The following is a 144,179-nucleotide window of genomic DNA, read 5'->3' on the forward strand; positions in this document are numbered from 1 at the left end:
GGAGGGAGGGAGGGAGGGAAGGAAAGAAGGAAGGAAGGAAGGAAGGAAGGAAGGAAAGAAGGAAGGGAGGGAAGGAAAAGGGAAGCCAGAGAGAGAGAGAGAGAGAGAGAGAGAGAGAGAGAGAGAGAGAGAGAGAGAGAGAGAGAGAGAGAGAGAGAGAGAGAAGGAAAGAGGGAGGAAGGGCTGAAGGGGGGATTTCAAATGGTAATGTAGTCTTAGGGAAGTTAAGAATCCAATGAGCAACTGCTGTGATGAGGTATCTTAGGAGCTGTGTCCAGGCAGGGTCTTCACTTTCTCTCTGCTGTGTTATTGGCTGGGATAAGGATCTGGTGACTGCTGCTTTGGTGCTAAAGCAGATATGGATCTGATGGCAGCACAGAGTCTAACTGTCATTTACTCTCTCTTCAATAGATTTGATGTTTGTTGTCCATGACTTCTGAGTGCACAGGGGCTTTTCCACTTCCTCTGAAAGTTCTTTTTTTATATTTATTTATTTATTTATTTATTTATTTATTGTTAGATATTTTCTTTATATACATTTCAAATGCTATCCTTAAAGTTCCCTATACCCTCCCTTTGCCCTGCTCCCCTACTCACCCACTCTTGCTTCTTGGCCCTGGCATTCCCCTGTACTGGGGCATATAAAGTTTGCAATACCAAGGTGCCTCTCTTCCATGTGATGGCCAACTGGGCTATCTTCTGCTACAAATGCAGCTAGGGATATGAGCTCTAGGGGTACTGGTTAGTTCATATTGTTGTTCCACCTATAGGGTTGCAGAACACACAATATGCACACATGCATACACATGCATGCACACATGTGCATGTGCACACACAAATGTGTATGCATTTTCAAACATTTGTGGTTTTGTTGAAAAGGTATACTCCACATTTTGTTTTGAACTTGCATTCTGTGTAACACTTTTTGAAAGACTGTATGTATGTAAAGATCTTTTTAAAAAGATTTATTTATTTATTATTATATGTAAGTACACTGTAGCTGCCTTCAGACACACCAGAAGAGGGTGTCAGATCTCATTACAGATGGTTGTGAGCCACCATGTGGTTGCTGGGATTTGAACTCAGGACCTTTGGAATAGGAGTCAGTGCTCTTAACTGCTAAGCCATCTCTCCAGCCCCTGTAAAGATCTTTTAAAGTTCTTTTGAATAGTGAGTAATGAAAAGGAATTTACATGTTTGTACTGAAGCTATTTAAACAATCAACATTTGATTAGCATTTGAATTTCTTCCAGTTTTTTGGCTATTCCAAGTGAGGTCATCTGTGTCAATCTTGTAAGAAAATTCCTGATAATATCCACTTGAAAGTCAGAAGAGCTTTTGATTCTTGGTGTCAGGTGTCTGGGTCCATGATCAGTTGGCCCTGTTGCTTTAGGTCTTTGGAAGAATGGCACCCTGGAGTACTTACCTCATGGTGGTTGAGCAGCCACAGGAAAGATAGGAAAGGCTTGGGTCCCATCATTTCCTTTTAGGGCTGCCCCAATGGGATAAATTATTTCTGCAGAGCTCCTCTTCCGTTTTCCCTACTCTTTCAGTAGGACTATGGAATGGGGACCAAGCTTTTAGTGAGTAGGCCCTTAGGAACATTCAGGATACAAACTACAGTATTCTTACATCCATGTCACAAGCATATCCTTAATCACATGCACAGCTTCTTCTATAGGGTGAATTCCTACCACTGGAGCTGCTGGGTTTAAGGATATAATAGACTAACTTCTGATAGGTGCTGCCAAATATGACCGTATGACAGTACCCCTTCCCTGACTGCAGAATTATTAGGAATTTTCTGTCATTGTCATTTTGCCAATTTTAGTGAATAAAAATGCACATATACTTTGCACAAATCGGTTTGAAGGGAGGAGTCACAGTGTCCATAATTCCATAAAATTCTCTCCCGTTGGGTTGATGATGGAGTCTATTCTGTGTTAGGAGTCTGAGGTGTGACTTGTCTGGGCTTGAAGATCAACTCAGAAGAAAGAAAGTAAAAATGAAATATTCCTCACCAAGTATAAATCACAAACTCTGAAAAGATGCCAGCGATGGCACTGTTAGAGATTTCTTTTGAAATCTGAGAAAGCTTCAAAATCCAGAGCCTTCTATTAAAGTGAAAATACTCTCTTTGACCTTCAGCTATAATCTGGCATCTCTACTGCACAGATGGGAAGGCTAAATTCTTACCTTCTGCATCCTTCAAGCAGGGTCACAGAACGAGGTGGTGGCAGGGTTCAGACTAAAATCAGGTTTCTGACTCCAGTGCTGGTTCTCCACACTATCAGAATATAAATAGGAGTTATTTTAATATAATTACACTGAGAGATGGTAGAGGTAGAAAACCCCACATAATTATCAAGGCACTTTAGTAGAATAGAGAAAATGGAAGCTAAAAGCACTAATGTTTAATATTTGAGAGCAACAATGTATATAATCATATCACCATGAACATGTATCAAGTCAGATGCTGTAGCTACAGGTGAAAAATTACTTATTATTATTGTTACTATTATTATTAGTTTTAGGAAGAAGCCTGGAGACTTTGTCTTTCTTAAAAGTGATAGTTTCTATAGTTACTACATATAGAACATTTTTGTCTATATCTAGACATATAGGCATGTATACACACATACAAAAGCATATTAATGGTGATCTTCATGGGATAAAACTTAAGTAAGTGGTCTAATCATCTTCCAAGTTTCCCACTTAAGCCAACAGCATGGCCTTCAGAGAGTTCCCAGAGTCTGTGGCTTCTCAGAACTAGAAGACAGTGGGGCTTTCATTGTATCACTCTTATATTCTAGATATGACTGATTAAAACATGCAGCTCCAAACAGTCAGGGAATACTAGTATTTCTAGTATCTCTAAATATTGATTTTTTTTCTCATCTTGAACTTGATCCAAAAAGAGAAGTCCTGACTAAGAGGCCCAAAGGGCCCTCTTCTTAAAAGAAGGCGAGCAGCTCTGTACTCTCTTTCTTCTCTGGAACATATTTTGAACCTTTAACCCTGAATAGTGAGTTTTTTTTTTCTTGTTTGGATTTTCTTTGAATTTTTCTGCAATTTCTTTCGGGAGTTGCTAGGACTTGCTTCATACCAACTCCCCAGGCATTTTCTCATTTATGTATATGCCAGTGTCTAGCCCAGCACCTAAGTAGACTGGGTGATGTCCTCTGTTGCTGGGGCAAATATTACAATTTCTGAGGGTTACAGTTGCTTACTATTGGCATTTTTTCCCTTTAACTCTTTGTTATTCTAAGGCCCAAAGTCTTGGCTTCAAGTAATTAGCTCTGGCTGTTAGCAGCAGGGGATTCGGAAAAAACCCCATATTTTCATGGGTCATGGGCTAATTGTACTCACACACACAGAAAAAACACTCACCTCAGATGAAGCAGAAAAAAAGAAGCTCCAACAGTCTTTATTGCCTTTCTCAATATTTATACTGTCTCTAAAAATTACATCATGCAACTACTAGGTAGAACCTTTGCAGCAGGATAATTGATTACATGATTTTCTAAATACTTTTATATTCCAATAAGTTCATAGCAAGTTTAAGGCAATAATTCATCTTATAAATCGATAAGACTTAAGTAATAACAGCAGAATTGTTTACATGTCTTTCCATAAAGACTAGTATCTGACTAAATAGTCATTATCTGTTACTAGTCTCCCCCCCCATAAGTTCATTATAAGCTTAAAGCCATAATTTTTATGTTATAAGTTAGCATGGTTTTGTCAAGAGACAAATCATCTGTGCCTTGTGTCTTATTAGTTTTGAAGTTTTGTATAGATAAACTAGTGAATTTTTTACTTTTTGTCCTTACACCTACAAGAAATTGTCCATTCCCAATTTATTACCTTTAGTTACAAGATAATGGTCTTACATCTAAAACAGAAGGAATGTTTTCACTGATCATAATTTTTTTCCAAGCCTGCTTTCTTTTTCTCTTACAATTAGCCCATGGCCCATGAAAGTTTACAGAACTCTGTTTGTAGCTATTATTCTATAGCGGGCTTGAAATTATTTGACTAATTTAGGAATTCTATAAAATCATTATTAGGAATTATGAAATCATCAATTTCTCTACATAGCATCACTACATGAAAGTAAAACTTTTTATTGATTCTGCAGAAAACCTTCCCAATGGATGGGCTAATGCTTAGAAATCATTAGGCTATGTGATAGTGACAGGAAAAGGCATGTCAACAGCAAGAAGCAATCCTGGGATGAAGTCTCTAAGGATCCTGCATCTCAGAGCTTACCCCTCACAAGCCATGCAAATCAGTGGACCTTCTCCAGAAAAGCCTCTTGCTTGCCTTAGCTTTTGCTAGATGGCTTCTGACATGTATAAATTCAGTCTTTTCAGTCTGACCTTGGAGATTTGAGATCACATTGAGTTTTTCTTAATTTTTAAGTTGTAAGTCAAAGCACAGACAATAATATAAAGCACACAAGGCAAACACATGGCAGAACATGTTACTTCGAGGCAAGGTTTTGTAATTATAGCACAGGTTAGGAAACAATTTTGATATCTATCCTGGAAACTATTCCACATGTGGCAATGCTCACCAGCCTCTGTCTCCCTGATGCTTGGAAGATTTTACACTGATTCCCCCTTACATCCTCCCACATGGTTATTTTAGCTTTGCCCATTTCAATTTGGTTTTGATTTTTTAAATTTATAGTTCTCTTATCGTCTTTTTATTTTCCTTATACTTTGTTGAAGAACTGGGGTATGCATAGCCTTGCCTGTGACTACATGCCTGCAGTGAAAATTGCTAGGACCTCTACAGGCCACATTTTCTGCAAGTTGGCAACAGATGTAAGATGTTTATCAGATTTATGAATTTCAATTTGACTGTAGGTAGGTGGTATGATCTTTAATCATTAGGTATCTAATATCTGGTTACTTATCATTTTTGTGAAATTCATATATTTATTGAGAGCACTTAGACTGTTATATTTTATTCCTTACTGGTTAAAATAATATAGATATACTTCAGTTTATGTTCTGTTTGGTTAGTAGGTATAAGTTATTCATATGAGAAAGCCTAGATAAATGCAAAATATATCATGAGGTTTATGATATCTATGGAAGAAAATGGATTTCAACATCATAAAGATGGGGAGAGAGGAGGTTTCTGAATGGACTCTTATATCATGGGTCATGTTCTGTTCATCTCGACACTTGTTCTGAAGTCTCCTTTTGCTGATGTTAACATAGTCACTCTAGCTTTCTTATGGCATGTCTCCCACCCCATATATATTTCAGGTCAGTGTAAGCAAAAAATAACTATACAATATACATTCTACATATACAATCATCTTTGATATCCATATATTGGTTACATGACTCATGGCAGGTAACAAAATGTGTGAATGCACAAATCTCTCAATGTATGCATATAACCTACATATGTGTTCCCATATTTTTGAAACATCTTTAGATCATCTGTAATATGCAAAAGAATAGAAATTTTATATATAGGACTATTATAATTTCAGAGGAGATGGTAACAAGAAAATACCTGTATATGTTTAGTACAGATGCATTTTTTTTCTGAAAATTTTGATTCATAGCTCGTTGAATCCATGAAACAAAAAGCCTACTCTTTATGCCACACTCTGAACATATGCATTCATGTATGTATCAATAAATGCATAGTTATGTTTCTGTTATATTTTTTGTTTTTATTCCAGGGTTTGAAATGTCTTAATAGTCTGCCTTCAGCCCTGATTATGTAATGACCTTATATAAACAGCATGTTCTGTCTCATTCTGCTTTTGCTATTATTTCTCATTTCACTTTACTGTATACATTTCACATATTTTTTGTCTATCTTATTTCACTTTAGATTGTCAAATACATCTTAGATAAAAATAGGAAGTTTTGCTTACCTATAAGTATAAGCATATCCTTTGTTCTTCCTTTATTTGCATAAGCTCGAACTTCCATCTGGGAATACTCAGTCCTCCTAACACATGTCTTCCAGCATATCATATATACAGACTGGGAGTCCTAAATTCTCCTGTCTGGGAAAGTGTTTATTGTCTCTTGTTTTTGAAAGATGATTTTACTAGTTATAGAGTTCCGAAATGACTAATTAAACATGTGTTTATTTAATTTATATGTATGTGTATTTGCCCATGTGATTTTATGTGCACTGAAAGCACATAGGAGCCTGTGGGGGCCAGAACTGGCCAAGCTATTAGGTCCCTTGAAATGAGTTACAGATGGTTGTAACCATCTGTGGCTGCTGGGAACTGGACCCAGGTTCTCTGCAAGAACAGTAAGCATTCTAAATCATAGAACCATCTCACTAGCTCCAAGAAGTAACTAAAATTTGAATATGGAAAACTTATAGCTGTCATCTCAAATATTCTTCCTGCCTTTTTTCTCTTGCTGTTCCTAACTAATTAACTAATTAATTAATTAATTAATTAATTTTTTGTTTTTTTGAGACAGGGTTTCTCTGTATAGCTCTGGCTGTCCTGGAACTTACTCTGTAGACCAGGCTGGCCTCGAACTCAGAAATCCACCTCCTTTTGCCTCCAAAGTGCTAGGATTAAAGGCATGTGCTACCACTGGCAATCCACCCTCCACCTGTTTCATATCTCATACCTCCTCCCCACCCCGTGTCTCCACATGAATGTCCCTCCCCCCAACCCCACACCCTGCCACCCTACCTGACCTCTAAACTCCCTGGGGCCTCCAGTCTCTTGAGGGTTGGGTGCATCATTTCTGAATGAACACAGACCCAGCAGTCCTCTACAGTATGTGTGTTTGGGGACTTCATATCAGCTGGTGTATGCTGCCTGTAGGGTGGTCCAGTGTTTGAGAGATCTCAGGGGTCCAAGACTCCAAGGGAGGACCTTAGATGAAATGCCTGACAGTACAGAGAGGGAACTTATAGAGCCCACCTCCAGAAAGAAGACAGGGTATCAAATGAGGGAGAGGGGGCCATCCAACTTCACAACTCTGACCTGGAATTCTTCCTGTCTGAAAGAACTGTAGGGATGGAAAAGGAGAGAAGCCTGAGGAAAAGAAGGTCCAGTGACAGGCCCAAAGTAGGATCAAGCTCAAGGGGATGTCCTGAGGTCTGACACTATTACTGAGGTTATGAAACGCTCACATAAAGGGACCTAGCATGACCAGACTCTGGAAGACCGAATAAGCAGCCGAAAGAGTCAGATGCAGATATTTGCACCAAGCTGGTGGACAGAAGCAGCTGACCCCTGTTGTTGAATTAGGGAGGGCTGAAAGAAGCTGAGGAGAAAGGTGATCCTGTAGGAAGACCAGCAGTCTCAATTAATTTGCTTGTTTTTCAAGACAGGGTTTCTCTTTATAGCTCCGGCTGTCCTGGAACTTGCTCAGTATACCAGGCTAACCTGGAATTAAAAAAAAAAAATCTACCTGTCTCTGTCTCCTGAGTGCTGGGATTAAAGGCATGTGCCACCAATGCCCAGCACTTTGTATCTTAATAATATGACTTGTAATGTTTCTTTAATGGATTCTGAACATTGTGTGTAGATCATGGAGACCCAGGGAAATAGAATTTCTGTTTAAAAATGAGCAGTTATCTTGGTCTGTCCAAAGTTTTATTCTGTTGCCTCATATGATAGAACATGCATATTGCCCCAGCATTTGGGATATGGAGGCAGGAGGACCTCTTGAACCCAACAGTTTGTGGTCAAGCTTAGCTAAATGCCAAGAGTTTCTCAACAAACAAACAAACAAACAAACAAATAAAATGAAATTCCTTCTTTCAGCATCCAGCTGTGGGGTCACTGCTCAGTGTGGCCTCTGAGACTGTAGCAGGGCTTTTGTCCAAACCAGTTAGTCTGCCTCTTTAAAACTTTGCTTGCCTGTGCCTCTGAGGGGAGTCTCTCCATACCTCAGCCCCACTCAGAGGCAATCCATTACTCACTAATTATTGCTTGGCTTGCAATTACTTGTAATTAGGGCACAGTTCAATGTTTTAAAAAATATATATTACCTTACCCTTCAAATATTCTATAGGGAAATTTATATTGTTTGAAGTTTTTCTTTTGAGAATCCACAATCCTGAAAAATCATCTTCTCTTTTACATAACCTCATCCTGGGATTCCACTTATACTCAGGAAATATATGGGCTAAATGTCCGCTGATACCAAGCTTCTCATCATTTTTATGCATGCTTATGAATGTTTTCTTGAGGTTTTGTCATGGGAGATAAAGAGATCTCTCAGCCATTAGAGCCCATACTGCTCCTGCAGAGGTCCAGAGGCTTGGTTTCCAGCACCCACATCAGATGGCTCATAACCACCTCAGCTCCATGTGATCGGATGACCTCTTCTGACCCTCACTGCACTCATATCTGCAAGGACACCCCAAAATGTAACTAAAAATAAAAGTGAAATATTGGAAAAAGAGATTTGTACTGTAAAGTTTCATGAATGAATACTTTCTCATCGGTCAAAATAGAGAGCATTTCCTCCACTTTTGAAAGATCCAAGAAAGGTCCAGGTAAGGTTTTCATAATTTTCTTTGTGTAAACATCAGAAATATTTTACAAGTTCTTATTTGAGCAGAAAATTATTTTTCAAGGGGGTATGATTTGATGCCTGGCTGAACGTCATATAATCTTGGCAACCTGTGCCACTTGCAATTTAAATATACTGTATGAGTCTTCAGTTTAGAGTAGAAATGAAGGTAATGTACTTATCCATTTTTGAATACAATTTCTTGAGTGCCTCCTAAACTGTAGGCATTGTTCTAGATGCTGGGGGTATAAAAGAGTCACTGAATGGGCAGATCCAGCCTCAGAAGAGCTTGCATTCTGTCCTCACACAGAGGCTCCTGGAGATTAGATGGGATCTAATATGAAGCAGTTTAGAGCTGGGGCATGGGAGCTGTTCGATAAGTGTTGATTCTTTCCTGCCTCTTTTAATAAATGTGTTCCCTCACTTTTAAAATTGATACTTTTAATTTGTCTAGCTCTTTGGCATTGTTATTTCAATAGTCAATAGTTTCCTAAGCAACAGACCAAGCAATAGAATTGAAGCTTAAGTCAATGCTAACAAATTTTGTTCTGACTCACAACAGTTTACAGCCAGGTCTTTGTTCCCAAATATGTGCAGTTTCATCCAAAGACTTCCCCTGGGAGTCCATAACATCCTCACAGAACCAGCTCAGGGTGCTTCTGGTGTTCACGTTGTAAAGCTGTATGCTGTTCTTCCTGTCTCCAGTCACAGCTCAGACTCACTCGACTTTAATCACAATGAGATAGGAGTAACTTTTTCTGTCTGTAGTCAAATTCTGTGGGTGGAATATATAATCTCCCTATACCTTTCTTAGCTTTTTTTTTTTTTTTGCAGCTGGAATGTGGGATAAGCCAAGAATTTATTTTCTCTTTTTCTTAAACATGTCTTTTTCTTTCCTTTTTTTTTTTTTTTTGTCTGGAAAAGCACATTTCTCCATCTCCATGACTTGAATTCCTGTGTAGAGGCTTCTTGGATTCTTATATCTCATGGGTTCTTGGGCTTTAACCACAGCTGTGTTCACGGTTAAGTCCAGCTGTGTCAGTAAGATTCAAGATTCTGATTTCTTGAATTTTCCAGGCTAAAAAAAGAAAAAAGAAAAACCCTCTTCTATCAAGATTTTTTGAGGAAAACTGGCAAAGGATATCAAATATCTTAATGGCAGGGAACCTTGGGTTGTCTGAAGTTGTATCCTCTCTGTGGGGCTGGGAGTTTTCTTCTGATTGTTTGGGAGGTCATGACACCTGATGTAAGTAAGACTTTCGGAGCACACTCTGGAAGGCAGTTTTTGTTTGCTTGTTTTTTGTTTGTTTTATCTCTCACCTTTTACACAAGAGCAGTTTGGGTTCTGCTCCATATTACCTGCCACATTTCACTTGTTACTTAGAACACTCTATGAGGACATTAGGGTACACACTTATTCCCCTTAAAAGTAAAAAACTAAACCAAAACAAAACTATTTTGTCGATTTTCACATAAAAAAACTGGTAAGGCTCAACTCATAACCCACTTTCAACTGTTCCATAGTGTTCCTTTGTGGCTTTTGTAATATCTGCTAGAAAACTACTGTCCCATGCTAACTTGGTGGTAAGGACTTCCCCCTGGGCTTTTTTTTTTTTTCCTGCTTCTAGATTTCTCCCCAGGTTCTCTTGCTCATTGCCTCTCTTATAGCCACAGCAATGCTTAGTGAGTGGCACTATAGAGGCCTGCTTCCCATTTGTGCTTATGTCACAGTTCTTCTGGACTGAAGAATGGAATGAATAGATGCCCGAAGTCTTCGGTGTATTCTTTGAGGCTATATCTCCATGCAGAAGGGCATTGTGGGCATGGGAAATAATCTATGTAATTTTTCACATAGAAGAAAGGAACTTCAGAGAGGGACTAGAGAAAGTGACAAAAAAATGGTTTCAGAATCATAGACACTTTTCACAAATATAACCACTCAGCCTACTCTAAGCAAAGAAAGGTGTCAGAAATAGGGGCTGAGTTCTGAACTCCAAGACTCCTCCATAGCTCAGCGGACTCCTGAAGCCTCTTGTCAACAGCTAAGAAGCTGGTTTTCAATAGCTAGGAGTGAGTTGTGTTGGAGGGACTGTCCAGCTGCAGTCTGCCTTCAGATGGCTGACACCTTCCTGATATCTTGAGGCAGACACTCACCTGAGCTGTTACTTGAGCTCCTCCATACAAACTGGGAATGTCACAGGTCACTGAATTTCTGTACAACTTTTTATGTAGTAACTTATCTATTAAATGGATTCTGGTCATGTGTATTCGACTTGTCTTCTATGCTTTGATTCTGAATTTCAGGTTGGCGATATAAAGGATCATCCATTTTGCATGTGGGAGGAATATACATACTTTATAAGCGGAGGGCAGCTGTGGAGGTCTTAAAGGATGCCCATAAGTACATTTATGCTCTTTTATTGAAAAGGGGAATCCATTTTCTCCCAGCAGTAAATAATATAACCAGCTTTTTAAGAGATGAGTTCATGGGATGGGTTCATGGGCATGCTTCCTGAGAATTGCTGGGCCACATACTCTTTTTTTTTTCTTTCCATTTTTTATTAGGTATTTAGCTCATTTACATTTCCAATGCTATACCAAAAGTCCCCCATACCCACCCACCCCCACTCCCCTACCCGCCCACTCCCCCTTTTTGGCCCTGGCGTTCCCCTGTTCTGGGGCATATAAAGTTTGTGTGTCCAATGGGCCTCTCTTTCCAGTGATGGCCGACTAGGCCATCTTTTGATACATATGCAGCTAGAGTCAAGAGCTCTGGGGTACTGGTTAGTTCATAATGTTGATCCACCTATAGGGTTGCAGATCCCTTTAGCTCCTTGGGTACTTTCTCTAGCTCCTCCATTGGGAGCCCTGTGATCCATCCATTAGCTGACTGTGGGCATCCACTTCTGTGTTTGCTAGGCCCCGGCATAGTCTCACAAGAGACAGCTACATCTGGGTCCTTTCGATAAAATCTTGCTAGTGTATGCAATGGTGTCAGCGTTTGGATGCTGATTATGGGGTGGATCCCTGGATAAGGCAGTCTCTACATGGTCCACCCTTTAATCTCAGCTCCAAACTTTGTCTCTGTAACTCCTTCCAAGGGTGTTTTGTTCCCACTTCTAAGGAGGGGCATAGTGTCCACACTTCAGTCTTCATTTTTCTTGAGTTTCATGTGTTTAGGAAATTGTATCTTATATCTTGGGTATCCTAGGTTTTGGGCTAATATCCACTTATCAGTGAGTACATATTGTGTGAGTTCCTTTGTGAATGTGTTACCTCACTCAGGATGATGCCCTCCAGGTCCATCCATTTGGCTAGGAATTTCATAAATTCATTCTTTTTAATAGCTGAGTAGTACTCCATTGTGTAGATGTACCATATTTTCTGTATCCATTCCTCTGTTGAGGGGCATCTGGGTTCTTTCCAGCTTCTGGCTATTATAAATAATGCTGCTATGAACATAGTGGAGCATGTGTCCTTCTTACCAGTTGGGGCATCTTCTGGATATATGCCCAGGAGAGGTATTGCTGGATCCTCCGGTAGTACTATGTCCAATTTTCTGAGGAACCGCCAGACGGATTTCCAGAGTGGTTGTACAAGCCTGCAATCCCACCAACAATGGAGGAGTGTTCCTCTTTCTCCACATCCTCGCCAGCATCTGCTGTCACCTGAATTTTTGATCTTAGACATTCTGACTGGTGTGAGGTGGAATCTTAGGGTTGTTTTGATTTGCATTTCCCTGATGATTAAGGATGTTGAACATTTTTTCAGGTGCTTCTCTGCCATTCGGTATTCCTCAGGTGAGAATTCTTTGTTCAGTTCTGAGCCCCATTTTTTAATGGGGTTGTTTGATTTTCTGAAGTCCACCTTCTTGAGTTCTTTATATATGTTGGATATTAGTCCCCTATCTGATTTAGGATAGGTAAAGATCCTTTCCCAATCTGTTGGTGGTCTCTTTGTCTTATTGACGGTGTCTTTTGCCTTGCAGAAACTTTGGAGTTTCATTAGGTCCCATTTGTCAATTCTCGATCTTACAGCACAAGCCATTGCTGTTCTGCTCAGGAATTTTTCCCCTGTGCCCATATCTTCAAGGCTTTTCCCCACTTTCTCCTCTATAAGTTTCAGTGTCTCTGGTTTTATGTGAAGTTCTTTGATCCATTTAGATTTGACCTTAGTACAAGGAGATAAGTATGGATCGATTCGCATTCTTCTACATGATAACAACCAGTTGTGCCAGCACCATTTGTTGAAAATGCTGTTCTTCCACTGGATGGTTTTAGCTCCCTTGTCGAAGATCAAGTGACCATAGGTGTGTGGGTTCATTTCTGGGTCTTCAATTCTATTCCATTGGTCTACTTGTCTGTCTCTATACCAGTACCATGCAGTTTTTACCACAATTGCTCTGTAGTAAAGCTTTAGGTCCGGCATGGTGATTCCACCAGAGGTTCTTTTATCCTTGAGAAGAGTTTTTGCTATCCTAGGTTTTTGTTATTCCAGATGAATTTGCAAATTGCTCCTTCTAATTCATTGAAGAATTGAGTTGGAATTTTAATGGGGATTGCATTGAATCTGTAGATTGCTTTTGGCAAGATAGCCATTTTTACAATATTGATCCTGCCAATCCATGAGCATGGGAGATCTTTCCATCTTCTGAGATCTTCTTTAATTTCTTTCTTCAGAGACTTGAAGTTTTTATCATACAGATCTTTCACTTCCTTAGTTAGAGTCACGCCGAGATATTTTATATTATTTGTGACTATTGAGAAGGGTGTTGTTTCCCTAATTTCTTTCTCAGCCTGTTTATTCTTTGTGTAGAGAAAGGCCATTGACTTGTTTGAGTTAATTTTATATCCAGCTACTTCACCGAAGCTGTTTATCAGGTTTAGGAGTTCTCTGGTGGAATTTTTAGGGTCACTTATATATACTATCATATCATCTGCAAAAAGTGATATTTTGACTTCCTCCTTTCCAATTTGTATCCCCTTGATCTCCTTTTGTTGTCGAATTGCTCTGGCTAATACTTCAAGTACTATGTTGAAAAGGTAGGGAGAAAGTGGGCAGCCTTGTCTAGTCCCTGATTTTAGTGGGATTGCTTCCAGCTTCTCTCCATTTACTTTGATGTTGGCTACTGGTTTGCTGTAGATTGCTTTTATCATGTTTAGGTATGGGCCTTGAATTCCTGATCTTTCCAGAACTTTTATCATGAATGGGTGTTGGATCTTGTCAAATGCTTTTTCTGCATCCAACGAGATGATCATGTGGTTTTTGTCTTTGAGTTTGTTTATATAGTGGATTACATTGATGGATTTTCGTATATTAAACCATCCCTGCATTCCTGGAATAAAACCTACTTGGTCAGGATGGATGATTGCTTTAATGTGATCTTGGATTCGGTTAGCGAGAATTTTATTGAGGATTTTTGCATCGATATTCATAAGAGAAATTGGTCTGAAGTTCTCTATCTTTGTTGGATCTTTCTGTGGTTTAGGTATCAGAGTAATAGTGGCTTCATAAAATGAGTTGGGTAGAGTACTTTCTACTTCTATCTTGTGAAAAAGTTTGTGCAGAACTGGAATTAGATCTTCTTTGAAGGTCTGATAGAACTCTGCACTAAACCCGTCTGGTCCTGGGCTTTTTTTGGCTGGGAGACTATTTATAACTGCTTCTATTTCTTTAGGGGATATGGGACTGTTTAGAAGGTCAACTTGATCCTGATTCAACTTTGGTACCTGGTATCTGTCCAGAAATTTGTCCATTTCGTCCAGGTTTTCCAGTTTTGTTGAGTATAGCCTTTTGTAGAAGGATCTGATGGTGTTTTGGATTTCTTCAGGCTCTGTTGTTATGTCTCCCTTTTCAGTTCTGATTTTGTTAATTAGGATTTTGTCTCTGTGCCCTCTAGTGAGTCTAGCTAAGGGTTTATCTATCTTGTTGATTTTCTCAAAGAACCAACTCCTCGTTTGGTTAATTCTTTGAATAGTTCTTCTTGTTTCCACTTGGTTGATTTCACCCCTGAGTTTGATTATTTCCTGCCATCTACTCCTCTTGGGTGAATTTGCTTCCTTTTTTTCTAGAGCTTTTAGATGTGTTGTCAAGCTGCTAGTATGTGCTCTCTCCCGTTTCTTCATGGAGGCACTCAGAGCTATGAGTTTCCCTCTTAGAAATGCTTTCATTGTGTCCCAAAGGTTTGGGTACGTTGTGGCTTCATTTTCATTAAACTCTAAAAAATCTTTAATTTCTTTCTTTATTCCTTCCTTGACCAAGGTATCATTGAGAAGAGTGTTGTTCAGTTTCCACGTGAGTGTTGGCTTTCTGTTATTTTTTTTGTTATTGAAGATCAGCCTTAGTGCATGGTGATCTGATAGGATACATGGGACAATTTCAATATTTTTGAATCTGTTGAGGCCTGTTTTGTGACCTATTATGTGGTCAATTTTGGAGAAGGTACCATGAGGTGCTGAGAAGAAGGTATATCCTTTTGTTTTAGGATAAAATGTTCTGTAGATATCTGTCAGATCCATTTGTTTCATCACTTCTGTTAGTTTCAGTGTGTCCCTGTTTAGTTTCTGTTTCCATGATCTGTCCATTGGTGAAAGTGGTGTGTTGAAGTCTCCCACTATTATTGTGTGAGGTGCAATGTGTGCTTTGAGCTTTACTAAAGTTTCTTTAATGAATGTGGCTGCCCTTGTATTTGGCGCATAGATATTCAGAATTGAGAGTTCCTCTTGGAGGATTTTACCTTTGATGAGAACAAAGTGCCCCTCCTTGTCTTTTTTGATGACTTTGGGTTGGAAGTCAATCTTATCAGATATTAGGATGGCTACTCCAGCTTGTTTCTTCATACCATTTGCTTGGAAAATTGTTTTCCAGCCTTTTATTCTGAGGTAGTGTCTATCTTTTTCTCTGAGATGTGTCTCCTGTAAACAGCAAAATGTTGGGTCTTGTTTGTGTAGCCAGTTTGTTAGTCTATGTCTTTTTATTGGGGAGTTGAGACCATTGATGTTAAGAGATATTAAGGAAAAGTAATTGTTGCTTCCTGTTATTTTTGTTGTTAAAGTTGGCATTCTGTTCTTGTGGCTGTCTTCTTTTAGGTTTGTTGGGGGATTACCTTCTTGTTTTTTCTAGGGCATTGTTCCCGTTCTTGTATTGGTTTTTTTCTGTTATTACCCTTTGAAGGGCTGGATTCGTGGAGAGATAATGTGAGAATTTGGTTTTGTCGTGGAATACTTTGGTTTCTCCATCTATGGTAATTGAGAGTTTGGCTGGGTATAGTAGCCTGGGCTGGAATTTGTGTTCTTTTAGTGTCTGTATAACATCTGTCCAGGCTCTTCTGGCTTTCATAGTCTCTGGTGAAAAATCTGGTGTAATTCTGATAGGCTTGCCTTTGTATGTTACTTGACCTTTTTCCCTTACCGCTTTTAGTATTCTATCTTTATTTAGTGCATTTGTTGTTCTGATTATTATGTGTCGGGAGGAATTTCTTTTCTGGTCCAGTCTATTTGGAGTTCTGTAGGCTTCTTGTATGTTCATAGGTATCTCTTTCTTTATATTTGGGAAGTTTTCTTCAATAATTTTGTTGAAGATGTTTGCTGGTCCTTTGAGTTGAAAATCTTCATTCTCATCCACTCCTATTATCCGTAGGTTTGGTCTTCTCATTGTGTCCTGGATTTCCTGGATATTTTGAGTTAGGATCTTTTTGCATTTTCCATTTTCTTTGATTGTTGTGCCGATGTTCTCTATGGAATCTTCTGCACCTGAGATTCTCTCTTCCATCTCTTGTATTCTGTTGCTGATGCTCAAATCTATGGTTCCAGATTTCTTTCCTAGGGTTTCTATCTCCAGTGTTGCCTCACTTTGAGTTTTCTTTATTGTTTCTACTTCCCTTTTTAGGTCTAGTATGGTTTTGTTCATTTCCATCACCTGTTTGTATGTTTTTTCCTCTTTTTCTGTAAGGACTTCTACCTGTTTGATTGTGTTTTCCTGTTTTTCTTTAAGGACTTGTAACTCTTTAGCAGTGTTCTCCTGTATTTCTTTAAGTGATTTATTAAAGTCCTTCTTGATGTCCTCTACCATCATCATGAGATATGCTTTTAAATCTAGGTCTAGGTTTTCGGGTGTGTTGGGGTGCCCTGGACTGGGCGAAGTGGGAGTACTGGGTTCTGATGATGGTGAGTGGTCTTGGTTCCTGTTAGTAGGATTCCTACGTTTACCTTTCGCCATCTGGTAATCTCTGGAGTTAGTAGTTATAGTTGACTCTGTTTAGAGATTGTTCTTCTGGTGATTCTGTTACAGTCTCTCAGCAGACCTGGGAGACAGATTCTCTCCTCTGAGTTTCAGTGCTCAGAGCACTCTCTGCTGGCAAGCTCTCTTACAGGGAAGGTGCGCAGATATCTTGTTTTTGGACCTCCTCCTGGTCGAAGAAGAAGGCCCAAAACAGGGCCTCTCTCAGAACCTGTGTTGCTTTGGCAGTTCCCAGAAGCTGTCAGCTTCTGTGGTGCAGACTCTCACCTGTGCAGACTAAAATCCTAAGTTCCAGGGAGTCCTGGAACCAAGATGGTGACCGCTGCTCCTGAGGCCGAGGCCGTCTCCCGAGCCAGGCGGACACCTGTCCTCTGGTCCGGATGGTGGCCGGTTGTCTGCGGCCCGCCCAGGCTGCTGCCTCAGCGGCTCTGTGCTTCTGCCCGTCCCAGAAGCTGTCCGGTTCTCTGGCGCACCCTCTAACCTGTTCAGACTAATTTCCTAAGTTCTCCCACATACTCTTAAGGACCCTACATTTTGTTTAGCATTTTTTATATAGCTTGAGGTTCTCAGTCATTTTTAACAGGAGACCACACTAACTTATTTGATACATGTTATATAAAGTCAGTCTTGAGCTGTTTTTGCTAGAACCTTGGGGTCATTGGCTACCTTGGTATTGTCTTCTTTCTCCCCTCTTTGTTATTGGTACATATTAATTATACAAAGTAAGAATTTCATTGTGACAATCTGTAAATGTGTGCAATGTGCTTTGATCTGCCCCTCTCCTCTCCTGAGAGCAGCTTCATCCTCCTATACAAGGAACCATCACTATTAGTTTATCAATTTGTCAGATACTTTAAGGCTTTATCCATACCCCATTCCTCTGCTTCCCATTTCTCCATATTCTCTCCCAGCTGTTTCTCCTCATTTAAACCTTTCCATTCTTATGGTTTCTCTTCCACTTTTGTATCAAACACATGTTAAGATTTTTCTTTATGTAATCTTTGTGGGTTTTTTTTTTTTTGCCCCTTCTACTTTTCTGGTCTCTCTAACACACTTGTTCACACATAGATACACACACATAAAGAGGGAAAAAAGTTAGCTTGCTTTTCAGGCTTTCTTTTATTAGTCTAACCAGCCTCTGAGCAGAGATCTCTTGGCTGAGCTAACCTGATGCATGCAGCCTGCCATGTTGAAGCAGCCTTATGCATACATGTCCCTCCCCACCCCATCTTATCCTCCTTTTCTTTCCACAGGTGAGTCTCTTTTTTTTTCCTTTAAAGCAATCATTTTAGTTTCTAAGAATGCAAGCTCTATTATTCACGTACTGTCTAGAGACATAAAACCCAACAGACCCCTGACCCAACAAGGAAGTTGAAAAGCATTAACAAAAAGAACCTAGGGAGTCAGAAATCTTGACATGCCATCTCTACTTTGGTACCAAGAAGAGAGTGTGAGATTCTTCAAGGCTTCCAGAACTTTGGGGAGTCCAGGGTCATTTTGAGAGGACTTCTTGGAGTTCTGTCTGGTGGTCCCTCATGGTGGCAACTACATATTTTCCAATAATTGTGGAATTAGCCAACTGCTTCAGCATCATCTCACATCTTTTATGGAAGAACCAAGACCTAATGTGTCCTTTTGTCAGTTTGAGTTTACCAGGCAAGGTCTCCAGACTCTCCTTAGGACTCTCCTCTTTCTTGAAGTGCTTTTTTTTTTTAAGCAGCAGTAACTGCTCACAGGTGAACCCAGAGTATTCATGGAAGTAGGACAGACTCGAAGTTGTCTCCAGCTCAGTTACTTCTATCAAGGTTGCAGCTCACTTGAGTTCTGTTCTTCAGTTTCCACAGGTGATAATCTTTTCGTTTGTTAATTAGTGCTAGTGCTATTTGCATTCTTACTCCCCTCTAACCCCCCCCCCCCAATCATCCTCTGTTTCCCAGAGGACACAACTGACAGTGTTTCCAGGAATGTTTGGAGGAGACAGGTGATGGTAACATGAGGACTTGGGCTTGGCTCACTCACAGCCTTCCCACAATAGAAGTTCTATCCCAGGTCAATAGGAATGGGCACAGAGAGGCTCTTGCCTGAGGCTTTGGCCAAAATGGAAAAGAGAGAGAGAGAGAGAGAGAGAGAGAGAGAGAGAGAGAGAGAGAGAGAGAGAGAGAGAGAGAGAGAGAGAGAGAAACAATGAAAGAAAGAAATAGAAAAAGATGAATTGAGAATGTTGCAAAGCAAAGCTCTGGGTATTTGAAAACATAAAAGAAACAGTTCATGCAAAGAAAATGGTATTGGCTGCTTGTCATGAGTTTTATTATTGCCTGGTAGGAAATAATGACAAGCTGGAACCATTTAAAAAATGGAAAACCTGGGTCAGAAGTCCTCTTGGGTAGTTTAGAAAGAGGTAATTATTATCAGTGTTTGGAGAAAGGACAAAGACCCAATTTAGGATTAAACAGAGTCTTGTGCTTCAAAAATAGGAGTCCAGGTGAAGCAGAAAAAGCATGCAGGGATCAGTGCCCCGTGTAAGGAGACTAGAATTCTGAAACATGGAGTGGGGACAACTTGTTGGATGTCTCTCACACAATGGCCCTCAGTACTTAATTCTCAGGGGCTGAAGAAATTGCCTCTTCCCCTATCAATACCTAATGCACAAAGCCACCCAATATATATGTGGGTCTTCTTCAAAGGAATAGGACTACCATGTGCATTGAGATACTGTCCCTCTCATTTTCTTGGTTTCTAAGACCACATTAAATTAAGTTTTGAAACATTCTGGCCCTTATGTCCAGAGATGAGCACACCAGAAGAAAACCCATCACTGTTCCGGCAGGGGTACTTGAATCTTTATAGTAGGAAGAAGCAGAGCTCATTTAGTATAATAGAGACAGGTGAGCTGCTGACACACCTCACGGGAGATCCTGTCCTAATTCTTCTTTATTTTCTTCTTTTTTCTTTATTTATCTTTATCCATTCATAAAAGTTCATATTGTTGGTTCCACATAGCCTTCAAATTCCTCCAAAGTTTCAAGAAAATGACCCAAGATTAAGGCAGGATGTGTCTGGGCTGGGATGGCTATTTTTAAACAGCTTGACCATGGTACCCCATAAAAACTGTGGTACTCCTGATGGCTCACCTATATTTATAAAATAGAATTTTATATGTCTAGAAAAACTTCTTAATTATAGAAAAGCCTGCCATGGTAATATGGAAAATAAACACTTAAAACAAAGTAGCTTATGCTTAGCTGTGCCTTATAATAGGCAAAGACAATGAAGAATTTCTAGTGGGAACAAGAAGAAATTGAATTCAGCCTGCTAAGCAATCAGGCAACAACTTTGTATCAGACACCAGCATATAGCCAGCTTCCTGAAGTAGGACACCAGCATATAGCCAGCTTCCTGAAGGAGGACTGTCTGCAAGTCCTTCAGTCTATATAGGAAGACAGAACATATTTTCATGTATATACATGTGTGCACACACATGTCTATGTCTGAAAATGAAATATCACAGTGTGTCATAAAATTCTTAAAATTTTGAATTTTATGACACAGTTGTTTTAGGTAATGAGTGCTTCATGAATTCGAGAGGTAGGTAGGTATATTGGCACGAGTAGAGACAGCCTGAAGCTTTCGCAGTACCATCTGGGTTCCCAGTTACCTTATCTTTCTATTTCCAGCATTCTCCTCTCTGTCTGTGTTTCAGGGCTGGGGCATTTTCTCCCATTTATGAACAGATGTAGCCTTTATGAAATGTAAAGTTTGAGCCAGATAGAAACTGTGGCTATGGAGGTAACAAGAAAGAGATTAGCCACACTGATACTAGCCAGTGTTTAGATGTCATTTCTAAACTCTTCAAATTAACCACAATAGTAATTATAGTGTTTTTAACAAATCGATGAGGTGGTAATAACAGCAACATTAATAAAATCAACAATGCCTATTTATCCCTTCTTAGTTTCCAAGGAAACAGAACCTTAGACAAACAGCATCTACACTGTTATTTTATTAGGAAGTTCAATCTCAGCTGGAGTAGCTAAACTGAGCAAATCCGTTAAGCAAGGAGAACTCACAAGAAGCTCTCAACCCATGGTACCACACCTCTTGGGAGTTGTTCAAGTTGTGTCTCAGAACTGTCCCTAGATGGGAAATTAGAGATAGAGAGAAAATTTCTCTACTGAGTATAGGGGACTTGCTTCATGGGATGTTAACTTCACCATGTCCCCTAACTGTTCACGTGGGCACCGATTAAGGTTTCTGTAGTAGATCTGGAAGAGCAAAATTCATGGTAGAAGACAAGTTAAAGGCAAGGAATAATAGACAATGCATTGTCAAACTGCAAATGCCCAAACTAGGTAAGAAGCGTGGAGAGCTGGAAGAGACAGATGGCCTTAACTTGCTCTTTTCTACCACAATAACTCTGATTCCTCAAATCGGAGGGTACCCCAGCTAAGATATAGTAATTATGCATGTCTACCCCTCATACAGGTAAGAACATCTAAGCAAGACTGCACATATCACTTGGCTTCCACAAGTGTTTACTTTAATCAGAGAATCATGATGATATTTTGTGTTTCCTATTTTAGTGGGAAACCAGGTCCTCTTTCTAATAATCCACAAACCATGTTTCTATTACAGAAATTAGTTTTTTTTTCTGATTTATAGTTGCCCTTCAGATGTGAGGCTCAGGGATATTGATTAAAAACATTTGTAGTGGGTTATATGTTTTTTTTTCCGTTAAAAATTGACATTTTTAATAAGGAAGAGGGTAAAAAAGAAAATAAAAATGTTTCAGACACTAAGAACATGGTGAGTTTTTCTTCAACACATTTGCATGGCCATTAGTTGAGTTCTTCTGTGTTTTGAAAGGCAGACAGTCGGCAGTGCCATGCATGCTATACAATTTAAGCCCTGGTTCCCATCTTCTTAATTGCTGATCACAGGGAACAGAACAGAAACCCAGAGGGTGGGTAGGGGAGGTACCAAAGATACATTTACCTGATTCCCCTTCTTCCTTCTTTGAAGTCACATCTGGTCAGTCATAATCTTTACAGATTACGGAGCCTGGAATAAGCAGGTAGGGTCTGTTCCATGGTTCCGAACCTTGTAAGTAGTTTACCCCAGGTAGACCAGGCCAGTATGGTCTTAGAGCTCACTTACTTCATCTGCAAAATGATAGAGATCTGGTATATGTCCCTCTAGATACTGAAGGTCATCTATAATATGAAATGAACTCATATTAAGAGGCCAATGTCTGATTTCAGAGGATTCTCTAGAGTTCTGTTTCATACCAAGTATGAAAGCCACTTCGTGATTTGCCTCAGTTTCCTAGGATGTTAGAATAGTCTTAGTTCTGACTGTAACAGACTCCATTCCATTCCTTAATTTTTGTTGCAGATTGATGTTGGTCCTATAGATTAGTTCTAGTGCTTGATACCCCAGAAGAACTGCATCAAGTCAACACACTGGGATGTTCTTCTGAACTGGAGTGCACAGCAGGTGGAGTGTACTTACGGCCTCTTGACCCTCTGTTGAACACTCAACTAAAGCTTCCATGAATGGAACTTCAGTGTAAAACATCTATCAAAATAACATTTTCTTTTCTGATCTTAAAAGAAATCCTCTGAAACGCAAGTAAAATATTCGCACCCAGGAAGAACATTTTATAATTATAATTGTGTTACTCTAAAAGGCTGTAATAAACTTTAAGCAAGTGCTTCCTATTTTATTTTTACTGAAAACAGCTTATAAGCAGACCTGTCCTCTTGACGTGCTAATGAAGGAGCAGTCACACATGTCAGCCAGGGCAATTATGTTCTTCAGATGTCTGCCATAAGTATCATATGATTCCTTCCTGCTGACACCTTATCAACGGTGACATGCATATTAAAAAGAACACCTAAGAGAGCTAACTTTAAATACCCGAGTACTTTAAAGATGTTCCATCTGCATCAAAGAGTCTTGTTTTACATCTACCGAGGCACTTTCCTTTTTGATGTCTGTTTTTCTTGGGTCTTAAGTAGAAACATAATTTGGTAGTAAACACAAGCTAATGGGTCATGGCCTTCAGCATACACATGACTTATCATCTCAGTGAATATACAGACTCTGGAGCCAAGCAGGTATGGGTTCAAATTTTAGCATTATAATTTCTTTGTTTTTCGACTTTGTCACAGGTAAGTCTATGGGCCCCATTTCTAGGATGTATGGATAGTTGCTGGAGAGAGCAAATACCAGAATACTAAGCTTGAGGAATCTCATAGAAACAATCCAATGGAAGCTACTCTCCTCCTCATATGTTTTAGCAGGGCTCAGGGGCTACCCTGCATACATCTTCTAGTAATCTGGACAACCCCTAGTCCCTAAACTCATTTTGTCCAAAAGTTCTCTGAGCCTCATTCTCCTGCCTGGTAGGCCACTCTCCAGGAGATCCTTTCCCTTGATGAACAACATTCATCAGATGTTACCATGTGCTGCCTGTGTTGACTTGTCATATGAGGAGCATGTGGGTTGTCACATTTGTATACATTAAAAAGTGTCCAGACTCATAGAAGGATGTGCAGTTGGAAACTCAATCAAGCTATGGATCTAACATATAGAATAAATGGGTCTGAGAGTGTTAGGGAGAATTTTGTTCAGTTCAGTTTAACTCCCAAACTCCTTGACTGCAGGGTCTGCATCTTTATAAACTTTATGGAGTCCCCATCACTCTTTGAAGTCCCACACAAGCTGGCCTAGAACTGCAAACTTTTCATTAGCCATTATCAGCATTCACTGCCCTTTGAGGTGGGTGTAAACGTCCTCATCAGTCACCCTACTCCTGAGACCAGCCAGTGTGACTGCTCTGTAGCATCTGACTCCTAGGTGTCCTAGCAAAAAGTATCAAGGCATCCTCTTATCCTGTTCTCACCCAGCACAGCCTTTATGGGACACTTGTAAGTTGAAGAAGGTTCAGGAAAGATTTGTAGACATCCCAAGAGCAGTGATACATCCAAGAGCAGTGGTACATGAAGGGTTATAACATGGTTGTGAATAAGTGAAGGTAAGGCCCAGGGCAGGGACTGATGCTTGCTTAGTATGAACTGTGGTTTTGCTAAACCATATTGCTCCAGATTCTAAAAACATAGACTTAGGTGTGACCCTTAGAAGCACCATTTAACAATTATGGAATAAGGTGGATGATATATTCATCCCTTTTAAATGCATTGTCCATTTGACAGGTAATAAAACTAGCCACTTAGCAGTAGGGAGATTATAGACAGTGTAATTCTTAGCTCATAGTGTCTGCTTGGGCACTCTCATCCTCATGTTTATCTATACCTGTGAAGGATAAAAATTGGCCCTCTGCTTCTCTCTCTGGGAGCTAGTAACTCACATTAAGTTAATCTCAAGAAAGCTCGCTTTGAGGTCTGTGATTTACACCAAATTTTCACTCTTTGTTGGTGAAAATCTCTCACTTTTCAAAGCCAAAGCTGTCTAGATCTTAAGAAGCATCCTGCGTCCCTGCTGCCCTACTGAGATGGCCATGCTTCTTTTCAGTGAGCTCAGTGTGATTTGTAGCCCTTGAAGCTTTGTGAGCACACTTGTTAGCTCTTCATTCTCCAAGGATTATAAATTCATCATTTGATGATCTGTTTTAGAATCAGCCATGATTAGTAATGAGAAGCTGACTTAGCTTTCATGTTCAGGGTCCATTTTTCTCTTCTCCCTTCTGAGTTCCTCTGGATTTTTGCACATTTCCAAAATGTGGAGAGCCTTGGTCTCTACGAGCAGCGTCTCTTCAATTTGGAGGTTTTCAGCAAAGTGACAAGGGTCTTTTGTTTGTTCTTGAAATAATTTCAATCTGTAGGTCAGACTATCCTGGGACTCACTACTTAGCTCTGGCTAGTCTCAAACTGGTGATATTTTTACTTGAGCTCTCTGAACAGTAGATCCACTATACTCAGCTAATCATCTCTTGTGGATACATTAATGGCTAATATTTTTTGAGCCCTTCCCCTGGTTCAAGTTCCTCATGTGGATGATTTCAGTATGTACTCAAAGCACCAATTTGAGTTAGACCCTATGTTATTTATATTTTACTTATAAGTTTTGGTTAAGAACCAGGCTTGATGGCTTAACATGGTGAACTTGACAAAGTATCACATAGAACCAATCAGAATCTATTGGATAAGATAGTCTTTCTGTAAAGCTGTCAGAATTTTGTCAATACTTCAAGACATTGAGGACTCATTGATGTACTCAGCAATTTTGAGTCTTAGAAATTGAAGTTACTTCTGAGATTAGTTGACCTAAACCTTTGTGTAAGGCAAGTTTTGACTTCACTGACCTGTTCCAAGGCTTTAGGCCTGGAGGGAATCTCAAGACTTACAAGAGAGCAAGAGGGAAAAGCTGGGAGGGTAGGTACAAATCTTGCATAGATTTTACTTTGGTAATAAACTGGAAGATCTCTGTCTCTCTCTCTCTCTCTCTCTCTCTCTCTCTCTCTCTCACACACACACACACACACACACACACACACAGACAAGCACACTCACTTCGTTATCCTCCAAAGGGAGCCCAGGACAGACTAATGTAACAATTGTTCCAATGTTCATTTGGTCAACCAATGAGTTTTCATTGTGGTTACTGACAGAAGTGTGGGTGAGAAGTTACAGGAGCAGAGATGACTCAAAGGCAGCTACATCAGTACTAGTTCCATCTCAATACCGGTGACATCTCACAAAACCTACACCCTGATGAACAGCATCCTTCAGATGTTACTGTATGCTGCCTGGACTGACACACTACATGAGGAGCATGTGGATTGCCATTACATTCCTCAATGTGTCTAGACTCAGACAAGGTGGGTTGATATGGAAACTCAGTTAATCTGTGAATCTTACATACAGATTTAGACATAGGACACAGAGGAAAGCATGGACTCATTTAGGAAGAACAATTCAAAGCATTTTCAAGCTAAAACAGCAGCTTTGTATGTTTAGATTTTTTTTAAAGCTAATTCCAGTTACCAGTATAGTGGAAAATCTGCAATATGCTGATAACACATAATATTCAAACAGAACAAATGTGCATAAATAAACATTTTAATCCCCCTCATATCAAGAGACCTGGTATTATTAGATTCCAATACTAATTCAAGAAACTACTTCTCTTTCCACCTGGAGCTACTATGAGGTCATTTTTTTTTTCCTAAGGGACATTTCTAAACTATAAGATCAATGGCTTTTTTCTCTCCTGAATTTTTTTTTTAAAACTATATATGACCTCATAAAGTCCCAGTGTTGTTTTGGTTCTTGGACCTCGAGAGCTGAACTTTAATTTCTGCATGAATGCACATGCACACATGCGTGCGTACGCACACACACACACACACACACACACACACACACACACACACACACCTACACTCACATACACATACATACATACACATACAAACAAAATATACACACATACACATACAAACAAAAATACACATACACACACCCATACCTATACACCTGCACACAAGGAAGGGTTTCTCCTAGTTCATTGTTTAAAGGGTAGCACAATCATCAAGTTGGTAAGGCATGATATCAGAAGCACTGGCCAGCTGGTCATATTCCATCTGAAATCAAGGAGCAAAGCGAAATCAATACTACTGCACAGCTTTCTTTCTTCTTTTTCTTAATCTTGAGCCATATAGGGTCCATATGATATGTCCAATATATGATCCATATTCAAGGTGGGTTTTCCTTCCTCAGTATAACCTCTTTGGAAACACATTCATAGACATCTAGAGTTGTGCTTTACAGGTCATTAAAAACCTTTTCACACTGACAATGAAGAAGCTCAACCATCCAATTTTAACATTAGTAATTCTTTGTGTTCCTCAAGATGAAAATACTTTCTTTTTTTATTAGATATTTTCTTATTTATATTTCAAATGTTATCCCCTTTCCTAGTTTCCCCTCTGAAAAATCCCTATCCCCTCCCCACTCCCCCTGCTCCCCAACCCACCCACTCCCATTCCTGGTCCTGGCATTCCCTTATACTGGGGCATAGAGCCTTCACAGGACCTAGGGCCTCTCCTGTCATTGTTGGCCGACTAGGCCATTCTCTGCTACATATACAAGTTCTACCATGTGTTTTCTTTGATTGGTGGTTTAGTTCCAAGGATCTCTGGGGGTACTGGTTAGTTCATATTGCTCTTCCTCCTATGGGGCTTCAAACCCCTTCAGCTCCTTGGGTACTTTCTCTAGCTCCTTCATTGGAGACCCTGTGCTCTGTCCAATGGATGATTGTGAGAGCACCCACTTCTGTATTTGCCAGGCACTGGCAGAGCCCCTCAAGAAACAGATATATCAGGCTCCTGTCAGTAAGCTCTTGTTAGCATCTGCCTAGTGACTGAGTTTGGTGGTTGTTCATGGGATGGATTCCCAAGTGGGGCAGTCTCTGGATGGTCATTCCTTCAGTCTCTGCTCTGAACTTTGTCTCTGTAACTCCTTCCATGGGTATTTTGTTCTCCCTTCTAAGAAGAATTCTGAGCTTCTGGGCTAATATCCATTTATCAGTGAGAGCAAATCATGTATGCTCTTTTGTGATTGGGTTACCTCACTTAGGGTGATATCCTCCAGATCCATCCATTTGTCTAAGAATTCATAAATTCATTGTTTTCAATAACTGCATAGTACACCATTGTGTAAATGTACCACATTTTCTGTATCCATTCCTCTGTTGAGGGACATCTGGGTTCATTTCAGCTTCTGGCTATTATAAATAAGGCTGCTATGAACATAGTGGAGCATGTGTCCTTCTTACCAGTTGGAATATCTTCTGGATATATGCCCAGGAGAGGTATTGCTGGATCTTCAGGTAGAACTATGTCCAATTCTCTGAGGAACTGCTAAACTGATTTCCAGAGTGGTTGTACCAGGTTGCAATCCCACCAGCAATGGAGGAGTGTTCCTCTTTCTCCACATTCTCACCAGCATCTGTTGTCACCTGAGTTTTTGATCTTAGCCATTCTGACTAGTGTGAGGTGGAATCTCAGGGTTGTTTTGACTTGCATTTCCCTGATGATTAAGGATGTTAAACATTTTTTTTAGGTGCTTCTCAGCCATTCAGTATTCCTCAGTTGAAAATTTTTTATTTAGCTCTGTACCCCATTTTTCAATAGGGTTGTTTGGTTTTCTGGAGTCCAACTTCTTGAGTTCCTTATATATATAGGATATTAGCCCCCTATTGAATTTAGTATTGGTAAAGATCTTTTCCCAATCTGTTGGTTGACTTTTGGTCTTATTGACAGTGTCTTTTGCCTTACAGAAGCTTTGCAATTTTATGAGGTCCCATTTACATTACAGCACAAGCCCTTAGTGTTCTGTTCAGGAAAATTTCCCCTGTGCCCATGTACTTGAAGCTCTTCCCTAATTTCTTTTCTATTAGTTTCAGTGTATCTGGTTTTATGTGGAGGTCCTTGATTCACTTGGACTTAAGCTTTATACAAGGAGATAAGAATGGAGCGATTCGAATTTTCCTATATGCTGACTGCCAGTTGAACCAATTTAAAAATGCTGTCTTTTTTCCCACTGGATGGTTTTAGCTCCTTTGTCAAAGATCAAGTGGCCATAGGTGTGTGGGATCATTTCTGTGTCTTCAATTCTATTCCATCAATCTACCTGTCTGTCATTGTACCAGTACTATGCAGGTTTTATCACAATTGCTCTGTAGTACAGCTTGAGGTTGGGGATGGTGATTCCACCAGAGATTCTTTCATTGTTGAATAATTTTTGCTATCCTAGGATTTTTGTTATTCCAGATGAATTTGCAAACTGCCCTTTCTATCTCTGTGAAGAATTAAGTTAGAATTTTGATGGGGATTGCATTGAATCTGTAGATTGCTTTCAGTAAGATAGCCATTTTGCCTATATTAATTCTGCCAATCCATGAGCATGGGGGATCTTTCCACCTTCTGAAGTCTTCTTCAATTTCTTTCTTCAGAGACTTGAAGTTCTTATCAAACAGATCTTTCACTTCCTTAGTTAGAGTCACACCAAGGTATTTTATATTATTTGTGACTATTTTGAAAATTGTTGTTTCCCTAATTTCTTTCTCAGCCTGTTTATCCTTTTTTTTTTTTTATAGAAAAGCCACTGATTTGTTTGAGTTAATTTTATATCCAGCTACTTTACTGAAGTTGTTTATCAGGTTTAGGAGTTCTCTGGTGGAATTTTTAGGGTTACTTGTATATACTATCATATCATCTGCAAATAGTGATATTTTGATTTTTTTCTTTCCAATTTCTATTCTTTTGATCTTCTTTTGTTATCTAACTGCTCTGGTTAGGACTTCAAGTACTATTTTGAATAGGTATGGAGAGAGTGGGCAGCCTTGTCTAGTCTCTAATTTTAGTGAGATTGCTTCCAGTTTCTCACCATTTACTTTGATGTTGGCTACTGTTTTGCTGTATATTGCTTTTATTATGTTTAGGTATGGGCATTGAATTCCTGATCTTTCCAAGACTTTTATCATGAAGGGGTGTTGGACTTTGTTGAATGCTTTCTCCACATCTAAGGAGATGATCATGTGATTTTTGTGTTTGAGTTTGTTTATATAGTGGATTACATTGATGGATCTCCATATATTCAACTATCCTTGCATCCCTGGGATGAGGCCTACCTGATCATGATGGTTGACCATTTTGATGCATTCTTGGATTCGGTTAGTGAGAATTTTATTGAGTACTTTTGCATCAATATTCATAAGGGAAATTCCTCTGAAGTTCTTTTTCTTTGTTGAGTCTTTGTGTGGTTTAGGTATCAGAGTAATTGTGGCTTCATAGAATGAATTGGGTAGAGTACCTTCTGTTTCTATTTTGTGGGATATTTTGAGAAGAATTGAAATTAGGTCTTCTTTGAAGTTCTGATAGAACTCTGCACTAAACCAATAAACCCATCTGGTCCTGGGCTCTTTTTGGTTGGGAGACTATTAATGACTGTTTCTATTTCTTTAGGGGATATGGAACTGGTTAGATTGTTAATCTGTTTCTGATTTAACTATGGTACCTGGTATCTGTCTAGAAAATTGTCCATTTCATCCAGGTTTTCCAGTTTTGTTGAGTATAGGCTTTTGTAGTAGGATCTGATGAGTTTTTTTGATTTCCTCAGATTCTGTTGTTATATCTCCCTTTTCATTTCTGATTTTGTTAATTAGGTTACTGTCCCTGTGCCCTCTAGTTAGTCTGGCTAAGGGTTTATCTATCTTGTTCATTTTCTCAAAGAACCAGCTCCTCGTTTGGTTGATTCTTTTTATAGTTCTTTTTGTTTCCACTTGGTTGATTTCAGCCCTGAATTTGATTATTTCCTGCTGTCTACTCCTCTTTGGTGAATTTGTTTCCTTTTGTTTTAGAGCTTTTAGGTGTGCTTTCAAACTGCTAGTATATGCTCGCTCCATTTTCTATGTGGAGGCACTCAGAGCTATGAGTTTTCCTCTTAGGACTGCTTTCATTGTGTCCCATAAGTTTGGGTATGTTGTGGCTTAATTTTCATTAAACTCTAAAAAGTCTTTAATTCCTTTCTTTATTTCATCCTTGACCAAGGAATCATTGAGTAGAGTGTTGTTCAGTTTCCACGTGAATGCTGGCTTTCTATTATTTATGTTATTATTGAAGATCAGCCTTACTCTGTGGTGATCAGAGAGGATGCATGGGATAATTTCAATATTTTTGTATCTGTTGAGGCCTGTTGTGTTACCAATTATATGGTCAATTTTGGAGGAGGTACCATTTGGCGCTGAGAACAAGGTATATCCTTTTGTTTTAGAATAAAATGTTCTGTAGTTATCAATTAAATCCATTTGTTTCATAACTTCTGTTAGTGTCCATGTGTCTGTGTTTAGTTTCTTTTTCCAGGATCTGTCCATTGATAGAGTGGGGTGTTGAAGTCTCGCTCTATTATTGTGTGAGGTGTAATATTTGCTTTGAGTTTTAGCCAAGTTTCTTTAATGAATGTGGATGTCCTTGCATTTGGAGCATAGATGTTCAGAATTGAGAGTTTTTCTTGGTAAATTTTACCTTTGATGAGTAAGAAGTGTTCCTCTTTATCTTTTTTGAGAACTTTAGGTTGAAAGTCGATTTTATTCGATATTAGAATGGCTACTCCAGCTTGTTTCTTGGGACCATTGGCTTGGAAAATTCTTTTCCAGCCTTTTACTCTAAGGTAGTGTCTGTCTTTGTCTCTGAGGTGGGTTTCCTGTATGCAGCAAAATGTTGGGTCGTGTTTATGTAACCAGTCTGTTAGTCTATTTCTTTTTATTGGAGAATTGTGTCCATTGATATTAAGAGATATTAAGGAAAAGTCATTGTTGCTTCCTGTTATTTTTGTTGTTAGAGTTGGAATTCTGTTCATGTGGCTAACTTCTTTAGGATTGTTGAAAGATTACTTTCTTGCTTTTTCTCGAGCTTAGTTTCCCTCACTGTGTTGGAGTTTTCCCTTTATTATCCTTTGAAGGGCTGGATTTGTGGAAAGATATTGTATGAATTTGGTTTCATCATGGAATACCTTGGTTTCTCCATCTATGGTAATTGAGAGTTTTGCTGGGCATAGTAGCCTGGGCTGGCATTTGCATTCTCTTAGAGTCTATATGACATCTGCCCAGGATCTTCTGGGTCTCATAATCTCTGGGGAGAAGTCAGGTGTAATTCTGTTTGGTCTGCCTTTATATGTTACTTGACCGTTTTCCCTTACTGCTTTTAATATTCTTTCTTTTTTTTTTTGTGCATTTGGTGTTTTGATTATTATGTGATGGGAGGAGTTTCTTTCCTGGTCCAAACTATTTGGATTTCTGTAGGCTTCTTGTATGTTTATGGACACCTCTTCCATTAGGTTGGGGAAGTTTTCTTCTATAATTTTGTTGAAAATATTTACTGGCCCTTTAAGTTGGAAATCTTCCTTTTTGTCTACCCATTCTCCTTAGGTTTGGTCTTCTCATTGTATCCTGGATTTCCTGGAAGTTTTGTGTTAGTATCTTTTTGCATTTCAAATTTTCTTTGATTGTTGTGTCAGTGTTTTCTATGGTATCTTCTACACCTGAGATTCTCTCTTCTATCTCTTATGTTGTGTTTGTTATGCTTGCATCAATGGCTCCTGACTTCTTTCCTAGGTTTTATATTTTTAGAATGGTCTCCCTTTGTGATTTCTTTATTGTTTCTACTTGCATTTTTAGATCTTGGATGGTTTCATTAAATTCTTTCCCCTGTTTGGATGCGTTCTTCTGTATTTCTTTAAGGGAGTTATTTATTTCCTTCTTAATAGTCCTCCATCATCATCATGAGAAGTGACTTTAGATCCATATCTTGCTTTTCTGGTGTGATGGTGTATCCAGGACTTGCTATGGTGGGAGAGTTTGGTTCTGATGATGCCAAGTAACCTTGGTTTCTGTTCCTTCTGTTCTTAAGCTTGTCCTGCCATCTGATTATCTCAAGTGCTCCCTGGCCTCAATATATTTGATTGGAGCCTGTCCTTGTAATCCCAGTTAAGTCAGAACTCCTCAGAGTCCAGCTTTCTCTGTGATCCTGTTATTCCAGGATCCTGTGATCCTCAGATTCTGGGTGTGTCAGTGTTCTTGGTAGTCAACTCCCCCTGAGACCAAGCTCCTGTGCTTCTGGGCTCCTGGGCTCCTGGAATCCTAAGATCCTGGGCTTGTTAGAGCACCTGGAAGTGGTACCTCCTCCGGGGACCATGGGGCTGTCCACTGTGTTTGAAACCAAGATAGACCAGTACAGACCAGAAGGAACCTGAGCTGCTGGTTAGGCAGGGCTCCTGTGTCCTTGCTCTTACTGTCCCTAGGCACTCTGAGTTGTGTTGGAACAGATGCTGGGTTTGACTCACGAGTGATCATAAGATCCTGGGTGTGCTAGGGTGCCTAGTGGTGTGTGTGTGGAGAGTCTTCTGTGGACCATGGGTCTCTCCACTGTGTTCACGTGCAAGGTAGCCCGGAGCTGGTGCAAACCAGTGAAAATACTTTCTTTTTCTTTTTTAAAAGTAGGTACTTTCTTCATTCACATCTCCAGTGCTATCCCAAAAGTCTCCCCCCCACTCCCCCCACTTACCCTCTCCCACTTCCCGGCCCTGGCGTTCACCTGCACTGAGGCATATAAAGTCTGCACAACCAATGGGCCTCTCTTTCCACTGATGGCCGACCAGGCCATCCTCTGATACATATGCAGCTAGAGACACAAGCTCTGGGGGGCACTGGTTAGTTCTGTTTAGGTGTCCCATCTCTAGCTTCTTTCACTGTGTATTATTTCAGTTCTTAAAATCTTAGATAACTTTTATATTTATACATTTATATTATATATTCATTATATATAAATATATATTTTATACTTAACATACTAATATATTTTTATATTTCACACACATCTTAATTTTATTAATTAATTTAATTCATTTTAATTAATTTACCAAAGTTATATATTAATACTTTAATAAAGTTATTTAATTAGTTTATTAAACATGAACATATCACATATGAAGTATAAATATTTGTAAGTAAATAATATTCATATAACTATATAAATATTCATATATAAAATATACTGTATTTAATATATATTTATAAAAATACATATTTGTAGTTTTTATAGATGATTTGCATAGTGTTATTCTTATGTTTTTTTTCAGAAAGTTTTTTCTTTGTTTACAGAGATACTGTTATATTTTGTGTGTTAATTTCACCATTTTTATTTCTTCTTAATCCTAATAATATTTTTTAATCTTTAGCATTTTATATAGAAAATTATATTGCTAGCAAACACTGACACATGTTACCTTCGTTTCCACTTTGCATGGCTTTATATTTTTTTCCTGTCTAGTTGCTTTGTCAAAGACTCCTTATATTATTACTATTTTTTATAGAAGGGAGGATGGTGGCTATGCTAGTATTAGTCCAGATCTTAGATGAAAGGGCCATGCTAGTGTCTGAGACTAGCTGTGGGAAGCCAGACAAAGGGAGGGTGTGAGAAATCTTGTTTTCAATAGTTATCAAATAGACTCAGTCTCATTTGCCCCTTTCACTATCATGCAGCAGAGGCTCATGTGTTATACCCAGTGATGGTATCAATGATAATGAAGATTACAACATTAGGGCTGGTGAGATGGCTCAGTGGGTAAGAGCACCCGACTGCTCTTCCGAAGGTCCGAAGTTCAAATCCCAGCAACCACATGGTGGCTCACAACCATCCGTAATGAGATCTGATTCCCTCTTCTGGAGGGTCTGAAGACAGCTACAGTGTACTTACATGTAATAAATAAATAAATCTTTAAAAAAAAAGATTACAACATTAAAGTCAAGCTTTTAAGTCCATATGGTATGTCACATACCAAATGCTTTTGGATATTAACTCACGTAGTCCCCACATTAATCTATGGAGTTGATATTTTTTTCTTGCATCTGTGCCTAAAAAGCTTGAGGTGGTTGAGTAAGTTGCCCATGTTCAGCCAGGGCAGTCTGGCTACAGACTCGTCCATAATCAATAAGGCTCTGTAGTCATATAACTGAAAGTCTTGCCTCTTGGCTAGACTTAGATTGCTGCCAAAGGTAATGTTCTTAAAATACTATGTTGGACATTTTACTTCTGTGCTCAAAAGCCTTTTTGGCTTCTTCCCAAACATGTAGTGAAGTGCAAACTCTCCAGCCAGGAAGCACACGGTTTGGCTCTGTCAAGTCAGAATCGTATTCCCTGCTCCTCCCAGACACCTGGCACCTGACAGGGAGACTGGTCACTGCCTGGCTCCTCACCCCTCACTCTTCTGTGCCCTACGTGTGACAGGTATTTTTTCACCATGTCTTTGGTTATTGCACTCCCTCTGCTAAATATTTTCTACCTGTGCTTTTCTCGTGTAGCTATTCAAGCTCAGTATAAGACTTGGGTTTGACAGAGTGACCAAGATGTGATGAGATTCTAATTTGTTCCCTCAAACATAGGGATGTTTAGTTTAGAGGATCAAAGATTTATAGGGACAAAACCAGTCTTCTTCAATAAAAAGGGACTGCCATGAGAACAAGGTTCAGAGAGGTTTTATTCAGCCTCAGGCCATGACAGCTCAGATTTGTGGGTTGAAGTAAAGGGAAGACAGTGAGTTCTTTTATCATTAAGGAGTTCTTGCTTTTATATTTGAGATCACTGAAGAACAGGTTGTCTTTACATTTTACAGCAGCGATCAAACAACTTTCTGCAGCCCACTGCTAGCCCACCAAACTCCCCTGAAGGGTCAAAATATGCAAAATTTAAGTCCTTTTTTGCTATGGCATCCACCCAGAAAACTCAATTCCATTGGCTTTTATCTTTGCTAGGAACAGAAGGTGTCTGAATTAAGGGTTATTAAATTCCGATATTCACAAATTGAGATACATTCACTTATAAGCTTACCAGAGAGCTGTAATTTAGCAAATGGCGTTCAGCAGTTGACAGCATGGCGAGACTTCTACCATGCATACTTAGAGGGAGGGACTAGGAACTTAGTGCAAAGTCCCACATTCGTTGTTCCATGACTGATCATTGCCTCCTCCTGCCAGTGACGACAATTTGATAATGTTTCTAATGCATTTTTGACAAGGTTTGTTTTTAATCGAAGTGATTAGTTTTGTACTCTTGTTGTGTATTTAACTGATTATGTGGGTTGTTACCCAATCTTATAGTTTATAGTAGGATGTATCTGCTTTAAAGAGAACTTGGAGCCCACATTTCCCCAATTACTACTCTTTAAAGCCATATATTTAGCTCATCTATGAGCCATCTTTAACTATGTTGACATCTCTCTATTTCTATTTATATAAAGCACAGCACATTCTTGCTGCCACTTCCTAATGGCATTGCTTGTGTGATGATTTATTTTTCTTATTGAGTGTCACTGTGTTCCCAGTAAAGATGGTGGATTCTGGGGTCTGCAGTGCCTCCTGTGTGCTTCTGAAAAAAAAAAAAAAGAGTCACGGAAAGGTCCTTTGCATGTCCTGATTTTGACACTTCATGATTTAATGACTACTGAGTGAAGTCTGGTGACCATCCATGCCTCTGACTTCAAGGCTCTGGCTTTCCTTCCACACGATAAAAGCTACAGTGTGGTTAGGAATGTACAAACCAGGTTTCTTGAAGACTAACATACTAAAAAGGTATTTTCTTGGATATGAAACGCTGAAAATGGGGTTCAAAAACGGAACAAAAAAAAAAAGGAAACACACACGTTGTTCCTTAAAATCAATGGAATTTCTGCTGGTGTTAACAATTATCTTTTGCAAACAAAACCTTAAGATCAAATCATGCTGGGATAGAGTAGTTTCAAAAAGGAATGATTATTCGTGTAGATAGCATTAAGTACTCCAACAGGACTTCATTTCATACGATTATAGGTTTCTCCTAAAAGAAATCGTAATCTTTGTGATGAGCATGGGGAACTATTTCTCCAATACAAATCCAATATTTTTTTGGCCACCTGATTGGTGTTTGCAGCCGGATCATTGAACAAGATATTAATTATTCATTAAGATACTTGGAAGGAGGGAATTTGTATTCTCACACAGTCAAATTTGATGAGGTTTTGCACTCCTGCTAAAGGAATCTCTCATAACCTAATGCTAAAACTCAATCTAACCTTAATAAAGATTTTGAAAAAGGCGGCAGTAATTTGAACTTTCTCACATCTACAGAGCATTTGTTTTACTGTGCCCTCATGTCCTATTAAATGTATGTTGAAATATTCTTTTTATACTTAATTATATGGATATGGATTTTACTAGAAATCTCAAGAACATTTCAAATGAAAGTCCATAATCAGTACAGTGGAGATTAACAAACTTGTAGTTGGGGAACAAAATTGCAACTCATATCTTTATAAGACATTTACTGTAGCACATCTTTCAGCATTTTGGTTCTCAGATAAGGAAATACTGGGACTGTAACCACCTTTAGTAGAGAGGTAAGTAGTTTGCCATAGATAATAAAACAGCACAGAGCAGAATTGCCTTTGATGAGGAACATGGCTGCAAATATAGCAGGAAGCCAGGCTCATTAGTCTCACAAAATAGACCAAATCTTAGATTCAGAGTTGCTTTGTATACATAAGTAGGTCCGGAGGGCACAGGCCATCCCTCTTCCTTTATTTCATTCACAGAGAAGCATGGACTAGCAATGCTAGAATCTGAGAGGAGCGCACCAAGCAAGTGTGTCTGACATGTTTTTCTCAGGATGGCGGAAGTGACCCAGGTTTGGGCTGAGATTCCTGTGTTGTGAAGTATGCAAAATATCATTCCAGGAAGCTGCATATGTTTTAGAAGGATGTACTTCTAGGAGACAGTTTTTGTATGATGGTGATATTTGGATTAGGATGCCTCTGAATCTAAGGAACATAAAACCTTGGCTCCTGAGGGCATAAACAGTAAGGACTCATGTTGTCTTAAGTCATCGAGAGATCAGAGGCAAAAGAGGCTCCAGACACGGGAGTCTTACATCACTGTCTGCTCATTTCTAGAGATGATTCCTATGGTTGTAGCAATGGAATCCAGGGTACATGCTTCCTTATTCAAAGTAGCAGGAAGATGGAAGATGGAAGAAGTTCCCTTCTATGGAATTCTATGGAATTCTTGCCTTTGGTGTGATTGGTCAAACCTAGGTCACCTGACCATGCCCAAACCAGTCATTATTTTTGGATAAGTGTTACTGTACAAACTGTCGGACATTTGTCTGGATTTCAGAAAACAGAGAGGGTACCTCTGAAAAACTGGGACTCTCTTAGGAAGCATCTAAGGAGAGATGCATGCTGGATAAGAACTAGATGATCTACTAAAGAGGAGCATTCTTCTTTACTCTTAGGAAACCTGGAACTAAAATCATTAATTCAGCTTTACATACGTGCTTTCCTTCCCATTCCAGCCCTTCTCTTACCCTCTTGTGGAAACTGTTACTGCTCTGAGGGCTCAATAATGGCCCATGTATCCTGTAAGTGACAGGTTATAGAAGAAGCACTTTTAACATGTGGTGCCCAGTGACCCTCAAAAAAAGTAGTCTTAATGTTTGCTTGTATTAGATCCACATGAGACTTAATTCTTTGAATAATATCAAATTGGAAACAAATTAAGAAATAGTTTTATTCTTTTGTCATAAGGTTTGTGTTTGGGGAAATTAATTGAAATAGAATACTCTCAAAAAATAATTTGTGTTTATTTATAATGCCTGCTGTTTACATGGACCAAAATTATACATTTTCATTTGCCGTTCCTCTGTACTTGTGTATGTGTGTGTAAATGTGGTGTAGGTGTGTGTATGTGTTTGTGTGGAGTGTGCATATAAGCATGTGGATTCGAGTGTTCAGATGTGTGTATGCGGAGGCACGAGGTCAACATTGGAGGAATTGGAATACCAATTCCTTAATCAGTCTTCATCCTAACATCATTTGGATTATCTATTTATTTATTTATTTATTTATTTATTTATTTATTTATTTATTTATTTGCCTCCTCCTCTATTTGCTCAGTGTGCTCCAGCGCTCTGCCTGTCTCTGCCTCTCCAGCTCTGAGACTGCCAGTGTATACCAGTATGCAGCATTTTTTTTTAAACTTTACTTATTTTTCTTTATTACCTTTTTTTTTTTTTTCAGAGACAGGGTTTCTCTGTATAGCTCTGGCTGTCCTGGAACTCACTCTGTAGACCAGGCTGGCCTTGAACTCAGAAATCTGCCTGCCTCTGCCTCCCAAGTGCTGGGATTAAAGGCATGTGCCACCACCGCCTGGCCTTTTTCCAATTTTTTATTAGGTATTTTCTTCATTTACATTTCAAATGCTATCCTGAAAGTCCTCTATACCCTCCCCACACCCTGCTCTCCTACCTGCCCACTCCCACTTCTTGGCCCTGGTGTTCCCCTGTACTGGGGCATAAAAAGTTTGCAAGACCAAGGCAGCATGCAGCTTTTATGTGAGGGCTGGAGATCAAATTCACGTCTTCACTTGGGCAGCAAGCACTGCAGGGGCTGAGCTTCTCCCTACTCTGATCTTTCTTTTATATTTCCCTGTTTTCTGAAAACTTGAGCTTTTTGCCTTTTTATCATTTAGGATGTGACTTTGGCATGGGGAGGGGGGGTCTGGTTAATTTCATTAATGGTCTTAAATTTTCACCTCCTCCTATATTCTTTATACCTATTGCCTGTGACTTAGGAGTTCCCCTCAAAGACAGCTTACTCATCTCATAGGGATTCAAATGGCTTTTGTTACTACAAGATACATAAAGTAATAGGGTTTATTTGGTTCAGCATTCAGGAAACTCTAGAACATGATGCCAGTGTCCTGGTGAGGTTTTTCTGAATTTGTCACAGTATAATGGAGAAGAAGAAAGAAACAGGCTGTGAGCAAAAGGGCCTGAGCATATGTGGCATGGCCTTGCTTCCTAACTCATGAGAACTGAACTCGCTCCACAGGTCCAGTATCAAGGTGACACCCTGTGACCTAATTATATGTCTCCAGGACCACCTTCTTAAAAATTTCCCATCTTAGTGTCACTCACTGTACTGCAGACTGAGTTCAGCGTCTGCAACTCATGTACTTTGAGGACCAATCTCACCTGGACTTTCATACCACATCATGTACTTTGATCAGTGGTGAGGCAGGACGGATCTAGCATTACTCTGGGGCCTGTGCAGCTCCATTCTTCCTGTGCCTCACAAACTTGCTGAAGGGTGAGAGGCTGTGTAAAGGACCAAAGGCCATTCCAATCAGCAAGTATTAGCTGCTTTCAAGACTGAACAAAAGATAAAACAAAAATAATATAACCATAATTACCACTACCACAACCAACAACACCACCAACACCACTGCAACAACAACAACAACAACAACAACAACAACAACAAAACATCTATAAAGTACTGTAATCTCCATAGTAAATCTTCTTGATTATTGCCAGATTTTATCATTCAAAGCATTTATATACTTTAGCATATTTTTCATGCCTTGTACTCTTAAATGTTCTCTCTAATGATTTCAAGTGTTTTAGTTCCTACAATTTTCCTCTCATCACTGTGTTGCCAAAGCTAGAGTTTTCTGTTGATATATTTATTGCAAATAAATTTTGCATGTTTAGATTTATAAATTGATTTTTATGACTTACTCTAAAAAGAAAACGACACTCTTGAGGAATATAGATAGGGAAAGACACAAGCAAACCAGAGCACCCAGCACTCTTCTTCATGAGCTTGACCAGTTGGTGTGTGTGTATGGGGCACGTGGAGCAGTGGGTCTGTGGTGATGTCAGGGGACTTTTATCTCAGACTGTAATGGTAGGGGACTTTTATCTCAGATACAGTACTATCAGAAAAGGTCCTGTAACTTTAGGTGAGCACACCAGGGGCTTCTGTCAGTGTGGTGCTCTTGAGGCACAGGACAGGAAACAATTTCTCTATAGCATCTCCTAAGAGCTACAGCAGGGCACAGCAAGGTAATTTCTATTTACTTGGGGCAATTCCTTTTGGTTCCTACTGCTCTAGCACCATTTTAATCATCACCAACTTCCACTTTAAAAAGAGTTATCCTCTAGCTGGCAAAGCACAGGGTGTTGCTCATGCTGCAGCAGGACACGGTGATGGTAGCTACTAGACTGGGCACTAAGGGATGAGAACAGGTGCATTTTGCATTTAGTGGTACCTACAGTGTTGAAGATACAGACTAATTATTTTGGTGTGCCAATGGTCATCTTCATGAATACAGACGACCTCCATGTCCCTCCTTCAAAGTTGTGTTCTTTAATAGAGACGTAGTAGCAGACAAATATGCTTTCTTGTCAGCTTTAGGACCAGCCATTATACCACCTAGTCACATAGCAGAACTCTGGGCTATCACATTTGTTTCACTAGAATAGAATCATTGTCGGGCATATCCTAGGGAAGCAACTTGGTGACTCACTTTAAACCCAAGTAGCATAGGCCTTAGTAGGGCCCATGCTAAGAGAACAATAGGAGAAGGATGTGGAGAGTGGCTGGCAGAAGCCCACACCTTTCCTGTGTTATTGACAGGTCACATGGGAGATGCCATTGCTTGATGGTCTCACTTGGATGTTGTCATCTCTCAAACAGCCTTCTGAAAGATCCTGGACATTTGTGCAGATTTGCAGAAGCTTATCCTGGGAAGGACTTTAATTAGATCTGAGGAAGCCTCAGTCTGTCTGTCTCCAGACATTTGTCCACTAAGCTATAGGAACCACCACAAGAAGGAGACTGTTTGGCCTCTGTGATTTAGTCTTGTCATTTTCTTGAACTAGTACTACAAGGTGTGATCAGCTGACTTCCAGTTCTGAGATCAGTAAGAACTACAGTAAGAAAAAGAGGTTTATCTGAGCAGTGGAAATCAGTCATTTCACATGAGTCTATATCTGTCTTCCCTCACTTGGATTCACTTTCCCTGGTGAAAATCTTCCAGGAGAGCCTCAGAAGTACTGGGTTGAAGAATCAAGGGAAACAGTTTTGGAAAAAGTAAATAGAAGTTGGCTATGTAATGGGACTTGAGTTGTGGAGGTTGGAATGATATGGTGGAGTGGATAGTTTTCACTCTTTCTGGAACTGAGTAGTTAGAGGCACGAACAGGGGACTATTTTGAACAACATCACAATAGTGTAGGCATGAGGTGATAAGGATTTAAAGCAGGATAGAAGCAGGACAGATAGAAAGAAGAAAAGTGATGTACAAAAACCAAAGAAACACAGAACATGCTACAGACTAGCCACCACCATGATGGGGTGACAGTGACAGTAGACAGAAACCACAGTGGGTGTGTTAACAGCAGCTTAAGCCTGACACCTTGCCATATGCCATGCACCAAGTTAGCACAGTCAGTTCAGCCTGCTAAACATCCTGAGAGGTAAACATTCTACTTACCAAGTAGTGGAGAGTTACAGAGGTGAGGTTGAGAAGTTTTATCATTCGTCAGTGGTAAGACTTACTTTGAACATCTGCAGAGCCCCAGGGACCAAGAAGTGTTATGGGAGGTTTGGTAGAGAAGATCATGAGGAGGCAGCAGACAGCTGCTTCCCTTCTGAATCTCAAGGTTGTGGGTGGCTCGTGGGAGGATGTGAGAAAATGAGTGGGCCTGGCTAATCAGGAAGGCATCTGGCATGTGACAGGAGAGGGTCGCCAATTGGATGCTTTAGGGACTTTGAATAGCTCGGGTGCCTGAAGTATTAATTTCAAAAAAACCAAGTGGTAAAATCACTTTCTGCCATCATTTGAAATGGGTGTCAAAATCCTATTAAAAAGCAGAGGATGACTGGAGACTCTGCACTCAAGAGGAAAAACAGTTTCTAGCTTTTGTAAAATAACTATTGAACATGTCAAGTATTTACTTTCCATTGCTGCTATAATGATGCTTCAATATCTCTCATGGAGGGATGAAATGGGGAGGGAGAAGCATTTATATAATGCAAAAATGAAATTATGATGCCAAATATTCTTCATAACAATTTTGAGTCAGTTCCTGAGCAGGTCTGTGGAGGCTGTTAAAATGTGAGATTACAGCAGAAAACCAATTTCAATATAAGCCTATGGAGATCCTATTACAACGTAAAAGTGAAATGTTGCTACTGTATGTTATACCCTTCCCCCAGAAATGGATAGAAAGCAATACAAGCCCTTCATGCCTATGTAATATTTTTGTCTAGCATGTATTTGTTGATTGAACAACATTCTCCAAAAGTAAGCTGACACAGCATCCCTACCTCAAATGCCAGTTATCTTACTGAGAATAATATTTTATTTAAAGGGATTATGCTGTAAGTCACCTGGGTAAATTTCAAAGCAATCAAATTCAAAGTATTGGGCTATAACTGGCTAACATAATTGAGAGTGAGGCAATCAGATGTTTAGTGTACTAATGATTCCCAGTCCTGGTGACGTCTTAGACTCATATAGGGGATTTGAAAGGATACCCATGTCCAAATTATACCCCAGAGAAAGTCTAATGTACTCTTTGTGGTTTCATGGTATTAGTATTCTAATGTTTAATACTGATTTACATAAACCCTCAAAGCCAGATTCAGCGGGGTCCTCTGTATGTGCTACCCAAAAAAATCAGAACGAGAACTGCCAGCCATAAGCAGAAACTGCATGCAAATTGATACAGTCACTTATGCCAAGTCCTCCCTCACCCCAGCTGCTATATCAGTTTCAAACTTCGATGGAGGAAATTTTGAGTAATGGGTGAGGGTAGAGGTGGGAGCATTTGAGGCTACTAAGGGAGTTGCATTTATAGTGGCTCACACTCCAATTTTATCTCTTACTAAAATCCTATTAGCCAAGCTAAGTATATTGCCCGACTCTAAGAGGATCATGATATTCTGGACCTGGTGAGTTTTCCTTCCTGCTTTGAGTTTAATCAGGGATCATTACTGATTAGAGTTTAAGCTGATCAAGTTGTGAGACTCCCATTGGTGCATCTGGTCCAGCTGTAACCATAAGATCCAAGTTTGCCAACTTGGTAGGGCCTTGTATCACTTGCCTGCATTGCTATAAGCAATGTAAAGAAGCAAATACACACCATCATCAACAAGCACTGCCACCTTAAGCCTTGGAGGGACTCTGACTTAGAAGGAAGTTATATCTAGGAAAGTAGAGTGCAGAGATCAAAGAAAGCTGGTTCCTTAAGACACTCTGTAGCCATGGCAGATATATGGTTTCCTTCTTATATGAGTTAATTTTAATTTAAATTGTTTAAGAATGGAGGAAAGTAGTTTATAATGTAAATTTACAATTCAAATATACATGTGAATATTTTCTAATGTTAAAATAATTATAGATATTACATATTTTTAGGTTTTTTTATACAAGGTCTTATGTATCTCAGACTGACCTTGAGATAGCTATGTAGCTGAGGCTGGCTTTGAACTCCTGATCACCTTGGTTCCATTTCTCAATTGCTGGAAAATGGGCATGCATATAGCACCGTGTTGTGTCCAGCAGGCAGACCACAACCTGGGTTCTAGCCTGGAAAGGCATTTTGGAAACCTGGAAGAGAAGAGGGGCTAGGTGGCGAGAGAAAGGAATGTAGCCAAGACAGTTACTCTGATCAAGGCTCAAATTTTATTGTTGCGACACTAGTTATGAAGGAAGGGGGAGGGGACCCGATTCCCGCCGAATAATCTCTGGTCCAGTAGAAAGGTGCACGTGTGTGGCTCCGCAGGTTCTAGCAGTGGGCGTGGCAGAACGAATGAGCAGGAAGCTCCACCCCTGAGCAAGCAGGTTTCAGGCTGGGGGAGGGGAGACTACAGCACCATACTCCGTTATTGGGTTTAAAAAAATGACTATTAAAAATGAGAAAAGATAAGAAGACTTCCAGAAAGTAGGTTTTATGACTTACTCTTTGCCTCAAGTCCTAAGTAAGTGTTTGAGGATGTATTTTTCAGTAATTCTTGGTGAATAAATTTAGATGGTTGGGAAGAAGAGAACATTCACAATGGAGTTTAGGGACATGACCAACCTATTTTCATGTCAATTCAAAGACCTTCAGCTAAGGAAAATCTCCAACTCCAAGTTCTCTCCCTTTAGTAAAGTTAAGAATTCGAACATTATCTCTAGAATTATTTCAGCACAAACTGAGAGATCATTGCTGCATGCTCTAATTCATATGTGGAGTTTAGCAGCAGATATTTAGATTTATGTATTTATTCTTGAGTACCTGTAGAATTAGTTAGGGGCCAGTGGTAGGGAGAGGGAGGTAAGAACTTAAAGGAAGGGGTAGTAGAACACAGGTGATATTTCGGAGGAGTGATAATGAGGAGTGTGGTGGTTTCAATAGGAATTACACTCATAGGCTCATTTATTGGAATGCTTGGTCATTAGAGAGTAGCATCACTTGAGAGGGATTAGGATGTGTGTCTTAGTTAGTTGGAGTAGGTGTGGCTTAGTTGGAGTAGGTGTGGCATAGTTGGAGGAATAGGGTCACTAGAGGTGGGCTTTGGGGTTTTAAAAATTCAAGCCTCCTATTAAACAATGGGGTAAAGAGCTAAACAAAGAATTTTCACTGGAGGAATATGGAATGACTGAGAAGCACCTAGAGAAATGTTTAAAGTCCTTAGTCATCAGGGAAATGCAAATCAAAACAGCCCTGAGATTCCACCTCACATCAGTCAGAATGGCCAAGATAAAAAAACTCAGGTAACAGCAGATGCTGGTGAGGATGTGGAGAAAGAGGAACACTCCTCCATTGCTGGTGGGATTGCAAGCTGGTACAATCTGGAAATCAGTTTGGTGGTTTCTTAGACAATTGGACATAGTACTACCTGAGGACCCAGCTATACAACTCTTGGCCATATATCCAGAAGATGCTTCAACATGTAATAAGGACAGATACTCCACTATGTTCATAGCAGCCTTATTTATAATAGCCAGAAGCTGGAAAGAACCCAGATGTCCTTCAACAGAAGAATGGATATAGAAAATGTGGTACATTTACACAATGGAGTATTATGCAGCTATTAAAAACAGCAAATTTATGAAATTCCTAGTCAAATGGATGGATCTGGAGAATATCATCCTAAGCGAGGTAACCCAATCACAAAAGAACACACATGATATGCACTCACTGATAAGTGGATATTAGCCCCAAAACTCCAAATACTCAAGATACAATTCACAGACCACATGAAGATCAAGAAGAAGGAAGACAAAAGTGTGGGTGCTTTGGTCCTTCTTAGAAGGAAAAAAAGTACTCACAGGAGCAAATATGGAGATAAAATGTACAACAAAGGCTGAAGGAAAGGCCATCCAGAGACTGTTCCACCTACATTCCATATACAGTTACCAAACCCAGAAACTATTGTACATGCTGACAGGAGCCTCATATAGCTGTTTCCTGAGAGGCCCTGCTAGAGCCTTACAAATACAGAGGTGGATGCTCACATCCAACCATTGGACTGAGTACACGGTCCTCAATAGAGGAGTTAGAGAAATGACTGAAGGAGTTGAAGGGGTTTGCAACCCCATGGGGAAAACCATATCAACCAACCAGAACCCCAGATCTCTCAGGGACTAAGCAATCAACAAAGGAGTACACATGACTCCAACTACATATGTAGCAGATGATGGCCTTGTCAGGCATCATTGGGAGGAGAGGTCCTTGGTCTTATGAAGGTTTGATAGATTCCTCAGTGTAGGGGAATCGAGGGTGGGGAGGTTGGATTGGGTGGGTGAGTGGAGGAACACTCTCATAGAAGCAGAGCAAGGGAGGATGGGATAGTGGATTTCCAGGAGTGGGGAAACCAGGAAAGGGGATAACATTTGAAATGTAAATAAAGAAAATATCCAATAAAACATAAGTAAAGATAAAAAACGTGTAGATAATATAACAAACAAACAAACTAATAATTCAAGCCAAGTCCAGTGGCTTGTTCTTCCTGCTGCCTTTGGATCTGAAAGTAGAACCCTCAGCTACCATATCTGTGTGTGCCTCTGTTCTCCTCACCATAAAACCATAAGAATAATGGACTAAACATCTGAAAATATAAGCAAACTTCAAATAAATGATTTCCTTTATATTAATTGTCACGGAAATGGTATTTCTTCACAGCAATAGAACATTGACTAAGAAAGAGAGTGAGACTTACATGGGAAGGGGAATGGGAGATTAGGACAGAAGAGGGGGAGGTTGGGGAAAGGGCAACTAACTCTTAAGATGTTTGAAAAAGCTATATTCACACCTACTATTTTATGATCTTCATATGTATTGGTATAAAATAATTTACTTGAGTTACCCTACATCAAGGATTATGCTCAAAACAATATAAGCTTTGCCATTGCTCTTGGTCTCCTCCCAGAACAATGCATACAAGAGACCACACACACACACACACACACACACACACACACACACACACACACACACACACACACACTGAATATAGGTCATGAAGAAATTAAGTCAGTAGACTTCCTCCCTGCTGGCTAGATCTCAAGAGCACTGGAAGGCACTGCTACTAGTAGAAAATCATAAGCACTCTTCCTCACCTATAAGGACCAGCATGGCAAAACATGTCCATGAATGTAATAGTGGCACAAATGTTATAGGAATAACTAATGCTTTCTTACTGGATCTGAGGCTGACTCCACAAGAGGCAACCAATGGTTGAGTTCATAGGCCACAGTAGTGAACCCACTATAAGAGTTTGCTAAGTGGACACAGTATCAAATTTCTCTCCTAATTCTTATCTTCCTACCTATAAAATAGTAAAGCATTCAGAGCTCATCAGAAGAGTTTCTTTGTGCAGTTGATGATGGCTAAAACAGAAAAATCACAACTGCTATAGTGCAGAGAACAAATGTGACTATGGAGTCCTCAGTCACAAACAGGAAATCTATGACATACCCTATCTCCAAGGTTCAGGGACCATTGAGGAAGAGGGGATGGGTAGACTTTAAGAGCACAAGGGAACAGGTATAAAACAGTATCTTCTGGTCATGGTAGGACCACCACAAACATGAACTCACAATAGTGGTTGTCTGAATGATAACCACATAAGGTCAAACATCATTCTATGTTGAAATAGGAAGGATTTCATGAGACCTCATCCCTAACTTATGAACATTTATAGCTGAAGATTAGTTGATGAATTCTGGGAAGATGGAGAGTCAGTTTTCTTTAAGGATATAGTTCCTGGTGGACAGATACTCTATACACCCAAAAGTATACAAACACAAATTGGACATTAAACTTATAAAAAAAGAATAGGACATAAAATTAGGGGATTACGGACTTAAAATCAATAAGAGTTAAGTTGAGAGAGTTGAGGTGAATATAACAAAAATACATTATATGAAGTCCTCATACAATTTAAAAATATTTATTTAAAATATTTTACTGAATTTATTCTTTGTCTCTATATAAAGTCAGTGCATTCTGATAACTTCCACCTTCACTTTATCTCTTGTTTCTCCCCTCCTCTTGATGGCTCACACTCTCTCCTCCCTTACAAGTCTTTTTGCCACATTAATCTCTTTGTTTGTTTTGTGACCCACAAACTTTCACCAGAGCCATCTGTGTGACCACTAGTTTGGAGCCAGGCAATACATTTTGTGAACTCATCAGTGGGTCTGTAACTTAAGACAAGGCCTACTCTTTCCCAAGAACTTAGCAATAAACTATAGTTCTGCAGGAAGGGGTAGGGCAAACATGGCTATTCTTCATTTGTGGTTGACTGTTGAATCCCCCAAACGTGTGCAAGCCATTTTAGGTATCCAATGCTGCTGTGTTGTCATGCTCAGAAATCAGCATTATTATAACCTTTCCCCCTGTATCTTAACTTTCTCATTCTTCTTACCCCATCCTCTGTATTTTTCTCTGACTCTTAGAGGTTGTGATATCAATGCACAGTTTAGAGCTAAGAACTAGACTGTCATTTACATTCAGTACTTTGAGCAGCTATATCTTAAGACTAAGAACAACATATGTCTATGGATATAAACATAAGTTCTTAGAAAGCAGCTTGGTGCTATATTAATTCAACTAAATAACAATAGTAAGTTTCCAAGGGGTCTAAGACTTTCTCAGCCATGTTTTTTTTTTAAACTGGGTTTACAGTAGCAGGCATAGATATTATCTTTAGGAATAGGCCTAAGAATCAATCAGAGAATTCTTGGTTGCCCATAGAAAAGTTGTAACACTATTGTAGTAGTAGCATATCTTGTCTGGCTGGTTGATATAATTCATAGCATTCTTAGTCAGGTAAGACCATTGTTATCTTTCATGCCTACCAGCTTATATCATAAATTCTGTCAAGATGAATATTTACAAGTAAAAAAGAATCTTCCAATTCAGTTATAGTTTGATCTCTCTCTATTTTGTACCCAAGGTTTGTGGTGTCTTCAACAATAGAGTTTTACCAGCTCATTCTGGTTGGCAAACAAGATGAATGATAAGACCCCACTATGGTTTGGGAGCTTCTGGAGACTATGACTAACAGTTCGTAGGGACATATTCCCCTACCTGGCACAAGATTTTGTTTGATAACCTATGGCTATTAAGCACAACATTATTCAGCCACACGGGGTATAACACTTCTAATGTTCATATGATTTCATATGTTTTAGTTGAAATCTAAAGTAGTATGCTTCAATATGACTTCCTCATGAATCCTTGGTTTTGGTTAACCCTCTCCCCCATCTCCCCCATCCCCTTACCAGGTAAACCTCCTAACCCACTCATACAATGCTTTCTGATTTAAAATGTTCTAATATGATTTCAGGTTTCTCTATTTGTAGTTTAGATATCTTGACATTTTTACATAATCTCAAGTGAAATTTCTACTGTTAATTTGGTGTGATGACTATTCTTAGTTGTCATTTTGACTACATCTGAAGTGAACTGCAGTCCAGAAATGGAGTGTAGGGCTCCCCTCTCTTGTGTATCATTGGCTAATCCATGAGGGCAGTGACAGCAGAGATGTCAAACAGGGGTTCAGAAGCCCTATGAGAATGTACAGTAAATGACCATACCAGGAACACTTGCCAGTAGGCAGATCAATTTTACTTAGGGCGATTAAAGGCTGGTAAGGCTTTGGTGGACTGAGGGCAGGGACCTCAAAGATGAGCAAAGGTAATTGGCTGGGGCCTTAGGGTGCTTGGTATACTTCATTACCAAGCATTTCAGAAACTTTAGGTGATGGCTAAACAGGTCTTATCAGGAGAACGGAAACTGATCCTATAAACTAATTGAGGCTACATGACATTCCTCAGGTAGAGGGAAGTGCAAGGGCTTAGAATAACCCCAGACAAGGTCTGAGAAGGAGAAACTCTGTTAATGAATGGAGTCCTCCTTTGTGTGCTGAGTGTCAGAACTGCTATCTGGTCAATGGTAAACTTTGACCTTAATTAGCAGTTTTTCCATACTGGAGGGCACACCTTTGAGTGATTGTTTTTTGGTGTGTGTGTGTGGGGGGGGGAAGCTTAGTTTGAAGTGAATGAATCCATTTCTAGCCTAGAGGTAGGATTTCTTTCACCTTTGATTTGGATGTTGAGTCAGGAAGGCATACCTTTAATCTGGGCCGCATCTTTTGTTAGAAGTTTATGGAAGGACATGGAAGAGGGAAGCTTTTGTTACTTGCTTGCTTGTTCTAACCTTGCTAAAAAGTCTGGCATTAGAGCCCACTTCTTCAGGATTCCTGCATCTACTAAAGGTGAGATATCCTTGGAACTTGGTTCAAAGCAGACCATTGATGAATTAGACAATAGCCTGTAAGTGATTCTACTTAATAAATGTTCTCTCTCTCTCTCTCTCTCTCTCTCTCTCTCTCTCTCTCTCTCTCCCTCCTTCTCTCTCTCTGTCCCTCTTTCTCTGTATTTTGAAAGCGCAACACAAACCCATTTGTTTCTTTTAAGGACCCCATTTGTCTTCACTTACGGATCAGGCCTGATTTCAAAAAGGGTTGTAAGGCACCAAGGTTAGAAATAGAACATAAGTCCCAGAAACTAAGTCATAAGACGCTCTAGGAAGAAATCATAAAATCAAGAGCAAGATCATACCTCCAGTCTCTGAAATATTGCTTTATTTAAAAACAAAACTTTTAACTAAGAAAATTAATCTTTCACTGTCTTCTAAACCAGTGGTAACTTCTCTAAAGAAAATGCCAGGCAAAATGCCAGGCAAAATGCCAGGCAAAATGCCGATATCCCTAAGAACCTAACAATAGTTATTGCTTGACCTATATATAGCCAGACTTAAGGCAAAGCAAGTTTCTAGAGGGGAGGTAGAAATTGCAATGTTAGAGTGGGTACACTGTGAGAAACTTAACCCTTCAGAAAGGGAAGCTCCTGAGTACATACTCTACATAAACCTCTAAGACCTGAGCAGGGCCAGTGGTAGCACTGGATCACCAAAGGCAAGATGGTTGTAGTTATTGTAATGGGCGACATAGACAAAGCAATGTTCATAATGGCCTAACCTGCGATGGTCAGCATAGGCAAAGTAAATTTTATGGTGGCATGGCTCATAATGACCTTTAGTACTGGAAAATCAATTATGGTGTTTCCAAGTATGGAACAGATAAGTCTACTGAATTTTTGCTTGATCTGTATACGTGGAAAACATCTTAAACAAATGAGAGAACAGCTGCATTGGATCATAGCAAATGGGAATCTCAGCTCATGAATCAATTTCCTACTTGAGCCAGATTGCAGACCCAGAGCCCTTTGAATGAACTGGTGGCCAAGTTCTCCTGAGGAAGAACCTTGGTAAAATACCTGAAGGATTTACCTTAGCCTTTCTCCAGTTCTTCCTAGAGGGACCTACAGTCTTTTACAATGGTAACTGTACTGTGGGGAAAAGGAAACAATCAGACTTTCTGGGGTCTGTTGGATACTGGTTCTGAATAGATACTGATTCTGGGAGTTCCCAAGAAACCTCATGGCCCTCCAGTTAAAGTATGGGGCTTATGGAAATAAGCAATGGAATCCTGTATATAATGAATCAGTATTGAATTTTGGCTTAAGTCAGATTCACAGTAGATCCGGTGGGTTATCCCAACTCATCCTGTGTTTATTTTTCCAGTCCAGAATGTGTGTGTGTGTGTGTGTGTGTGTGTGTGTGTGTGTGTGTATTCAGAAATCTCACATTGGTTCCCTGGTTTGTGGATTGAGGGCTATTATGGTTGGAAAGGCTAAAAGGAAATCTTTAGAGCTGACTCAGGCAAGGAAAATAGTGAATTAAAAATGGTATCTCATCTCTGATGGAACTACAGAAATAGGTGCACCACCATGGAATTGAAAGATGTAGGGATAATGTTTCTTATCACATCTCCTTTAAACTCTATCTGACCAATGCAGAAGACAGATAGATCATGGGGAATATCAGTTGACTATTAGAAATTCAGTTAATGACTTTGATTACAGCTGCTCTACCAGATGTGGTGTCCTTACTTGAGTAATTTAACACATCTTCTGGTATATGGTAAGCAGCTATTGATCTAGCAACTTTCTTTTTCTTAATACCTGTGCATAAGGACCACCAGAAGCAATTTGTTTTCAGTTGGCAAGGCCAGAAGTATAATATTACAGTTTAATTTCAAGCATATAACTCTCCAGCTCTATGAACAACTTAGTAGGGATCCCAATTGTCTGTTTCTTCCACAAATATCACATTGGTATGCTATATTGATGACTGTCTTAGTTAGGGTTTGTATTCCTGCATAAAACATCATGACCAAGAAGCAAGTTGGAGTGGAAAGGGTTTATTCAGCTTACACTTTTCCACATTGCTGTTTATCACCAAAGGAAGTCAGGACAGGATCTCACACAGGGCAGAAACTTGGAGGCAGGAGCTGATGCAGAGTCCATAGAGGGTGTTGCTTACTAGCTTACCTTCCCTGCATTGCTTATATTGCTTTTTTTTATAGAATACTGAACCACCTACAATGGGTTGCCCCACCCCCCTGATCACTAATTGAGAATAATGTTTTACAGCTGGATCTCATGGAGGCATTTTCTCAATTGAGGCTATCTCTGTGATAACTTCAACTTGTGCCAAGTTGATCCACAAAACCAGCCAGTACAATGACATTATAATGTTTGGACCAAATGAGAAGGAGATTGCCACCACTTTGAACTCATTGGTAACCTATATGTGCATTAAAGGAAGATAAATAAATTCAACAAAAATTCAAGGACCTTCAATGTCAGTAAATGTTTTAGTTCAGTGGTATGAGGCATGAAGAGATATTCCTTCTAAGGTGAAGGGTAAGTTACTGCACCTGGCCTTGGAGGATCTTTTTATGTACTGTGTATTCAAATGCTGATTTCTGTACCCAGAAATCTGGCTGCAGTCCAGACTTTGATATTATTATTATGAAAGATCTGCCTCAGTGTTTTGTAAAATATTGTTCTCCACCACCTTCTGATTGGTTAAATAAAGAGCTGGAGCTGAACAACCAATAGCTGGACAGGAGAGGAAAAGGTGGGGCTTCTGGGCAGAGAGAGAGGGGAGGGGAGAAGGAGAGAGAATGTGTTAGAGAGCTAGTTGTTTCAGGTGGGGACCAGGGAATTGCCATAGTGACAAGAATGAAGAAGGAGATGTCAGGGTAAAAAGATGATGGCAGGTAATGGGCTATGTGGCTTGGAAGTAGGCCAAGCTAGTATTGTCAGGTTAGAGTAGCTGAGTATATGTTCACCTATAGTGCCTGAAGGTCTTTGTGTCATTATTCAGAGCAAAGGTGAGCACAGAAAAGCCCCTACATTCACATTTGGCATCTAATGTGATAGCTAGAATCCAAACTTGGAGCATGGGAAGAGTCCTGGTGGGTGGTAGTGGTGGTGGTGGGCAGTTTACTAGCAACTGCTCACTACCTGGAGCTGAGTCAGGGGAGCAGCTGAGGCCAGCTAGCACTACTCCAGTGGAACAGACAGGAAGGAGATGACTGCCAGTCCGTGGCTGAAAGAGAACTAAGTCTGTGAGCAGCAGTGTAGAAGGCAGGAAAAATCAAGGTATGCTAGCATGAGGAACCTGTCACATGCTGACCCAATGGCTTCCCAGAATTGGGAAGCAGAGTGGGTTAGGGTAAGGGTGCAACCATTGGTGGCCAAGGGACGCTTGCTGCAGAAGAGGGGTAAGGCATTCAGTGAGCATGGCCCTGGGCTTCCTGGAGTAGCCATACCAGAGGTACTAGTAGTAGTCCTACAAGGACCAGGTGGCTTTGCATGAGTTGTGCTGAGAGAGATGATGGAGAGACTGCTGGCTGCAGATGGATGAGACAAGTGAACAACCAGGCTAGTAGCTGGTGCCTGTTAACATGAGGAACATGTGTGAGCAGAGATCAGAAGCAACAGCCCAGTCCGATGTGGCACATGGGCCCACTGTAACCACAGGAATGCATTGCAGCCTAGGGAGCACTGTTAATGTTGTGAAAGCAGGCAGAATGCTGTAGTCAATATTTGGTAGAAGGGCTGGGGTAGAGCCAGCCAGCCACTAGCAGGTTCTAAGCTTAACAGCAGAGGGAGGCAGAGATAGCACACATAAGAAATTCAAGACCAAAGTTCAGATGAACTCTGACCAGGTATTTCAGGATTTATGCTTAAGTGCTAAAGAAAGAAAGAGACTGGGTATAAAAACATCATAGACAGATATAAGTAGTTTGAAAGTAATAAAATAAAAAAGTAAATAAAATTAAAAAGAATAAGACATGCAACAATGAAAGCAATAAAATAAAGAAGTAAGTACAATTAAAAAGAATAAGACATGTAACAATATAAAACACAATAACACAGAGCTTTTGGACCCTATATAATGCTATGTCAGATGGTTTAAAACAGAGACAGGAAATGAAAAGACAAATGACTTAACTGAGATTGGTTCAATACCAGTTACAATTATTATCATGTTAGTACTTTGTATTTTATTCTCAATAGCCATAATTACTTTCAATGCCTTCTCAAACAAAAAGGCTTTAGAGACACAGGAAAAAGGAAAATATGAAAAGTGAAGATAAGTCTTAGAAAAAAATTAGAAAGATTTTTAAATAAAAATGGAAAAGATAGTAAGTAGAGACAGAGGAATCAGTAGACAAGAGTTTACTGAACATGATATGCATTTATTGTTCATGAAACAAATGTTAAATTCTTGGGCAATTCAAAATAGAATAATCTTCCAAAACTGTAAAGATATGATTGTCTTAAGATTTCCATAGCTGTGAAGAGACACCATGAGCAAGGCAACTCTTACAAAGAACAACATTTAATTGAGGCTGGCTTATAGGTTCAGAGGTTCAGTCCATAACCATCAAGGCAAGAACATGGCAGAGGCCAGGCAGGCATGGTGCAGGAACAGCTGAGGGTTCTACATCTCGATCTGAAGGCTGCTAGGGGAACACTGAGCATCCTCGGACAGCTAGGAGGAATGTTTTCAAGCCTACCCCCACAGTGACACACTTCCTCCAACAAGGCCACACCTACTCTAACAAGGGCATACTTTCTAATAGTACCATTTCCTCATCCAAGCAGATTCAAACTACCACAAGGACCAAACAATATTAGAACCTGGTGCTCAATTTCAATGGGTATCATGGTAGAGAGAAGAAGCTAAGGAGGTAGAACAGAGAAATGAGGCCAGAGGTATTAATATTTTCCAAGATCACTTGCTTGGTGAAGGTCCATTTGCCGAGGTACTGATGCAAGTTGTACATGATGAAGCAATCTTGGTGTTGTGTTGTATGCAAGTTGTACATGATGAAGCAATCTTGGTGTTGTGTTGTATGCAAGTTGTACATGATGAAGCAATCTTGGTGTTGTGTTGTATGCAAGTTGTACATGATGAAGCAATCTTGGTGTTGTGTTGTATGCAAGTTGTACATGATGAAGCAATCTTGTGTTGTGTTGTGGGGCAGCTTTAAGTGGTTGGGACATGTTTGAAGAAACAGGAAAAAGGCCTGAGCCATTTGCTCAAATTATACAATGTCCAGAAGAAACATTCACTGACCTTTTACAAAGACTGACTTTAGCCATAAATAGAAGGGTATCAGATCCAGAGGCTAGGAAAGAACTGATCAAATCTTTGGTATTCAAAACACTAACTCCAAATGCAAAAAGGTGACTAGGTCCCTAGAAGAAAGTACAGCCCCAATAGATGAATGGATTAGAAATACAACTGATATCGGTTCTCATTCATTTGATGTAACTTTAATAGGAGAAGCGATCTCTAAAGGTTTTGACAAAATCCAAACTGTCAAATGTCTTAATTGTGATAATTAAGGTCCTTTCAAAAGGAATTGTGGACAAAGCCAAGACATCCTGAAAGAAAGCCTCAGCCTTCTGGAATATGCAGAAGATGTGGCAAAGACCAGTAGTGGACTAATGAATGTAGATCAGCAAGGGACACATAGGGTAATTCCCTTGTCAGGAAACACCCAAGGAGACATCTCACAGGTCACAATATCCAATTCAAATCAGCCATCTCAGGTCAGCAGCTGAGAAATACATAGAATAATTAAACAACAGTGCTCTGAAGATAGACTCAACTATCAAAGTCAGAGCAGTTTCAATAGATAAAACAAAAAGCCTAAAAGGAACCAGAAAACTAGTATTTTCACAAACTTCTATAGATGACCAGAAGCCAAAATTAAAATTATTTATAAACAATATTGAAATTGAATGTATGATATACAGAGGAGTAGATGTAATAATAATATTACAAAAATCTTGGCCTCCAGATTGATCTCTTCAGGAAGTAGATATTCAATTTCTAGGGGTTGAAGCTTTATCCCAAATAGAACAAACTGTAAAATGGCTTAAATGTATAGGGCCAGAAGTCCAACAGAACTATTAAAGCCATATGTAGCTGATAAATCCATAAATTTATGGGGAGGAGATCTACAGCAATAACGAGATGCAAAGATTAGTATTCCTCCAACTTCAGGGACAAGTCATAAAATAGGATGTTCCTGATGAAGGTGTCAAATATGCTATTAAGAACAGTCACAGACTGTCCAAATTTTTCATAAACAGGAAACAGCAGAGGTTGGCTCTTCAACTTTATATGGGGGAGCCACTGCTGGCAGATTACCAATGGTCCTATCACTAAAATGGTTCAGTGATAGGCCTGTTTGTATAGAACAATGGCCTATGACAAAATTAGAATTACACTGTGCTTCTGTCCAGGGACTGCTACATACTAAGCAGGGAAAAATGAAGTGAAGATAAGTTCCACAGTCCATGTCTTCCTTTGGGATGGCTAGGCCTGATATACTCTGGGTAGGTACTCACTAGGCAGGAAAAGATGAGTGGAGCTGAGTTCCCAGGTCTGCATCTTTCCTTGGAGTGTCTTGACTCCAACATACAAGGGGCAAGAAAGAATGAAACAAAGTCCAGAATGGGTGGGTTAGCAGGATCCTGGTCTGGCTGTGAGTGCCTGGGGAGGAGGTCTCAGCTAAAGAGTTCAATGTTTCAGCTCTTTAATGTTACAACTCTTTTAGACAGCGTTCAATGAAGCAACTCTCTCAGATGGCATTCAATGAAACAGCTTGTGTGCATACACTTTATTTGGGGTGAACAAGGACTATATAAACCTGGGAAAGTGGGAAGGACTTAAGGTGAACTTTCATTGGGTGAGGCTTAAGGCTCTAGATACCTCATTAGCATGGAAAGGCATTCCAAGTTGAACCTGTAGTTTTGCCAAGGATTATGTGACATCCTTCAGGTAGAGTATGGGGCTTGGGGCTCCCAAGAAAAGGTAGAAAAGAGGAAACCCTGCTGGGAAAAGGAGCCCTCCATTTTGCACCAAGTTCATGGGAGCTATCTGGACATGTAGACTGTAGGGCAAGTAGAATTGTGTCACCAGGCCGAAAAACTGGTAAGGTCAAGCAGATTAAGGAACCCTGACAATTCTCAAATTGAGAACATTAGGGGTTTAAATCTGTCTCCAATCAAGTTCCTGTCCTGGACCATGGGATCATGACACCCCACTAAGAAGACCATGACAGCTGGTAATGTAGCATAGAGCCTAGAGTTCTCAATGCTAATGAGGTATCTAGATAGGCCCTGAATGTCTAGCCAATGAGATTTCCTTCCTGGGAATTCTTTCCTGCAAAAGATATTTAACTTCTGGTACACCCTGAGTAAGTCAAATGCTTCCATTTTTCCACCATGAATAAGCAGTTTAGACAAGCAAAGACGATCTTCTTCCTCAAAGACTGCTGTCAGGGAAAGCCTTTGTTATTGAGCCACATGGCCTAAATCTCCCACAGAAAGCCCCCCCCCCCGTGGTCTTAGCACTCACCCTGAGCTAAGCTGTATTCCCCCCTCCCAGACTCAACTCAGGTCTGAGGGCCCTATTCTCAACTTCTCATGGTTTCCAACTGTGTCCTGAGTGCCCACGAGTTAGAGAACCATGGTCTCATCCTCAGCTTACCCTGTTTCTCACCCAGAGGAACACAGACTGAGGCCACCATCTTAGGCTATATTTTGCCTGAGCAGCACTTTGGTGCGTTCCATGAACCTGATACTCAATTGGTGAGGAAGGAATGTAATCTAGTGCCTCTGTGTTTAACCTCTCCGAGCTGCATCTGGACACCCCAGAGACAAGGTTGCTACAGACTGGACTCAGTCAGTCCTTTTGCCTGCAGGAGAATCAGAGTCCCAGTACAGGTAGGCAGGGAGTCAGTGAAAAGGGGGGCAGACAGACTCAAACACAAGGGAGTGTTGTATCTGAATATAATTTCTCAAAGCAAGCACCAGACTTATAATACAGAAGAAAAATAAGAATGTTAGGTGAATACAGCAGCCAAGGTACATTGAGATGCATAATGGTTGTTTACACAAAACAAAGAAAATGAATACATAAAAAGATGGGCGGGAGCCAGGTAGTGTTTACAACTGAGATAGGAACAGCCCTATTTAAGATCAGCTAAACACAGGAGCCAGGTGAATGGTCTGATGCAATGCTAGTCTATTGTTAAACCCACCACCAGGGGTCCTTTAGTAAATACCTAATTATGCTATTCCTCTGCACATAGTGAAAAATATGCACCAGGGGAATTCTGTTCTAGCAGACCTTTTCATGAATAATGCAATACTGTAGTTCTTCCTTAAACCACAACCCTCCTTTTTCCTAGGCCATGGTAAATTCTTGCATATGGGAGTAACTTGGAGGCTCTTTTAAGTATCTGTAGGGGATCTCCATTTGTCAGAAGAACTCACCAACTTTCTTCTAATATGCAATGTAGTCTGCCATACCTGACTGAAATGAGAATTTTAAGTTTACTATTTTGAACTAGCCCTGAGAATATTAGCTCCTATCCAGCAAACTGAGATGCCTGATTACTAACTATCAACACTGGGGTATTTCGTCTGGATGTATAACATTCTTACGAAATTCCAAGTCCAGGGTCAGCTCAAGGACTGCATAAGACATTGATGAAAGCCAGGGAGTAAAGTTCAACCTGATTTAGTTATTTGTAAAATCATTTCTTACAATACTAAAATAAAGCACACAGATCCATTTACCAACTAATGCAGGAACAGGTTTGGAGCATTTTTGCTATGGGAATGTCAAGGTTCCAGGGGCCTAAGTTTCCATGAAACTCTTTACCTTAGGAATGCATCCAACCCTTTAGGCCTGTCACACAGACTTCACTGGAGTGGGTGTGGTACAAGGTGAAATGCAAACCCACGGTAGATTTTAACCTTGATTAGCAGAGTTTTCCAACATTACAGGCACTAGAACAGTTAGTCTAAGAGCAGCTGGAGGACCAATGTATAGAAGAGTTCACCAGCTCTTACAATTCTCCTGTATTTGACATTAAAAAGAAATATGGAAAATGGAGAATGTAAACAGATCTGAGAGCAATCAATAACATCATTTAGCCAATGGGCTCTTTACAGCTTGGAATCCCGTTGCCTTCATTGTTATCTAAGGCATGGTCTTTTATAGTAATTGTTTTTACTATACCCTTTCTAGAACAAGATTGAAAAAGATTTGTTTTCATTGTGCTCCCATTCAGCCATGCCAGCTAAGAGATACCAATGGAGAATCTTGTCCCAGGAATTTTAAACAGTTCTATCTTATGCCAATATTTTGTACAACAGCTGTTAGGAATAATCCATCATTTACCATTATATGGATGATATCTTGCTGGCCGATTCAGATGGAGAAACATTTCAGAGAAAATGTTTGATGAAGTAAAGATAATTTTGCCTCATTGCTCCTGAAAAGATATAAAGAAGAGATTCTATTAATTTTTTAAGATATAAGATATTTTTACAAGAAAGAAAAATCCATCACAGAAAGTAAAAATTAGGAAAGACCAATTACAAACTCTTAATGACTTTAAAAAATTGTTGGGCAATATTAATTGGCTAAGGTCCATAATTGAGTTAACTACTCAAGAGCTAAGTAATTTATTTCAAACTTTATAAAGTGATAAGAATTTACATAGTTCAAGAAAATATCTCTAATGCTGAGAGAGAATTGGTTGTGGTAGAAAAGAAATTACAGTATGCACATGTGGACCATTTGGATCTAAAACTGGACTGTAGTTTACTTATTTCACCTTCTAGTCATTATCCTGCAGGAATTCATACACAGAGAGAAGATCATATCTCAGAGTGGATATTCTTAACACACAGAGTAAAAAATTAAAGACCTATATAAAAAAGGTTTCTAAGCTGATTCTGAAAGAAAAAAAAAGAGACTTCATCAATTAACAGAAATAAAACCAGCAGAAACTGTAGTACCTTTTACTAATGCTGAAATGGCCTTATTATGGGTAGAAAATGAACACTGGCAAAGAGCTTGCAGTAATTTTCTGGGGGGGAGAAATTAATAACATATACCCCCAAAGCAAAAAACTTCAGTTTAAAAAAGGACTATTATATTCTTCCCCATATATTAAAAGAGCCATACATTTTTGGAGTCTCTACATTCTATAATAATATAAATAAATCAGGAAAGGCAAGATGCAAGTCAGAAAAATATAAGTTAAGTGGCTCAGAGACCTTATGTTCAGTTAAAAATCAGAGCTGTATGCCATTCTTATAGTATTATTAGATTTTCCTGGTTCTCTTAATATAGTGACTCCCAATATGCAGAAAGAGTTGTTTTGCCTATAGAAACCATTTTTACTCAGGATTATTCAGAATAACTTCTCTATTTATTTAACTATAACCAATAATCAAAAATAGAAATCACTCATTGTATATATCACATATCAGATCCCATATGGGTTTACCAGGCCTTCTAGCACAAGATAATGGTGAAGTTGATTAGCTAATAATAGAAAATATGCTAGAATCTTCAGAATTTCATAAGAAACACCATGTTAGCAGCAAGGATTTAAAGAAAATGTTTCTATAACTTGGCAACAAGCCAAGGAGGTGATAAGGAAATGTCCTACTCATTGTTTGTGTAACCAAACTCCATCTACACAGTAAGTAACCCAAAAAGGACCCAAAGAAATGAAATTTGGCAAATAGATATATTTCATTTTGTGGAGTTTGGAAAATTAGAGTATGTGCTCCATACAATAGACACGTGCTCAGTATTTCAGTGAGCAACTGCTTTAAGTTCTGAAAAGGCTGATTCTGTAATTACATATTTATTAGAAGTTATGGCTTTTATGGGGATACCTCTACAAATTAGGACTGACAATCCTCCAGCTTATGACTCTAGTAAAATGAAATAATTTATTTATATATTATAATATAAAGCGCATTGCTGGTATATCTCACAACTCTATAGGACAAGCAGTTGTAGAAAGATCTAATCACACTTTAAAGAGATGCTTAATAAACAGAAAGCAGTAACAAAGACCTTCAGAGATAGATTACGTAATGCTCTATTAACTGTATAAGTTTGTAAATGCTAATGAGCAAAATACAACAGCTGCTGGGAGATGGAATTGTGGAAAAAACTGTTGAACTAAACTGGCCTATTTATTTTAAGGATGTCTAAACTTCAAAATGAACACCGGAAAATGTATTGGGGGAGAGCTTTTGTCTTTGTTAAATAGGAAATGAAAAGCTATGGATTCCTTGGAAATTAATAAAGATTTTATTTGACCCTGGGAGATCTCCTGAAAATCCTGGTGGCAAAAAATGAAGAAAGAAACCAAGAAGAATAAAAACAAATGAAAACAAAACAAACCAAAACCAAAACCAAAACAAAAAAAACCAAACGTAACATGAGTGCTAATCCCTCTATATGGGAACATCTCTGAGACTAGCCGAGATATGAAAATGTCTCTGTGTAGCCAATAAATCTTGTTGGTTACAGAGTACTCAGGTGTTATTATTATATGCCATCCTTTCATAGAAGGAGATTATATTGCAGCTTCATTATACAGTTCAAGCAGACATAAAGTTTGATGCCTTTCACCTGCTCAAAAAGAGCAGAGAATCATCTGTAGCTGAATTGTGCACACTGCACAAGCCTTACATGTGTTAATGCATAAATGGATATTACCTTTGGAAGTTTATATCTTTACAGAGCAAAAGGAGCATATACCAAAGAGAACAAGCCAAGGAGCCCAGGTGATCCATCCTCAAAGACTGACTCAGTTGTTGTTTCCTCAAAAATCTCCAGTATAACTTCAAAACAGCTAGTTAGGAGCACCCTGCTTCACAGACCATTCCAGCTAGGACTTTAGTTAAGCCCTGTCCTTTCCTATCAAAAGGGACTAGACAATAAATGTTATGGCTATCTTTCTTAGCACATGGCCAATATCTCAGTTTTCTTAGGGTTCCCCCAGAAAACATTACTCCGATACATCAAGAAGCAATTTTAAGAGAATGTCACCCATTCCCATAAAGTGGAGTGAGTGGTTTTTGGTCATTTGATGGGTGATGTATGTTTGTTGTTATTCAATGGGAGTCTTAATCAGGGAGGAAACAAGACAGGGATTTCTCTTCCTTTTTCTTTCCTCTATCCTTTTTCCTCTCCTATCTAATGTATGGAAAATGTGTGGATGGGTGGAAGAAAGGATGGTGAGATATAGTAATGATAGGATAAAAGGGTAGATTATTGAATCTACTTTTAAAACTAAAAGGAACGATTAGTCTCAAATATTTTACATTGGTAGGTATTTTTGTATATTGATATAAATTTAAGGTATTTTGGTACAAATATATATATACACACATACTATCTGTTTAACATTGTAAACATTTACAGGAGGCTAAATAAAGCTTATTTATGTAATTATTTAAACTAGTACAAAATATTGTACCTATGCAACTCATTTAAAATTCAATGTAAAGTTCCAGTCCTTTTGAATGCTATTATAATGAACTGTTCAGGATAATTAAGAAATGCAAGTTAGTAGTCAATCAAATTTGTGGTCATGTTAGTTACTACTTTAGCTAATTATAGAAATAAGCTTTATTTAGCCTCCGGTAAATGTTTTCAAAGTTAAACAGATTGTAAATACCTAGGAACAAGCAACACTTTCCTATTCAGATATACTTTCGATAGATAGAGGGTCTCCAGAGCCCTTCAGAATATACCCTTAAAGCCATTTGATTAATAAAGGGCTGTTTTGACTATGAGGAATGTCTGTCCCTGGCAGAACCCCTATTCTCCTTCAAAGAAGACATTGTGCATCAAAGAATCTCCATATGGAGTTTGCTTTAAATGTGGCAAGTTATCCACTGGGCAAGAAACTGCCCTTGCTCCAACTGATGACAAGATGCTGGTCAAGCTGTGGACATGCAGAACATGGAAGAATTTGACTGCTGCAACATACACACACATGCACGCACACACACACACACACACATTCATTGTATAAGTTCTGCTAATCTACCCTGAATAACATTTGGAAACAGCTGGGAGAGTCTAATCACTGCTTTCTCTTTCTGTTTGTGTTTATTCCTTAGATTTTTCTTTCCTTCATAATGGTCTTTTGTGGTCTTTTAGCTTACACTGGGTTACATCTGCCTCTAGCTCAAGCTCAGGTCATGAATAATATACTTGTGAAGAATATCTAAGAGCAAAAGGGGGAGTCTTGCTAGACTGTCTCGACCAGCCAGCTTCCAATGACAAAGAGACAATTACTATTTATTACAGCTCAGGCCTTAGCTGAGGCGTGTTCCCTACTAGCTTGTATAACTCAATTAACCTGCGTATTCTAATCTAAGTTCTGCTATGAGTCTGTTACTTCTCTTTCAGTCCAGGTACCTGTTCCTTCCACAGTGTCTGGCTGATGAATCCCCCTTCCCTGTTTCTTTCCCAGAGTTCTATCTCTGCCTGGGTGTCTTGCCTTTCCTCTCCTGCCCTGCTAAAGGCCATTAGCTCTTTCTTAAACCAATCTGAAGGTGATGGAGAAGAATGTTTACAAACATGGAGACGGGAAACTTCATAAAAATAAAAATATCAAAGTCTGGACAGTACTCAGCAGTCTGGTGGTTCTGAAATCAACAGTTGAAATAATACAAAGACAACTTTTACACAGTGCACAAGACGACTATATCAACAAAGGATATTCTGGTGAAATTTGAGTGATGCTCATTTCCAGCTCTCAATCTTGAATTCAGTAGTCATGCAGAGTTTACCTGGGCTTATGATAATGCTCCATGAAGTTTGTGAACTAGGGTATTGATAAAGAATTTGTCTTTTTCAGTAAGTCTTTTGATGTTTGTATGCTGAAATGAAAGTGGAATGTAATTTACTATAGGCCCACAGAGAACAGATTTGAATGTATCCTGTTTACCTTGATATCACAATTGAATTTTCTATCATTATTGCCAAGGTTTCATATCCTGTGTGGTGATAGTAATGATGTCTGAACTTGTCTGGTTTATCCTTTCCTCCATGTCTCCCATACTGAGCTCATCTCGATTCCTCTCTCCTGTTCCTTTTCTTCCTTCATTGGTGAGTCTCTATTATCTCCCATATACTCTATTGAGTAGTGCACAAACAAACTTGATCCTCATATTGAAGGGGAAGAAAACATACAAGTTATTAAATAGAATGCAATAATTTCCATGTAAGTAATAATTAACTGCTTACTGAACTATCCAATTTGGATAAGAAAAGACTTAACCAAAGATAACATTAAATGAGTTTTAAAAAGCTGAATTTTATAAAAACTGATGTTGTACATATGAAATTCTTAATATACTTCTGGCCTTTCCCACAGCTATATGAAACCTTGAAGAACAGCCCGAGGCTTCTCAAAACCATGGTCTATACTTGGGCACTTGATCTGTGTATTTAGTTATAATTTCACCTTATCATTATTATAAGATTTTTTGAAAACAAACAGTTTTTCTAATGCCTCCTTACCTTGCAAACATCTCCTAACAATCAATGAGCCAATTAGATACTACAATCTTCTATCAGTAACTAACAATTTTTATTGTATATATGTATGGTGGTTTGAATATGTTTAGCCGAGGGAGTGGCACTATTAAGAAGTGTGGCCTTGTTGGAGTAGGTGTGGCCTTGTTGGAGGAATTATGTCACTGTGGGGGTGGGCTTTGAGACTCTCCTCCTAGCCACATGGGAGTCAGTCTTCTCCTAGCTGCCTTCAGAACAAGAGGTAGAACTCTCAGCTCCTACAGTGCCATGCCTGCCTGGATGCTGCCATGCTTCCTGCCATAATGATAATGGACTGAACCTTTCAACTTGCAATTAAGTGTTGTCCTTTATAAGATGGCCATGTTATCTCTTCACAGCAATGAAAACTCTAAGACAGCTTGTATGTATGTATGTATATATGTATATATATATGTAAAATGTATGTATGTATGTAAATGTGTGAGGTATACATATGGAGGTTAGAAGAAACTTGATAGAGTAAGTTCTCTCCTTCTACTATGTGGATTATGGAGATGAAACACAGGTCCTTCCATCAAGCTTGGTGACAAGTGCCTTTATCCACTGAGACATCTCTCTGGACCAAAATTATTTTTGAAAAAGATTTCCCTGAAAGTGCATTCTTGTATGCATAGCTGATAACTCTTGCTTGGCAGTCCTTACTGACTTTTAAGCATATGGTCTTTGTGAAAGGGTTGCCCAGTGTGTTGAATATTGTCCAAAATGGAGTCTAATCATGTAAAAGACACACAGATGGAGCTGGCATGAGTACTCTGTTGGATTATGAAGTTAACTTACATTATTCTCCATTGCATTTTAGTTTGTTTTATGACTTATTGACAATGGATTTTATTAGAGTAGAAATGTGCTAGGAAGCTTCTAAGTTGCTTGAACATGTGTCTACTAACCTCTGTGAGTGTTGGTTGTCTTATTAATATTGGATTTTAAGGTCTTGGCTTTGAGTAATGTTTTAGGAAATCTGAAACCTTTCTATGCCAGGTAATTGAATAAAGTAGTAGGTGAAAGTCAATTAGATTTAGATCAAAACACAGCCTTCCACACTATGCACAGCAAATCACAGATTACTAGTATTCTTCACCACCACTAATGAACATTATACCTAGTATTTAAACATTTACAGAGTGTTTCTGGGTCTTGATAACTAGTGATGTGGCAAGCTTGTCTAACCTGTTGCATCATGTCTCTTATTTGTAAAGTTAAAATTGTATCAAGCCAGAATGTTTTTCTGTTAATAAGTTTTACAATAGCCTTTAAATAAGATCATGGAGAAGTAAATAGTATAAAAGATATATGAGTGAATGCATACTCATTCTGGACTTTTCAAAGGTCTAGGACCCAGAGATGCAAATAAAATCTCATGAAAGACTGTCTCAGAGGAGTAGTTTCCAGAGAGAGGTGTTTTCTTCCTTGCAATGTTGATAAAACCTGCAATACAAAATAATCTTATGTGGAATATGATGACTCTCATCTAGAATGGTCAACCAGGGTCTGTGTAGTGATGGGAAAAATGCTGTAATTTTTTTCTCACTGAATTTCTAGATGGATCATATTATACTCAACATTCTGTCCTCCTCATACTATGAAATTCCATCTCTAATCCTCCCAAGGTCAGAAAAACACAGCATCGTCAGAGATAATCATTCATTTCTCAAGGGATGACAGTCCTGAGGATGAGACTCTCTTGTAGTCAGAAAGTAGGATTTTTAGTTTTAAACAAAGCCTTGAAAATAATTGGATCTCTGGGTCATTTCATTATGCTTCCTGTGTCTTTCTTAATTTGAAAGTAATTTCCTCCCAGATTCATTCTTTCTTCATTAGTGTCTGTGATAACCAGGCATATGCTCAAACAAGAGAAAATAAACTTAATCTCCAAGGAAGTTGCATGTACAGTGGTTGCAGGTGTCACACATTCTTTCTAACCAGACCCACACTTGAGCCCTTCTGAGGTCTGCACATGGTGCTATTAGAAAAATGATAAAGTAAACCAACACAGCTTAGGGGAGCATTGGCGACTTTCTTGAGGAATTGATGCTTGAATAAGCTCAGAGGGTAGAAGCAGGAAGGAAAGCATTCCAGTTGGATAAAACACATGAGGATGGGAGCACATGGGTAGGAGACAGTAAAAATGGAGTGAGGATCACAAAGCAGAGCTCAATAGCGAGAGTCAACCATGATACACAGCTGGAAGATAGGACGAGGGCACACAGAGCCTTCTACACTTGGCACCATCTGGATTTTCAACTTTATTCCAAATGCTATAAGTAGAAAAATAATAAAATATAGTGGTATTATTGGGACAACAACATATTGTCATCTGTTGACAACATGACAGATATACTGGAGCTGTTAGGAGATTATGGAGGGAGAAACCAGTGGATAGGAAATCAGCTGCAAGGCTGGTCCAGGAAGAATTCATCAAGTTCAGGTGGAAATTCAAGGACTTTTTTTCCATGAATAAGTACTGTTTGACAGGATACATATTTTTAGTATGGATGTATATTAGAGAATTTTTGCATTGGTATTAATTGGTGAGACTGATCTGAATTTGCAAATCTCATTACCTGTACAGGGAAAGATCTTAGAAATAAGACAGTATTACTTATTCTGTTACCTTTTGAGGCATATTTTTTGTGAGGGGATGGTATGGAGAGTACTCTTTGTCTCTAGAAGAGAAGTGATAAATCTACAGCCATTAAAAGAAGTATGCACTCAATTTGGTAAGTTATTATTTCTTAGGAAAGACAATTTCATCTAGAAATTCAAGATTACTTATAGTTATTTATTTACTTTTACAAAGTACTCACAGATTTTAAACACTTCCTCTGAGCTGTTTTTTAAACATTGCTAGTTACCTGTGTTTTCATTTTTACACTTTTATTCTTTTGTATGGGCTAGTTGCTTATATGTCTATCAATGTACCTTTTATGCCTGTATCCCTGTATGTATACATGTATATATCTATTCATCTGTCCATCCATCCATCCATCCATCCATCCATCCATCCATCCATCCAAATCATTCTATATTACTTTAAGAATAACTGCTAAGCATGTCAATTTCTGCTTTAAGGTTAAATGATGATTCTTTCTGTTTCCTTGGGCTATTTTTTAAAATTATTGAACTGAACTCTTATTTAGCAACAGAAATGTATAGATACTCACATTTTCTCCAGTTCTCAGTTTCACATGTCTCCTGTGGGTTTTTATTAATGCAGTAGCATCAATGTTATCATTTCCCACATATTCACTACTCCAAGTCCAAGTAGCAAGCTCATGACCTAGATTGTTAAAGAATGGGTTGTAACATTTCAGAAGGCTGGCTTTATTACACATTTTAACACTTACTGTAGTATAACCAGAAAAAGTGGTCATTACTATGTGTTTTTGTTGGTTTTTCTTGTACCTAATACATAACAGGCTTTGAAAATGTTTTTTACAGTTATTTGAGATGACCTATCCCTTTTCAGGATAAGTGAGTTATATAAATGTTAATCTAGTGAATTAGATTCAAGAGTATTTGCATCTTTACTTAAGTTCTGATCATTGACCTAGTTTGGGTTCAAAGAAATAATAAACATCCTCCTTCATTTGGATATTTCTCTTAAAATTTGCTGCATTTGAAACTGTATCATTGGGCTATGAAACAGAAAAGGAGTCATGCTGTCACTGTAAGATGGAATATTTTTATAATATGCATTGTTGGTTTGTTTAGTTTTATTTATCTTGATTATTGTTTGGCAAAGACATAAATATACACAAAATATAGCCTTTCTTATGATAATAAAAACCATAAAGGTTAATTTTTCCTTAAATCTAACTTAAAGATCTCTATAATATTTACCCCATTCACTTATATGTGTCTACATATTATATATATTTCATGACTAAACCCTGCCTTCCTTGGCAGTGCTGTGGAGGATCACACAAGCGATGCAAGCATTGTGCCACCAATTTCCATCCTCAGTGTGGCCCTGCCATCCCATGTTTGTCTTTTTTAAAAGCTGTATTGTTTTCTATCTTTTCCAGTGTGATTCCTATCTTCTGCATTTTGGTTCTGTTGTTCCTCTCTTACTGTTATTTTGAGAGATTTACAGTCCTGTTTCAGTTCTTCTAGTAGTTAATTTATGACTTGAAATCTGTTTAAAGTTCTCTTGACTCCTTACGTGAAATATGGGTAATTTGGTGTTCTTATTCATTCTCTATGACTTGAATCCTGTGACCTTAACTTTTGGTCCCTTGACAACAACTAAGTTTATAACATGGATCTTGTGTTATAAAATCTGATGCCTTTATTGTTCTCTGATAATCCTTCAGTCACACAGCTTTGCCATTTGTTTGTTTGCAGTGGCTCATTATTTGGCTGACTGGAGTTCTTGCTCCAACATCTTCCCTACTAGTCCTGGCGGCTACTGTCATTTGATTCTTCTCAGGTTCGAACACGCACATGCATGTTTAATGACTCCTCTGCACTGGTAATTGTTTAGTTTGGAATTATTAGCACATGGTTTATTTCCCCATTGCTTAGATTTAGCATTGAATATTTTATGAGTGTGCTATGTTAACCAAGTATTTCTATTTTCATTACTCCAAAGAACATTGAATATTACAGACACAACAAGCTTGCCTCTGCTTCTTTCACTACCCCTTTAATGAATTTTGGATGCTTGGCAGTGGTGATATCAGCCCTGTTGAGAATAAGTGTACAAACATGGGTCCCTCATTGTCTTCTCAGTACTTTTCTATTTTCCTATAAATGACTTCACTCTTTTCCCCCACATGGACTGTGTTTATTTTTCTTGTTTTGGTGCAAGATTATACAGTGTATTTTACTTTTCAAATTTGATATGTTGCCCAGAATGGCCTCAAGCTTGAGAGCCTTCTGTCTCAATATCCAGCCCCATGAGTCCTAATAGTACAGGCATATACTGCCACATACAAGGAGTTCTCTTTCTCCCCTTTTCTGTGCCAACTTTTCTTTAATTATTGAAAACATTATTTTTGTTCACTTACTCTTTTCTCTAATTAGGGAGTAAGAATTGTGTGTGTTTTCCATATTTCTGGTCTTTTCTTTGGAATCCAGCATCTTCTATTATTCTGTTTTCTTCATTTCATCACTTGTTTCAAATTGCTTTTTAAATCAATCCATTTTATTTTGTGCTATTTTTAAATGTTTTGATCTCTTTCAGAATTTACTATTTTATTTTTTCTTCTATATGTGTTTTATCCTTTCCCCCAGCTTCTATTAGGTTTTGCCATTTTGATATTTCATAATGCTAATGCTACTTTCAAAAGTAAATTATTTCCCCCTCCTGTGGATATGCAGATTGCTGGCCAGGAGATAACAATGATTTTTTCACAGCAGAATTCTTGTGTCTGTGCATGTGCATGCTCATGAGCACATGCATGGTACATGTGTTTGTGTGGGCTAATGCAGGCATGTACATGTTTTATAGCACTCTCTTTAGAACTAACATTACCACTAGGATAGAAAGGAAGGCTTCTGAGGCTCCAGAGCTAAGCAAAACATTACTTATTTGATGAAGTGGAAACATAAAAGATTTTCAAAGAGTACAAACTTTTCAAAGATTTATAGAAAGAATACACAACTTCCAGGAGAGGAGACTCTGACCAGCCAAGCTACAGAGAAGAGAGTCGCAGATTTGCTGAGCTGTGTTCAGACTGTCCAGAGATTACCATGGTTGTAGTTTCCATTGAGTTGTCACTCCCATTGGTATGGTATTTTGGGTCATTCCATCCTTGTAAGAAACTCATCATCCATACATCTATCAATCACATTACTTGTATTGGTTCATCAAGTAGAATTTGCTACAATAATTTCTTTGGTCTGCCATGAATTTATTTTGGAGTGAGTAGGTGAGTGTGTTTCATATCCCCTAGAAAAGTCTTTGACATGATAGCAAGCCATGGCCTTGTGTGGAGCTTAGAGATCAATCTTGGCTGGGAGTCATGGCCTTCCACTATTTGTGGCAGGATTTCTTTGATTTTATTACTGTGTATTTGAGGCTAGTGGCCCAAGAGTGCCCATGGATTTTCCAGTCTTTGTCTTTAATTTTTCTGTAGGGACACTGGGGTCACAGACTCAAGTTATGACATCTAGTTTTTAGGTGGATTCTGGAGAGTCAAACTTAGGCTTTCATGCTTGCACAGCAAACACCATACCCACTGAGCTATCTCCCCAGCCCTGTTGAAACTCATAGCAGTAAGCATATTCATGATTCTAGTAACTGTCCTTAGGCTAGGTTCTACATATAAGGGAGAACACATATTTTTTGTCTTTCTGGGCCTAGGTGATCTCACTCAGCATAATCCTTTTCAGATCCATTCATTTTTCTGTTAATTTCATGATTTCCTTCTTTCTTACCATTGAATAACATTTTATTGAGATTTTACATCATAGTTTTATCAGTTGATGTTCATATAGACTGGTTGTACTTCCTTGCTATTGTGAATAGAACCAAAATGACCATGGATATGCAAATCCCTGCAGGCTATAGATATGCTCTGGGGTAATATAGCTGGGTCATTGAAATATCATAGCAATGAATTTCATAAAGTAGTGAACATCTGCTTAGTTTCCTTCTTACCTATGACATCAAGTTCATGGTGGTGGGTAGACTTCCCCAGATAAATGCAGTTTTTATTTCCTGCCCAGAGCTGTGCCTGGGATCTGAAAATAGGCCATGTGTTATCAGGTATGCCATACTTCATGGCCACTCACTTATTAGAGCATTTGAGATGATTTTAAAAAATAGAATTTTAAGTGTAATTGTAAGAAGAAAGGGTGAAGGGGACTTTGAAAAGAGTGAAAGGGAATTCTAGCAAAACTGAATTGCTTAGACCTGGGTCAAGGTGTCTGTAGATAGATAATGAAATGAACTCTAAGCCTCTGGAATCCAAGGTCTGACAGGAAGATCCCAATGGCTAATTAAGTCTAATTGCTTCATGAAGGGAAGCATACTACCTGACAGTGATTACCTGTTTTCCTGGCACGAAAATTTCCTAAAAAGGAGATGTTAAATGAGTATTATTATTCACTATACAACCACTACTCCTGTGTTATGTGTTTGTTTATTTTATTGAAATAAATATTTTTCATATATTTCTGATCATGGTTTTCCTTCCCCAACTCTTCTCAGATTTCTCCTGCCTCCCTTGCTCTTTCTTTATTTCTTCTTTAGAAAACACAGGCAAACAAACACAATGAGATTTAAAAAAAAAAAAAAAGCTGGGGCTGGCGAGATAGCTCAGTGGGTAAGAGCACTGACTGCTCTTCCAAACGTCCTGAGTTCAAATCCCAGCAACCACATGGTGGCTCACAACCATCCATAATGAGATCTGACCCTCTTCTGATGTGTCTGAAGTCAGCTACAATGTATAATAATAAATAAATGTTTGGGCAGGAGCGTCCAGGGACTGAGCAAGTAGAGTTGACCGGAGCAAGAAGAGGTCCTAAAAATTCAATTCCCAACAACCACGTGAAGGCTCACAACCATCTGTACAGCTACAAGTGTACTCACATACATAAAATAATGAATAAATAAATTAATAAAAAAAGCTAACACGAAACACACACATTTATTCTTAAAGTTTAAAAACAAAACAAAACAAAACAAAACATGACCTGGTCTGCTGATTAGTCAATGGGGTCTGCAAGTGAGAGAGTGAGAAATAAGGGGCAAGAGATGCGAAGAATGGAGCCAAGACAGGCTGTCTGATCAAGTCTCATGTCTGGAGTCTCACTTATTGGAAGGCAACTATGGGTACATATGTACTTGCTGAGGAGTGCAGCTGGAGACACTTAACCCCAGGTCCAGGATGTATAGGAGAAAAACAAGATGTTATTAGAGTGTGTTCAGCTGTGGTGGGCTTCTTGCAAAACCATCATGCTAGGAAAGCAAGTCTCTCATCAGGGTGGAAAAGTACCACCTGTAAATCAATAGCCTGAGATGGCTGCAGAGATGATAGCCGATTTCTGCTAAAAGTCAACTCCCAACAAAACCAAAAATATTTCTGCAGTTTCACTTTGGGTCTCAGAGCCTCCTGTCATGCCCTGTATCCTGGTGGTGCAAAGTAAACACAGGATACTTGTTTCCTTAGGTTTCTGAGGGGCCTACATCTGTGCTATTTTCCTTGTGTAGGTCTAAGCATTGCTGAGCAGATGCCAGGTATGGAGGGTTGAATAGGTTCTGCCCCCATAGACTCAAGTGTTTGAATGCTTGGCCCATAAGGAGTGGCACTATTAGGAGATATGGCCTTGTTGGAGTAGGTGTGGTTAGAATAAATGTGTCACTGTGGGGGTGGGCATTGAGGTCTCCTCCTATGCTCAGGCTCTGCCCAGAGTGGATGTTAGTCTCTTTCTGCTGCCTTTGGATCAAGATGTAGGACTCTTAGCTCCTTCTCCAGCACCATGTCTACCTGTAGACTGCCATGCTTCTTCCTATGATGATAATAGACTGAACCTCAGATACTGAAATCCAGCCTCAATGAAATGTTTTCTAAGAGTTGCCTTGGTCATGGTGTCTCTTCACAATAAAAGCCTGAGACACTAGTCATTTTCTGGAAGACTATGTAATGGAAGAGTCCTTCCTTAGCTGGTGCAAACTCTTGCTACTGAATGTTTTTTAAAGTGTAGAACAAGAAACTATAAAGCTCCTCACTCTCTCTATTTTAATATTTGCATAGGATGAAGCTTTATATTTTTCACCTAATTAATTTAAGAAATTGTCAATATCATATATGCATATAATGTACTGTGAGTATGTTCACACCTTCACCTCTCTCATCCCTTTCCACCCCTGCCAATGACCTTCTTTCCTGCCAGATTCTCTCCTACATTCATGTGCTGCCAATGACCAGCCTCAACTAGGCTAGGTATCCTGAGGAAAGGGTGTTTGGTAACATGGACAAAAACGACTTGAAATCAAGTCATGGGTACAAGCTGACAGTTTTCCGAGATCAGCAGACTGCTCAGGTCTCAGAGACCAAAGCCTAGTCTTTTACTTACATATCAATTCAGTTGTCCTCTTGAGGCTCCCTTTTATCACACCAATCAGCACTTTTTGACCTTAGCCTATGACTCCTAGGAAAGGACAGCAAGCATGTTTTTTCTTAACATTGCAAGTGAATTCAGAGATCTACATGCCTTTGTAAGCACAGACAATAAGCTAGCTGGGTGGGACCTGGTTCTGAGATCACAACTCCAATCTTGCTTGGGCCTAAATTTGCTCTGTGACAGGCTGACCTTGAACTCAGGAATCTGCCTGACTTTGTATCTGCTTGCCTTTGTGTCTTTCTGACATCCTGGTTCATAGTGCAGCTGCATCTGTTCTTTTAGGTCCATGAAGCCTCTCATATGATTCATATGATCCTTATATTTTGCATAGTTAACAAATTATATATTTTTGAACACGTTTTCAGATTTTTTTCCCCTCAGCCTTAAGGGCTATCCCAAACGTCACAGCATTCACCATTTTTGCTAACAGACACACCCTAACTTCTTGGACTTGTGCTGCCTCTTATTATCATGAAGTGATATTAAAATTAATATTTTGGCAGAGAGGACATATCCTGATAACTTTGGCATGAAAAATATTTCCCAAAGGAGGGACATGAAATAAAAAATATATATGATATATATTTTTTATACAAGCAAGCCTCACACCTAGCAATTCTGTCAACACTTATGGAGGCCCATGCCCTGCTGGCTCTGCTCAAGGGGTGGGAAACCATGTCACACTGTCCCTTCCACATGGCCACGTAGGACTTGGCAATGTCCCACATTTACTTCCTTTCTTGCAGTTGTCCCTTACTAACCCTGTGCATGCTGGCCTTAGGTGCTGTGGGTTTATGAATGCAACAGCCTTGCTGTATCCAGAGGAGAGCATCCCACTGTATTCTTGCCCATCATTTGGCTCCCACAATTCTCACACATATTTCTGCCCCTATAGATGTCTTGTTCAGGTTAAGTTCTCAACAGTCACTTATTCTTAGCACTTAGATAAGTTAATTATCTACTTTGACCATTGCCAGTATGGCCCAAAGAGACTTTTCTGACTAAGACTGAGAGTTGCTCTAGTCTGTGGGCATACATTTTGACATTTAGAAGGTAATTAAGTATATGTCCATTTGGCAAAACATAAAAATAGGTTTCCTTGTAGTTGTCTGTGACTTCTCTACTCATAGGTTTTTGACTACTTCTACAGTACCTGATATGTTTGCTTTCTTGTAGATGGTCCTTACATTCAAGCAGGAAGTTGTTGGTGACCCCCAGAGCATTCATGCCACTATTGCACCAGTGAGCATATTTTTCCAGTCTTTTCAGTATTGTAGCATGCAGGCTCTATTTCTGGGTGTGGCTGTTGATTGCTTTTCTTTTCCAATAGCCTGTAAAGCACCTTCCATCACTATGAATACTAGCCAACAAGAAGAGACTTTCAGCTGAGGCTCATGTTGGTTTGTCTGTGTCCTGTAGCCTGAACATGTGGGGACTTCAGCAAGGGAGTTTAATTTTCTAGTTCTGGTGGATGTCTAAGAGCCATGGCACTGGCTTGTATTGTTTGGGAGTGTCTAGGGGCATCTGGAAAGCCACTCATACAGTGATATTCTGCTTGGCACTAGGATTGTGGTTTGAAAACCTATGATATATGAGAGCAGAGGTGACTGCTCACATAGAGTACTTCCACTCAAGCTCTTTTAAACCAATCATGTGTTTACTTAGCACACAAAGTAGTAGGCTTCTGTATGGTTCTTTGATTAATATGTCCCTCAACATTTCCCCAACATTGTTATCTCTTGCTAAACGCTCCTCCCTAGTATCTGGCCCTTCTATTTTCATACATTCATTTTACTATTCCCCTTCAGACCTTTTTTTCATAGATGACATTTATAACTCCTTTCTTGCATTCTGGCCTCTACTGACACTTTACTTTAAACACAACTATCTAAAAATTTAGTCTAGGATCCACATACAAAAGAGAACACATGACATTTGTCTTTCTTGGTTACCTCAGTATAGTATATTTCAGTTCCATACATTTTCCTGCAAATTTCATAACTTGACTTTTCATCATTGTTGAATTTCACTCCATCTTGTAGATTTATCACATTTTCATTCTCCATGTTTCAGTTGATAATCATCCAGGTTGATTCTATTTCCTAGCTACTGTGAGAAGTGCACTTTTCTAACTCTATTTTTTTCTCATTTTGATTTGAGTTCAGTCCTTGGTGTCTTCAGTCTGGGTTGTTGTAGATTCACAGGACAGGGTACCCACTGTAGTCCCTTTTATTTTGGTTTCTAAGGAAGAATATTTTCCATAAGAAAATAAACAAATCTTGAAGACCACTAGTCATTGAAAAAATATAGAAGCCCCATCTCTCCTAATTTTGAAAGGCCCAGCATAGCTCCTTCCTGGGCATTGGCTAGGTTGCTGGCCACACCTTTCTCTCTAAAGTCAAGTGAGTAGAGAGCTTTGAAATCTTTTCTGGTGTTGAGCAGTCCTCAAAAGAAAGTAAACTGCCCAGTATGTTTCCTTCTTCCTATTCTTACTTATTTGGTGTTTTCTTCTAATGATAACTTTCTCAGCCATCTAGTCTTACCATTTTGTGGTAGACTGCTTTACCTTGGAATCCTTCATTCACACTAACAAGTTGAAGGGGATTAAAAGCAACTCATCACAGATGACATTTTAAATCCTTGTGGAGAATTCTTCCTTTAACTAGCTTGTATATTTGTTGAAGGGAGTTGGGGGGAATTAGACAAGAGCTACAAAAAATAGTGACTGAATTTGATTTCAAAAGGGTGTAATTTTCTACTTATGTATTTTATAATGAAGATCAGTAAAATATCTCCCTTCTAACAAATAATATGATTTTTGTTAGTTAATACATTAAGAGTAATGGGGTAGAGAGTTGAGGGCTGGTGAATACTGGGCTGGTTTAGAGCCTGATGCTAAGACTATCACAGCTGTGCTGCAGTGGACTAGATAAGGGTATTAACTGGGAACTGGGCTGCCTGGCCCTGGCTCCAGCAGTTAGATCAACTGAGTGAAGATTAGATCAGGGTCATGCTCTATTCAGACTTTCCCTGCTGTGCATATGCCATTTTAAACTCAATATGGCTATAGACCACACTCTCAATGTTTGCTTTGGCAAATAATAGTTCATCTCTTGGGGAAGATCATCCTTTTACTAAAGCTGCCATTGTGTGTGTGTGTGTGTGTGTGTGTGTGTGTGTGTGTGTGTGTAGGTGGGACTTGAGGAGTTGTGAAATGAAGAGCAAATCTTTTTTATTTTCTCCTTTTATTAAAGTATTTTTCTCACATAGTATATCCTGATTACTAGCTACTGTTTCCATTCCTTCTACTCCTCCTGATCCTCCCCACTTCTCTTATCACCTGGATCCATCCTGGTTTTGTACCTTATTAGAAAACAATCAGTATTCTAAGGGATATAATATAATATAATACAAAAACTAATGCATCAAAATTGGACAAAACAAACAAAGAGAAGGAACAGCCCAAGAAAATTTTCAAGAATCAGACCCACTTCTTCATATACTCAGCTCATGAGTCTCGTAACTCCAAACTTGATGCAGATCCATGCAAAGTTTCTTGGGGCCCCCCAAGCCTCATGAGGTGACAATTCCTGTGAAGTTGCTGAGGTCTAGTCTCAGCATAAGGAGGGTCTTGAGAAAGAAGGGAATGGGAATGGTGCTGATTCAGTAATGACTCGGAAGTCAGTAGTGGATGCAAGCTATCAGTTTAAGTGTTCTCTCTTTGTCCGATCATTCTCGTCATTCTTCCTTCTTCTTATTCTTTCTTCATTCTTCTTCCTTCTTCTCACTCTTTTTTCTCCTTCCTTTTCATTCTTTTGCCTTCTCCCTTTTCATTCTTTTTCCTTTTTTCAACCAGAGAGCCTAAACCCAGTCTTTTGTTTACTAAAGCTATATCATCAAGGCTTTGAAAATTGTTAAGTTTTAAGAGAAATCCTTAAATTTACATGAATTTTATGAGCCCTGTACCATTAGTTCTAACACAAAGCAAAAATACATTCCCTTATAGTTTTTACACAGCCTGCCCTTCATGGGTATCTGGGCATATATTTTGTGGTTTTCTAATATAGCAGACAGAAGTCTTTAGTGACTATTTTCATGTAAGAACAGAGAGGTGACAGACTACTAAGGTTAAAATATTTTCTTACAAAGTTTTAAAATTTATATAAGTAAAGCAGCTAGCTCCCTTTAACACCCCTCTAGGCACTGTCATCTCCAATCCTTCAAGTAGCTAGGAGAACAAATTTCTAACTTTTTCTATGCTTGTACATCATCTTTTAATTCTCTAATCTTTGTTTCCTATTTTAGCAATTCAATGACCTCATATACTCTCTGTCTAATATTATTTGATTCTAGATCATATACAAACCTTTCTCTTATAAGATTAACCTGTCTATCCTTTGTTTTTTTTTTTTTTTAGATCCCTCCGTTTTCTATCCATGCCTTTCTTCTTGAGATCACTTACCTCTGTATCCTTGTTGTCCCCAAGTTCACCCTGGCTAATTAATGCAGCAGTCATTGGACTGCAGGGTGCATGTGTCTCCTCATAATTCCAAATTCAAGACCAAGTCTTGCAATGAACAATTTCTACAAAGGACTGCGTAGGATTATATGACCTCTGTGGTTATGTTGTCTAGATCCTTTTCCATGACTCTGAAGGCCAAAAGAAAGGTCTGCTCCTCATCTTCCATAGCCTCATGGCCACTTCTATTCTTCATTCCTGGGAACTGCATCTGTTTCATTTATTATGGGTGATTAGCTCTGAATAATGAGGGAAGTAAGTCTATTCCCCAGAAAGAGAGATTGAAAGTAAAATAGAGAGATAGCAGATCAGCTTCAGGGCAATAGTAACTATCAGCACACACTGGGATCAGTGGCCTGGTGATGCTCCAAGGGCAGGAACTGTGTCATACCTCCCTTTGACAGCCATGCTGGACCTGTCAGAGGTGAAGAATAAAACTCATTAGTACCATCTTTGTAGGTACTGGGTCAAAATCTGCCAGAGACTGACCTCATGTTTTATTTGTCTTACACATTTAAGCATAATAAATTTGGGATAGGATTTCCATGTGACAATTATCAAAGCCAAGCTTTAGTTATGACTACATAGAAACTCCCTACCAAGGTATCAAAGCATGTGTGGCCTTCACAATAAGAATAATTTCTACTGACTCGGGACAAGGGCCTAGAGAGGAAGAATGGGTAATGAACATAAAGATATGTTTTATTGCTGGGTGATGCAAAGTACATGGGGCCTTTTCATAGGAATGTGTTCTACCACTGAGAGACAGAACTCAGGATTAGGACCTAAACAATGCTCAGGATACTGGGGGTCCTAATGAAATGGAAAAGGACTACCAGATTGTATGACCATGCCACTCCAATATTTCAGGTGATCAGGCACTATCTATTTATTTTTCTATTGAAGAAAAATAGGCTCACATGGTGGCAAAACTGGTTTCTCCAATGCTTACTCTAAGCTGTGTTTCCCACAGACTCTGTGCATACTGCCTTAGGCTCTGTGAGTTCAAGTGAGCTTTGATCATGTTGATTTAGAGGGCCTTTGTGTGTGTGTGTGTGTGTGTGTGTGTGTGTGTGTGTGTGTGTGTGTGTGTGTGTATGTGTGCATCTTCCATCCCCTTTGGTTCTTATACTTTCTGCCTCTTCATCTACAGTATTCTCTGTGCCCTGGAGGGGAGGGGTCAGATGGAGACACTCTGTTTAGGGATGAGTGTTCTATGGGTTCTCACTCTGTATAATTTCTGTCTCATTCTCTGTGCTAACATCTGGTTGTGCGTCTTTGTATTTGTTCCAACTGCTAAAGGATGAAGCTTCTCTGATGATGGCTGGGCAGGGCACTGATCTCTAAGTATAACAGAATGTGAACAATGTGTTTCTAACCAGCCAGATCAACAGATCTAGTAAAAGTTCTTCTCTGTTCTCTGACAATACTTTCACTTCTCCTGCTGAATTGTGTAGTCTCTCTCTCTCTCTCTCTCTCTCTCTCTGTGTGTGTGTGTGTGTGTGTGTATCTGGTGATATTGATTTAAATACAGGTCTCAGATTTAAGAGAACATGAAAAAGATAGAGTTAAAACAAACCTAAAACTCTTCTCAGATGGCAGAAAAATGTGGCAGATACAGATCATGATGACTTGCAGACTAAGATTTTCTCTTAGTCATGGGACTCTGGAGAGACCATGGTGGCCAGCAAGGTAGGGCCGAGTTATCAGCTACTTTTGGATCTTTGTTAGCTATTGAGAACCACTAGGATTGACTCCCTTCCTGAGGATACTCCTTGATGGAGTGAGGTGGAAGGGTAGAACTTGGCAGTAACTTCTCACTCTACAACTCAGGATGCAGTGCATGTTCCTGACCATTAATCATTTTTGGCCTTTTTTCTAGTTCAGCTATCACCTGATTCCTGAGTCCTGTTCTCATGTTCTTTTCATAGGTCTTCCCTCTTCACAAACATCCTGTACTCCTGACTCAACCTGGCCATCAGTTTCTAGAGATGCCAGTCTGTGAACCTTGAGCTATTTCCGAGAAGCTAGAGGTGGTGTAGGATTGAGTGACTCACTGGTCCTGTTGCACCAAGGACCTCAGTACTGTTGTAAGGTGAAGGATTAAGCCATAAGGTAGAAGTTCAAATGTGAAACATTTTAATCATTGGTAAACTGAAATGATACAGTAGTAGAAATAATGCATGTGAATATGATAGGTCACATTAGAGATGAATGGAGGAAATACTATCTTTAAAGACAACAGGGTTGAATGCTATGGGTAATTATACCATATGATACCATAAAAGATAATGAACACCTAAGAGCAAAGGGAAGAACAGTGTGGCTCCCATCTCCTACATGAGAGAAAGGAAAACATCAAGAGCTAAGTCCAGGATTCAAAAGTCAAAATGTTGAACTTCAAAGATTAAACACTGAAAGACACTAAACATCTTATCCAAAAGGTAGGGCTCAGGTTAGAAACAACGTGTGATATGGGGACTTTTTGTACAGGTGCTCTTGAAGATTTTATTTTGTTTTACACATTTCCTTTCACTTAGTCTAAGAGCTATGATTTTCCCAACCCTCTCTATGCTTGAAGTAGGAATGGCAGCCTCTCTTTTGAAAAGCAACACATACCTTGTATCTTGGCTGCTTGGCTTATAAGGCAGTATTGATGTAGCCTGATACAAGCCAGAAGTATCCGTCTAACCCTCAAGTCATGCTTCCTCTCAGAGGCATGTATTCCAAAAGCCTTATCATTGCTGCTTCTAGAGAACAAGTCCTTATGAAAGGGAGGGAAACCTAATGCTACATGAAATTATACACATCAGTGTGAAAGAATGGGGATGCTTCACAGAGGAGCACATGGGGTCACATTTTGATAAGGTGTAGGCCGAGGAGGAATGTCTCCAGACAGCTGTGCAGTGGCAGAATTATCTTCAGAGCACCTTTCCTTAATCCTGCCTTCTGCTATCCCTCCCTACTGCCTGATGTTCTTTTCAAACTTGTAATATGACCTTGATCTTCTAAGCTCTCTGCTCCTCATTTTGTTGTTCCCTTGAGCCAGTTCTCTTGATATATATATATATATATATATATATATATATATATATATATATATATTCTATCTATCTATCTATCTATCTATCTATCTATCTATCTATCTATCTATTCTAACATGTTATACAAATAATATTAATGGTGGACAATATTTTAATGCTCCCTCTTCAAAAAGTTCTTACTCTTTAATGGTTACAATTAGTGTCCACAGTTCTTATTTTGCATCATGGGATGCCAGTGTGATTGGTTTTCTGCCCCATATATTCTTTGTTTTCTCAGCCTTCAGCATTATTTTGTATAAATGTGTTTGCCACACTGCCCAAACTGATCATGTTGACCTTTTTGGAAGTATTCTATAGTCCATAGGTTAAAATAACAATGATAATTTTTACCCAGAACTTTGCTATACAGAGCCTTCCTTCCCTATGGGTTACTCAGTAGATTCACTGCATTCTCAAGGGATAGGCAAACTTTTGTTCCCACTTCACAGCTCAGATTTCAGCATACAGCCATAGCCTACTCTAATATCACTGTGGCATGAAGCCCAAGTTCCTTCCATGGCTATTGAGGCTCTATTTGGCTCAGCATCAGCATATGACTCCAGCATTAATTAACCTGTCCCTCAACACTTCTTAGACTTTCTGGTCTCCAGTTAAATATCACTTTCCATGTTGGCCCTTCTCAACCTTCTTCAAGAAGCTGGGGCGGATAGCCCTATAGGTTTCTTACATGCATACCTGCAATTAGATGGAGGAAGATGGTCATGTCTGTGTTCACAGCACTGTAGTATCTGCCACAAATGCTCAATAAAAGTACTATAGTCCTGACATAAGAATGTCCTGATGGTGATAAAGATTTGGGAGAGGGAGCTAGGTTTTTTGAGAGTAGACTTTTCTACTTCACCTAAGCAGAAAGCATATTTTATGGAGGTTAAAGGAACAGACCAACGTCAGAGTCTTAATTTCTAACCTTCACTTGAGTGATTCTCTTTGTCTTACCAGTAGGAGAGAAGAGCTGTATAGCAATTTCGCTGTATGGAGTTTCATATGCTGTGAGACAGGACTAGAAGCTAATACTATCCCAGGACTCATAGCCTAGCTCCCCCTTTGGCTGGCCAGACGTTCCTTACTGCTAATGGCGAGGTTGGCACAACTATTAACACAGAGAAAGCAGAGGTAAACTTTAGAGAAAGGTTGCTTGTACTGCAATGAACATGTTATTCTCTCTCTGTCAGCATAATTCCCCTCTCTGAAAAAACAAAAATGTGCTCAGTAAGTCATGGACCTGATTTATCGTACATTCTCAGTCCTCAACCAATGGGAACTGTTTTAGTTCCAGAGTGTATAATCTGTCCAGAGTGTCATATCAAGGCCAGTTCTGGGCATGCAGCCCTGACTTCTTCTGAGGATAGCCTCTTGAGGAGACAGAGTAAAGGCAAAAGGAAATTAGTATTTTGTGCCTGGGGCTCTCTTGCCTTGCAGATCAGCCTTTCAGTTTGTTGACTGGGACTACATTTTGAATCCAAATCCAATCCAGAGTCTACCAAGTCATTTTGGCCAGATTGAATGAGCCATCCAGGAAGATGCAGGTTGGCCACATTCCAAAGCTGAAGATGCCTGGCCATCGCTTGTTGAAGGAAATCATCAATAGCTCTTAAGGTGCTTTTCAGCCTAGAAATAAACTGCCTTCCTCAAAGAATTTAGACACACATAACTAAACGTGGACTAGCCAGATGGCTCATCACTAATGAGAGGGTTATAAATCTGAAAAAACACATATAATCAAGGCCACTGTCTTTGGAGATACATAGAGAATTCCAGTCAATATTCAAGACAGTCAGTGCTTTTAAAACCGGGGAACATGGGAAATGAGAGACTATTCCCTACACAGAAAGTGATTCGAGCAACCCCTTTTTCGATTTCAAAATGTTCACATTTTTGTAATTCATGGGACTTTTCTCTGTAGCAAACGAAGAAAACCATTGTCCATAAAATTTAGCAGCTTTGAGCAAAATTGAGGAAATGCTGGGGAAAATTCTGCAGTGCTGTTTTGTCTACAGAACACTAAAGGGAAATAATAGCTGAGAGGCGGCAAGAAATGACTAGTCTCTGCTATAAAGGAATTAGCTTGGTAAATGTATTCTTTTTTAAATTAAAAAGAAATTGCCTCAATTAACTGCTTTTAGGGGAAAAAAGGGCATAACGGTATTTTAAAAACAAAGCTTCCTGGGAATTGCAGGTATTTATTTTAAATCAACTTGGTTAAGAACCTTAACTTGCTCTACAGATCACTGACTAAATGATACCATAGTAAGAAAACAGAGATGACGATTTTTTTCTTCATGATCTTCCTCCACGCTCAGCAAAGGGAGGTAGTCTCTTTAAGCCAAGCCTCACTGAATCTCAATACTGGCTAACTATTTATTGAGTGTGTATCTGATTAGACCCACACCTATCTACTCTTAGTCCTTGCATCTGCTACACCTCTGCCGAATATATGTGGGAGAAGGGATACTGATGTTGACCAAGCTAAAAACAATTTTCCAATCCATCCCAGAGCATCCTGGCTGTGTCTGTCTGTTTTGGTCCTGACGTTCTCATTGGTCATGAGTGCTGTACTTGGGCACCGCTTTTGTGCTCACAATATAGCACCCTTCTGAGCCACCAGATCAATATGGAATAGAGACCCAGGACACAAGGCCGAAGGCACAGCCTCATTGCTCTTCCTTTACCTAAACACTATGGACTCTAGGCATTGCTCTGTTCTCCAGAGAGGCAAAAATGTATGTGTAGAAAAATTATATGATGGTCATACTTCTATGTGAAATATAATGAAGTCAAAGGCAGGGTCAGGGAGTCAGCAGGAAATGAAGACAATGGTTAGAGGTACCAAGCTGCAATATCTTAGGGTGAGACTACAATTCTAGTGTATGGCATGATGTTATAATTAAAAGCACTTTATACGGAATGCTTCCTAAGAGAATTGATGTGAGGAGAAAGATGTTAATTAATATGACTCTAGTCATTAACTTACATATGTGCGTCAAAACATCTTGTATAACTTAACTACATGCATTTTAAAATACTTATCTATTTCTTCCTTTTAATTGAGTCTCTCTCTCTCTCTCTGTTGTGTGTATGTTCATTTATGTGTATGCATGTGCATGCCAGTATCCTCAGAGGTTTGAAGAGGTAATCTGCTCCCCTAAAATTTGATCGACTGGCCATTGTGCTCTTCATAATGTGGGTGGCTTGGAACCAAATAAATAAGCAGCATGATTTTAGATATCATGAGTAATGGGAGTTGGGGTAGGCTTTACTTTTGGTTGATATTAAGATCAATCTAAATATTTTGGAAAACAGCTTCCTCCTAGAAGCATCTAGACAGAGAACTTTAGGTGCAGAGAAAATTATAAAAGGATCTGGCTGAGCTTGGATGTGTAGACTTATAACCTCAGGTCCTTAGAAGGCTGAGACAGGGAAGGCAGGGTATCAAAGTTTAAAATCAGCCTAGACAACTTCATGAGACTGGTAAAAAGAGCTGGGAATCTTGTTCACATGTAGAATGCTTGCCTAGCTCTTGGGACAGTCAATCAGATGCCCTAGTGGGAGACATGGTATTTAACTGAAAGTCTCAGTTCCACATAAATTTTGCCTGTTGTCAGGCAAGGATGGTCTCAATCTGAATTCAAACCTAAGATTGTTTTTTTTTCCCCAGAGACAGAGTCTCTCTATGTGGTCCTAGTTGTCCCACAACTTGCTTTGTAGACCAGGCTGACTTTGTCTGCCTCTGCCTCCCAAGTTCTAGGATTAAGGGCATACACCACCACCACACTGCTCGAAACACAGATTCTTAAAGACCGATGTTCATATCAATAGCATTGCAAAGAGAATGTACATGCCATTTTGAACTGTGCATATTCAAGAAGATTGATCAAGGGCAAGTATGTAGTCATTTTGAAATAATAATTTTTGGCTTCAGGATCCACAGCAAGCATGAAGAAGACAGTCTAAATACAGAAGTATTTGCTGTGGAAGGTTGTAATGTTCCTTGTGACAGATGTTTATCTGGCTAAGATTTACAGGCTAGCTCTTGTTACCAAGCCACATGAACGAGATTTCCTCACAACTTTCTGGCATTGTCACTCTTCTTTACTTGGATGAGATTGCTGTGAGTGTGGCTTGTTCCCTCTGAAACTTACTTTGAACTTTAATTCCCATTTGCGAGGCATTAGGAGGGAAGAGCTGTTGGGTCTTTGGAGAAGCAATTAGGGCTTTCCTCTCAAGAACAGATTAGTTAATTTGTGCAATTAATGTATTAGTGGGTCATCTTGGGGGTACAGCTACAAAAGCCAGTGTGTCAGCCATGCATCTGGTGCTCTGGGTCAGGACCATGAGTCGCAGCAAACCTTCCTTTATAACTAACCCACTCTCTAGTATTGTTATTTGCAACAGAAAACTGATTAAGGAAGGGGCTGACAGAACCAGTGTCTTTGATTCTGACAATGTTCACAGTAGCCAAATCTTCCTTTCAGGTCTGTGGTCTATCATCACCCTGTTGCTATGACCTCCAACTCTGCTTACCTTGTGTCAACAGGACGGCTTCCCTAGGGTTCTGAGGGGAGTTCAGTGACCTATTGGTCACTCTTCCTGATTTGAATATGACACCTGGTTCTGGTGGGATCTTGCCTCGTAACAACTTCATTTATGTAGGAGGATGTGACTTTTAAAAGTAGAAAACCACTTTAATTTTTAAAACTTTAAGTCAGGTTTATTGAAGCATACTTTATATACAGAAAAATCTAGCTGTATTGCCTATGGAGTTTTATGACTTTTGAGAAAGCATATGGTTAAATGATCACACATAATCAAGATTTAGAGTTTTCTGATCATTGGAGGGTTTTAAATAGGGAATGTGAAGATATTCCTGGCCTCATTACACACACACACACACACACACACACACACACACACACACACACACACACACACACACACACACACCATGCCAACCTTACTCAAACTTGAAGAAGGTCAAAGAAGGGCACTTTGCAAAGGCAAGTTAGGAGGTTATTCTGGTGATCTGGGCACTATATTGGCCAATTGGGGGTAACAGCAAGTGCCCTTTACTGTTACCTGATTACAGTTGTTGAGGAGAAAATCAGAAGATTGTACTCAGTGTGGGGGTTCTAGGTGATGCATTGATATATGGAGCTGTGGGGGTACCAGGGAAGAACACACAGGGATTAAAAACACACAGAGTCTGCCCTCCTGTGACCTCTCTGACATAATTAGTACTTTTGGCTCAGGCTAGGATTACCCTCAAGAGGGCTGATTCCATCTGCACTCTGAGAGGGTGTCAAAGGTTTTGAATTTTCTAAATCCCACTGGTTTAAGGTCCAAATCGCCTCGTTTGAAATGGAGGATGATTGTGTGAAGAGGAATCCATAACCACAGATGGTATTGGTGCCTTCAGGCAGTTTTCACAACACACAGCACACAGAGATAAGATTAGAGCCTGCTCACTGCTGAGAGTGGCCTAAGTAGGCCATCTTGTCATACAGTTCCCATCCAGCCGCCTTGAGGGCAGAGGACTAGCAACATATTGCAAGCTATTGGGTTAGAAATGCTCACAGACTCTCCCCCCACCCCCGCCCCCAGCTGATAAGCTCTCACAGGATAAAAGAGAAAAGCAACTGAAGATGTTACTGAAGCACGTGTCTGGAGCATGACCTTTCTGAGCCTCATTTACTTTATTTGCAAAATGTTATTAACGTCTTCCTTCTCTTGGCACCGAGCATTTTCTCAAGTATCAGTTGTGGTAAAATCCTGATTGACAGGGAGCAAACAAGGGCCATAAGGCTGATCATGAACTTGATGTCTGTAACTGTGAGTTGCTGTTCACTAATTGCACTGTCACTACTCAGCTCAGGAAGACTGTGATATCAGGGGAGCCCTTGACTGGCTCTGGACCACTAATACTTGCCATCTCTACCCACCCATCACCCCCATTTGTCTGTTTCAGTACCGCAGCTCTGAATACCTCTACCACCAAGTTCATGGATGACAGAGACACCACTGGCATGATTTTAAGTCATTAAACTATTGTCTTGAAGAGGGGTTGAATGCCAGTCTTTTGTTGTCAAATCCACCCCTGGTTTTATATTTTTCAGGTTTAAAAAAAATCATCTTTCCCCTACATTTATAGATTTACCTGAAATGACATGTTAAAAGTGTTCAATGATTATCAAGGTATTCTATTTTTAATAGGCAAATAAATATCTGCCTGAATACTTGAGAGAGAAATGATGTCATTCTTAAAAAATAATGTATCAGTGGAAAACTCAGGCAGGAACAAAACAGTGGCTTCCTGATTTCAAATCACTGGAATAGAAATGACAGTGAATACAATACTAAATATAGAGCTAATTCCAAAAGGTGACTTACATTGCTTGAGTCTCTGATGGTTTATGTAGGTGCAGGGGGGAATAGGCCCCAGGAGGGCTGCCCAACAGGGTCCAGGGCAGCCAGCTTAGATAAAATACAGATTTAGTAAGGATCAACTCAGGAATATCAGAGGGAAGTGTGTGTTAGCCACATGGAGTAAGGAGTGGGGTCCAGTTGAAAAGGATGAAGAACAGAGTCTCATTGTTGGGGGCTGCAAACAGATTATTAATTGAGTTTTGTTGTATGTATTCTGCATTAGACAACATACAGAACAGTCTACATGGATTACTTTGCTGAATACTGGCATCCATTAGGAGCATAGCACTATTGATCTCACCAAATAAGCAGTAAGAAAAATACAGCTCAAAGCCTCAGTTGTTCAGCCAGAATGAGTCCAGAGAAGCTATCAAGGAATTATTAGAAGACATGAGCCTTTGGGAAACAATTTTCCTAGTATGAATCTCTTCATTTCTATATCTACATTTAGAATAGAATTTGGGGGTCATGGCATTTTGGGTCATGGCATTTTGCAAACTTTATACATTGATTTCCAAAATGTCTAATATTTTGCTCTCTCACTAGCATAGAATAAGAGAGTTCTAGCTAGCTGATATCCTCACCTACATTTGTAGTAATGTGTTCTTTTAATTTTAGCCCTTCTGGTTGTGTTTGGTGGTAACTCATTATGGTTTTAGATTTTATATTTCTAATGACACATTTGGCATTTTGATGCATTTATCTAATGTAATATTCATATGTTCTTTCTGTAAACTGTCTTTCCAGTTTTGAACATTGAATGTTAAATTATCTACTTACTAATTTTTTATAGTTCTACCTGTTTTCTAACAGGTGTTGACAAACTTTCTTTAGGCAAAGGGAAGGGGGATATGAGGGAGGAACTTGGAGAGGGAGGGACCTGCAGGGGACAGCATATGGGATGTAAATAAATAAATTAAAAATAGTCAGAAAGTAAATATTTCAGGATCATGAAGCCTGAGTTCTGAATAATGATGAGACTCAATTCTAGTACTTTAGTTAGAAAGAGTACTGATGAAGAAAACTATAAACAAATGCAGGAGACTGTTATTTGATAATTTCTTTTCTAGATTCCAGTTAACAATTACACAGACATTTAGCAGGCCTGCACCACCATGCCTGGCCTTGAATTACAGTTATTAAAATTACATTTATTAGTGTTTTCTTTCACAGATTGTGGCTTATATAGAAGGATGAATCTCTGTTGACCCGAGGCTGTGAAAATGTGATAAATGTGATATTATAGTCCCCATGATTTCTTTGGAAAAAAATCTTAAGCTTTATGGGTGAAGCCTATGAAATCTTTGATCATACTGATGTTTTATTACTATTAATCCATGTGAAATAAAGTATTTTATTATAAGATTATATCAAAATTTATGTGTCATAAGAGCTAACCATTTTTACCATGTAAATATCCAACTGTTTGATATCTTTTGTTGAATTAGTCCACAAAATAATCAGCTACTAATTAATGAAATTACTAGCTGTCAAAGTTAATTGATCAAATGTGTACAGGCATATTTCTTTATCACAACATTCTGATTTCTTGTTCTCTCTTTTATGTCTCAAAATCAGCAAAATACCTAATATGACTTCTTATTTTTTAAACTATTATAGGCTATTTGCCCATAACTTTTACAATCATCCTTTAAACAAATATATTTGTTATGATTTCACTGGAAATTATTGAAAATAAAAAATGATATATATAAGAGGGAGGGAGAAGGAGACAGAGAGAGAGAGAGAGAGAGAGAGAGAGAGAGATTTCAGTTAATAATTATGCTGGGTGGTGGTGTAATCCCAGCACTTGGGAGGCAGAGGCAGGCTGATGTCTGAGTTTGAGGCCAGCCTGGTCTACAGAGTGAGTGCCAGGACAGCCAGGGCTATACAGAGAAACCCTGTCTTGAAAAAAAAATTATACAGATATTTGGCAAATATTTCTCCCAATATTTATATTTTTAGTTAGATTTGTTAGTAACATCTTTTGAAGAATAAAAATACTTTCAGAGCTCCTATTATTTATTTATTTATTTATATTCTTACTTATTTATTTATTGAGATAAGGCCTCTTTATGTAGCCCCAGGTGGACACAGAGAGAAAGAGGGAAACAGAGACACAGAGCTAGAGATACACAGAGAGACAGAGAGGCACACACAGAGACAGAGGTAGAGAGAGACAGAAACACATATACATACATACAGAGAGAGCTGTGGATGAGGGAGACAGGGAGGGCATTTAGGTTCTTCATAAAGTCGGTCTACCCAGTTTATAAATAGTTCTTCTGACAACAAACTCCTACACTATCATAGATGTATCTGAGTCATAGGCCAACTGCCCAAGTATCCAGGTTCTTGTGTGCCACGGCAAAGAACTAGATCAAGAATGGGTGGTTAATATGAGCAGAGGCATTTTATGAAGTAAGGAAAATGCATCTCTGAAAGAGGAAGTGCGCTAGTGAGCACCAGGCCACCTGCCTCTTACACCTTTGTCCAACCTGGGCCTTGTCTTGAGCATGCTCTGTGTTGTATGAAGCACAATAGGCTTCCAGTCTTTTTCTGCCAAGTGGCTTCTTTTATTTGTTAAACATAATGTAGCCTCTTTTAGTCTGTGTTCTCTTCTGTCAAGATCATTTCCCAAGATGTGTGGTGCCAAAACCCTTTTTGGGGAATAGTTACTGATTGCCTATTAATTCTTAGGACTCTCTCTATTGTAGACAATAGTTGGAGAGAAAGCATTGGATTTTCTGTAGTAGGAGTTGGGCTGGAATCCCTGCATTATGGGGCATTTAGTTAAGACATTGTCACATATTCTAGAAGACACAATTTTTTTTTTAGATTAACATACAGTGTTGAGTAAGAATAACATGATTTTGGCAGTCAACGATCACAGATAGAGTAAGCCAAAGAAGATGTGGCTGTGTTCATTTCAGGAGAGACAGCTTTTGTAGCTTATTGGTGGGCTGTGTGATTCCCCTGGACTGTTAAAACATATTTATGGTTTTATATTAAGGCTGTTGCAAGGCATAAGAGAAAAAAATATAAGGAAGAGACTTTTAGTGCAATAGAAAAAAGGTGGATGCGGGGACAGTGTGAGGTTGAATGCTTGTAGTGTTCAAGGAAAAATAATGAAGGCATGATGTAAGATTACAATACAGATAGATCTGGATGAATCTATTATATCTCAATAGATTTACAAAAATAGAGTTTATCATTGTATAATAACCAAAGTGACTGTGATCATTTTACTGCACAGTGGAAGCCCACACTCAGGACTTAATATGAAGACCTGGGTAATGGTTTGCTTCTTTTTAAACTTTAATCTACCTAAAAATTATCTGCTTAAAATATAAGTTCTTAAATTCCTCCTTCCTATCAATTGCTCTTATATGTCCTCTCCTCCCTCTTTCTGGCTTCTTTTTTAAAATTAAAAAGTTAAAACTTTTAAATTTAATTTTTTTTCAACTTTTAAAAATTTAAGTGTCTGAAAAGACTGAGTCAGTCATTTGGATAAAGCTTGACACTTTTAAGAGTCAGTTGCTTTTTTCCTTAGAAGCCTGATACAAAATAGAAACTGTGAGTGATTATATTGATAAAGTATGAGATATTTTAATCTTTAGGCATTTCAGTTACTTAAGACAAGTTACACTTACAGGGTTGAGTCACAGCCTCAATCTTTGGCTTCCAAGAATAGCAGACCCTGGCAGATCCTCCTCCAGGCTTGTTTTAACGTTTTTTGCTTTTTTTCCCCCTTTTAGTCCACGTAGTCCTTCAGCCTATGGAGTGTGGCTGCCAGCATTCAAGACAGATCTTTCCTCATTTAATCACCTCTAGAAACAGTTTCACATTCACACCTAGCAGTGTGCAGTTTTAATCTCCCAAGACTTCTCAATTTAATCAAGTTAGCATCCAAGATTAACCTCGCAGCAGGGATGTCTCTCTTAATCACAGTGGCTCCTTTCTTAGTAGCCAGAGCTTAGGCCCTCATTCATAGGATCTCTTACTTTGGCCAATGAGGTGTGAAATTTAAAGACTGACTCTGAAGCTTCTGCTGTGCCCATCCCTGCTTTACTGCCTCTGAAACCCCATCCTAGTTTCTTGTTAGTGAAAAAAGATTTGAGATCGTTCATTTTGGAATAGCCACAAGAAGTAGCTTATAAGAGAACAAAGCAATCTTGAAAAGAGGAGATAAAAGAACCTTGTACTTGGAACACAAATTGATCTCTGCTCCACAGAAACCCCTAGCTCCTGGTTCTGAATGTTTTTCAGAATATTGATTATATGAAATCCTCAGATCCTCCTTGAAGGAGAGCAAGGCAGAAGCCAGCTCTTCTTGTTCCAACTATGTCAGATAAAATAGGAACCATTATCAGTAGAATCAAAGAGACTGGTAACTGAAGATAAGACAAAACAAAACAGAACATAACAAAACAGAAAACTTGGATTCTTGTAGGCCTTTGGAATAAGTACAGAACTTGTTATAAGTTAGTGGACATGCTGTTATTGTATTCTACAAGGGGTGAATGGGAACAAGAGACAATGGGGGCTTAAAAAGAGGACTACATGAGACAAAGTAAGAGGAAGAGAGGAGTATCCTGTGGGTCATATGTAAATACAGGCCAACGGTGCATAGTTCAACTCAGTTTTCACATAGCATCTGTAGATGCTGTGATTCTATGTTAGTATAGTTAAGTTGTTGTGACATGGTAACTGCCCACTAAAGTCTGAAATAAAGCCTTTGAGAGAGAGGGAGAGGGAGAGGGAGAGGGAGAGGGAGAGGGAGAGGGAGAGGGAGAGGGAGAGGGAGAGGGAGAGGGAGAGGGAGAGGGAGAGGGAGAGGGAGAGGGAGAGGGAGAGAGAGAGAGAGAGAGAGAGAGAGAGAGATCATTGACTCCTGGATAAAAAGGAAAGGAACGTGAAGTAGTAGAAATCAGTTAATGAATTACTCACTGTGGAGATGTCCCAGCTGCTGTGAATGGAGCCAGCCATCACAGATGTCCCTTACTAAGTACTAACACTAGATACTTTGGCAAGTGTGTATAAGAGCTTCCATATTCTCTCAATGAACCACTAGATTGGTGGTGTGGCTTTTGCCCACAGTTTCCTCAGGGGTTAGACTGAAGCTGGTCTCCAGCTAAGAACTCACTCTTGCTTGGCTCTGATTTTCTGCCCAGTCCTGTTTTTCTTGTGCTGAGAAGGACTCCACTCCAGTAGAATACCAAATGCACAATAGGATCCCATCCTTAAGATCTGCGTCTGTAGGCACTAATGAAAGATGCACTATTTAGTGCCAAGATCTATAGCCAGTGAAATCTTTAATAAAAATAAATGTAAGCCTCCAAAGTCTACACTGAAGTTCATATTTAACATATACAAATATGATTGTTAAGAATTCTCACTAATAAAATTAAGTTACTGATTATGGTTTGAGAAGTAGAGAAAAGAAATATACTGCATCTTGTTATTCTTAGCCATAACACTGACCTTGCTTGAGCAGGTAGCAGATGCAATCATGTGTATCTGAAGCCTTTTATCATGGTGTAGGAGGTGTTCTAGGCAGGCAACTGTGATTGGCTAGGGACCTTCTAACAAGCTATACAAAACTCTTTCTTTGGCATGATATAGGTGAAGCCCTTTTTTGTCCTGAACTAACCCCTCAAAATGCTCTGGGTTCTGAAGTAGCAAAGAGGCCTCTGTCCTGTCATCATTGAATTACATCTCTACTGTTCCTTTTCATCATCTGAAGTGCAGCAGGAAGTCAATGCACTGCACATCCCTCTCATAGCTTTATCTGAGGTGGGAGTCTACAGGTATCTGTAAGTCACTCATGGACCACAGTGGTGAATCTACAGCTCTATGAAGTCTGTTTTTCCTCCTTGTGTCCCTCTGACTCACCATGCCCCTTCACCCTTCGTTTTATGCATAGCTGTTATTTACTTGAAGCCAATAGGTGGGAACATGGCACATTAATATATACTCCTATTAGTACTGCAGCCCTGGGATCTTTGGGAAAAGTAAGAGACACTAGAATTAGGAAACATTGTCTCCGAGGCTGCTCTGCTGGAAGTGCATCCTTGTTTCTAACCATCAACATTTTCAAAAACATTGATTAATTCTTGAAGTCTTAGTTCTTGTTTTTCAATTGTTTTTTAAAAAATCACATTCTTGTAACATTTACCTCCAATTTCTCAGAATCCCCCCAAATCTACTACCTCCACACTCCCTAAAATTTTATATTTTCTTTACTTTTTCAATAACGCATTGAATTCATACATGCTGCTGCTATTATTCCTGGGTGTGAGTCTGAACATTGGAGTGTGGCTACTATTCACCAGGATCCACACTCTTAAAGGATATTGATGTTCTTTCCTCTAGAAGTCATCAGCTATCCCTAAGTCCTCAGTAAGGGGCAGGGACTTGTGAATCCCTTTCCATCCATGTTAGAATATTGACTGGCTTGATCTTGTGAAGATCTTGAGCAGGTAATGATATCTATTGTGAGTCCAGGAGGGTAGCACTTTTATCATGTCCATAGGATATTGTTGATCTTGTGTCCCTGATGTCCAGGTCTTACAGTATTTACAATCCATTCTGTGATGTGCCCAGCACCCTGGAGGTGATAGTGAAGCAATAAGATAGAAGTTTTATTTGTGGGTGAGGGCCCCATTGATACTCCCTGCAATTAGACAGGTTGTGAAGTTTTGCCTTCATCATTGTGAAGTATATATTTAAAAACTTCTCTACAGATTAGTACAGAGATATGAATTTGAGAGGTAGTTTGATTTTATGTCCATTTGGCAGATTAATGGTTGTATGTTCATCCTCAGGCTCTGTAAGGTTCCCAACCATGGGTTCGTGGATAGATTTACAGTACAAGATAGATTTTCTTTTGTGGTGTTGGCTTAAATCCAAAATAATTAGAAAGTGTTAATTAATCCTATAATATTCACACCACTATTTCAGCCATGTGCATATCTTCCCACACTGGTCAGATTATAGTTCATAGGGTTCACAGATAGATAAGAATGTCAATGGCCACACCTGCAGCTATGAATACTAGCTTTTCTATGAAAGCTAGTAAGCAGGGAGGAACATAATCAGTTTCCTGATTTCAGTTGCTCACCTCTGACAAACACCTCTAGGTAAGGAATCTTACACTTGGCACTGAGATTACCCATCAACCATCTGTCATCTGTCTGTCTATCTAAATTAGGGCTTCTATTGCTGTGAAGAAACATCATGACCACAACAACTATTAATAAGAAAAACAAAGCCACACCTACTCTAACATGGCCATACCTTCTTATAGTGCTACTCCTTATGGAGGCCATTTTCATTCAAACCACCGGACTATCTATGTACCATCTATCTATCTATCTATCTATCTATCTATCTATCTATCTATCTATCTATCTATCTATCTATCTCCTATCTATTTATGAGGCTTATAAAATAGTAGGATTCCACAAATCCTTTTCAAACACCCTTAATGTTTATTCTCTCTCTCCTTACCCCTTCTTCTGCCCCATGTTCCCACCCCTTCCTCTAGTAAACATTCCTCCATATTATTTCCCCCCTTCTCTTATATCACCATGTTCTACTATTCCCCCTCCCTTAAGGTTCTACTGTACCCTCTCCTATCTTCTCCCGCCAATGTTCTCAGTCTAGCTTCCTGGATTCTATAAGTATTCCAATTTGGACACACAGATTCGAATAGTCAATGCCAAGGTTCACATATAAGTAAGAATATGGAACATTTGTTTTTTCGAAGACTGGGTTATCTCACTCAGGATAATTATCTTTTCCAGTCCCATCCATTTACCTGCAAATTTCATTTTTCTTTAAGGGTGAACAAAATTTCATTGATCATAGGTTCAACATTTTCATTTTCCATCTAGCTGTTGATGAACATCTAGTTTGTTTCCATGTCCTGGCTACTGTGACACAGAACAGTAATGAACATTAGTGAGCATGTGTCTCTGTAGCAGGAAGTTTTGTCCTTTGGGTATATGTTTAGAAAATACATTATCAAGTATTATTATAGCTTAATTGCTTAGTTCCAGTCATTGGCATATTCACTCTTGTGATCACTGGTGACAGGCATTTAAGGAATCCAGATTGGTTGAATTTGTTTGTGGATCAACTCAGTTTTTCTTTCTGGGTGGTGACTTTGACCAGCACTCTTGTGGGAGAATCCCTCTGCATATGCATTATAGTGTATAAAATAATTACTTTCTATGAACAACTGACAATCTAGCTTAATTATGTAAGTGCTATGCCTCAAAGTATGTATCCCTTCAAAAGTAGCTGCAAACATATAGTAATTGATTTATACATCGTGTGTCAAATACACTTAAATAAGCAAACCTAAATTATGTCCACATATAAAATATTATTATGACTTAGTATGAGGCTTGCACATTGTAAAGATTCTTGTGATTGGGAAACCCTGGGTAGTTATCTATTTAATTTAATATACTGTGACTCTAGACAAGGTCAAAGAGAGTGATGGCTGTTAGTTGAAACCAACAATTTATTTAATTTATTCCAAATGATTTGAAGCTAGTTTCTATCCCTGAACAGCTCAAGTTCACTGTAAAGTCTCTGATCAATAAGAAAAATGATTTGTGAAAATTCAGTGAATGTCTGGTTAGTTCTACAATGGTTCATCAAGGGGACAAGACAGAGCTTTAGCAAATGCTGAACCAACAGTTGCAATGGTCTTGGGACTCTGCACAGAAAGCTCATGAATGATTTTCTATGCAAACTCTGTGTCCAGAGGCTGTCCCATCAGAACCATTAAGAACCATTAAAACCTGTTGCAGCATGGAACTCTACATTTGTGGAGTTAATAATATATAGTGGGTTTGTACTTAAGGATAAGCTAAAGTTTCCAGGAAGACTTGCTGTAAATGGAAATGTATATTATGTTGAATGTTAAGCACTATGTTAGCTCTTGAATAGATAAAACTAAAATATTTGATCTCTGTCAGCATGTGTCACTGACCACTATATGCTGAAACAAAATTATTAAAAATATTTTTCAGAATGAAAAGAGTTTCCCTTGATCAAATATAATTCATTCAACTTATTATATAATACATTTTGTTTATAAAAGGCACCATACAAAATAAAAAGATTGGTTTGAAATGATTGGCTCTAAAGTTTATGAAGGAAAGAAAAAAGTACACTCACAGGAGAGGGCACAGTATGTCAGACATTGGGGGAAAGTCTTCAGCTCTCACCTGAGGGAGTTTGGGTATAATAAGTTCATGAGCTGAGAGGTGAACATAACTGGTGCCTTGAACAGCTAGCCCAGTGACAGGAATAGGGTGCAACCAAGGCTATTATTGAGTGATATAGTCCATACACTGAGACTCAGCTCAGGGTGGAATGGTGTGTAGCTTCCAGGTAGACAGGGTATGTACTGTACAAAGCTATATCAGATATACAAAGTATTGAAATATTTGTTTGAAGAGCCACAGAGATTATTAAAGTATTTTAACAAGCCACTAAAATCCAGTTTTGACAAGATTATACTCAGATTTCTCAGTTCTAAGGAATCAAAAAAGAGTCACTGTGGCACTGCCTGTGCCCTGGACAGCTCTCTGCCTGATCCTACCTGCTTGTGGGGGTAGGTGGTGAGTTGGTGCAGAGTCAAAGTCACAGACTCCAGGGACAGATGAGAAATGCTGCATGCAGCAAGCTCATCTGAGCATTGCTGCAAGCTCCTCTAATACCCTCCACCCATGCCCCCATTGATCCTAAGAAAGTATCTCTTCTAAACAACAGTTCCTGATTGGCTGGCATTATTTGCACTAGTAATCCTTGTTCTCTCAGGCAGTCCTCAATTAGGTCTTCTTTCAGGAGATGCTTTTGCAGCTGAATGGCCCCCAGCATTTACATAGAGGCATCCCTGCTGTTGTTCTTGCCACACTATGGGTGTAGAGGAGGGAAAGTGGGACTCATGGCAGGACACCAGAGAGAAGTGATGGTGACTTTGACTAGAAATATTTAAAATATCAGAGGCCCCATCAATTTCTCCTCTGAATTAATGGAAAAATAAAGATATGATAAAATGTTTCCCAGGAAGCAAATTATGACTTATGGATTATCCATGATACCCCCCCAACCAGATTTAGCAAAAAAAAAAAAAATCGGGCTAGTGAATGCTGGAATCAGCAATCCTGAACTGGGGATGCAGCCTAGATAGATATGGAAAGCCAACCTTGGTAGCTGGAAGTTAGCAAAGGTCCTCAAATTTCTTACTTGGCTGAGCTAATCAGGTCTAATCAGAACAAAGGAAAGGATACAGTAAACCCAGAAAGCTCCTTTAAGCCATTTCTCATGAATTCACATTGAATATATAAACACTGTGTATAGACCTGGAGGGGATGTGAGAGAGCACCTACCACAGTGGTTCTCCAAGCACACTCTGGAGACTTCTATTTTGGAAAGCAAGCAGGGTCTCCTGCTTGTGTGAATGGGTGTGTGCATGTGTGTCTATCTTTCCCCTAGTTTATCCTGTTAACTATAACCAAACTTTCTGAAGGTTTTATAGTTTTAAATTTTTTTTTCCTGAGGGCTTTTATAAAATTTTTAACCTTTTATTTTTATTTTTTATTAACTTTGCATTCGTTTACATCTCAAATAATATCCCACTTTCCAGTTACCCCTACACTAACCCCCATCACATACCCACTCTCTCCCCCTCCAAATTGCCCCCATGAGGGTGCTCCCCACCCCTACCCTTTCCCACCCCACCACTCCAGCATCCCCCTACACTGGATCATCAAACCTCCACAGTACCAAGGGCCTCCCCTCCCATTACTGTCAGGCAAGGCCATTCTCTGTGACATATGTATCTGGAGTCATGGTTCCTTCCCTGTACACTCCTTAGTTGGTGGTCTAGTCTCTGGGAGCACTGAGCAGTCCAGCCAGGCAATGTTCTTCCTATAGGGTTGCAATTCCCCTCGGCTCCTCCAGTCCTTTTGCCAGCTCCCCCACAGGGTCCTTGAGCTCAGTCTGATGGTTGACTCCAAGCATCCACATCTGCATTGGTCAGTTGCTGACTGGACCTCCCAAGGAGTAGCCACACCAGGTTCCTGTCAGCAAGTGGCTCTTGACCATAGCAACACTGTAGGGTTTGGTGTCTGCAGACAGGATGGAGACCCAGGTGGGGCAGTCCTCCGGTGGCCCTTCCTTCAGTCTCTGCTCCATTTTTTGTCCCCTTTCTTCCTTTGGACAGGAACATTTCTGGGTTAAAAACTTTGAGATGAATGTGTGCCCCATCCCTTGACAGGGAGCCATGTCTATTTTCTCTACAGTTTCTATCTCCACCTTCTTTGCACATTTTGGCCAAAGTCATCCCCATTGGGTCCTGGAAGCTTTTCTTTTCCCTAGAGTCTGGTACCCTCCAGAGGTTATCCCCAGTTCCTCATCACCCCTGCTACATATTTTTGTTCAATTTCCTAACCCTCTGTACCTATCTCCCATTGCCTCCAATACCTGATAAAGTCCCCTAGTTTCCTGCCCATCCTCACTCTTTCCCAGGTCCCCTCTCCCTCCACCTCCCATGATGATCCTATTTCTCCTTCAAGGCAGGACTGAAGCATCTACACCCTGGTCTTCCTTCCTCATAAGCTCCATATGGTCTATGGGTTGAATCACTGGTATTGTGAGCTTTTGGGCTAATATCTACTTATCAGTGAGTAAATACCGTGTGTGTTCTTTTGTGACCAGGTTACCTCACTCAGGATGATTATTTTTTACTTCCATCCATTTGCCTGTAAATGTCATGAAGTCATTGTCGCTGAGTAGTACTCCATTGAGCTCTGGGGGTACTGGTTAGTTCATATTGTTGTTCCACCTATAGGGTTGCAGACCCCTTCAGCTCCTTGGGTACTTTCTCTAGCTCCTCCATTGGGGGCTGTACTCTATTTTTAGTAGGGTTATTTTGTTCTCTGGAGTCTAACTTCTTGAGTTCTTTGTATATATTGGATATTAGTCCTCTATTGGATGTAGAATTGGTAAAGATTTTTTTTCCCAATCTGAGGGTTGCCATTTTGACCTATTGATAGTGTCATTTGCCTTTCAGAAGCTTTGCAATTTTATGAGGTTTCATTTGTCAATTGCTGATCTTAACCCATAAGCCACTGTTGTTCTGTTCCAGAAGTTTTTCCCTGTGCCCAAGTATTTGAGGCTCTTCCCCACTTTCTCTTGTATTAGATTCAGCATATATATGGTTTTATGTGGGGGTCTTTGGTCCACTTGGACTTGAGCTTTGTGCAGGAGATAAAAATGGATCAATTTGCATTCTTCTACATGCAGACTGCCAGTTGAGCCAGCACCATTTGTTGAAAACACTGTCTTTCTTCCACTGGATGATTTTAGCTTCTTTATCAAAGATCAAACGTCTGGATCTCCAATCTATTCCATTGATCTACCTGCCTGTCTCTGTACCAATACCATGCAGTTTTTATAACTATTGCTCTGTAGTACAGCTTGAGATCAAGGATGGTGATTCTGCCAGAAGTTCTTTTATTGTTGAGAAGAGTTTTCACTATCATGGGTTTTTGTTTATTCCAAATGAATTTGCAAATTGCTCTTTCTAATTCTATAAAGAATTGAATTGGAATTTTGATGAGGATTGCATTGAACCTGAAGATTGCTTCTTGGTAAGATGGCCATTTTTACTATATTAATCCTGCCAATCCTTGAGCATGGGAGTTCTTTCCATCTTCTGAGGTCTTCTTGGATTTCTTTCTTCAGAGACTTGAAGTTTTTGTCATACAGATTTTTCACTTGCTTGGTTAGAGTCACACCAAGATATCTTATATTATTTGTGACTATTGTAAAGGTCGTCTTATCCCCAATTTCTTTCTCTTCCTGTTTATCCTTTGAATAGAGGAAGGCTACTGATTTGTTTGAGTTAATTTTATATCCAGGCACTTTGCTGAAGTTGTTTATCAGTTGTAAGAGCTCTCTAGTAGAATTTTTGGGGTTGCTTATGTATACTATCATATCATCTGTAAATAGTGATGCCTTGACTTTCTCTTTCCAAAATTGTATCCCTTTGATCTCCTTTTGTTGTCTAATTGCTCTGGTTAGAACTTTGAGTACTATATTAAATAGGTAGGGAGAGAGTGATCAGTTTGTCTTGTCCCTGATTTTAATGAGACTGCTTTGAGTTTCTCTCCATTTAGTTTGATGTTTGTTATTGGTTTGCTGTATATTGCTTTTATTATACTTAGATATGAAATCCTGATCTCTCCAATACTTTAAACATGAATGGGTGTTGTATTTTGTCAAAGGCCATTTCAAAATCTAATGTGATGAACATGTGTTTTTTTTTTTCCTTTGAGTTTGTTTATATAGTGGATTACATTGATGGATTTTCATATATTGAACCATGTCTGAATTCACGGGATAAAATCTACTTGCTCATGATGGATGATAGTTTTGATGTGTTCTTGGATTCAGTTTGTGAGAATTTTATTGAGTATATTTGCATCGATATTCTTGAGGGAAATTGGCCTGAAGTTCTCTGTCTTTGTTGGGTCTTTGTGTGGTTTAGGTATCAGTGTAATTGTAGCTTCATAGAAAGAATTGGGTAGTGTTCCTTCTGTTTCTAGTTTATGGAATAGTTTGAGAAGTATTGATATTAGGTCTTCTTTGAAGATGTGATAGACTTCTAATAACTGCTTCTATTTCTTTGGGGGTTATAGGACTGTTTAGATGGTTTATCTGATCCTAATTTAGCTTTGGTACTTGGTATTCATCTAGAAAACCAGCTAAATCTAGCTTTCCAGTTTTGTTGAATATAGAGTTTTGTAGTAGGATCTGATTATTTTTTGAATTTCCTCAGTTTCTGTTGTTAAGTTTCCCTTTTCATTTCTGATTTTGTTTATTTGGATGCTGTTTCTGTGCCCTCTAGTTTGGCTAAGGGTTTGTCTATCTTGTTGATTTTTCAAAGAGCCACCTCTATTTTTGTTGATTGTTTGTACAGTTGTCTTTGTTTCTACTTGTCTGATTCCAGCCCTGTGTTTGATCATTTCCTGGCATCTACTCCTCTTGGGTGTATTTGCTTCTTTTTGTTCTAGAACTTTTAGATGTGCTGTTAAGCTGCTAGTGTATGATCTCTCAAATTTCTTTTTGGAGGAATTCAGGGCTATGAGTTTAGCACTGTTTTCATTGTGTTCTGTAAGTTTGAATATGTTGTGCCTTCATTTTCATTAAATTCTAAAAAGTCCCTAATTTCTTTCTCTCTCTCTCTCTCTCTCTCTCTCTCTCTCTCTCTCTCTCTCTCTCTCTCTCTCTCTCTCTCTCTCTCTCTCTCTCTTTCTTTCTTTCTTTCTTTCTTTCTTTCTTTCTTTCTTTCTTCCATGACCAAGTTATCATTGAGTAGGTAGCTGTTCAGCTTCCACATGTATGTGGGCTTTCTGTTGCTTTTGTTGTTATTGAAGACCAGCCTTTGTCCGTGGGGGTCTGATAGAATACATGGGATTAAGTCAATGTTCTTGTATCTGTTGAGATTGTTTTGTGTCTGATTATATGGTTGATTTTTGAGAAGTTACCATGAGGTGCTGAGAAGAAGGTATATTATTTTGTTTTAGGGTAAAATGTTAAGTAGATATCTGTTAAATCCATTTAGTCCATAACTTCTTTTAGTTTCACTGTGTCTCTATTTACTTTGTCTCCATGATCTGTCCACTGATGAGAGTGGGGTGTTGAAATTTCCTACTATTATTGTGTGAGGTTCAATGTGTGCTTTGAGCTTCAGTAATGTTTCTTTTACAAATGTGAGTACCCTTGCATTTGAGGCATAGATATTCAGAATTGAGAGTTCATGTTGGTAGATTTTTTCCTTTGATGAATATGTAGTGACTTTCCCCATCTTTTTTGATAACTTTTGGTTGAAAGTCTATTTTATTGGATATTAGAATGGCTACTCCAGCTTGTTTCTTGGGACATTTGCTTGTAAAGTGTTTTCCAATCTTTCACTTTGAAGTAGTGTCTGTCTTTGTCACTGAGGTGTGTTTCCTGTATGCAGCAAAATGCTGGGTCCTGTTTATGCATCAAGTCTGTTTACCTATGTCTTTTTACTGGGGAATTGAATCCATTGATGTTGAGAGACATTAGGGAGCAATGATTGTTGCTTCCTGTTATTTTTGTTGTTAGAGGTGGAATTATGTTTGTGTGTTTCTCTTGTTTTTGGTTTGTTGTGAAAAGATTAATTTCTTGCTTTTTCTTTGGTGTAATTTACCTCCTTGTTTTGGACTTTTCCTTCTATTATTCTCTGTAGGGCTAGATTAGTAGAAAGATATTGTTTAAATTTGGTTTTGTCTTGGAATACCTTGGTTTCCCCATCTATGGTATTTGAGCGTTTTGCTGGATATAGTAGCCTGAGCTAGCATTTTTGCTTTCTTAGGGTCTATATGGCATCTTCCCAAGATATTCTTGCTCTTAAGTCTCCGTAGAAAAGTGTGGTGTAATTCTGATATGTCTGCCTTTATATGTAATGTGACCGTTTTCCCTACTGCTTTCAATATTTCAATACTCTCTCTTTGTTTTGTGCAGTTAGTATGGTATTTTAATTATTATGTGACAGGAGGAATTTCTTTTCTTGTCCCATCTGTTCTGTGTTCTATAGGCTTTTTGTATATTAATGGGTATCTCTTTCTTTAGTTTATGGAAATTTTGTTCTATAATTTTGTTGAAGATGTTTCCTGGCTCTTTGAGTTGGGACTCTTTACACTCCTTTATACTTTTTATTCTTAGGTTTGGTCTTTTCATTGTGTTCTGAATTTCTTAAATGTTTTGAGTTAAGAACATTTTGTATTTTCCCTGACTGTTGTGTCAATGTCTTCTATGGCATCTTCTATACCCGAGATTCTCTCTTCTATCTCTTGTATTCTATTGGTGATGCTTGCGTCTCTTACTCCTGCTCTCTTTTCTAGGTTTTCTAACTCTAGGGCTGTATCCCTTTGTGTTTTCTTTAATGTTTCTATTTCAATTTTTAGATCTTGTGCTGCAGACTGTCCCCAGTCGGCCCCTCAATCCGCGGGAGAACAGAGTCCAGGTATAAGTGGGCAGGGAGTCAGCAAAAGGTGACAAACAGATGTGAACACAAGGAAGTGTTGTATTTGAATGTAATTTGTCAAAGTGAGAATCAGTCTTATATATTACAGAAAACAAAGAAGTTAAGTGATACATTAAGGTTATCCAATGTAAACTGAAGTTATCTGACATAAAACAAAAAATGCACAGAAAAAGACTGGCAGGAACCATGCAGTGTTAACAATTGAGATAAGATCAACCCTATGTAAAGTCAGCTATTCACAGGAGCTAGGTGAAAGGTCTGATGCAATGCTAGTCTATTGTTAAGCCCACCACCAGGGGTCCCTTATTAATTACCTACTTATGCTATTCCTCTGGGCCTAGTGAAAAACACGCACCAGGGGAATTCCATACTACTAACACTTTCATGATTAATACAATACTCTAGTTCCTCCTAAAACTACAACTTTCCTTCTTCCTAGGTCATTGTAAATTCCTGTGTATGGGAGTGACTTGGCTATTGTTCTAAGTATTTACTATGTAGACTAGTCCTGAGAATTCTAGATCTATTCAAGTAAATTGTAATGCCTGATTTCTTTCACTGTCTCTCTTACAATACTAGAGATAATTCTGAATGTTACTGAATAGGCAACATTCTTACTTAATTCCAAGCCCAGGGTTGGGTCAAGGACTTCCTAGGGCATTGGAACACTGGTGGGGGATAATCTAACTTAGCTAATGTCAAAATCAATCCTTAAAGGCACTTATAATAAAACAATATTGAAGGAAAGCATACCGATCCATTCACTGACTAAAGCAAAGACAGATTTGGAGCATTTGTTTTACAGGATGCCACAGTTCCAGGAGACTAAGTTTCTGTAGACTTTTTGCCTCAGGACTGTGTTCAAGCTTTTGGGCCTGTCACAGTAACTACTGCAGTGGGTATGGCAATTTTGGACAGTTTTGATCAATTCCTTCACCTGTTTGATTGTGTCCTCTTGTATTTCTTTAAGGGATTTATGTGTTTTCTCTTTAAAGGCTTATACTTGTTTACTTGTGTTCTCCTGTATTTCTATAAGGGAGTTATTTATATTCTTCTTAAAGTCTTCTATCATCTTCATGAAATGATAATTTAGGTCTGAATCTTGCCTTATAGGTGTGATGGGGATATCCAGAGCTTTTTGTGGTGAGAGAATTGGGTTCTGATGTTGCCAAGTCATGGTTTTTGTTGCGTATGTTCTTTAGCTTGCCTCTTGCCATCTGGTTATCTCTGTTGTTAACTGCCCTTGCTGTTTCTGATTGGAGCCTATCCTTCCTATGATCCTGTGATCCTGTAATCCTGTGATCCTGTGGTTCTAGATGTGTCCGGAGCCCTGGGAAGTCAAGCTGCAACTGGGGTGTGGGCTGTATGTGTTTGGATCCATAGCAGCTGCTCTGCTCCAGGTACTGGTGTAAACTGGAAGGCACAAAAATCTCTGGGTGGGTCTAAGCTTTTATTTTTAATTGACAATTATTTATTATTAGGGAATAAATGGGACTCTACAGGGGACAAAACATGCCTTTTAAATCCTTGTAGTGGTTTTCTAATGGCATTTGCATATTCACTATGATGAACCACTCAGACCTGAAACTCAAGTTTATAGCTGCAGTGTCAAGGAGCAGGGCCTGGACCAGCTGTTTTCTCATTACTGGAAAGGTCACTTTCTCAGCCTCTGCCATGGACCTACTGGTGAAGGAACCCAAAAGTCTATATTATAACAACTCTCCAAGGTGCTTCTGATGTGTACTAGTTTGAGAACTGCTATGTTTTGACAGAGGATACCTCCTCCTGAAAAGCACAGAATCTCATTGTGTAAAATTAATTCAAAAGCAGAGAAAACATGTCAAAGGCAAAATTGAAGTCTTTCAAAAACAATGTATACAAAGCCAGTAATTCTCCTGCTCGGTAAAGAGAAAGACAAAGTTCAAGGGAATCAAGAAAGCTATTCTTCTAAAAGAGCAAGCAAGCAAACAACCTCTGAGATGCCACCTATCCTGTACATTTGATTATTATTCTCTGCCTTAAACTTTCTCTGGTGTCAGTGAAGAAGAACACAAGTCAGTTGGGAAAGAATCTATCCTGTCTCTTCCATAAGGAAGTGGTTCTGGAAGGAGGCATTCATCCAGAGTTCTCCTCAGTTTTACATCTTTCAATTCTCTGGGGTTAGAATCAGCTGAGTCTCCAAGAACCACATTGATGGAGGCTGCATGACCTGGTGACAACCCCAAGAGTGCATGCTCTCAGAGGGCTGTGTGCTGCAGTTGGCTTTGTGAAATGTCACATTTCTTTGACCAAGATTTAGTTGCCACTTTCAGTTTTTGTTAGTTGATGGGCCTGATGAGCCATGGGCCAGACTCATTTGTATCTTTATTTTCTTTTCCTCACACTATAACCCAGGGTCTTAGCTTCATGTATATAACAGGTGTTCAGCTAATCATGCTGATTGAGAGATCTGCTGAAAGCAAACATTTTAGGAATGATTTGATGCTTAACAAAAATATGGCATGCACATGAATTATAAGCAAGCTGAATCTATTGACTAGGCCAAATATATCTAACCAACCATAAGCCTGTAATCAACATGCTGCTCTGGGAAGATAACAGGAAAATATTTAAGAGTTTTTAAATCTCCCCAAAAAGAGCCCTCTGCTCCCCTATAAGATTGAAGGCAGATGGAGTTAGATACCTATTTGTTCTTAACAAGTGCTGCCTCAGTTTCTAACTTATTATTTTTACTAATAAGTTTTGCTGAGATTCAGGCCCTGTCATGAACAGCAATGAGAGGCTGGGCTAGGTTGCACTGTTTTTTGTTTTTTACCAAACATTCAACGGAACATCTTTCTTGGTTGGTCCACCCCATCTTACATATCCCAGAACTACCTCTAATCCTTAATGTCCTTCTGCCCAATGTAGATCCTGTATGTAGGTGGCTTTCTTAGAAATAGTCACTGCCTTTTCAGATAGCAAATGTGGCCTGATGTGAGTGTTTCCAGGCATTTCTTACATTGGCAAGGACCTCTGGCTACCAACAATTGGACAACTATCTGCTATACCTTAGAGATAGAATACACAAGAGACCTGGGAGGTGAGAGATTCCCAGGACTCAAAGGGAGGGACCTTAGATGAAATGCCCAACAGTAGGGAGATCCCTCTTATAAAGCTCACCTCTAGCAGGAAGACAGACATCAAGTGAGGAATGGTGTTGCCATCCCACAGTCACACCTCTGACCCTTAATTGTTTCTGTCTGAAAGAATTACAGGGATCGAAATGGAGAGGAACCTCAGGAAAAGAAGGTCCAGTGACAGGCACAAAGTGGGATACAGCTCAAGGAGAGGCCTGACACTGTTACTGAAGCTATAGAACACTCACAAAAAGGGATCTAGCATGACTGCCCAACAAAAGACCCAACAAGCAGCTGAAAGAGTCAAATGCAGATATTTGCACCCAACCAATGGACAGAAGCATCTGACCCCTGTTGTTGAATTACAGAAGGCTGAAGGAAGTTGAGGAGAATGGCGATCCTGTAGAAGGACCAGTCTCAATTAATCTGGACTCTTAAGATCTCTCAAACACTGGACCACCAAACAGACAATATACACTAGCTGATATAAGGCCCCCAACACATACATCAGAGGACTTCTGGAGGACTTCTCAAGAGACTGGAGGTCCCAGGGAGTTTAGAGTTCAGGTGGAGTGGGGGGCATGCGGGCATCCACGTGGAGATGGTGTGGGGTGGGGAGGAGGTATGGGATGTGGAGCAGATGGAGGGTGAATGGGGAGGGGCAAGGAATGGAATATGGAGTGTAAAAAATAAATTAAAAATAAAATTAAAAACAAAAGAAATATTCCATAGTAAGTCTACTCAGTAAGATCTTGTTCCAAAACCAACCACACATGCTCTGGTGAGTAAATTTTGGAATCTTTGGTATTCTATAATATGGAATTATATGCTCATCAAAGGCAGGTGGGTATGGGATAGAGTGGATCTCAGAAGAGTTGGAGGTAGATATAATCAAAATACATTCTATGAAAATTTTGAAGTATAAAACATAAGAAACTTAAGAATTATAAAGCCTGTAGAAAAATGTATGCACATATTGAATGTGCTGTAGAGGACATTTTAGAACATGGGCCTGCACCTTTATGTTCATATCCTGAATTAGGCCCCTGTTCCCTGAGGCTGTTGCTAAGACAGACAGTTAGGATGCAGTCTGTACTGTGACTTGACAGCTCACAGCCTATGTACCAGCACCACCATGTTCCCTGTTATATACATTATGCTGAATTAATTCACATGATGTGAAACTTCCTGTCACCTATAAATGTTTGTGAAAATCCAATCTTTCTTTTGGGACAGTAGTTTGAGACTCCTCAGGAAGATTGCTCAGTTAATAGCTTCTGGCCTACCAGAATTTTTCTTACCACTACTCATTCCACACACACCCCTCTCCACTATTCATCTATCATCTTTCTTTCTTTCTTTCTTTCTTTCTTTCTTTCTTTCTTTCTTTCTTTCTTTCTTTCTTTCTTTCTTTCTTTCTTTCTTTCTTTCTTTCTTTCTTTCTTTCTTTCTTTCTTTCTTTCTTTCTTTTTTCCTTCCTTCCTTCCTTCCTTCCTTCCTTCCTTCCTTCCTTCCTTCCTTCCTTCCTTCCTTCCTTCCTTCCTTCCCCTCTCTCTCTCTCTCTCTCTCTTTCTTTCTTTCTTTCTTTCTTTCTTTCTTTCTTTCTTTCTTTCTTTCTTTCTTTCTTTCTTTCTTTCTTTCTTTCTTTCTTTCTTTCTTTCTCTTTTTCTTTCTTTCTCCCTCCCTCCCTCCCTCCCTCCCTCCCTCCCTCTCTCTCTCTCTCTTTCTTTCTTTCTTTCTCCTATCCCCCCATCTCTCTCTCTCTCTCTCACACACACACACAGGCACACACACAGAGACACAGACACAGACACACAGACACACAGACACACAGACACACAGACACACACACACAAATTCTTTCTCTTATTGTGCTCCCTTTCTCCCTTTCAGGCTATAAAGGGAAGCCTCACTTTCCCTTTAAGGCCCCATCATACTTAGATCTCCATACACCACATCATTTACATCTAATCTTCTCCCTTCCATTACAAGGTCCACATGTGGCCTTGAGGCCCTTGTATTATATAATAAAACCCTCTGAAGGGAATTTTCTTTCAGTTTGCTCTGGAGACCAACAGCTGCTACTGATTTTTTTACTTTTTTTTTTTAAACAACTGAAGGAAATACTATCACTGTTTCATAACCTGAATGTTAGCAGTTTGTAAAAAAAAAAATTTTTACCACCTGTACTAGAATCATTCTAGACAGAAATTAAAAACAAGTTCCTGGGGCATCCTGAGTTATACACTGGACTTCTAGATATACATTTTTCTTCTTTAATTCTGTAAGTATACAATGCAAGTTTTGTTGTTTTGCTTTGTTTAAAATCAACTGTTTAGCTGGGTTCTTAACCTTAAATGAAGATTCAGAATAGAGGTGAGGAGTAAAGAAGTCAGAAGGTTATATTTAGAGGTACATCACACATCAACATGAGAACTTATAAATGGAGGGACTATGTCTTGGCATTTTACAAAGGTCCCAGAGTAAATCCGTAGAGTGAATCCATACTTGGGAAGAGTGGTTTCTTAGGTGAGTCTAGGTGGGAAGAATGCATGCTCTGTAATGCAAGACCGTATTGATCAGGTCACTTCTTTAATAGTCCCTGTCTCTCGCTCATGCTACTAAAATGAGTTTTTTTGTATCTTGTGGTGTCATTTTCCCCTTGCTTTTGCTTTTGTTTCTGACCGAGTGAAGAAATAAACAAAGGAAAAAGATATAAAGCTAGTTTTGCAAGCCTATGGGCCCACAACTGAAACTGGTCTGATAGGTCAGTTTTACTGTATACATACAGTGCTTTAAAAACTTTCAGCTAATAGTTTAAAATGAGAATGTTTCCATATAAAAATGTAGAAATTTACATATGCAGCTGGAGACACGAGCTCTGGGGGTACTGGTTAGTTCATATTGTTGTTCCACCTATAGGGGTGCAGACCCCTTCAGCTCCTTTGGTACTTTCTCTAGCTCCTCCATTGGGGGCCCTGTGTTCCATCCAATAGATGACTGTGAGCATCCACTTATGTATTTGCCAGGGACTGGCATAGCCTCACATGAGTCAGCTATATCAGGGTCCTTTCAGTCAAATCTTGCTGGCATACATAATAGTTTCTGGGTTTGGTGGCTGATTATGCATATGTAGCAGAAGATGGCCTAGTCTGCCATCATTGGGAAGAGAGGCCTCTTGGTATTGCAGTCTTTATATGCCCTAGTACAGGGGAATATCAGGGCCAAGAAGTGGGAGTGGGTGGGTAGGGGAACAGGGCAGGAGGAAGGTACAAGGAACTTTTGGGATAGCATTTGAAATGTAAATAAAATATCTAAAAAAATGTATTTAAAAATGTAGAAATTTTACACCAAGGGAAAAGGCTTCAACCCTGGACCCGAAACTCTAAATGTCAATTGGATAGAACTCAGCTGGGTAGGTGGTGCAAGGGTACTATATTCCCATTGCTATTAGACCTCCTGTCTCCCATATATACCTGTTTCCTTAGGCATTCACAACTGATCTTTGGGATGAAAGAGTGGAATTAATCAACCAGCATTTGTGCACTTCCTAAGCATTATGTACTACATGATAAAAGCTTTTTGTACCCTATAAAAATCCAAGAAACATGAATTACTTTTCAGACAACATGGAGAGAGCTGGGATAAGCCAGAGTGACCAGGAACTAGGTCAGAACTCCATTCCATGCCCGCATGCTGCCAAAGAATCTCCAGATCCAAATGGCAGGAACAACTATAGAACTTTGGCCTGGTTCCATAGCTGAGATTAGACAGCTGGAACTTTGGGGGCCACCTGGGGAGTATTTTGCATTCTATTAAGGTTCCCTCACCTGGAGTGGAGAGTACAGAAGTCCATCAGAGAATCTGGGGAGGGTTTGTTCTAATTAACTTTCAGAGTAAAGGCAGAAAGAAGCTTTTTGGGCAATTTAGGACAAGTTTGCAATCTATCAAGTAGATGCAATCATGTATTTAACCAAACACTTCTAAGGGAGTTGGTAATGACTTCTCTGGCACCTGGGGGACCCAAACAGAAAGAACATTCGTTCAACACAGTTGGTTATCTGAACATTTTTTTTTAAAGCTAAAGTTTGAGAAAACAAAGTTAGACTTTTGATTAAGTGAGTCCTCATGCCTTCAACTCAACAGGGGTGACTTTGGCTCTGGCTGCTACACCTTTGCAGTAGATGTCAGTTCATGTTGTAAACTAAGGATGCATATAACCCTTACTAGAATGTTACTTTGTTAAATGACACTTTATACTCTTTGTGTGATTTCTGACAGCAACTAAGGGAAGAATTATTCTTTCAGAAACAAATCATCCTCTGACCTCTAAATGTGAACTGAGGAACATTTAGATACCCGCATTATCTCTTGTATGTGTGCATTGTATATATTGGATACAAAGTAATGATAAATAAAATATATTTAAAAGCATCCATAATTATTATTCAATTGTGTGCATTAATCTTTGCAATTTTGTTGGCTCGGTATTGTTTGAGATTTCCTAATTCATCTTTTACTTTACTTGTAGCATGGTTCATTCCTTTCTGTAACTTCATGATTACATTTATCTTTCTATTCAAATCAAATAATTTCTCAAGGTGGTTTCTTTAGATCTGGCCTTGTGATCAGGAATCCCTTTATGCTTTATTCATGTTTTTCTTTCTTTTTAAATTGTGACAGATATTTTTGCTGGGTATAGTAGTCTGGGTTGAAAGTTACTCTCTCTTAGACACCATTAAAGTACATCATTTCAAGGTTCTGGCTTTTCAAGTTTCTATTGAGAAATCTGCTGTTATTCTGATGTGCCTGCCTTTGTACAAGACGTGGCACTTCTCTTTTGTAGCTTTCAATGCACCTTCTTTGTTCTATATACTTTTTGCTTTAACTATATCATGAGGTGTTCAGATTCTTTTCTATTTTTAATATTTGATATTCTTAAAGCCTTTTCTTCCTGGAAGGACAGCTCTTTTCTAGATTTGGGAAATTTTCTGATATGACTTTATTGAAATATCTTTCTGTGCTCTTATCATGAAATCATTCTATGCACCCGTGACTTCCAGATTTGGCATTTTCAAAGAACCCAAAAGACCTATCACAGCATATTCTATTCATTCACCCTACTTATTTTATCTTTGCCATTGTCTCAGATTTCTAGTTCATCTACCTTGCCTTTAGGCCCTGATTATATGTCTTCTTTGTGATCAGTTCTGTTAGGGAGGCATTCCACAGGGCTATTCATTTGAGTTATTAAACTTTCATTTGCTGTATTTTGGGGAATTTTTTGTCTTATCTATCTCATTATTGAACTTTATAGTCATATCCTACATTTAATTAAACTGTGCTTTCTTGGAAATTATTTAGCAGTTTATTTGTGACATTTAAAATTTCTTTGAACAATACTTTAAATCAGTTTTTGAATTTTTTTGTCTGGAAACTTATCTAATCACTCTCTCATTGGCTTTGCTTTTCATGTTTTCTGAGATTTTTGTTGCTGCTTGTATACCTGGAGTTAGGTCATTGGTTGGATTTTATAAAAATAACCCTTATTTTTCCTGTGGGAATGTTTACATTGTTCAGCAGGGAGAAGGCAATGCTCAATTTTGAATTCAATGTGAATGTATGACTTCTCCCTTAGTCTGTCTGTCTGTCTGTCTCTCTCTCTCTCTCTTTGTAGTCACATATGATCTTTGAATCCCACACACATTCTCTATTCAATTTTGTGATCACTTTTGTCTTTAATAGAACTTCTTTAATAATTCTTAGTGCTTTGATTTCCTTATAAATATATTTTAAATATTCTAGCTTCCCAGACTGGCCCTTTGAAAATACTTGCCTGATGATATCATTCTAATATTTAAAAAAACAATTCCTTCAGTGAATCGCTTTATTTATACCCTGTAAATGCAAGGCCTGAGAAGTCATAGAGCTCTAACTTTTGCTTTTATTTTTTTTCTAGTGTTTCTTGTATATTGCATCCTTCCTTCAATCTACCCATTTGCTAGCTACTATTCCTGTAATAATACATCTGCCCAAGAAATATGTATGGTCAGGTTCTTCTGTTATGCCAGGAAGCAATTGTGAACTGCAAAAGACTACCAAGGAGTCATTTCTTTCTTTTTTTTTTTTTTGAAATTTTTTTTCCATTTTTTATTAGGTATTTAGCTCATTTACATTTCCAATGCTATACCAAAAGTCCCCCATACCCACCCACCCCCACTCCCCTACCCACCCACTCCCCCTTTTTGGCCCTGGCGTTCCCCTGTACTGGGGCATATAAAGTTTGCGTGTCCAATGGGCCTCTTTTTCAAGGAGTCATTTCTGATGCAATCACATTAGGGTCTCTTTATTATAAAGAATTTGGGCTTACTCACTGCAGACCCACAGGGCAGGTTTGGTAAAGCAGCCCTGAACTCTCATCAAGAGAAGGTTTTATAGGAAATGGATGTAAGTGAGAGGTGGGGATCTAGCCTGGCAAGCATCTAACTGAATGTTTATTGTAAGCCGATAGGTGGGTGCTCTGAAGCAAGACTAAATACAATCAGTAATGGTCTGAAAGTATAACTGAAACAATCCTACTAATCTTTGATTAACTATTGCTAGGAAGTAGCTAGCATCTTTCCTGGTATTTGGGTGTAGCTTGGGTTTAGCTGTGGGCCACATTCTCAGGTTGTTTTGTTTTTTTATGATAGAGGCCAATTCTAAGATAGAATAGGACTTTCACTTCAATTCAATTCTTTTAGATCTTGAACCAGAAGGCACCCTTAGACTGAGGGTTTTCATTCTTGTTTTCCTGAAAATTTAAATACCCTGTTGAGATTTCTCACCTAAGCTCCTCCTAATTTTTCCTGATTAGCATAATTACTCTGTAACATAACATTTAATTCATCTTTTGTCTATTTCTTGGTTTTCCCATGAAAGTGTAAGCCTCATGAGGAAAGAGGCTTGTCCATATTCTGTATCTTTTGTGGCTAGCAAAGTTCCTGATTAAACAATAGTTGATAAATACTTAAGTCATAACAGTCCCATGTCACTGGTAATAATAGTTTTGCCTGCAGTATTCTAATATTGATCCATTCATTCAATATTTAGTTGAATTTAAATATAAACACTCCTACAACTGGAATGGAAAGGATCTCCAGTGATGCACTGATTATGCACACACAGCCACATTGATATCTTCTACTCATTTTTAAGGCAGAAATGAGCTGACCTATAACTTGCTTCAAACACAGGCTGTCATAAACCCAGTTTTGTCATGTTTAATTCCGGCCAATGCCAGTATATCCTGGCACAATGAAGTGATCGGATGCTGCTGCCTATGCACATTTGTCAAGGTTGAGAAACATGCACTTCCTCGGTTTCTTGAGACACTTCCTCAATCAGCATCATGTTGCTATGACAACCTCTTCCTCCTCAGATGTTTTTCCAGAGGGATTTCTTTAGACCTTTCTTGGCAGAGTACAGTGAGTCCAGCATAGTTACTTTAATGATAAGAATTTCACAACTTAAAAAAATTTGTTTGGGGATCTCTTAGGAACAAGTCTTGGGCAAAAATGCTATATATTTAAAATTTGGGACTCATAAAGGCTGATTCACTGCCCAAGCAGAGATAAAATGCAAAAGGAAAAAAATCTGTGGCTTTAGAACTTTCAAAAATGAAGCCAGAGATACTTATAGATGTCCTGGACATATTTCTAATCCTCCTTAGGAAAGGATGGGATAAGACTGCCTGGATCGGAACTTCTAATCCTGTTTTGAAACAGTGCTGCTGAGTACTTAAAGGCCAGGCAGGTGAAAGGCTCAGCAGAACACAAACAATCTTGGAAAGGAGGCTAAAATAAGCACTGACTCATTTGGGTTAGTGAATTGAATTTAGTTTAATTTCTAATGGCACCTTTAAGGCACTCAGGTATTGAGCTAGACTTGCTCTGAACTCCCCAAAGGCTCGCTATCTCCTTTAGACCTTTCTGATATTTTTGATAAGAACTGGGGGTGAGGTGAAAGAAATGAAGTCTCAGGAGGGGAGATTAATGGCAAGAGGGGAGATGATTTAAAAGTCTTACTTTCAAGTCTGAGTTATTGATCTCCGTGGTTTGTGTGGGTAGACCAGAGAGACATGAAAGGACAGAAGCATCACAGAGTGTTGTTTTGTCCCACAAAAATGTCATTCTAGTTAACTTTGGCAATTACAACTGATTATTGCTGGTTTATTTTAGTCACCCATCTTGTTCAAAGGTGCAGATGAAAACATCAGCCTGCTCACTCATATTTCTCATTGTTTGATATCTTTGTCCTGTGATTGATTTATAGACCTTTCCTTTTAAGTGATGTGAAGTAGAACTAACAGAAGCTGTGTCAATACTCATAAACTGTCTTCACTTTTAACTAAAACTTCTAGGACATGTATCCCTAAGAAGCCACTGAACAAAAGCTTTGAAAAGTTTCTCTGAATTATATGAAGAGTGAAGAACAGTTTTATAATGAAAATGGTTTATACTATTGACAAGTATATTCACATTATTCCAAAGAAAACTTGTACTATCACCTTGAGGAAAAATTTCTTGGTATTATACAAACATAGCATCAGTGAAGAAATTGAGAAAATAACATTATCATCAGCTTAACTGTCAGAACCATCAATTCTCATTGGAAATTAATGTGATTAAATACAATATGACATGTGAGCGTAGACTGCTTCCTTGACTTGCAGGCTTATAATTTAGATATCTTATAACAACATATAGTTATTATTTTGATATTGTATTAGATGCAATGTTTATAAAGGAATTTTATTTCTGAGGTAATAAAATTAAGTTCACTCATCAAAGTGAGTATTTTATAAATTCAATAGTTACTGTTTAAAATTATGCCTTGATCTAGGCCAATCACATTTCAGATTACATTTAAAAATTTATGAGCATCTGTGTGCATGCACATGCACATACCGAGTATGCATATAGATCAGAGAAACACACACACACACACACACACACACACACACACACACACACACTCACAAGTATTCTATATTAGGAGATTGAAAATTCAGTGTGACCTTTATAAAAAATTAAAGTGCCCTATTTTGGTATTTTGTTTCAAACACTAAGTTTTCTACTCTCCAAATCTTGCTTTTCAGGAGAAAAGACAAAACGTTTCTGGTTCAGTTAGCTCCATGGTATAGTGAGTTATGAGAGATCCAGGCATGATTTACTGAGTCAGAACTGCTGCTCTGAGTTCTGGAATGGTGAATGTACTCAGAAAACATCAGAGGTAATCACAAAAGACCCCATCAATCTTAAAGACTTCACTGAAAAGTATGTCTGAACTACAGGGCTCACTGCATCCTACTGTGTCGAGGTAGGAGAAGGAAGCTCCTGGAGTTGTCCAGGTGAACTGATTTCCCAAGACAAACTGGCAAAATTAACCCATGGCCAACAATGCTTCAACAAAAGTAGACACCTGGATCTCATGGTTGCTTACTGTTCTGGTGGGTGTCTGAGGTTTGAAGGTATCCCATGCTTGAAATTCATCCCATGAATTTACTGTCAAGGGAAAGGAGTAAAAAGATGTCTTTCATTGAGTCAGACTGATGAACCTAGATCCCTGTTTATAAATGTCATTGTTTACAATAGGCAATTAGAAGATTTTTTTGTCGTTGTTTTGTTTTGTTTTGTGTTTTGGTAGGTGGAGCAAAACTTCTATCCTGTAATTTAAATTTCTTTAAATGTCAAATATTAACACGTTCCCATAGAAGCAAACAATTCTGATTATCCATATGTCAGTGGTCTTTTTTGACTTGTTTTCTAGGACTTTCATTGATTGATTACCTGATTGACTGATTCAACTGGGGGTTGAATGAAGGAGTCATATAAGGAGGGAGAAAAGAGTTGTACTGTTGAGCTGTATCATCAGGCCTCTTTTTTATTTTTATACAGGGTTTTACCATGTTGCCTGGTTTGTTACTGAACGTGATCTTCTTCAGCATCCTAAGTAAGAGCTGTGATTACATCTGTGTTTTTCCAGGCCTGGGGTCCCACTTACTGTATATACTCATAGTGCCTTGCTTATGCATACATGTTCTATATGTCCTTGTTATTGATGTCTACCTTGTTCATTTGATGTGAACTATATAAGGGGAATCACTCTACCTTTGTTGCTGTATATTTTGAGATGGTACAAGATGGACAGACATTCAGTGACTGGATGAGACAAATTCTTGTGCATAGGCTTCAGGGTTGTTATAGTTTACATGGGAACATAAAACCCATAAATAAATCAATAATCTATATAGAATATACCAGAAAAAACAGGTAGCCCAGTTTCCCACAAGCATATTTCAAGGAATTATCAGTTTACAAAGGAATATATAGTAATGGTGTCTCTTTTATATGTAGGAGACCCTTAGAGTATGGCATTTTGAAGCAAGGAAAATCCCATCTGAATTACTGAGCCTTTCTCATGACTAGGTGACAGAAAACTCACCTAAAGCTGTGTTTTAACAAGAGGAGAGTAAATGTATCTCCAATAATATGTGTAGTTATATTTCACATTTAAAACACATATATTAAAAATACTGTGCAATGAAGACATCTCAGAATAAAGATGGAACAGCTTATAAGTCTCTTGATCAAGTTGAGACTCAAAGGACCATTCTACTGAGCCAGGGAGCTCCAGACTTAAACCATGTTTTGATGTCTACTCCTAGGGAACTAAGGGGAGATTGCCTATGCTGAAGAGAGGTAGTAGATACAAAGCTCTGCAAAATTTAATGGTTGGTCTTCAAGTGAACTTACTATCTTAAATTTGGCTCATTTGGTAGCCCAAGTTATAAAGTTTAGTGGAAGCAATTCCAAATCTTTGGGTGGACATAATCTTACCCTTGGCTCTGAGAATTAGTTTTTATTAAATAGTCATTAAGACAATAGACATTAAGACAAAGATAAAAAAAATCCTGTAGTCTGCTTAGAAAATACAGATGCCCCTAATTTCGAAATGGAGGAGATATTACCATATTGAAGAGATATTTAATAGAAGCAGAAGCAGACATCAAGAATTTGACAAATTCACAAGGAGACACTGGAAAGGGGTGTGAAAGCACGCATCATAATAGCCACATCTGAAAGGTGAGCTGACCTACCTTTATATGACTATTGTTCTTGACTGTTGGCTGGAGGGTTCTCCAATGTGATCATCATGAATTCATGGTACTTCTAGGTTTTCATGTACATAGACAACAGGGATCATCACAGTTCTGAAAAAAAAAAAGAAGTCTGATGAACAGAGGACAGGGTACAGATGCTGGCAGCCTCAAGTCAGTGAGAGCATTCTGGAAAGTCCAAGGCCTATGGGAAGGCACAGATAATTCTGTGCAAGAGCGATACCAGGAACAGATCCACAATGATATTGCCATTATTACAGACTGACTACCAAACATTAATCTAAATGGAAGACAAATTTGAAAAATTGAAGATGGAAGAGGAAAATTAAAAAAAAGATAAATGTTTGTAAATAAATAGAACTTTAGGAAAGAAATATAGTAGCCAATTTTTAAAAAATGAGTACTAGACTTTGTTTCAAAGCAATCAATTAAAAAAACAAAAAACAAACAAACAAACAACCCCCCCCAAAACCCAAAACCCAAAAACCAAAACAAAAAAAAACCCAAAACCACTGGTAAAAGTGACTCTACTGAGACGGACACTCCAGAGGTTCCCAGGAGGTCAGCAAAACTTTTATGAAGATCTCTTCTGCCTTCCCCAAGCTGCATCAGCAGCACCTGCAAACAACCTGATTCTAGGACCAGCAGACCCAAGGCCATGGGTTTAGAGACAAAGAGTACCAGGGTATAATTATTTTCCTCTGGTAGGAATATTATTGCAATATCCATTTGCCTCTAGATCTCCTTCCTATAATGTATTCATTTTAGTGTTTTGTGTTCATTTACCAGACCACAACAAAGGTAGGGGGCAAAACACAGGTGAGAGCTTGGTAAAAAAATCTGAGTTGTTAAACAATTCATTTTCACATAAGGAGAGTGGGTGGGTGGGGATACAACAGAGGCTCTTTCCCTGAAATATAATGATACATTAAGTTTTGAATTTGTATTTTGGAAGGTGTACTGACTCTTTTCTAAAGTAAGGCTGTGAGTAATATTCTATACTTTGGGTGGGAAAAAAGGAAAATATATTTCTTGTTTTATTTTGTATACTTAAAGAGCATATGTTTGGTAGATGCTAGTGAGTGTGGGCAGACACACACACACACTCAGTAAAAGTAAGCAGTTTTTTCATCATTGACTTTTGCTTCAATACTGAAAACAGAGCGAGGGCAGGGAGGCAGAAGTGGGTGGGTGAGTAGAGAAACACCCTCATAGAAGCAGGGGAAGGGTTGATGGGATAGGGGGTTCCCAGGAGGGAGGAAAACTGGGTAAGGGAATAACACTTGAAATGTAAGTAAATTTAAAAAATAAACAACAAATATAAAAAAGAAAAAAGAAAACAAAGCATTAATGAGCAAAATATATCTTTAGGTGTTTTGAAAGAAGTTTTTGAGTGCATTTATCTAATTTTATTCAGCCCCCCTCCAAAACAGGATGGGGAGAAATAGAGATTCTTGTTGGTCTATAGTCATTAAATGTTTTTGCATTTATAAAAATATGACTCACCAAAGCTCTTAATCAACTCTTAAAGTATAAATATTCTTAAATTTTACTTTTGGATTGAGGGTATATTTTTCAGTAAGTAATGTGATTTCTATGTATGTATGAGGATCTGAGTTCATGTGTACCTGTATAAAACTGCTTGGTTTTACAGTGTGTGTGTGTATGTGTGTGTGTCTAGTGTGTGTGTGTCCACACTCACTAGCATCTAGCACACATATGCTCTGAGTTCATGTGCACAGGAAGATAATTCATGGAGCTTATTGGACGTTAGTCTAGTGAGCTCCCATGTTGGTAAGACAGTGTCTCCCAAATAAAACAGAACAGTAGAAAAAGATTCCTCAGGCTTCTATCTGCTAGGCCAATGTGCACCTATACTTTCACATGTTCTGCTTTCTGGTTAAATCCAAATGCATACAGATGGGAGGACACAGATGTTGTCTATAGTCACTAGAGACCTTTAGAGAAAGATGAAGCATTGGATAGCATTTTCTTCTGCTAGCCTTGAAGAATAAAGCTGCCATGATGTGAAGCAAGCCAAGGCCTACAAGAGCCTCCAAGGGCTGGCGTGATCTAAACAACTAGCAAGCTAAAATAAACTATGTAGGCAAGCAGACAAATAAGACTAAAGTCTCAGTCATAGGCATTGAGAGAGAAACTCAACCAAGGGACTCAGAAGTGGGTAGTCCTCTGCTCAAGCATCCAAAGGGGGGATGTGTCCAACTGACACCTTGATTCCTACCTTACTATCCTCTAAACAGAAGAAGGACTCTGCTAAAACATGCTAGGACTCTGAATCACACAACTTGTCAGATGACTTCATGCTGTTTCAAGTATCTTAGTCAGTTAGACTTTGTTCTAGTGCTGCAGAATGCCAACATATGAGACAAACTTCACTGTGTGGGATCTGACCTCCAGAGTGACTACAGTGGAATGAACCTTAGAAGTACATTAACAATAAAATCTTAGAAGTACAGGGTGTTCCATGTTGGTCAGTGAACCAATGAGGAAGAGGGGAGGAAGATGAACACAAGTCCCATGACTTCTCTTTCAGTGGACTATTCTGAATATATGTGTATTCCTCCTACAGCAACTCCCATGGCCAAGGTAGAACACTCTTAGTTTGGCTTGGTTTGTTAGTTCCCAGCTAGTGAGCAGTAAGCCACCTTGGTAATGAATCACATCACACTTAGGTCATTTCTTCCACTTGAAACACCCAAATAGGATATTGTAAGATTGGAACCCATCTTACAATTCTTGCTTTCTGAAGACACTGGGCTAAGTCAGTCTTGTGACTAGTAGCAGATACAAATTTTGTGTTCAAGTCTACTTGCCAAACCATGTATTGATTTCAGCATACCTTATTTCATTAGGAGGTAATTGAATTGAAAATGTAGGAAGTATCTACACAATAGAGTCAGCATGTAATTTCTTCTCTAATGACCACTCAGGAGGACATGGACAAAGAGTTTCAGATTATCTTGTTCTTTAAATCAGAGTTGATCTAACTACTAGAAGGATCATTTGTTTTTTCCTTCTTTCAATGTATTTAATTAACCACATATGCACTTGGGAGTAAGGGACTCTAGAGTGTACGGGACTCCCAGTTCTTGGAGCATTCCTTGCTTAAGCACATCTCGAGGCAATGAAATCATAAAGTGTTTACCTGCTCTTTACAGAGTAAACACAGAAATTCAGGCCCATCTTTTATTTTTTTATTTTTTATTTTTTTTTAAGGATTGTCAATTTATTTCCTAAACTTGGAATTTTGCCTTGAACTGTTTCTGCGATGCTCCTTCTGTTGATCAGTGTTCAATGAGCCTGAGGCAGAGTTTGAGGCAAATAAACAGAAACAATACCCAAGTGCATTTTAAACTCCAGGTTTCGTTACTGAGTGAAAACATTCCTTTCAGATTGGTTAACATGTTCAGTGCATGAGGGCCTAATGGGGTGGGCATCACACTGAGCAGCATTAACACTAAAACCCTGAGAGTAGGCCGACCTTCACTGCCAATTTATTGTCTACTTATGAATTTGTGTCTAAGAGATTCGTTGGTTCTGCCTATATAATGAAGACACTGCTTGGAGATGCTCTCTTTGAGGATTCTATTACAGATTCTTTGGGGAGGTCTGTGACAGGTTGTCTGCACTTTCTCCTAAAAACCAGAACAGGCCCTTTGGCAGTCATAGCCATATGCTTAGTAGCCCCCACATCACAGGGGACTGAGAACTGTGTTCCTGATGGGAGCTGGAGCAAACTCTTTTTCAGGAATCTGTGCTAGAGATGCAAACAACCAATGATTTAGGATTTATCTCTTGACTAAGTGAAATATAGACGTGAAATCCTGTGTTCATTTGTGTGTGTGTATGTGTGTGTGTATGTGTGTGTGTATGTGATCATCCTGCTACATAGAAAGAGAAGCTAAGAAAGCCATTGTGTGTGTGTGTGTGTGTATGTGTGCACATGCATGTGCATTTTCTCACTTGTCTCATTTTATAGAAATGCTCTGTAAAGGAAAGATGTCATCAAGGACTTTTTTTAAAAAAATTTTTATCTCTCACATCACTATTCATCTTTATCCTCCATGCTTGGTTTCCAAGAATGATGATCTCTTTTATTTGAATTAATTATTTTCATGTCTCTGGCCTCCAGTGGTACTAGCCAGTGGGAGGAATCATTAGAAGATTAAAATTTAAAATGAGGCAAGAGTAGTTATTTCTTGCCTTCTCCTTCTCAGTCTAGAGATTCTCAGGGTCTGTGTTTCTGGATCAAAGCCATGGCTTCTAGAAGATGTTTCTTCTTTGTTATGGCTAAAGATTTCACTATGTTTAGGAATAGGCAGATGTGGAGAGCCGTGAACAATCGCCATTACAAGATGGCGCTGGCTTCCACAGTGCCTAACTAGTAAACAAGCAATGTGCGCAGGTGCTGGAGTAAAGTCGTGCCAAGTCACTGCCTATCCCGGGGTGTAATAGTGGGGTGATGGGTGAGCAGCTAATCAAGAGCTGACACGTCATACAGAGGGGTATTTAAGCAGCACCATTTTCCAGGTTTGGGGTCTTCCTGAGAAGTAAGCAATAAAGCTTTGCCATAGAAGGATCTGGTTGTCTGAGTGTGTTTTGCTGGCGAAACGTTACAAGGACAGGCAGACTCTATTATTACCCTTTAGGACAAAGGAACAAGAGAAAAGATCACCACTTGGTATTTTAATCTTCCCTTAACTCAGCTCTACAGACTTCTTAAATGGTCTGGTCATAGTGCTACTTGTTTCCTGATTAGATGGTGACTAATCCATATGTGATCATGTTCCTGGAATCTTAATGGCCTTTCTGGTTCCTGACTGTGGACAGAACCAATGAACTGATAATAAAATAACCAGAGTCATCACTCATGGTGGTTTGTTGAATTATACATATGCATACTTGGACAACATCTCTCAGCAGAACTATACATTTCATAAACAAAGCACAAGAATTCTTATTATATACAGGTTACCAAGGTTACAGTGGTATGTCATGTGATTGGCTTTAAACTTGAAGGACCCATGGGCTTTTCTCCTGAAATTAAGTGTGAAGTTGCAAACAGGATATAAAGAGGAAGATGAACAGATGCTTGTAATACCAGGAAGGCTGTGCAAAAAAACTAACTACAAAAGGAAAGCATGGGGGTGGTTCACAGAAGGAAGGTGGCTCCCTAGGGCTGGGATATGGAGGGACAGGTGTGTCTTCACAGATGTAGCTTTGGAATCAAGACAACTAATTTGGCAAGAAGGATGAAATAGCTGAAATAACACTGTGGCCATATTGAAGGGTGGGAGATAACATACTGGAAATACATTTAGTTTACAAAGCTAGATATATAAATATATTTCTTTTTCTAGATAAGGCAAAGTAGGAGAGTTTTGACTAAAGCTATGAACATTAGTTTGATTTTTATCAAAGATTGCTTTCCTTTGGATAGCCCTACCAGCTCTCCCCAAAGTAGACTGGCAAATGTCCCAGTGGTAGGGTAACAAATGTCTGTAGCTGACACTGGTGATGGCGCATAGAATTCTAGATGTGTAATTCTTGGACTGGCTGCTTCTCTTATCTACGGGGCTATTTTCCCCTTTTGGAGGGGCCGGGGGTCTCCTTATTTCCCTCTTCAATGGTTATCTGTTTGTGCCTCCTTCTCCACTTTTCTTCTCTTCTATAAAGAACTAGGGCTTAACTGGGCAGGACTTCTCTTCTGAATCCGTTTTCTCAGACTCTTTGTACTTGGCTAAAATAAAGTTCTTGCCTCTGTGGGTAGTAGAATCAGGGCATCTAAAAGCTTTTCTTTATTATTAGATTGTGGGCATAAAAAAGCCACCTACTGTGTCTGTACTGTCACGTGTGGTACTTTTGCCTTTTAACCAGACACAATGAGTTTTGTTTTTGTTTTTGTTTTTTTTTATTCTAGCGAAATTAATCTGCCCTGCCCACTGCTACTTGATAAGACTGGAAGTAAGCTAGGATCACTTAGACAATTTAAAGGCTGTTTAGGCGAGACTGTGTAGGTGAGGTTCCTTAGACAAGTGGTTTTGAAATTTGTGTAAGATGCTTGGCAGATTTGGTGATATTCATTCAGGTTGAAGCTACAGAATCTTGTAGCTGGATGTGGGAGGTAGGAGTTCTTAAAGTTAGCGGACTCAGGGGTTTAGAATAATGGTACTGCCATTAACTTCATAGTGGAAACTGGTTTAAGTCAGGATGGATAGGTACCAGAATGGATTTGGAAGATTAAGACTCAAAATATGTTCAAGTTTGATAGAGGAATTGATGCTAAAATTAAGAAAACAACTTAGAGGGTGGTAGAAATTTTATTCACCAGAGACCATTTTAACAACCAAAGAGGTTAGAACTTTTCTCCAAATGCATGTGATGCCCATTAAAACTTTTTAAATAAAAAATTTAAATGTTGATATGTGAACAAGGTATTGCAATGACCTTTTTTGCCATTAGCCTCTTCTGTCACCCCCGACTCCAGCTGATTTCCTCCTTTCTCACTTTGTAAAGAGAAATCTTGTTTTAGGATTTGGATACAAATGCTAAAATGTGTTTCAGAGCATTGACTGGTGGTTAAAACAATACTAGGCGTGATGCTAAAACATGAAGCTATGAAGTGTGGGGAGTATATTTAGGTTCGTATTCCTTGATCTTTATTTTAGCGGGGGGTAGGGAGAGTAGGCACCTGAACAGAATGCTCCCAGGGCCTCCTGTTTGATTCAGTATGAGTAGATTCCCTGCAATTTTTCTTATGACCTTCTCCTCTTCTCTTTCCCATCCTCTGGTGAGTGGGCCTCAGGAGAAATAAACTCATTAAAAAATGTAGGTTCATAATGAGATAATAAATAATGCAGAAATCTCACTCTAGCTAAAGATACTCCAACATCTCTCTTGATTTTGGCATTTATTTAAAAATCTTCAGAGATGAACCTTCTGGGTATTGTTTTTGGCAAGATTTAGTAGATTTCTTCCTTACCTGAGATGCATTTAAATAAAAATGACATTTATTCTTAGTTGATTTATTTCCTCATATACATTTCAAGGATATTTCAGCAAAGAATATAACTGTGTTTGCACTGGGCACAAAAGGGATACTCCTTATAGCACAAGAGATATTGATACCAACAGTACCAATGTCAACAATGATAGTCACCAAACTGGAGAGAGCACACACTAGCAGCTTGACAACACATCTAAAAGCTCTAGAAAAAAAGGAAGAAAATTCACCCAAGAGGAATAGACGGCAGGAAATAATCAAACTCAGGGGTGAAATCAACCAAGTGGAAACAAGAAGAACTATTCAAAGAATTAACCAAACGCGGAGTTGGTTCTTTGAGAAAATCAACAAGATAGATAAACCCTTAGCTAGACTCACTAGAGGGCATAGGGACAACATCCTAATTAACAAAAATCAGAAATGAAAAGGGAGACATAACAACAGATCCTGAAGAAATCCAAAACACCATCAGATCCTTCTAAAAAAGGCTATACTCAACAAAACTGGAAAACCTGGACAAAATGGAAAAATTTCTAGACAGATACCAGGTACCAAAGTTAAATCAGGATCAAGTTAATGATCTAAACAGTCCCATATCCCCTAAAGAAATAGAAGCAGTCATTAATAGTCTCCCAGCCAAAAAAAGCCCAGGACCAGATGGGTTTAGTGCAGAGGTCTACCAGACCTTCAAAGAAGATCTAATTCCAGTTCTGCACAAACTATTCCACAAAATAGAAGTAGAAGGAACTCTACCTAACTCATTCTATGAAGCCAAAATTTCTCTGATACCTAAACCACAGAAAGATCCAACAAAGATAGAGAATTTCAGACCAATTTCCCTTATGAATATAGATGCAAAAATCCTCAATAAAATTTTCGCTAACCGAATCCAAGAACACATTAAAGCAATCATCCATCCTGACCAAGTAGGTTTTATTCCAGGGATGCAGGGATGGTTTAATATACGGAAATCCATCAATGTAATCCATTATATAAACAAAGTCAAAGACAAAAACCACATGATCATCTCATTAGATGCGAAAAAAGCATTTGACAAGATCCAACACCCATTCATGATAAAAGTCTTGGAAAGATCAGGAATTCAAGGTCCATACCTAACCATGATAAAAGCAATCTACAGCAAACCAGTAGCCAACATCAAAGTAAATGGTGAGAAGCTTGAAGCAATCCCACTAAAATCAGGGACTAGACAAGGCAATTGTTGTGTTGAGAAAAATTTCAAATTGCCAAACTTACGTGCATAGTAGTGTTAGCCACCAGTGGTCCTTTGGTTTTGTTTTGATTTTGTTCTGAGAGGGTCTCATGTAGTCAGAGATGACCTCAACCACCCAATGAACTCATGATCCTGGTGTCTCTGCTTCTAAGTTCTGGAGTGACAGGCATGCTCTACCACATCTTGCCCAATGGCTTTTTGAATGTCAGATGTCAGCAAATACTGAGATCAAGTTCCAGCTTTCTTTATTCCCATATTGTTAACAGTGTCTTGATCCATCCCTGTACTTTTCCATCTACATAATGGGAATAACATTTATTCCAAATATAATACAAACCTAAGAAAACAGAGCATATTGTTTTTGGAGCACTAAAGGATGTGACTTAGAGGGAGAGTCCCTGTCAAAGGTATAGCTTTTATACAGCTTCTGTGTTCCTATTAAACATCAAATCCATTTGTTAAAAATGCAATTGGAAAATGCATTTGTAAGCCATAGCTTCTCTACTATCTGACAGCTATATATGTGGCAGGTGATGCCTTAGTCTTTGCATTATCTAGATTTAGCAATGATTTGCACATAGTATAAGGACAGTAGATATTAGCTTAATGAATGTAACTCCAGTACCCTTTCTTTTCTCCTAAAGATTGATTCATTTTTTTCATAGTATTTATAGTTTAATGTATTTTGGGCTTTGTGTTGTGTATTTAATAGGGTATTTTATATATTTCTCATAAGCTAACATAATTACTTTCTCTCTCCCCCACCGTGTAGTATATGCATGTGCATGCTCATAAGTATGCACATGCATTCACCTATGCTCTTACATGCAGAGGCCTTAGGTCAGCATCAGAAGTCTTTTTACATTGCTTTCCTTCTTATGTTTTGACACTAGTTATTGCATTGTGCCTGTAGACTGTCATTAGAGGTAGCCTGGTTTGCTTGAAATCTCCCAGAATGTATCTGTCACTGCCCTCTGTCAGTGGTGGTGGTGTGCTTGGGTTATGGGATGTGTTGCTATGCCAAGCTTTTATTTAGGTGCTGAGTATCTTAATTCAGGATTTCATGCTTGTGCATTAAGCACTGAGCCATGTCTCTATCCCTTATTTTATTTATTTTGTGCAATTCAAGATAAGCATGGTGAATGAAGAAAAAATATTGCAAACTCTTGAACAAGTTAATTAAGTTGAACAATGATTTTAATGGAGAGAAATCATTTCTTTTCAATACAAAGTGATCTGGAGGTAAGGACTACTGTTTTCTTCCTTATTACCAGATATTGTTACTTAATCATCCCCTGGTATCCACAGGAGGTTGGTTCTGGTTCTGGCTCTGGTTCTGGGATCTCTCTCTTTCTCTGTCTCTGTCTCTCTGTCTCTCTGTCTCTGTCTCTCTCTGTCTCTCTCTGTCTCTCTCTCTCTCTGTCTCTCTCTCTCTCTCTCTCTCTCTCTCATATCAGATCTGCAGATGCTCATCCTTTATGTAAGATGGAATATTTGCATGTAGCCTGTGCATAATCTTCCATTTGCTTTAAACCATGTCTGGATTACTTGCACATGTTCTCCCATATATTTTAATCCTTTCTAGATTATTCATAACAACTAAGTATAATCTAAATACCATGAAAATTGTCCTTAAATTGTACTTCTCAGCACAAGAATAAAGATGCATCTTGACTATATTGCCATCTGTGGTTAATTGAATTTATGTCTGCACAATCCACGATATAAAGGGCAGTCTGTATCTAAAATAGTCTGTAGCGTATGGCTTGTTTTGTCAAACAAACAAACAAATTATCCCTTCCCCCCCAAAAAAAAACCTGCACAGCATATTTTTATGAGGCGAAACCACAGAACACATGGGAGGAGACTGGGAGGTCAGGAAGTACAGGAAAGCTGGGATGAGAGGAAAGCTGTAACTTGTGTCAAAAGCATGGTGTGCTGAGCAAAGAACACCAAAACACAGAAACAGGAGAGAGAGCAAGCTTCTCGAGGGACAGGGATCATAGCAGCCATATCCATCTCTTTCCTGATGTCTAGAAGAACTGTGAAGATGTTACAGCACTTAGTGAAATTTGGATAAATGATGAAGTCCCGTATTTCTTAGATATGGCCTAATAGGCAGTGATTTTAGTAGAATTCACAGTCACAGAGTAAATGCTGAGAACTCTTGGTTCCTGGGGATAAACTTCTGAAGTATGACCTTGTACTTCATATAACTTTGTTCTTCAAAAATTGCTGCTGTATAATACTTTTGTAAATTAGTTAGAATTGCATTTGGTTAATGACATATGTAATTAGCTATCTTATCTTGGTTGGGAAGGTACCTAACAAGAGGTAAAATGAGCTCTTTTCAATGATTGTAAAACTACCAAGCCACAGAGAAGGAGGTCAAGACCCTTTAAAGGCTCAAAGAAAGTGGAGCGGAAAGAAGAACAGCTCACCACCACAGACTGAGCATATCCCACAGGTCTGTACTGGGCCCTCTGCAAACATATTGCAATTTGTAGCTTGAGGTTACTGTGAGATTCCTAATGAGGTGAGGTGTCTCTGATTCTTTTGCTACCTCATGGGACTCTACTGAGTTTCCTTGTCTAGTCTTGATATGAGGGTTTATGCCTAGTCTTATTGCATCTTGTTATGCTGGTTTGTTTGGGAGGCCTGCTTTTGTTCTGAAGGGAAATAGAGAATCGAGTGGAGAGGGGAGGTATGGAGGCAACTGGAGGAGGGAAGGGAGGAAGGCGGCATGGTTAGGATGTACTGTATGAGAGAAGAATAAAGAAGAAAAAGAAAAGAAAGTATCCCACAGAAGGAGAAAGTTTAAGTCTGAGTTTAGGGAACTTTATGACGTTGTCAATCATTTTCCAAGTTCTATTTCCCTATTAAGATAATCACTGATCCAAATTAGAGAATAACTTAGTTTGGTAAATCTATTGTCTATATTATCAAACAAAAAGCTAATTATTAATTAAAATTTAGACTCTAGTTTCATAAAAGAGGAACGTTAATAGAAGAAAAAACTTTATTCTGCATTTACAATGGATTAGTGCTCTATGATGTTCTCAAACTCTGTTTTCATTAGTTTGTACAGCAATAACAGAACAGAATAGCTGGTTGATCTCAAAGTAGTAAGAAAGCAATTATTTCCTCTATTTATTTGGTTAATATTTCTAGAGTTGTGTTGTTCAGTACAAGTAATTCCTAGTTACATTTTTTTCCAATTAAAATTAATTAAAATTTGGCCAGTGAGAAGGGTCAGTGAGTAAGGTCCATGATGAGCTGAGTTCAAGCCCCAGAACCTACAGGACGGAAGGGAAGAACCGACTTTCACAACTAATTGACCTCTGCATGTGTGCCATGGCACTGCATGTACATAAATCCACTCATGAAAAACACAAATAAATGTTAGGCAAACAACACCTATTTAGAACTCAACAAAGTGAAAAATTAAGTCCCGTGGTTACACTAGCCTCATTCCAACTGCCAAATAAGTACAAATGACTAGCAGCTACCATATTGTACAGGTCAGAATAGCACATGGCCACGACCAGAAAGCTTTATGTTAAGCAGTAATGTTCTGGAAAGATCTAACAACTCTTTTATGAAGCTACAGAACACAGAATTAGACAACTACAATATCATATTGTTCTATCTCTTCATTATTTACAATTGAAATATGACTTGCCAAAATAGGTAAACAAATTAAGAACACAGATATAAATGAAAGATTCTGGAATTACACTTTACAGCTTTACTAATTGCACATTCTCCTGTGTCACACAGCCTTTTGCTTAGAAGACAATTAAGATACAGTTCTGACCTTGGCCTTGACCTCAAGCACTTCTGCTATTAGAAATTCAAGGAGGTGTTTGTAAAGGCAGGGCAGTGAGAAGCCCCAGCTCTGGATGTGTGTGCTTTAGTTAGTATCTTTCTCTTAGACACAAAATCAGTGCTCGGGTGACAGTAAACAATAGGTGCCCTAGGTTATGGGGCAGATTGAGAGAGAGAAGAACACAAAGTCCTTCGTTCAAGGTTTAGGGAAGATTTAAAGGATTGGAAGAAATACTTCACATGAAGATCTGATCCAGTGTGATTTGAGATAGAAAGCAGGTTACTTGGATTCAGTGAGTGTGCTGTCCTCAGCATAAGCACTCATAAAATATCTTTTTTATTAGGTATGTTCTTCATTTACATTTCAAATGCTATCCCAAAAGTCCCCCATAACCCCCCACTGCCCTACCCACCCACTCCCACTTCTTGGCCCTGGCATTCCCCCGTACTGAGGCATATAAAGTTTGCAAGACCAATGGGCCTCTCTTTCCAATGATGGCCGAATAGGCCATCTTCTGATACATATGCAGCTAGAGACATCAGCTCCAGAGGTACTGGTTAGTTCATATTGTTGTTCCATCTATATAGTTGCAGACCCCTTTAGTTCCTTGGGTACTTTCTCTAGCTCCTCCATTGGGGGTCTGTGTTCCATCCAATAGCTGACTGTGAGCATCCACTTCTGTGTTTGCCAGGCACCAGCACAAGAGACAGCTATATCAGGGTCCTTTCAGCAAAATCTAGCTGGCATGTGCAATGGTGTCAGTGTTTGGAGGCTGATTATGGGACTCCCAGGTATGGCAGTCCCTAGATGGTCCATCCTTTCGTCTCAGCTCCAAACTTTGTCTCTGTAACTCACCCATGGGTGTTTTGTTCCCAGTTCCAAGAAGGGGCAAAGTGTTCACACTTTGGTCTTCGATCTTCTTGAGTTTCATGCGTTAAACAAATTGTATCTTATATCTTGGGTATCCTAAGTTTCTGGGCTAATATCCACTTATCAGTGAGTATATATTGTGTAAGATCCTTTGTGATGGGTTACTTCACTCAGGATGATACCCTCCAGGTCCATCCATTTGCCTAGGAATTTCATAAATTCATTTTTTTAAATAGCTGAGTAGTATTCCATTGTGTAAATGTACCACATTTTCTGTATCCATTCCTCTGTTGAGGGGCATCTGGGTTCTTTCCAGCTTCTGGATATTATAAACAAGGCTGCTATGAACATAGTGGAGCATGTGTTCTTCTTACCGGTTGGGACATCTTCTGGATATATGCCCAGGAGAGGTATTGCGGGATCCTCTGGTAGTACTATGTCCAATTTTCTGAGGAACCGCCAGACTGATTTCCAGAGTGGTTGTACAAGCTTGTAATCCCACCAACAATGGAGGAGTGTTCCCCTTTCTCCACATCCTCGCCAACTGTCACCTGAGATTTTGATCTTAGCCATTCTGACTGGAGTGAAGTGGAATCTCAGTGTTGTTTTGATTTGCATTTCCCTGATGATTAAGGATGTTGAACATTTTTTCAGGTGTTTCTCTGCCATTCGGTATTCCTCAGGTGAGAATTCTTTGTTCAGCTCTGAGCCCCATTTTTTAATGGGGTTATTTGATTTTCTGGAGTCCACCTTCTTGAGTTCTTTATATATATTGGATATTAGTCCCCTATCCGATTTGGTATAGGTAAAGATCCTTTCCCAATCTGTTAGTGGCCTTTTTGTCTTCTTGACGGTGTCTTTTGCTTTGCAGAAGCTTTGCAATTTTCTGAGGTCCCATTTATTGATTCTTTATCTTACAGCACAAGCCGTTGCTGTTCTATTCAGGAATTTTTCCCCTGTACCCATATCTTCGAGGCTTTTCCCTAGTTTCTCCTCTATAAGTTTCAGTGTCTCTGGTTTTATGTGGAGTTCCTTAATCCACTTAGATTTGACCTTAGTACAAGGAGATAGGAAGGGATCAATTCAAATTCTTCTACATGATAACCACCAGTTGTGCCAGCACCATTTGTTGAAAATGCTGTCTTTTTTTCCACTGGATGGTTTTAGCTCCCTTGTCAAAGATCAAGTGACCATAGGTGTGTGGGTTCATCTCTGGGTCTTCAATTCTGTTCCATTGGTCTACTTGTCTGTCGCTATACCAGTACCATTCAGTTTTTATCACAATTGCTCTGTAGTACAGCTTTAGGTCGGGCATGGTGATTCCACCAGAGGTTCTTTTATCCTTGAGAAGAGTTTTTGCTATCCTAGGTCTTTTGTTATTCCAGATGAATCTGCCGATTGCCTTTTCTAATTCGTTGAAGAATTGAGTTGGAATTTTAATGGGGATTGCATTGAATCTGTAGATTGCTTTTGGCAAGATAGCCATTTTTACTATATTGATCCTGCCAATCCATGGGCATGGGAGATCTTTCCATCTTCTGAGATCTTTTTTAATTTCTTTCTTCAGAGACTTGAAGTTCTTATCATACAGATCTTTCACTTCCTAAGTTAGAGCCTCGCCAAATATTTTTATATTATTTGTGATTATTGAGAAGGGTGTTGTTTCCCTAATTTCTTTCTCAGCCTGTTTTTCCTTTATGTACAGAAAAGCCATTGACTTGTTTGAGCTAATTTTATATCCAGCTACTTCACTGAAGCTGCTTCTCAGGCTTAGGAGTTCTCCACTATGTTCATAGCAGCCTTATTTATAATAGCCAGAAGCCGGAAAGAACCCAGATGCCCCTCAACAGAGGAATGGATACAGAAAAAGTGGTACATTTACACAATGGAGTACTACTCAGCTATTAAAAAGAATGAATTTATGAAATTCCTAGGCAAATGGATGGACCTGGAGGGCATCATCCTGAGTGAGGTAACCCAATCACAAAGGATCTTACACAATATATACTCACTGATAAGTGGATATTAGCCCAGAAACTTAGGATACCCAAGATATAAGATACAATTTGTTTAACGCATGAAACTGAAGAAGAACGAAGACCAAAGTGTGAACACTTTGCCCCTTCTTAGAATTTGGAACAAAATACCCATGGAAGGAATTACAAAGTTTGGAGGTGTGACAAAAGGATGGACCATCTAGAGACTGCCATATCTGTGGATCCATCCCATAGTCAGCCTCCAAACGCTGACACCATTGCATACACTAGCAAGATTTTGCTGAAAGGATCCAGATAGAGCGGTCTCTTGTGAGACTATGCTGGGGCCTAGCAAAAACAGAAGTGGATGCTCACAATCAGCTATTGGATGGATCACAGGGCCCCCAATGGAGGAGCTAGAGAAAGTACCCAAGGAGCTAAAGGAATCTGCAATCCTATAGGTGGAACAACAATATGAACTAGCCAGTACTCCCTGGAGTTCGTGTTTCTAGCTGCATATGAATCAGAAAATGGCCTAGTTGGCTATCAGTGGAAAGAGAGGCCTATTGGTCGTGCAAACTTTATATGTCTCAGTACAGGGTAATGCCAGGGCCAAGAAGTGGGAGTGGGTGGGTGGGGGACTGGGTTGGGGATTGTGTGGGGGACTTTTGGGATAGCATTGGATATGTAAATGAAATAAATACCCAAAAAAAATCAAAACTGAGGTATAGAGGTAAACAGAGAATTCATAACAGAGGAATATCAAAAGGATGAGAAGCACTTAAAGAAATGTTTAAAGTCCTTGGTCATCAGGGAAATACAAATCAAAAAGACCCTGAGATTCCACCTTACACCAATGAGAATTGCTAAGATTGAAAACTGAGGTGACACCACATTTTGTTGAGGATGTGGAGAAAGAGCAACCCTCCTCCAATGCTGATGGGACTGCAAACTGGTACAACTACTCTGGAAATCAATCTGGGGTGGTTCTAGAAAGTACCAGAGACCTAGGAGTTAAGAGACTATCAGGACTCAAAGGGAGTGACCTTGGATGAAATGCCCAACACTGGGGAGAGAGGACTCCTAGAGCCCACCTCCAGGGATAAGCAGCCATTCCATACCCAGAAACTCTGACCCAGAATTGTTCCAGTCTAAAATATCTGCAGGGACAAAATTGGGGAAGTGACTGAGGGAAAGCCTGTTCATTGAGTAGTTCAACTTGGGATCCATCTCAAGGAGAGGCTATCAGGCTTGACACAACTACTGATGCTATGGTGTGCTTATGGGCAGAAGCCTAGCATTCCTGTCCTCAGAGAGGCCCAACAAGCAGCAGACTGTGACAGATGCAGTTACTTACACTCAACCAATAGCCTGAAGTTGGGAACTACTGTGGTTGAACAAGAGAAAGGCTGGAAGGAGCTGAGGAGGAAGATGACCATATTGGAAGAGAAGTAGTCTCAACCAAACCAGTGCCCTGGGATCTCTGACACTGAGCCACCAGCCAGTCAGCAAGCATGAGATAGTCTGAGTCCCCTCTCCCCACCCCCAACACATATACAGCAGAGGACTGCTTGGTCTGGCCTCAGTGGGAGAAGTAGCACCTAATTCTAGAAAGACTTGAGATCCAAGGCAGTGGGAATGCCTGGAGGTTGAAAGGTGGGGAGGGGATGGGGACATCTTCTTGGAGACAGGAGGAGGAGGAGAAATGGAAGGAGGAACTGTGGGAGTGCAGACTGGGAGGGGTAACAGAATCAAACTGGTGAAAAATATGAGTGAAACTGTATAAGACCTGAAATGGGAAATGGAAACAATAAAGAAAACAGAAATTGAGGCAACCCTGGAGATGGAAAACCTAGGAAATAGAACAGGAACTATAGACACAAACATCACTAATAGAATACAAGAAATGGAAAAGAAAATCTCAGGTATAAAAGATATGATGGGAGAAATTAATATCTCAAGTGATGAAAATACAAAATCTAAGAAGTTTATGACATAAAACATCCAGGAAATTTGGGACATTATGAAAAGACCAAACTTAGAAATAATAGGAATAGAGTAAGAAGAGGAGGAGGAGGAGGTGGGAAGAGGAGGAGGAAGAAGAAGATCCTTAGCTCAAAGGTCCAGAAAACATCTTCAAGAAAATCATAGAAGAAGATTTCTCTAATCTAAAGAAAGGAATGCCTATAATGTACAAGAAGCATACAGAAAACACCAAAGAGATTAGACAAAGAAAGAAAATCCTCTCACCATAAATAATCAAAATACTAAATATACAGAACAAAGAAAGAATATATAAACAGCAAGGAAAATGGTCAAGTAACATATAAAGGCAAATCTATCAGAATTACACCCAATTTCTCCTCGGAGACTCTAAAAGCTAGAAAGGCCTGGGCAGAGCTTGCAGACCCTAAAAGACCATAGATGTCAGCCTAGACTACTATACCCAGAAAAACCTTTCAATCACCATAGACGAAGAAACTAGATACTCCATGACAAAACCAAGTTCAAATAATATCTTTCCACTAACCCAGTTCTACAGAGGGTACTAGAAAGAAAACTCCAAACCAATGAAGCCATCTATACTCAAGAAAACACAAGAAGTAAATAGATTTCACATCATTAAAACTAATAGAAAAGAAACACACACACACACACACACACACACACACACACACACACACACACAAACACACAACCACCACCAACATCAAAATAACAAAAAGCAACAATCCTTGTTCATTAATATGTCTCAATATCAAAGGACTCAATTCCCCATTAAATGACACAGGCTAACAGAATGGATGTGTAAACAGAATCTATTCTTCTGCTGTATACAGTAAACACATTTCAGCAACAAAGATAGTTATTATCTCAGTATAAATTGCTGGGAAAATGGTTTCTAAGCAAATGGACCCAAAAAACAATCTGGAATAGCCATTCTAATGTCTAATAAAATAATCTTTGAACTGAAAGTAATCAAAAGAGACAGGTAAAGAGAGTTCATATTCATCAAGGGAAAAATCCATCATGAGGGTATCTAAATTCTGTGCCCCAAGTGTGAAAGCACCCACATTTGTAAAAGCAAGATTACTAAAGCTTATATCACAGATCAAATCCCACACACTCATAGTAGGAGATCTCAACACCCAACTCTCACCAACAGACAGGTCACTGAGACAAAACTAAACAGAGAAATAACAAAACTAACAGAGGTTATGGTTCAAATGAACTAACATGTATCTATAGAACATTTTACCCAAACACAAAAAAATTACACCCTTTTCCCCGAACCTCACAGAACATTGACCATATAATTGACCTTATAATTGACCTTATAATTGGCCATAAAGCAAACCTCAACAGATACAAGAAGATTAAAATAACCCTATTCATTTTATCAGATTACCATGGATTAAAGCTGGATTTTAACAACAGAAACAATAGAAAGCCTACATGCTCATGGAAACTGAACAACTCTCTACTCAATGATCATTGGGTCAGGGAAGAAATAAAATCAAAAATGAAAGGTTATTTAGAATTCAATAAAAAGAAAGGCACAACATGCCCAAATTATGGATCACTATGTAAGTAGTGCTAAGAGGGAAGTTCACAACTCTAAATGCCCTCATAAAGAAGTTGGAGATTTCTCATACTAATGAATTAAAAGTACATCTAAAATCTCTAGAAAAAAACACAAGCAAAGTCACCCAGGATGAGTAGATGACAGAAAATAATCAAAGTCAGAACTGAATTAATCGATTAGAAGCAAAGAAAACAATACAAAGAATCAACAAAAGCAAGAGCTGGTTCTATGAGAAAATCTGCATGATAGACAAACACTTAGCCAAAATAACTCGAACACAGCAAGACTACTCAAACTAACAAAATCGGAAATGAAAAGGGACGAATAACAATAGACACTGAGGAAATTGAAAAAAATCATCAGGTCTTACTTCAAATGCCTAAACTCCACAAAATTTGAAAATCTAAATGAATTGGATGATTTTTCTATACAGATACCAATTGCCAACACTATATCAAGATCAGGTAAACTATCTGGATAGTCCTATAACCCCTAAGGAAATGGAAAAAGTCATTAAAACTCTCCTAGCAAAATAAATAAATAAATAAATAAAAATAAATAAATAAATAAAGTCCTGGGCCAGATGGTTTTAGTGTAGAATTCTACCAGACTCTTGAAGAAAAGCTAATGCCAATACTCCTAAAACTATTCCATAAAATAGAAAGAGAATGAACACTGCCAATTTCATTCTATGAGGCACAGTCTTTCTGGTACCTAAACCATACAAAGATTTAACCAAGAAAGAAAACTTCAGACCAATTTTCCTTATGAATATTGATGCAAAAATACTCCATAAAATACTCATAAACTGAACCCAAGAACACATCAAAGATATCCCCCACCATGATCAAGTAAGCCTAATCCCAGGGATGCAGAGGCAGATCTATATATGAAAATCCATCAACATAATCTACCATATAAAGAAACTGATAGAAAAAAACCTCACATGATCATCTTCTCACTAGATGCCAAAAAACATTTGACAAAGTCCAACACCACTTCAAGATACAATTCTTGGATACAAGGGCATACCTTAACACAATGAAGGTAATATACAGCTAGAATTGGAGATAAGACTAGGCTGTCCTTTCTCTCCAAATCTCTCCAAATGGTACTTGATGTTCTAGCTAGAGCAGTAAGACAACAAAAGAAGATTAAGGTGATACAAATTGGAAAGAAATAAGTTAAAGTATCACTACTTCTAGATGATATGATAGTATACATAAGTGACTTCAAAAATTCTACCAGAGAACTCTTACAGCTGATAAACATCTTTAACAAAGTGCTTGGATACAAAATTAACTCAAAGAAATTAGTAGCCCTCCTCTACACACACAATAAATGGGCTGAGAAAGAGTTAAGGGAAACAGTATCCTTCACAATAGTCACAAATAACATAAAATACCTTCTTGTAGCCCTAACCAAACAAATGAAAGATCTGCATGACAAGAACTTTAAGTCTATGAAGAAAGAAATTGAAGATCTTCCTTGCCCATGGATTGGTAAGATTAACATAATAAAAAATGGGCATCTTACCAAGAGCAATATACAGATTCAATGCAATCCCTAAAAAAAAGTTCCAACACAAAGTTCCAACACAGTTTTTCACCAATCTTGAAAGAACAATTCTCAACTTCATGTGAAAAATCAAAATCTCAGGGAAGTTAAAATGATCCTAAACAATAAAAGAACTTATGGATGTGTACCACTATCCCTTACTTCAGATAGTAATAAAAACTGCATGATATTGTATAGAAACAGAAAAGTGGATAAATGTAATCAAATCAAAGACTCCAGAAATAAGCCCACATACCTATTGTCATTTGATTTTTGACAAAGAAGTCAAAACCATACAGTGGAAAAAGGTGAGCATCTTTAACAAATGGTGCTGGTCTAACTGGATGTCTGCATGTAGAAGAATGCAAATAGATCCACATATATCACCACACATAAAACTCAAGTCTAAATGGATCAAGCACTAAGCATAAAACCAGACACACTTAATCTAATAGAACAGAAAGTGCAGAATAGCCTCGAACTCATTGGTTCAGGAGTCAACTTCCTGAACAGTACATCAATGGCTCAGGCACTAAGGTCAACAATTAATAAATGGGACCTCATGAAACTGAAAAGCTTCTGTGTGTCAAAGGATACAGTCATTCAGAAAAAAAATCGCAACCTACAGATTGGGAAAAGTTCTTCACTAAGCCTATATCCAACAGAGGGCTGATGTCCAAAATATTTAAAGAACTGAAGAAACTGCACATCAACAAACAAAATAGCTAAATACTATTATTTTAACTGAAAGACAAAGGAAAATATATTTATATAATCTGTTGTATTCTTCCATGTATATAACTCTGCAGCAGGACCCTGGACCTCAGCATGATTGGTGCCATTTAGAGGCACTGTCCTGATCTTAAAACCTAGTACATGTATCCCAACACCTGCCAAAACAGGAACAAAGACCTAGTCCATAGATAGAGGAAAGATCCTGAGTAAAAAGATCCTAGCTATTTTATGATTTTTATTGGATATTTTCTTTATTTACATTTCAAATGTTATCCCTTTTCCCAGTTCCCCTCCTTCCTGGAAATGCCCTAGCCTATCCTCCCTCCCCCTGCTTCTATGAGGGTTTTCCTCCACTCACCCACTTACTCCCATCTCCCCACCCTTGATTCCCTTTTACTGGGGTATCTATCAAGCTTTCATAGGACCAAGGACCTCTCCTCCCATTGATGCCTGACAAGGCTGTCCTCTGCTACAAATGCAGCTGGAGCCATGTGTACTCCTTTGTTGATGGCTTAGTCCCTGGGAGTTCTGAGGGGTATGGTTGGTTGATATTGTTGTTCTTCCCATGGGGTTGCAAACCCCTTCAACTCCTTCAGTCCCTTCTCTAACTCCTCTTTTAGGGACCCTGCTCAGTCCAATGGTTGGCTGCTAACATCTGCCTCTGTATTTATAAGGCTCTTGCAGGGCCTTTCAGGAGACAGCCATATTAGGCTTCTTTCAGCATGCACTTCTTGGCATCCACAGTAGTGTCTGGGTTTGGTAATTCTATATGGGATGAATCCCCAGGTTGGATAGTCTCTAGATAGCCTTTCCTTTAGTCTCTGCTTTACACTTTATCTCCATATTTGCTCCAATGAGTATTTTGTTCTCCTTCTAAGAAGGACTGAAGAATCCACACTTTGGTCTTGAGCTTCATATGGTCTGTGAATTGTATCCTAGTTATTTGGAGCTTTTGGGCTAGTATCCACTTAGTGAGTGCATATCATGTGTTTTCTTTTGCAATTGGGTTACCTCACTCAGGATGATATTTTTTAGTTCTATCAATTTGCCTAAGAATTTCATGAATTCGTCATTTTTAATAGATGAGTAGTACTCCATTGTGTAAATATACCACATTTTTTGTATCCATTCCTCTGTTGAAGGACATCTGGGTTCTTTCCAGCTCCTGGCTATTATAAATAAGGCTGCTATGAACATAGTAGAGCATGTGTCCTTATTACATGTTGGAGCATATTCTGGGTATATGCCCAGGAGTGGTATTGCTGGGTCCTCAGGTAGTACTATGTCCAATTTTCTGAGGAACTGCCAAACTGATTTCCAGAGAGGATGTACCAGCTTGCAATCCCACCAGCAATGGAGGAGTGTTCCTCTTTCTCCACATCCTTGCCAGCATCTGCTGTCACCTGAGTTTTTTTATTTTAGCCTTTCTGACTGGTGTGAGGTAGAATATCAGGGTTGTTTGGATTTGCATTTCCCTGATGACTAAAGATGTTGAACATTTCTTTAGGTACTTCTCATCCATTCAATATTCTTCAATTGAAAATTCTTTTTTAGTTCTATACCCCATTTTTAACAGGGTTATTTGATTCTCTGCGCTCTAACTTCTTGAGTTCTTTGTGTATATTGGATATTAGCCCTCTATTGGATGTAGAATTGATAAAGATCTTTCCCCAATCTGCTGGTTGCTGTTTTGTCCTATTGACAGTGTTCTTTTTGTTACAGAAGCTTTGCAATTTTATGAGGTCCCACTTGTCAATTCTTGATCTTAGAGTATAAGCCATTGGTGTTCTTTTCAGGAATTTTCCCCTGTGCCCATATGTTTGAGTCTCTCACCCCACACTCTCTAAGTTTCAGTGTCTCTTGTTTTATGTGGAGGCCCTTGATCCACTTAGACTTGAGCTTTGTACTAGGAGATAAGAATGGGTCAATTTGTATTCTTTTACATGCTGACTGCCAGTTGACCTAGCAGTATTTGTTAAAAATTCTGTCTTTTTTCCACTGGATGATTTTAGCTCCTTTGTCAAAGATCATGTGACCATATGTGTATGGGTTCATTTCTGGGTCTATTAACCTTGCTTTTTAGCTTCTGTCATTTCTTTTCTTGCTAACTGAACAGTGACATCCAGAATGTTGCTTTTAGGCGTAAAAGACAAAGAGCCATAAGGATTGTGCCTGCATAATGGGCAAGTTCCCCATACAGCTACTTAATGGCAATAAAGGTTTTCTTTTTGGCTTAAAATTGTCTGGGTGGGAGTCTCTGATGGGCTTACCTCACAACATTCTTGACACCCTAGCAAAATCCCCTAGAGACTGAGTCACCAGGACATGGTGGGGGTTGTCTTAGCTCCATTTTGAGGTGATAGCATGGGAAATGGACAGTTTCTAGAGGCCTCACACATTTTAATGAGACATTCTAGGGCCCCAAGGAACTTTCCTTCCTGCAGTAGTAACATTCCAGAGGATCCCTCTACCATAAAAATAGAATTCACAAGAAGTCTCCTGAACTTGTAATCTCCAGAGGTAAGTCTGTTTATGGAGCCTCCTGAATAAGACACTCAGGAAAGGATAGACACAGCCCTCCCTCATTCTGGGATGAGATGTCCCTGGACCACTATTTAAGTCTCCGTGTGGCCACTTTTGGTTGTCTTTACTGAGTGCCTGTATGTATTTCTGTCTAAGTGTTTCTATCCGTTTTGTTGGTTGGGGAAATAGATCTAAAATGGGAGGAGATGTTAGAAGTCCCAAGACACTGTTGAAACGAGTATGAAAGCACCTACAGGAGAGATTTGAGAATGAGTCTGGCTAGAGTTTAACATTTTGTATATTGTCTTGTAGTGATCCTGGATACTCTCCCCTCTAGACAGTATTGTCTTTATTTTCTTGTTTATTTGCTTATTGACATATATGGACTATTTCAATGACATCTGTTCCACTCCCAGTCCCCAAGTTTGGCCTCCAACATTTCTGCTTAGAAGGATCAGCATTGAGAATAATGCTTTGTTAGTGTTACTCTCTCACCTTTTAGTTTCAGCCAGTTTCTGTTTGTTGATCCTAGTGGATCCTTTATCTGGCTGTGTCTACCTGTATTACAGACATCTCTTAGTCTCTAATATTTTCTGATTTCCCTAGTATTTAAAAGAAAATATGCTAGAGCATAAATAATTCCATAGTCTGAGTCTGTTCTGTGTTGGTCATTTTGCAGTCTTTTAGGCTTGTTTCAACCCTTGAGACAGCTCCTCTCAGCCATCTCTTTGCCTATAGTCTTTGATGAACTTCACACTTTATGAAACTCTAAAATAGTCAGATGGCATGGATTCTAGTGTTGTGTTTTCTAGAGAAAATGAAGAAACTCTGTGAGTGAAATTCACTGGAGAGACATTTAGAGGAGGAATTCTTTAGTTGTGGGATAGGTGGAGGGTGACTATGGCTCTTATTCAAGAGTTTGGAATACAAGCTAGGAGAAAGGGTATCTGTTGCGGTAAATCTCCAACCCAAATAGGCCCCGGCAATGAAAACACAACTCAATTAATATGATTACATGCTGTGCACCTAGATTGGGTAGATCTACTGCTACACTATCATCTTCTCCATCTATGAGACCCCTTAGAAAACCCCTGTGGTTTCTCTAGGCCATGTGCTTCTGCTCTGCTTTTCTTCTTCTACTTCTTTCTCTACATCCTCTCCCTCTTCCATTTTCTCCTTCTTCTCTCTCCCAACCTTCTGATCCACCTTCCCTTTATCTGCCCAATCATCAGCTCTCCTCTATTTTACAAATTAAGGTGGGAAGCAGGTTTACAGGAAATCACCTGAGTGCTGACTCATTCCTTGTTTACAACCCCTCACAGGAGAACAGAATTAACATCAAATATAATTAGCCCCAGGGCTACCCACAACAGGTATCTTTTATAGATATAAATAAGTAGCAAGCCTGTTTCAGATTCTTAATTTAACTGGACTTTCTGATGAAGTCAAGTGTAGGAGGCAGCCACCTGCTGTTTAGGAATATCCAGGAATATCCAGGATGTTCAGGTGCTGTTTCTGCCACCTCTCCTCTTCGTTTAGATTTAGACTTACTGACAGAGAGTTTATGAATGAGGAGATGGTGATGCCAGGAGGCACTTCTTGGGAAATTCTGAGCTTGTTAGTCAATTGGTGAGTTCCTAGGACTGAGCTGAAGTTTAATGTGCAGCTAAGTTTCTGATGTGAGGTGTTTCTCACAAGCATCCTGCTGCTCTGAGGCCATAATTTATGTCAAGTGAGCCTCTGGGATGATGTAGAAAGAGAACTTTGGAGTCTGGACCCACAGATTTATGATGTGTTAAGCAGGTGGAATGAAAATGTAGTTTTTTGTTTGTTTGTTTGTTTTTTGTTTTTTGTTTTCATTGTCTCTGTTCTGGGCCACTGGGGATTTCGCTGTAATCTATTCACAGCAGAGGTGGCTCTGGCAATTCGAGAGCCTTGAGGATCTGGTCTTGGTGGATAGTTTGCCAGTGGTTGGCTGTTTTTCTGGTAAGCTCTGAGGGTACAAGTTAGGCAACCAGGTAGCTTGCATGTACTCTTCTGTTATCTTATAGCAATAAAATGTAAACCTCTTTGTTCCAGCAAACACTTTGTAAGGGTACTAGGAAGAGAGCATTTTTTTATGAGGCTTATTTTACACATGAGAAAATTAAAAATCAGAGGAGCTGAGAAGCATTTATAGATCTTGATCAGGTCTACATGAGCAAGCAGGGAGTGTAACTTCCAGATCAGTGGTGCTGACTGGTAGACAACATTTCCTATGCATAGGATCTAGGGGGAGGACACTGAGGAGACAATAGAAGGCAATTATGAGGCAAAACTATTTTGGTACTTAGATCTATCTATCACTTATCTATCTATATCTATCTATTATCTATTTATGGAAAGTGTCTTTGGGGGATTATTTGCAATGTGCCAGTATTTTTTTAATCTTAAAAATATTTATTTATTTTATTGTATGGGTGCTTTACTTGTACATATGTACGTGTACCATGCATATGACCGGTGCTTGCACCATGTGTATGACTGGTGCTTGCACCATGTGTATGACCGGTGCTTGCCGAGGTCAGGAGTTGGCACCAGATGCCCTGGAACTGAAGTAACAGATGGGTGTGAGCCACCATGTAGGTGTTGGCAACCAAACCCAGAGTTCTGTGAAAGAGCAACAAGTGCTCTCCAGCCCCTAGTGTTTTTAAGTTTTTACACATTTTTGGTCAGGTGGAACATAATATTTAATAGACAAACAATTCTACTAAGAATACTATCATTGACAT

The sequence above is a fragment of the Mus musculus genome, chromosome 2, assembly GCF_000001635.26.
Source record: "Mus musculus strain C57BL/6J chromosome 2, GRCm38.p6 C57BL/6J".
NCBI classification, from domain to species: domain Eukaryota; kingdom Metazoa; phylum Chordata; class Mammalia; order Rodentia; family Muridae; genus Mus; species Mus musculus.